The following is a 142,813-nucleotide window of genomic DNA, read 5'->3' as shown; positions in this document are numbered from 1 at the left end:
AGCCCTCACCAACAAAGCAGAACCCCACCGTGTGAAACCTAACAAAGATCGTCATTATCTTGCTCCTTCAAGCTCACTTGCTCTCATGGTATGGAAACCTAGACTGGACCGACAGGGTTAACCCGTAAACAGGCGACCCGATCTCTTTATTGGTCTGGGTTTCCATATACCCAGTCAATGGTTGACTCGATGTGATCCGGTCAACTCGAGGTTAACCCGGTATAACCCAGCTAACCCGATGGGTTGACTGGGTTAGCCGGGTTATTTTTTTTTACAAAACCCCCCACTTTTTTTGAAGTTTCCAAATTTTGAAATTGAATGAAGAAATGAAAAATGAAATAAGAGGTAGAACATAGTGCATCAATGCAAACATTTATCTCTCATCTTAACCTAATTGGCCAATCACTCTCATCTCTGTCTCTTCTCATTTGCTCACTTAAACCTTTGCTTGCCATAAACCTAATCAAATGCTATAATTCTTCTTGCCGTTGACAATGTACAGCCCAGCTTAACAGCTTAGCACGATGTTCTTTGTCTTCTCACCTTCGCTACTGAAGTCTTCTACATCCTAGCTCATGCTCACATTCCCTTTGCATTCAGTTAGTCTCTGTAGCTCGTGTCTCGTCTTCTCTTCCCTCTCCCCTTTGCATTTTTTATTTTACTTTGGCTGATTATTACTTTAAGCTTAGAGATTTGAACGAAGTTAATGATGACTTTAGTGTTAATGAATATTAATTTTAGACTTTTTAATGATTGAAAGGTTGTAATTGTAATAATAGATATTTAAAATATTGTATTTTATTATTATTAGACTTTTTAGTGGTTGGATTTGATTAAATGTTTTTATAATCAATGTCTTTTTATTTAAATTGTATTATTTTTAATCACGACCAATTTAAAGGTTGAATCACTAACTCGTGATCCAGTATCATGATTGATTCAATGACCAATCCGATTTTACATACCTTGCTTGCTCCTATAGAAATGAAAAGCTTGCTTGTTCTTTTACTAGATACTAAGAGAGACAGAGGAAAGATTGAAATTGTAGTGCAAAAAATGATATCATATCCATTTTTTACCAAGAAACAACTTGAATAATGTGAACAACATTGTGACTGGTGGTGATGGTGGCGATAAGAAGGGAAGGAAGAAGAATGAGGAGATGAGGGCTGGAGTAACATTTTTTTTTAGTACTTTGAAGGGAGTACTATGGTCTTTTCATAATTTATGGTTAATTATAAAATAAAATGAAGATAAATATTCCCTGCAATTATTATTTCAAACCAAACATGATTTTAAAATATCTTTCTAACTTCTAAATCCCGATCTAAGTCTCTTCAAATTGAGGCTTGCATGCCAAATAGGGTCTTAGTTCACTCAACCTCTTATACTTGTTTTATTTTTAGCAGCCATTGCCAAGAAATAAAAGAGAGGATATAATGGAACAATCTTTTTGGTTGAAATCTAAAACGACTATCTTGGAAAATGCTAAGTGTAAATATGAAATTTACTTGCCTTTACTGTTCAAATTAACAAAAGCTTGCTCAGTAAGTTTACGAGGGAAATTGGTAAGATTCTAGTTCCTTCTTTTCATGTAGTTAAAATATCTAACAAATTATATATAGCGCATATTAATTATGTTGTTCTATTTGCTAGCTCCATGCTTTGTCATTGTTCTAAAAGATATGCCGGTAATACTGATTATTTTGGAACCCAATATATAATTGTTGCATGCTTGAGGACATGTGATCTTAGTCAGAGGGATGGTTTCTGAATTATTCCTTGTTGAAACCTCAATTTGAAACGAGCCGATTGTTGTTCATGAGTGCGGATTGTTCCCAAAACTACGTTGAGCAAGCCTATATTCAACGTTTTAACTGACCTCGTGAAGTATCACCCTGATGGAGATGAAAATGTAATTGAGGGGAATTAACAGCTGTAATAGGGAATGTTTCAAATCTCCAAAATTGAGCCGTCCATTGAAATTTTTCTTTGTCTAGAGTTGAGTCAGTTTGTCTGATAAATGGTTAGTTTGAGCTGAGATTCTTTTGCTTGGTAATCTGTTCTGTGTTTATTAGTGCCTCTGCACGTAGTAGTGTCTCTTCCCAAGTCAACATTGCTTCTTACAGCATATTTAGACGGATCATAGTGTAATTTGGGTATGAGTAAAAATCGAATCCTAAATCATTACGAGTGTTAGATTGTTGGAAACTTTTTTTCCATGAAAAGGAAAGCATCAAAAGCTAGAACAAAAATTAAACAACATTTGGAGTCTCCGATGCTTATAACATTACCTGAGAATAGCTTAATTAATTCTTGCAAGACAGGTGGATAAGTTGCGTAAAATGTAAATTTATTTTGAGGTTTGTTACCTGTAATTTGTATGCATTCATATAATTGTTTCAATGCCGACTCCGTTGGTGTAAGATATCCAACATCATCGACTCGTGATGAATGGGAAAAGATATCAGTCTTGAAACGGACGTCGTATGGAGTGGATTTAGAACAAACTTGAAGATAGCCAACGGTATAAATCAAGTTTGAACTGTCAACTGTTTTAAATTTTAATACAAAGGAAATCATCCTTATTCTCCCTTTCAAAACAAGCAAGCGTTATAAAATAAATATGGGAGCTATGATAGGCACTTCAAAAAACAACAGTTAAGTGTCAAAAGATCAACATTGGTATATTAAACCAATATGTAAACTAGAGAACACATTGCAAACCAAGCTCAAACCAATGTGATTCCTTCTTTCTTTCCCTTTTTTTTTTTTTTTAAATCAATGAAACTTGCCATTCATTTCTGTGACAGTGTCTGTGTGCATTTGGAACCATCTATCTAGTTAACATAAAATTTCAACATTCTAATGTTCCAGCAGTGAAATTTTACGACTTTGATATACGCGCGCGCGCTCAAAAATCCATTCCTACACGCAAATCACATTAAAAAAGATTTCAAGATATGTGTTGTAATGAGGATGATTTTGAAAAGTTATGATAATTTTTGAAAAATTCAAAAAATCCAACTAATTTTAACAAACTCTCCTGGCCTATATAGAGTGAAAGATATGCTATTACCAAACCGATGTCATGAAGCTGCGATACGTGCCACGCAGTGCCTGTAATCTTCAAAGTAGATGCAACCAAGACTAATATTCTGTAAACTCTTTCTTTCTTAAAAAAAAAAAAAAAAAAACCGGATTACTTAGCACTCAAGTGTTGGATGACATGGAAAACCACGACGACATTTGCGGGTTTTAACAAGAAACATGTCAAAGGGTTAAAAATGTGATTGCCATTATGCAGTACTACTGGTTATGAAAATGATGACAAAAGGGTTAAAAAGTGAAGAATGTGCTGAGGTGTCCTTTGAGGAGAGTGATTAAGGAATGCGACCCAAGTGGCAAAAATATTGAAGGGTGTGAATGTGTAGAGTCAAGTGTGAAATGTGAGTTGGTGGAAAGGCAATCTTGATGAGTGGTCATTATGCTGATGCTTCTTCTTCTTGGAATATCAACATCATATATAGACACACACATACGCACTTCTTCCAATTCTAATTATAAGACATTATATTAATTATTTTTTACAATTTTTTTCCTTTCACCTTTATTTAATGTTGATGTAAAGAGGCAATAAACTTTTTAAGAATGTATTTTAATATAGATAAAGCAGGAAATTCCAAATTTCTTTATGAAGTGTTTGTGGATTGATAGGAATTTGGATTTGTACCAACTACCTCATTTGAATATATAAAAATTTATAAATTTAAATTTGATTTTATTTTAAATTATAATTCCTTTATAATTTCAAATTCATTCTATACCATAGCCATTTGAAATTCTAATCATTTCTAACATTTTATTCTGTTTGCATTTTTACTATTAATATTTTAATAATTTTTATATCTTTTCTCATCTTTTATCAATTAAAAAATAAAAATAAATTTATTATTTCATTTTGAATTTTAATTCTTTTCCTTTCTTCATTTAAAATTTTTTAGGCTGACAAAATAAAATATGTTAAGCACACAAATTTTTAACGTGAGATTTGAAATATAAGATTTTAAATTTTAAATTTAAATATAAATTTATCAATCCAAATGTTATTTTAATTTGTAGATATAACTAATAAATTTTAAGGTTTTTTTAATTTCAATAAAAAATATTAAAAATAATTGATAAATAAGATTAAAAAGAATAAACATGGATATACACACAGGGGGGGAGGTTGATTGCAGGGAAGCTTAAGTAACAAGGGTTGATTAAAGTAGAATGCAAGTTTCAGGAAAAGCCGAATAATGGGTTTTGGTGGATGTTATCATTCTCATCCTTTCTTTGTTCATTCATTCATTCATACCCTTTTTCCATATTCTATTCATGTACGAAAAATAATTAAATTACATGAATTTTTATTTAATTTTGTTGCATGATGATGCGTATGTATCAGTGGCAACTCGTAAAAATACTAGTAGAGCCAGTCCCTCGCATCTTTATCCACAGTATATCATGATTTTACTTACCTCTCTCTTTAAATTTTGGCATGAAGACTAAAAAGTCCCACCATCATCCCTAACTGCCAACATTTTTTAACAACCTCGTAGAATATTATTTCATTTCCTTAACCAAATGGTTTTTCAGTTTTTATTTATTGTTTAGCGTCAAGTTAGTGGTCAGCATAAGATAAATTATCACAGCATACGATTGTCCGGACTCCAGATATCCTCACAAGCAATCAACTGACAAATGCTAAGATAAATTGGGATACGTAAATTTTATCTTAAAAAAAATAAAAAAAGGATGTGTGCGAGGGGAAAAGTGTCCCTTGCATGTATTTAGGATTTAAAAATTGCTTCAGGGGCCATTACACTTTTGAGTATTGATTACGTATGAATAGTGTACTGTATTATAACTTTATGTTTTTTTTTTCCTGTTGTGATAGAGTATTATAACTTATATTGATATCGATTATGGTCCTCTTATACTTAATAATGCAATATGTGTGTGCATTAATACAAATCTTTCTCCCTCCCACTCACACATGTATATATTAATCTGTGATTTATAGTTACCATATTTATTGTTTTTCATTCCAATTTCCAAATATTAAAAACTTGACCACAATATCAAAGGAAGCAGTGGGGAAATCTTACCTGAATGTCATGATGCTATGCATTTATTAATAATTTTTTATGATATTCCATCAGTTTCTAAATATGAGAGAAATTATCAGACAATATTTGTTTTATAAGCAATATTACACATTTCAATAAGTATTTATCAAAATTTTTTAAAATCACCCTCATAAAATCATTAATTTTTATTCACCAGACAAAATATTAATGTAAACTAATTTGATTTAGTATAAGAGTATTTTAGTTAAGATTTTTTTATTTTCGAACATAATTGTTACATTTAAGTAACTTATCCCTTCCCATCTGCAGTCAATCTACCCTTCCAATTTACAGTCCATTAATCTCCATAGCAAAACTAAAATCCCAGGCCAGTTTTGGCCATCCATCCCCAATAGAAGGAACCACCCCCACCACTTGACACTCTTTCAAAACCATATATTACCTTTGAAAATTAACCCAGTAGAGGTACGCAAATGTCCAAATCAATTAATTTCATTCTCTAAAGCATTTTACATTTCACTGTCCAAAACCAAACGGCTCAGACTTTTTAAGTGGCCATACAATTCGTCTATCTCGTACCTGCTTTTCTCCTAATATTAACTAACTCTTCGCAGAAAGAACACATTTCTTGTGTTAAAGCCACTTGGCTATTGGATGAATCCACAGGCTCCGGTGACTGTTCATTAATTTATTCGCTTCACTTTAATCTTATACTATGTAGTAACCCTTCAACAAAGGTTGGCGTGCGTAAAAAGACCTTATTAGCTTAATTACTATACCAAGTTTCTTTCAGCCCTGGGAAAAGCCGAACCTAAGAGAGGGGACTCTGTTCAAGACGATCGACGACAAATTTTCTGGTGCTCGCCTTCCATGCCCGACACGCCATGCCTTGAAAACTGGAATCCCACAGAGAGTTTAAATTATAGTATGCAACGTTCAGAAATCAGAATGATTCTTAATTGTAGTGAAATTAATATGAGAAGAAGACTGGCCAGAGTTTCTTGAGGCAAACGTCAAAATTCATAAATATACATTGGGGAAGGAAGAGGCTCGTGCTTGTCTTCATATTCCTACTGTGCATTTCTTACACCCACGCATTCTTAACAAATATATATATATATATATATAATTACTCTCCCGATCGATCATAAATAGAAGAAACAAAGAAAGCAAACAAGCAAAATACGATTCGCAACCTCAAATTAAAACGTCAATCCTTTTCATCGACGACATCTACGCTAGCAGCACAAGACAAGAAATTGTGGAAAATCCTACAGAGTGCAGAGCACGAGATTTCCTTCACTTTCCTCCAAACCAAACACTTCCTTTTCCTCGCCGAAGCAGGCCTGTTCTTCTTCCCCTGACCCACTTTCTCCTTCACCCTCCCGAAGCACTTCTGGGTTTTCTCGGGCACGCTCTCTTTCCTGGAAAATTTGTAGCTTCTCAGATACATCTGCCTGCAGGAGATACTGTCGACCACCCTGGGGTGTCCGTACACCTGCGATCCTTTTCGGCGGTTATGGCTCACCGACCTCACGAACTCGGCGTCCGATTCCGGCCACTTGTAGAGGTTAACGTACGTGGCTCTGACGGGAACACGGGGGTCTCGAGCGTCGCTGACGCAGTTGGAGATGCAGACGGAGGTCATGGTCTCTGTTTCGGCGCTGATGCTTCCTGTGGAAGAGGGAGGGATGGAGGGGTATAAATTGGGGAAGAGAGAAAAAAAGCCGAAAGGCTTAGATTGGAAGAAAAGTGAATCCCATAGGGTTGTAGTGTAGTGAATAATTTTAATGGCGTTATAATGCGTGATGATTAGCAATGACTGTGTTTTTAGCTTTGCCAGGGCGGGTGTGAGAGTCTGTGCTGAGACGAAAGTGATACAGACGAAAAACGCCACACTTATCTGTAGACACAATTAAAAATGTGGTTTTTGATTAATGTTTTGCTGATATTATTATTATTATTGTTATTGTTATTTGGCTTTTGTCAGCTGATATTATGATTTATTAATTAACCGGTTACTGTTTTAAAAGAAAAAATGGGATTTTGCTGTAACAGAGGATAACTGAGTGGAATCATGTTTCTCCTGTTTTTAAGTTGTGATGTGTTGATGTGACTACTTGTTTTTTCGCAATCAATTTTTTTTTTTTTAAGACAACCTTTTCTGTACGCATGGATGTTGATTTTGGAAGGAGTTCACTCGGTGGGCCTTGAATGCACAAGCCCTGCCCTGAGCAGAAAATGATACTGTAAAATAAACAATTTCTTTCCTCTCAACATGGCATGAGATATAAGGATGCTCGTTATTTAACTAAATAGTTATAGCTTGAATCATAATTCTTATATATATATATATATATATAATAATTTAATTAAAAAATTATTTTCTATTTTTAATATTTTAAAAAAGATCATCTTTATTGTTGGCAAATCCTACTCCTTATATTAAAAAAAAAATCTTCATATAGGATAAAATAATATAATTATTGTTTGCACTCAAATTATGAATTTAGAGGCTCAAACTCAATTTAATTTAATTAATATTAAAATAATTAAAGAAAATTTTTATAAAGCCTTATCCACTAAGTCAAGACCATCATATTCCACCCATGATGAGTGGCCATGATAGAAGAAATGCTTTCTAAATTCAAGAAAACTGATGATTATGGGGCTCGGGTATCACGTTAGGATCATCTCTATAAATAGAGGAGCTCTCTCTCAAGATCGGCATCACCAGCATCAACAAACTATCAGTCTCAAACTTCGCGTCTACTGCTTATTTTATTTTATATTTTATAATATAGTTTTAGTCTTTATTTTTCTATTATACAACTAACATAGCCCGTCACCTCACCTCTTTCTTTACTTAATGTATCTCTGCTTTTCTCCATCTCTATTAGTGTTCTTCATTTCATATTCTTATATTCAGGTGAACTGTGGTAAGAGAGCTCAAGTTTTACATGTTTGATTAGAAGTTAGGTTCTTCCATTCTCTTGAGACCCCACATCTCTGGCACACCTCGCGACATCACACCTCGTTGATTATTTTTTACAAACAATTAATAATTAAACCAATTTAACTAATTCAAGTTTTAAATCTCTTTTAACCTTTTTCTGCTGATCTTTAATGGAAAAGGCATCATTTATAATACCAAGTTGTTTCATACGGAACAAGGGTATCTTGTGGGGAAAAAAATATTAAATGCCTCTCAAATTTTATAATTTATTTTATAAATAAAAACGAAGTACCTTTCAAAAATTTATCTATAAATAGAAACCAGAGGAAGCATAAGATAGGATTAAATTATTTACTTAAAATTGTTTCTACTTGGACGATAGCATGTAATTTAAGGGAGATACAAAACGACCAAGAACTGGGTATAAAATATAAAAGAAATTCATTTCTTACAAGCGAAGACATTAAAAATTAAAATCTTCTTCCATGTGTGAAGGAATTCATGAGGACAGAGCGTGGTTAAGATTAACAGATTCACTTGAGTAAAGATCCGGAAACGATATCATATGGTAAATGATCACACGTACTGTGATTTAATCTCATAACACTTCTTCATTCGAATAAAATAAACAAATGAAATAAAAAATATCATTATTGTCACTTGGCCCTTGCCAAACCGGACATTAAGAAAAATATTGATCTGATCATTAACATCACTAGACTTATTACGTTTTGGCATTTTAAATAATAAATACTTCGATAACAATTGCAGGGGATCAAATTGTTTAAAATAAATATTTTAGTTCATGGCCTCCCGCCCTCGATGACGTGTTCAATCAAGTTTCGTCATGTCAACCAATAGTAGATGTCGTTATGACATGATAAAAATAAAAAATATAAAAAATACAATACAACAAATCTAAATATTGAGTATAAAATTATATAACCTTTTTTTGTTATAAACTGCATCTTAAGATAGTTCAATAAAAGCATGTATTCAGACGATTGCACATGTTCTGGTAAAAAAAAAAATAATAATTATAAGGAGATCAAACCACAACATAATTTTTTATTCCAATAACATGTGTGTACTTGAAACACAATTTCGACAGAATTACCGTGCCACTGCAGTTGAAATGAATTTGGAATTACAATATGGCATGTTCGGGTCAGGGTAAGAAATTCTTTAAAGGATCCGCAGCACATTTTTTTATATCAAGTGTAAATATGCATTACGTTAAAGAATTAATGAACTCCCTCTAGTTTTAAATACAAGCAAAAAATTATACATGATTTCTTTTAAAAAATAACAATAATTTTTAAGAAGCATTCATAACATATTTTCTCAATTGCCCTTCATTAAATGATAATATCATTAAATTAGAAAAAAATGAAGGATTAACTATAAGGATTTTTCAGTTCGGGCATTTTATTTTTAGATATAATTATTGGATTTAACTATTAACTAATTTTTTAAACTGTGTGAGTTAATTAAAATTTACTTATATTTGCAAATTTTAGAACAAAGGTGTTGTATATACGTTTAAGCTGCATTTTTATATTAATAATTAATTATAAGAAATTATTGTCTAACAATTTGAACAATAATAAATAGACAAAAGATAGAATTAAAAAATATTAATTAATTTAAGTTTATCTGTTATTGAAGATAAAAAACTTTCAGTGTGTCTTGTATCAAGGATAAGAGAAAATAATTTAATTAAAATAATCTCCTCTTAAATTTTCAATACAAAATTGTTTTTACTCCTGAATTTTGATGAACACGACATAATCATAAAGAGATGGGCATATTATGAACGTAGAAGTGAGTGAAACAAACCAAATGACCCTGCCAATATATATATAGATATATATATTTTTACCAACAATGTCCCTGCCAATATAAAATTATGACAAGTACATGGATTTGCATCGTTTTTACTCTTCGATGCGTGGGGAACCCATCCCAGTGAAATTCACACTAAGGGTCGCGATTAATAATGACAACTAAATTCTGCCTGCTTAAGAGAAATTACCACTTACTATTTTGCTTTTTTTATAAGCAAAACTACAGAGCTCAATAAGTATCTATTATAATTTTTAAAAATTATTTATTATAAACTCATAGTTTTTATTCACAAAAAATAATTAGTGTGGCATTATTTTGAATAAATATATAGATATTTCAGTGTAATTTTTTTATTTTCATATATAATTATTGTAATTAATTGATTTTCTTAAATTGTGTGGTGCAATTATTTTATATATATATATATATATATAGAAATGGAAGGAGTACTATGACAATGAAATATCACATTACTAGCAAGAGCTAATTCCATAATCTTATGGGTTACTAAATATAGAAAAAATCGCATCCAACTCCCTTCTAAGAGAATTAATCACAGATAAAGATCAATATAAAATAAATTATTATTAAAATAAAAATATAACTTGTTTTTTTAAATGAAAATTGTTAATGACCTTTATCTGTAATAAATATTTTTAGGAGGGAGTTGCATGTGACTCTCCCTGAATTATACTTTTATTAACTGGACAGACGTTTTTTGTTGATAAGAGTTGCAAAGGAAATGAAATACGAATGGCAATATGGCATGTTCGGGTCAGGGTAAGATCCACTGTGTATCTTTCACCACATCCACAATGTCTTTTGGGCCCTTCTTGGGCTTACATATTGGATAGCCGTTTTCCACATAGCCAACGTTCAAATATACATTAAGTTAATATGAAAGCCCAACCCATCAGAACCTGTGGCCAATATTTATATTAAGTGCAAATATACATTACGTTGAAAAAATCAATGGAAGCCCAACCCCTGCCCGGTGTGCAAAATGTAAGTACTAAGTACTCCCTTGCTTTTTAATACAAGCAAAATTTTTATATGGTTTATCTTTGTTGTAAACAAAATAATTTTCAAGAAACATTGACATATTTTTTAATTTCCTTTCATCATTTCATCATTACATTTTTTAAAAAAAATGAAGGATTGACCACAAGAATATTTCAGTCCAGATTTTTAATTTCAGATATCACTACAAGGATTAACTGGCTTTTTTTTTAAATCACGTGAGTTTATTAAATTTTTCTTATATTTAAAAAGAGAATAATATATTAGAATTTGGGTGTTGTGTACACGTCTAAGCCACTTTTTAAATTAATAATTAATAATTATAATTAATTATTAATAAATTATTGTCCTGTAATTCAAATAATAATAAATAAAAATAAAATTTAAAATTTTAATTTATTAAAAATTTTTTTATATGAAGAATAAAAAACTTTCAAAATACTAGTGCCTTGTAACTAAAGATGATAGAAAATAATTCCTTCACACCAAAAAATAGGACATTTGTAACTAATTTACAATTCTAAAAAAATGTTAGTTTAAACCTTGATTTTTAAAAAAATTATATCTTTTTAATTTTATCCTCATTAAATACTTTGTATAGATATTTTGATAATTATAATTAAAATTCAATGCATCGTATAATAAATAAAATAGAGATATAATTAAAAAAATAATTATAAAAATTATTAAATGTTTTATATTTTAAATTAGGCAAAGCTTTTTAAAGATATGTTCCATGATACTATGGGAGCAATTTCAATGAATTTTCATAACAACATTGTTTATTCTCCTAGATGTTGATGAGCCGGACGTAAGCAGAAAGAGATGGGCATATTGTCAACGTTGAAGTAAGTTAAATAAACCAAATGTCCGTATAGAATAAGAATTGCGCCATTTTTTTTCTTTTCGACGTGCGTGAAGCCAATAGCCCGTCTCGATGAAATTCACACGAAGTGTCGTGATTGAAAATTGATAACTAGATGTGAAAATGAGATATCAAAAAAATATTGAAATGATATTCGTGGCGTGGCGTTAGCGGCCTGGGCGGGGCTGCTTGTCTGTTGTTATTTATTTATTTATTTGTCTGGTGAAGTCTTTGCTGTTGCTTTGTTCTATGTATAAATGGTCGCCCATGTTCCCCAGAGCCGCCGGCAAAGGCCATATGAGAAATTGGATCTGCATCTCTGATTTGGCCTGATTGGATCTTAGATGTTCAAATTAATTTCGATCGATCTAAATTTGAATAACGAATCATTTAAATTAAATGTCTAAGCAGTAAGCATGGAGCGTGGTATATTTCCCGACCACAAAAAAAAGGGGGGGTTATATTTTCAAGAGATATTCCACTGTACAATACATGGCCACTCGCGAGGCCTACGCAAGTGGGCTAGTGGTACCACGGAATCACATGGGGAAGGAAAAGGACACCCCCGCATTAAAAAGAAGACAGGAACACTGGCTTCTGACAGTCTGTGCTAAATACTTCTCCTCTCCTCTATATTTATTACCTTTTAAAAAAATAATCTCATTCATTTTATAAATTATTAATTAATAAAATTATTTTATTTAGAATTAAAATTTTTAAATTATCTTTGAAAAATAAAAAGAAAAAATAAAAAAAATAAAATTATATTTTTTATTTACCTTTTATTTTTATTTAAGAATTATATTTATAATTTCACTTATTTTTATTTATTTTATTTTTATTGTATTGCTATTAATGAAATTAATAAGAATGATACTAAACAAGATTGTAGGGAGTGCAACTAAAGCAATGAAAAGTATAAAAATGAATATCAACTTATGACCCGTACTCTACCAAAAAGAAATAATAAACAGGGCATGAAAATATTTAAAAAAAAAAAACCTATTCCCTCTCTTTTGTCTTAAGATATAACACATTTTTTGAAGTGATTTGATATTTCAATATAAAAGGTATTTTGACCAACAAAAAAAATGTTTTGCTAATATACTACAACGACAAGCTTTATCTTATTAGATATGATCAATTATATGAATTATACAAAGTTATTGTGATATATCATATACCAATCTTTTAACAATGTATTAATTAAGAGATATTGGTCGATAACTTTTAAGAGTGTTTTCTTTGCCCTTATTATATTTCTCTTAACATGACTCAAAGTTATTCATTTTATTCTTTTTGTTGGTGCCTCCCATGATTTTCTTTGTACGTATCTAAAATATCTCAAATGATTTTATATCATTTTTCACTCAATGGATGCAACACCCACTTTCTCATGTATGTGTTCATTTCAAATTCTATTTTTATGTGTATATCTGCACATTTATCTTAACATTCTCATTTTTGCTACTTTAACGTTATACTCTTGCTGTCCCATTAGAGTTCAACATTTACTATCATATAACATAACTAGTGTTATAGCGGTCCAATAAAACTTTCCTTTAAGTTTGTTAAGTACCTTACGATCATAAATAACTCCTTTAGCCTTTCTTTAATTAAACTACACAGCTTGTATCTTATGTGCAATCTCCCATTCAATTTTCATATCATGTTGAGTAATAACTCCCAAATATTTAAACTTTTACGCTTGAGGTGTAATATGGCATTTCAATTTAACTTTTAAATTACTACTAACTGACTTCTTATCAAAATTATGATGTAAATATTTTGTCTCACTCTTACTTAGGTGAAAATCTTTGACTTCAATATCCTCCTTTATAACTCAAGTTTATAGTTAATCTCTTATCTTGTCCCACAATAAGAACTATATTATCCATGAAAAGCATGCTTTGAAGATTTCCTCTTGCACATGCTCGGTCAAGACATCTAAGATAAAGTCAAACAAATAAAGACTCAAAAATGATTCCTAATTTAGTTCAATCATTGCAGGAAAGTCCTTTGTTTCACTGTTAGATATTCTTATATTAGTTATTACCCCTTCATGCAAATCTTGTATAGCTCTTGTACGGGCAACCGGACTCCCTTCTTTTCCAAAGCTTTCAAAGTATTTATCTCGGTACATGGTCATAAGTTTTTTCCAAAACAATAAAAAATTATGTGTAAATCTATACCTTTGTATCAATACTTTTTGATTGATCCTCTTAACAAATAAATCACTTCTATACTCGTCTTACATGGCATGAAGCCAAACTAATTTTCAATAATACTAGTCTCTAATCTCAACGCATGTTCAATCACTCTTTATCATAATTTTATTGTATGACTCGTAAGTTTATCCCTTTAGTGGTTGACACAATTTTGAATATTCTTTTATTTTTGTAAATATGAATTAAGGTGCTTCTTCTCCAATCATCTAACATTTTCTTATGCCATAACACCTCATTAAATCACTTAGCTAGTCACTGCAATAGCACCTCATTAAATCACTTAGCTAGTCACTGCATCCCTTCTTCATCTAAACATTACCACACTTCGATAGAGATGCAATTAAGTTCATTAGCTTTACCACTTGCCATTTTTTAAGAGCTTCCTTTACCTTACTATTGTGTATCCTTTGATAGAATGATAAATTTTGTTCTTCTGAATGAATTACTATATCTTCCAAGTTAATAGAGGAACCTCCTCTATCATCGAACAATTTGAAAAAGCAGGTCTTTCATTCATCTTTAATATCATCATCCATGACTACAACTCTTCCCTCTTTGTCCTTTATACACCTTACATGTTCTATATTTCTTGATTTTCTTTCCCTATTTATAGCAATTTTATAAATTATTCTTTCTCTATCATTTGTCCCAATACCAATGCAAAACTCTCCAAATGCTTTAAAATGAGTTTTACCCATAGTTTTTTTTAGTTTCATTCTTTGCCATACAATACCTTTCCAATTTTTATCATTATTGCTCAAATGAACGACTTTAAAACACTCATTTTCATGATTGACTTTTTTTTTGCACACTATCATTCCACCACCAAGACTTACTATCTCTCGAACCAAAACCTTTTAAATTTCGCAAAACTTCTTTAACAATCTTTCTTACCTTCTAAGCCATATCCTACCACAAAATGCTGGCATTTTCTTAGGACTGCCAAATTCCTTCGACTAAGAGATTCTATTTGAAAATTTCTCACTTTTTACCTTATAACTGCCACCATCTAATCCTCAAAGTCACCACTTGTCGATGCTTTTGATTTTTACCCACAATGCACACATCAAGGACGAGGACCCTGTGTCGTGTTGGTTATGACATCCCTAGAAATCAACTTATAATTTTTACAAAATCTTCTATCCATATTTTTTACCAGGAGAAAATCAATCTATGACTCTAAGGCTCTACTTTTATAAATGATAAGATGCTCATCTTTTTCTTGAAACTAATATTGGCAATCCTGAAAGCATATGCCAAAGTCTCATTAATACAATGATGATTATTCTAATATTACCCATAATTATTTTATTCCTTAAATCAATTTCTTTTCCTCCCTCACTCATATCAATAAAGGGTTTTTTCTTTTAAGATCATAAGAAGATTAAGAGTATGAACTATATGAATTTTATCGATATATGTAAACTTGTAAAAAAAAAAGTCTGGTAAATTGAAAGAAATGGAGCATTTTATCATGCGCGCCAAAGGGACGAGCACAACTGTAAAAACTGAAAAGTAAAATAATTTCCCAGGGGGATATTATATGAAGCCGGATGGTTCATGAGGAAAGCATTTAAGGATGCGGGGGCGTTAATCTTGGGATCGAACAGGTTCCTTACTCGTGTAATCCGACCACGTACGGCACAAGCGGGGCGGTGCTCCTAACGTGCACGATTAGTCGCTTGATTTTTACCCCACGATTAGGTTTCACACTTGTATGGGCGTGCAGCCGCCAGGCCTGAATGGGAGCAGGATTTATTTAAAAAAAATAAATAATTAGTTTTAGGAGTATAGTTGGAAGCATTGAATAAAATAAATGTGAGAGACGGGATGATGACTCAATTTAATAACCGGAAGATATCCAGCGGCCTAAAATGATTGACGAGAGAGGTCGTTGAGACTGGTAATGAGGATTTACTTGTGGGGTATGGAAAAGGACGCGTTGATTAATCTGCAAGACTTTGACTATATTCTGCCATCAATGAATTGACTGACGCACAAGGTATTAACTTCCCCCGCTTGTTTTCTTCTCGGGCTTGCTTGGTTGGTTTCATTTCAGTGGAAATTCTGAAGTCAACAGGGGGGGATGGTTTGTCTAAGGTGTGGGGCGCGAATACTACGAAGATTTATCCGCACGCCATCAGAACAATATATTTGCCGGCGGTTCAAGGTAGAATATCGTCGGGATTCATCCTGGTGCATAAGAAATAGTGAGTACTTCAATATTGAAAATTAATACATATTTTTTCAATCTTATTCACAAGATACGTTCTAAAAAATTTATTTCATTTAATTTATAAATCATGATATAATTTTATAAATGATATTTAAAAGATATTTTTAAAATTATCTTTTATGAAAGAAAAAATAACATAATATTATTTTGAAAAAAATATAACTTTAAGTCTCTAACTCTGAACACTGAAAAATAAAAGTATAGAAACTTAAAATATTAAAAAATGTATAAGAATTTATAGCAAAACTCAAATAAAATGTAAGAATTTAAAATTATATTTTTTTATTATTTTTTAAATTTGTTATATAAATACTTATTTAAAATTTTACATAATTTTATTTCTATAATTTTTTTATATTAGCATTGAAGACGTTGATAAAAATGAATTATAAAGAATATCAAATGAGTATCACACAAATATCATCTTTTTGTTTTTTTGGGTAGAATTTCTATCTGTCTGATGACACACGAGCGAAGTGAGAGTCAAAATATTGGAAGCCTGGCGTGTTTGGTGTGTTTTGAAAGGGGAGAGGGTAACGTAAAATATCAAAAAATAAACTCATTATTTTTTAGTTTTGTTATATGAAAATATATTTAAAATTTTATATAGTTTTATTTTTTTATTTTTTTATTTTGATATTGGTGATATTAGAGTAAATGAATCATAAAGAATTTCAAATGAGGATCACACAAATATTATCTGTGTTGTTTTTTCGGGTGGAATTTCTATCTGACTTGATGACGCACGAGCGAAGTGAGAGTCAAAATATTGGAAGGTAGGTGGAAGCCGCTTGTGTTTGGCGTGATCCGGAAGGGAAGATGGTAATGAGGACGAAGTTGAAGTGCGGGGCGTGGAGTTTATAGTTTGCGATGCCATCAAGGTCAAGCCACAATGTACGGCTTTCCATTCATGTGATGTCCTCCCCCACTTGCCCCTCTTTACCTTTCAAAGGCTCCATCGCAGGCTATTCGCAGCCATCATTTTGACTGCCTGTCAAATACACTTTCTCCTTTTGTTTTCCTCTTTTCACCCACCCCCACCTACTCTCTCTCTCCTCTCTCCATTGCGTGCATCTCGAACCCACTTTTATCCCCGCTTTCCCGTGCCCCTCCCTCACTGTGTTTAAGTCACAATTATGTATCAACGCATCAAATCTACCTCCGTGTCCTTCCATTCAAAATTATAAAATACTTTTTAATTAATTTATACTTTCAATAATTTAGTCATGGACATTTTAAATTACTCAAATTTTTATATTTATTTCTATTTTTATTTGATAAATTATCTTGATTAAAAAAGTTAACAATTGTATTTATAAAAAAAATATTAATTTTTTTTGGAAGACTTGAAATGTTTTATTTTTTAAATTTCTTAACATGATTTTAAAAAAATATTTTTTAATATTAAATGGTGAAAAATAATCATTATAACTATCCAGAGAAATATTTAGTTAGACCGAATGCACTAAGTCATTTGTGATATATCCAATGAAAATATGATATTTAGACAACACTAAATATAATTCTTTTTGATATTAGTGATAGTAGGGAGAAAAAAAATAAAAAATCAGATATTAATTCTGTTATAAAAATAAAATAAATTAAAAAATATCATATAAGATTTTATTTAAATTATTTAAAATATTTTAATTAGATAAATTATAAATAAAATAATATACCTGATTTACTTAAATATTTCTTGAAATATCCATACAAATTTAGAACGATGTGTGTCTTTTAATTTTTTGTTCTCTACCTCGATATATACAGAGAGAGAGATGACATGATTCATTTACTATTACTGTTACCCTATACAATCCACACAAATATTCAATTAGATTCGGACCTTTCATGTGTCTTGACTTCATCCATCCTGGGACAAGGGGTAAAAATATTCATAAATTAATCAGTTAGAGATACTCAATATTTTAAAATGAAAAAAATAATATAAGTACTCATAATATTGTATAAATGAGTGTAAAAATGATTAAACCGTAAACTTTGACCATTAAATATTTGCTATGCACGTCATATGTTAGTCTTTACTGAAGTGGACTAATAAAGGGGCAAAATATTCACAAAGTCATCGGCCATGAACAAAAATACTCATAATGTTATTAAAGTTGGTGCAAAAATAATCAATCCATCAAATCCCTTAAATGTTAACTATTTAGTTAATACCTAAATAAAAGTTAACCATTTTTTCACTAACATGGACAAAAAATATTCTCAAATAAAATTCTTTAGAGATTAATCGATTATTGTATGAATATCAGGTGAGAAAATATCATTTTGATCAAATATTAAATTAAATCGCTTGTTTTTGTTATAGTAGCAGCGAAAACCGTTTAAAAAGTTTGAACCTATCAAAAATAAAATTGTTTAAGGTTGTGACAATATTTCTAAAGTAAGGCGATATAGGAGGTGTGCTTAGTCTTGATCTTTGATTGTATATAACCTATTTCACTATGTTAAATATCAGGTTTTGTATACAAGAAAAATGAGTGAGAAGGAAGGGAGGGGGTGGGATATATGACAATGAGAAGAAACCATATGACATAGATTTTAATATCATACGACGATCAATTAACTTATATAAAAATTCATCTAGTAATATTTTTTGTCTACATCAGCAAAAAAAAAAAGTCAACTTTTGCTTAAGTGCTATCTAAACAGTCAATATTTAATGAATTGATCACTTTTGTATCAATTATAGCAATGTTATGGGTGTATTTGTTTCTAACTAATGACTTTTTGAGTATTTTTACCCTTTTATTAGTTCAAATCAGCAAAAATTGACACGCGACATGCACAATTAGCATTTGATAATTAAAATTAAGGATGTTGGATCAAAGTTAATAATTTAATTATTTTTATATCTATTTATATAACATTATAAATATTTATATTTTTTAAATTTTAAAATATTAAATGTTATTGATCGATCACTTTGTGAATATTATTGTTCAATTATCATTCATCCTTTGAGGTTCGTGTTCCCATTGATTTAGCTTCTTTTCTTTCATGTGTTTTGACTGGTCGATGATGTTCCTGTCCCTGTTGACTCCTGCCAATTTCATTCAGCATTTTTGTGGCTTTCATGTCATCGTGTGATTGCTGATCATATCATCACAATCACTGCACTGATATGTACTTCCAGGTCCTTCACATAGGACGCCTTTAAAAATATATATATATATTCTTGGTATAAGGCATGGGGTAGATTATTATTACTCAAGTTTGTCAAATGTTATGCTTATTTAAATTCATAAATTAAAATTATATGAGAGAAGTTAATGTAAATTTTAAAAATTTTAAAAAAATAAGAGTAAAATTAAAAATTTATTTTATTTCAAGATAAAATTAATAATTTAACTATCTTTCATTAATTATAATAATATAGTTAGAGGTACTCATAGGAGAGAGTATGCAGCTTCTAATATTCATTTGGAATTGTTCAATAGTAACTACTTGTTGTGTTTTATGGGGTTGAACATTGATTTGGCATTTTATATCAGGAAAATTATGGACATTGAATCCCTGTTATGGTGTTATTACCTTGAGTGAATTCGTAAACAGTAATGAGATGCTGTCGGCGTGTATTTCGTCCGACTTAAGCTCTTGTATTTTTTTTAATAAATACTGGAAAATTTTGATAACAACTATTATCCGATTAAAATAATAACAATAATACATAGGTGCCTTTTCTTTTCTCCGAAGTTAAGTGTGTTGCTGTTTTGGTCATTATTTTCGGATGCAAAAAAGTCGTGTCTTCGACGTTTTCTATTTTTGATAAAAAGGCCGTGCCAATAATAAAAAGCAACTGAAAATTTGACCACGTAATGGGAATATTTGTGACCGCCCGCTGCGCACACCAAAAGCCGTGGGTTCCACGCATTCTGTTGCGTGGGCCTCTACATTGTCCATGAAATATTTAAGTAATGCTCCACTTTTTACTGTTTATGGATTTGCTCGAGGCAAGGAAGATTCTAGGAACCCATGCTTTCCAGCGAAGTTTTCGTGATCTCGAGACCAATTATCAATAAAAGGAAATTTTATTATTTTAATATACTAACTCTAAGTTACAGTATACTCCATATGGCTAGTAATCGCTCCATGATTTAAATAGAAAAATGATTCCAAAAAAATCCTACCAAATTATATAAATAATAATTAATATCTTAAAATATTATAATTTTATTAAAATTTTTATAAACTTCTATGTCAGTAATTTTAAATTAAAATATTATTTTATTTTTATTAATAAGTTGTAATTTCTTATTTAATTGTTGTGATTCTTTGAATAAAAGTTGTTAGTTTAAACAAAAGTAATAATTAAAACTTGTAATCTGGAGAATTTATTTATTAATAATAAAAATTATACTAAATAAATTATAGTTTTTCGTTCAATTCTTATAATTTACAGGATAAAAGTTGTTATTCCTTAAACAAAAGTCATTTAGTAGGGCTTGTTATTAGGAGCATTCATGAAGCCTAATTACCTAATGTCTCCACCTGAGCCCAATGATTATACCTAACCCAAGCAACCAAAAAAAAAAAAGCTATCCGATATGCTTTGGCATGTGTAAGCAGGGTATGGCTTGGCCCTACCCAAGAATATATTTTTATATGTTATTATTTTTATTTTTTGTAAGTATGACTAAGCGACTGAGGGAGTGAGTGAGTGAGTAAAGGTTAGGTTTTCTTATATTCCCATTCATTTTCCTTTTAACCTTAACAGTAGAGGTGAAAAATTAGGGTAGGCTTGGCTCTTATAGGCCTAGCCTTTATGGGCTCGAAGCCTAATTATCCAAAATTTGACCTAATTTTAAAGCCTGGCCCTTAAGCCCTTTTTCCAAAAGAATCCAACATTTTAATTTAAATAGAATATTCTAAAATTCAACATAAAATAAATTAAAATATCATATAAAATTTAACATAAAATTTGACAAATATTTAAAATTTAAAATTTAAGATGAATATTTTTAATCTTCATCAATCTAAATCTAAATTCTCCTTATCATCATTTTAAAAAAATTAAATTCCTTAGATGTAAGTCCACTTGTTGAAGATAAAAGTGAATATTTAATATCAATTATCTCTACAATTTCTTCTTCATCACCAACAATAAATATCAACTAAATTGTGTCATTGTTAGTTAAATATGTGTGTGTGTGTGTGTGTGTGTGTGTGTGTGTGTGTGTACAAGATAACCCGACTTATCAAGGCTTGAAAGGCTGCCTGGGCTTAAGTCCTTTTTTACAGGGCTCGTCAGGCCTAAGTCCTCAAGCCTGATTACTTTAAGAAAAATTTAATTTTTAAAGCCCAAACCTTTATTTAAATAGAGCCTTCAAGGCTGACCCTTTAGGCCCGACCCTTATTTCTAACTCTACCTAGTAGCCTTAAGTCCTTTCGGTTTCCACTCTCACCTTCCGTGTTTGTATTTCAGGCTAGCAACTTTGATCTTCCCCTTCCTACCCATCTCTTGACCCTTGCCTTGCTGTTACTCTCCACTCTCTCCTCTCCTCTTTGCAGTTCAATTGTACAGCAGAGGATGTGCGACTAAGAGAAACAATCAAAGTTGTGCCATACTGTGCAATTTCGGCCTAGATCTCTCATTCTCAGTTCATGTTCTTGTTTGCATCTCTCCTTCTCAATCTCTCTTTATTTGAGATAGCTAGTAAGTCCATCTCTCTATTTTTTTTTTGCATTTTATTATTCATACTAAGTTCGACTTTGCATAACCACCTTGTGTTTGCTTGCACTCTATTTTTTAATACATGATCAGTCTCTCACAATAATTATTTTAATGTGTTTTCACTCTGCATTCAACATTAAGGAGATAATATTGCAGCTCTAACATTACCTTTTCTTGTAATTTGGTTAAATTCAATAGGTTGCTAACTTTGTTTTGTTTACTTTTCTTCTTGTACATAAGCATAGTTAATTTTGTAGCCTTCATCAATTGACTTGATTATAATTTATCTAGCTTTTTTTATTGGTTGTTGCAAAATGATTGGACTATTTATCTAATTTTTGAACTCTACTTTATGAATGCTAAAGGCATAAAACTTCTCTCTAATATGGATAACTTTATACTAATTGGTAAACAGATTTTAGCCCAATTATTATATTGAGAGCGAGGCTTATTACTTTGACTTAAATTAATAAAGTTTGTATTTCCTTTTCTACTAGATTTCCTTTTTAGATTGAATTTACTTATTATTACTTTTTACTCAAGGATTACTTGTTGACTTTGTTAATTTCTTGTTGATTTTCCTATAAATTTTCTTTCTAGTTTCTGTACCTTTTCGTTCAACTTTGAGATATCTTTTGATTGAAATCTTTGCTTCTGTCCATTACAATGCTTTTGTTAATTTACAATGCATTCTTGTTGCATGGAGTGAAAATTGTCTTTTTTACTTACACTGTGTCCATTCATGTAGGTTAGGAAGTACGCAAGAGCTTTTTGTAAATAGGAGTCTACTATATTATCAACACTTGAAGTTGCAGTTTTACATTATGCTCTAACCTTTTGTGAAATATGATGTTTTTAATGGACTATGGATGTTATTTTTGATTGAATTATTTAATATATTTTCTTCTTAAAATGATGTTTATTAGGTTTACTTTAGTGAAGTTTATTTCACAAATGATAGGTCGGGTGCTGTCATCAGGGCAGGGTAGCCCGAAGGTACCCAACCCATTCTGCCCAGCCCAAAATTTTAGGGCTTCTTGTAAGCAAGGTTGGATATTAAGATGCAATTTACAGCCCGTGCATCTTTCAAGTTAGGCATGTTATTTTGAGAATTTGTCTTCCATTACACTTAACAAAATGTGATTTCTTACTTAACTCTTGTAATTTACAGAATAAAGTTACTATTTTGTAAGCAAAAGTTAAGATTGAGACTTGTTATTTTGAAAATTTATTTTTTAATAATAGAAATTACACTTGACAAGTTGTGATTTATTGTCTAACTCTTGCAGTTTACAAAATAAGAGTTGTCATTCCTTAAGAAAAAAATTATAATTGCGACTTGTTATTTTGAGAGCTTATTTTTCAATAATAGAAATTAGACTTAACAAGTTGTGATTTATTACTCAACTCTTACAATTCATAAAATAAAAGTTGTCATTCCTTAAGCAAAAGTTGTAATTAGGGCTTGTGACTTCAATGAAATTCTAACATTTTGAGGGATTAAATTGTCCTTTATATAATCTGAGAGGATTTTATTGTCATTTTTTTAAAAAAATTTGAAGCAAAATTTATATTTTTTAATTATACTCTCATTAAATATCCCATATAAATGTTTTATTAATCACAATTAAAGTTTTAATGCATTATTTTAAAAAATAAATGAAATAGGAATATAGTTAAAAAATAACTATAAAAATATTCAATAATTTATATTTTAGGCCAAACAAAACTTTTAAAAAATATAGCACCTTGTAATAGGGATGAAGTTTATTAATTAGAACAAATTCTACATAGTTAATATAAGCATAATTGGGTGTGAGCATAGATTATTTAATTAATATTTTTAATGGATTGGTATTGTTCATTATTTGCCCTGCCATTAGATTTATTCTCAATAAACAAAGTCTAGATTATTGTGTAATTAGTATCTAAGTTGATTGATCACCAAACCAACTATATTAATAAAAACTTGGTTGAATGCACAGGTATGCATGTAATTTAGTGAGAAAATAATGGGAAAAATCACATAGAGGTCCTATAAAAGAATTGCAATTTTCAAAAAGTCTTACGAAATGCAAAAATAACTTGTATGTCTTATGGATTTTAATTGCAAGCAAGTTTTATTGTGCATTTACCAAAATACCCTTAACATTAATCGACACTTCTTTATCATATTCTTCACAACCACTCTAAAATTTCAACTAGTAACTAAATTGACACCTAAGTTAGGCGCTTACCTATCAACCACTCATTGTTTCTAATAAATCTAGAATGAAGGGAGGAACTTTAATACTCAGATCCATGTCTCTGATGTGAAGGTAAGGATTAATGGAGATCTAACAAAGTTGTTGAAGGAGTAGAAGAAGATCGCTGTAACTGCAATTGCTTAAACACTTTTCTGAAGTCAAAACATGGAAAGGAGATAGGGGGAATGACTTTTCCAAAGCCAAGTAATGGACATGAGTGGAAAGGCTCATAAAAGATGATCAACTACGTATTGGTGATAATAAAGAGCGATGAAACATGCCACAAAAGCACATGCCTTTTTTGTAAGATCTCCCTTAATAATATCTAAATAACTCTAAATTTAAGGTAATCAAGGGATTAACCCCAGTTAAGATTACTAAGTTTGTGACATTTATTAAAATAGAATCTATAACATTTTAGAGAATTTAATCTTAAACTAGTTGAATAAATAGAGTTAATTAACTAAATTAATGTGATGTATGGTTATAAAGAGCTAATAGGTGTCATGGGTTGTAGTTTTAGCCCTAGGATTGACTTCAGAGCAAAATTAGGCAACTTGGACATTAAGAAGTAAGAAAAACAAAAAAAAAAAGGCTCTGTGTCATATGTTGCGACATGTGCACAACATGCCTCAGTGTATGAGCCACTAGAAGGCAATAGTACCCTTTCTAAACCATATTCCGCAGTACATAGTACAAGCATTGCGGCACACGATGACAAATCTAAAAAAATAAGACATAAAAATAGACAAAAATTAAAGAGGAAACAAAAGGACAATGAAGGAGAAGCAAAAGAGTTCTGCTAGGGCTCAAGGCTTAGAAGCATTATGAGTATTTGGAGCTTCTAAAACACTAGAAGTAAGTCCCCCAAGCATGAATTTTTTTTCTTCTTCCATTTTTCTTGAATTTAAAAGTTAGGGTTGAGTTAAGAAAGATGATATTCGGTCTATAGAGGCTACAAGTCTGAACTCATTGACTTAAATAAATTTAATGAGAGTTGTTTAAGCTATTTAAACCTAGCATTTATGGTGTTGTGAGTTTTAATTTTTATAGGATAATAAATACTTGAAATTTCACCATAAATAAGGTAATTGGAGTAGTATGGCTCAATTAATGGCTAGTTGGGAGAGGAAGTTAATAGGAGTTAGTGAAAGTTAAGAAATCCTATGAGTAGTCTTATATGTGAAGGGGTTGAATCTTAAGAGTGAATAAGTGTTAAACTAGATAATGAAAATTATCCAAACAAGGATATTGATAATTTATATTGTGACTAAATGTAGAGTGATCACATTTGGTATCGTTTAAGCTTTGTGAAAGCTTTAGGAGTGATTAATTGAAAAGTAACGCTTTTGACCTTTCAAAGGTTTGAGCTAATCGAAGGAATTATTTGTTGTACTTTTATGTGTTGATTGATTTATTAACTTCAATATTTTAATTGAGATTTGTGAAATTATTGAAATGCAAGTATGGCATTAAAATATTAAAAAATCAATAACTATGTGTACAAGTAGTTCAATGATTATGTGATATGTGGAGTTTAATGATTATACGTAAATAAGGTTCAATGATTGTGTATTATAAGTAGTTTGATGATTATATGATATGTGGAGTTCAATGATTATGTGTCAATGGGGTTCAATGATTGTGTATTATGAGGAATTCAACAATTATGTGATACGTGGAGTTTAATGATTACGTGTAAATAGAGTTCAATGATCTTGTGTTATAGGAAGTTTAATGATTATGTATAATGTGGAGTTCTATAATTAATTATAAGTTAAGAAAATGTAAAGTACAACGAAGTGATTTGACATGTTAAGGTGTGGATTATTTGTATGCTATGGGATATTGCATTTTGATGTACTACATAATCATGAGAGGTGGGAGTTTACCTAAAAAGAGGGGTAGAGAATTAAAATCCATGTGATAAGGTTATCATTGAAGCATAATGGTTTTCTTAAAGTTGTTTATACATATTGTCCTACTTGTTTGATGAAGAACTTGAACCTAACTAGTTTTTTACTTGTTCGATGAGGAAGCTAGTTTAGGAAAAATGACACCCCACGTGTGAGTATTGGGGAAAGCAATAAACCGTAAGTGAGTTAGGAAACCTTGACTTAATAGCCTTTCATGCATGAATGGCTAGGGTAGTCTCTGTTCATAAATGATTCTAGTATGTTATAGCCTATGATTTTATATCAAAGGTATAAGGAAGATATAAGAGAGGCATGATCATAAATATAGTGATAAAAAGGGCATATGATTGTCTGTATTGTGACCATAGTAAAAAAAATCATGTGACTAGTTTTATATCCATGTGAAATTGTGCTATCAAGTTATTATCTCATGATTATGTGCTACTATAAATGTGAAATGTGAATAGTATTCTTGAACATGCTAAATGATTTGAAAATGATATATCCTTGCTACTTGCATTTAAATTGATTGATATGCATTAGTATAAGTTAGAGATTCCTTGATTACTGAGTGGTTGTACTCACTCATTTCTCTTTAATATTATAAGAGCCTCAACAGGACAAGATAGAGAGAAACAGTTTAAGGCATAAGATTTCTATCATATCTACAGGCCTCATATTCTAGTTGATTATTAATGTGTATAACCTTGTATTATATTGCCAACTAGAGAAAATTCATGTTTTTGGCTTACTTGTACTATGAAATTGTGGTATTATACTGTGTATTTTAAGCCTTAAAATTGTATATGCATTGATTGTGAAATCTATTATAGGATTAAAATAATAGCGCAAGTAGGAAGTTAGTGGGATTGTGATTATCATGGAATAATATAATAATTTCTAAATTTAAGACTTCCCCTTCTGTTTTATGATTAAGTGGTTGGGCATTGAAAATGTATTTTATGTGTGTTGTTAGTGATGTAGTGTATCACACAAATTTGTAATTGTCATTTGAGTAGGGTTTGGGTTGTATTTGAAGTTTTTGGCACTTTGAATAAAATTAGGTCACCTAAGATGTTCTTAAATTGTGTAAAGAAGTGAGTTGTAAAATGAGTGTCCACTTTTTAATTGAAAAATAATTTTAATTGTGAAACCAGTGCCATTATCTAGAGTTAGGAGAAAGCTCTTTGTAGACATTTAGTCATTTAGATCACCTCAATCGGACATCAAATAAAAAAACAGAGTGTATCAAAGGTTTTCCTCCACTGCTGTCAAATGATAGCAGGAATGCTCTTAAGAATATGCAATGTATTGCAACACACGTTTGCTTTTCTAACAATTTTTGTTGTTTCCATATTTTATGCAAATGCTTTAAAATTATGAAAGATCTCATGCTTCAGCATACATTTAATGACTCTGATTTTAAATTGTAAAGGTTTATTATAGTGCTTTAAATTTTGAAAACTTGAGATCCCAGTTTTGTAAAACTTATACACTTAGTAATTTTTTTAGGATAATCCCTTGATTACCTTGATATTGGAGTTAATTGAAGATTAGTCTAAGGAAACCTTACAAGATCCCAAGTTTTCAAAGTTCTCTAATATGACAAAATGTCTTCACAAGTATAAATTAGAGTGAAATTATGTGGAAGCATGGGATTTTTCACAAGTTAAAGCATTTGCATAAAAGTTAAAAATAATAAAACAATGCTGTAGTGCAGAAAAGCAAACATGCATCATGGCTTGTTATGCATATGCTGCAGCATATTGCTTTCTATGCCATACGTGTGGCATATTGCACGTTTGTGACAACTTCACTGCTTTTATTTGATAGCTATAGGGGTGAACTTTTGACACACCCAATTTCTCCTTTTAACATCTTATTGAGGTGATATAAGTATCTACAGAAAGCTTTCTTCTAGCTTTAATTAATGACACCTGTTTTACAATCAAATTATTTTTCAATAAAAAATTGGACACCTATTTCATAATTCTTTGTTTTTCACAACTCAAACACATCTTGGGTGTCCTGATTACGTACCAATTGCCAAAAGTCTCAACCATACCTTAGATCACAATCAATAAGTTGATATAAACTTGTGTAATACACCACATCACAAACTTAACACACTAAACATATTTTCAATACTTAACCTTTTAATCATAAAAACAAAAAGGGGAGCTCCAATAGCATAAATCATTCATAAATTATTGTACCTAATGAACATACTCACATATTTGTTCACCTCTCACTTGTACTAGTATTTTGCCTTTTTCTAAATTTTACAATTATCACATACACAATCTAGGTCCAAAATACACAATTAAACTTAACAATCATAAAGTGTAAGCAAGAACCATGAATTGTCTTAGTTGGCGATATCATTAATAATTATACACACACAATTTTTAAAATAAAAGAGGCCTGTAGATAGGGTAGTAATCCTATACCTCGGAACTATTTTCATTGATGCTAACCCACTAAGCTAGCTTTTATAATATTAAAAGAAATGGGTGAACATAAGTACTCAGTAACTAAGATCTATGAAACTTATACTAATGCATGTCAATTAATTTAAATGTAAGTGATAAAACGTTGTCATACTTAAAGTTAAACTCACATATTCAAGCACATAATTGCTTTTTTTCCATTGTCAATAGCATAAATTCATGAAATACTATCATGATAATCAATGTTCATAATAAAATAAGGTTAATAACATTATTACATCTCAAGGGACAAAATACAAATAACATGTGACATTTTTATCACAATATGCATGATTACACCTCTTTTATATCCTCCTTATGTTTTTAACACAAAACCATGTGCTATAACACACTAGAATTGTCTATAAAATTAGACTATCCTAGCCAGTCATGCATGAGGGGCTACCCGACTAAGGTTGCCTAACTTACTTGTGGGTTATAGTTTCCCCTAAATGTCTCACTGTGGGGTGTCATTTTCTCCAAACTAGCTTCCTCATCAAACATGTGGAAAAACTAATTAGATTTGAGCTCCTCATTAAACAAGTAGGATGGTCCCTCATCGAACATGTAGAAATCACATGTATTTTAAACTTACTACTCCCTTTCTTAGGTGAACTCTTACCTCTTACAATTATGCAATGTATAAAGTATAATATACCTTAGCATGCAAAATATTACAACTTACAGGCATGCTCAATGTTATCACTATACTCACAAAACATTTGATTATCACATAAACATGGAACAACAAATTATCAAGGTCCTTAAATATCACATCATTGAATTCCACTACTGTTTAGACTCCATAATTAACACATCATTGAACTCCACAAGCATTTTATCATTAAACTTCACAAAACACAATATCTAATTTTTAAATAATTCATGCCACACTTGCATTTTAAATACTTTTACACACTTCAATTATAACATTTAAATTAATAAATCAATTAACACATAAAAGTATATAAAATTTTTTCTTGATTGCCTCAAACCTTTAAGAGATTAAAGATTTACCCTTCAATTTACCACTTTTAAGGCTTTCACAAAGCTTGAATTGTGCCAAATGTGATCTACATTTAATCATAATATAAATTGTCAATATCCCTTTTTGGATAATCTCCACTATTTAGTTCAACATTTTCACACTTCAAAAATTCAATCTCTTTATATACCAAGATACCTATAGGGTTATTAGCTTTCTTAAACTCTCATTAATTTTATTGAACTTCTAAATAACCAGTAATGGAGCCACATTGCTTCAACTACCTCATTAATAGTGGAATTTCGTGTATTTATGGCTTTAAACTACCAAAAACATATAGAACCGTAAATGCTATGACATAAACAACTCTAATTAATTTTGTTTAAGTTAAATGGTTCAGAACCATAGTCTCCATGGATAAAAAATCATCTTTATAAACTAAATCCTAACTTTTAAATTCAAGAAAATGCAAAAGAGAGGGAAAGAGCTTAAGAGTCTCACCTTTAGTATTTGGAAGCTTTAAAATATTTTCAATGCATTTACACCCCAAGCCTTAGTAAAGGTTTTCATGAGCTCCATTCTTCCTCTTTTGTTTCTCTCTGTTTTCACGTTCTTATTTTTGCTTAATCAATATCGTACTCCGTAGTGCCTATACCACGCACCACAACATGTGGTATAGAGATAGATTTTCATGTTTTTATTGGCTTGTGTGTTGTGACCTCTTATGCACATGCTGTGACATGTGAAATAAAGCCTTTTCTCTTTGTCTTCCTCACTTTTTGATGTCTAAGTGGCTCAAACTTGCTCTGGACTCATTATAAGACTAAAATCACAATCTATAATACCTATAAGCTCTCTGTCACCATACACCACATTAATTTACATAATTAATTTTATTTGATCACTTAACTAAGGATTAAATTTTCCGACATGCTACACTTTTGACTCTTTCTCTCTCTAATCCTATGTTATTTTTGTTGTGTGATTATGTGTGTTAATCTCATGCTTATTGGTTCTTCATTGATTTGCTGCTTTTTATTGTCACAATAATTATCACTATAATTTCTTGATCCACTTATACTACTCCTTTTTTTGTCATTATTGTATACTTATAGATTCACCTAAAACGATGACAATCACTTGTTTGAGATGATAATTACATTGTCCTCTCTTCCGGCTTGTCTTCCTTTATTGATAACGTCCTTATCTTCAAACCTTTCCCAGAGTTAGTTGCCACTTTCATGATCACTTGCTAGAAACATATATTCACACAACAAAGAATGTTAAACAAAGACTCAACAAGTTAATCAAGTTAAAGTATAATGAAGTGATTAGGTAGTTATGGTTCTTATCAAAAGGAGAAGGCCATAAGTATGTAGGTACAGATTTGGCATGAGGAAGAAGATGAAGATGTAACTAGTTGTTATGATTTGGAGCAACATGATCTTCTTTTATAGTATTGTGATTTTTCTTATTATCTACTTTTTCTTCTTCTTAACCTCATTGTTGGTGGAGATCATTGTAGCTTTTGGTGGCATTGTTGATGAGCTCGGTGGAAGGAATTGCCAGTATTGTAAATATCATATAACCTATTTTTAGAGGCAAGTTCAGTGTAGATCAAAATTCCAAATCAAGCAAATTAAGAACATGATGGAAGCGTGATTAGTAATGCGGGCACTTTGATAAATGCATATCTAAACTTAGTTGTAATAAAAAGCCATGGGACTTCAAAGTTATTTCCAAATTTCATGGGACTTTCTGGTGATTATAATGATTCTACAAGGTCTTTGTATGATTTTCCTGAAATGGTAGTTAAATTTTAAAAGATTGAGTTAATAGCATGTAATGTTTTATAAAAATTAAAAAAATATCAACATTAAATCATATAGTTTTAAACAAGAATTTTAATTACAATTTAAGAGTTGCTTTAAATTTATACCAGGATTCGTTGCTTCCATTTGATATTTTCTATTTTTTCTCTAGTATATCATCTTTTTATCGTATAGAGTGTGATGCCATTGTTTCCTTGTTTACTAATAATGAATAAAGTCCAACTTTTTTATTTTATTTTTCCTCTACATGTTTAAATTTTCATGTCACATATCTTATTTTTTCATATCAACCATGACTTGAGTTGAAAATATTTTATTTTTTCAAAATTTAATGGAGAAACCTCTATATTTATGAATCATTGGATTATTTAATATCTTTAACTTAAAAGATTTGAAAATTATAAATTCATATGTAATATTTTTTGGTTGTGGAAGGAGACAAGGTCATTAGTAAAAAAAAACTACAAATCTTTGATGTTCCTATGTCAATGAGCATATTCTTACAACAAGTGTCAAAAGTTGTTAGGAGGTTATTCCACCACATAAAATCTTGTATTTAGTGTTAAAGCAAATAAAGCTAGAAAATATGCACTTTTATTGCCTTTTTGAAAAATATGAGAGATGTTAACATGCCAATTGCTCCCAAGAAGATGGTTGATATGAGAGATGAGTATGTTATTGGCATTAACCATAGTAGAATTCGGATAGAGAAGTTCCACTGCTAAAAGACAATTGACATCTACTTTGATCTTCCTAAACCATGACCCTAAGCCACATTCAAGCCATCAATGATTGCTTAAAGTTTAACATGTAATACAGTGAAATTACCAATTTTATAACAGCAACCGATTAACCAACCTCCATCAAAGCTACGTATGAGACAACCTGCCCTCACGAGTCTACTATTGCTTTTGGTAAACCCATCACAGTTAAGCTTCACTTAACTAATAGGTGTTTATGTTAAGAGATGTTTTGGGTTATCTTTGTTGTACCATTACTAAGAGTTGTACAGAGAGGCTTTCTTGCTTGCCGTGTAAGTTTAGTGAGTGATCATACTCTTGCCATAATCTAGCAGTTTGTTATTGAGACTTGCTAGAAGATAAAAGTGTTGTAGGTACCTTATAGCTTTTAATAAATAAGATCGAATGTTAAAGCCCATTCATTACTAACACTGCTATCCATAGAGCAACCCTCAAGATTAAAGGTGTCTAGTAAGAATTGAGTCATCTTGTACCCATATCTTGTTTTGATCCATGTTCTTGCATCTCGAACCACACCTCACATGGTTAGGCTTGTAGTCATATGTTGTCTTACACGTTCCCCATTCGTTAGTGGCGCCCCATGTAAGGCTAAGTATGAGAACATCTGAACTCATTTGGCACCATTCTTCTTATAGATACCATTCTACCCGTGTCCCTCTAGATTCCAAGCATCTTTTATTATCAATTCATAAGCTATCTTCACTGAGAAAGTCCCATTTAATATATAGTCTCGTAAACATTTTGCATCCTACCAAGAAGATTAAGGGGCTTTGTACCTTTGATAAGGGAAATAGCTACTGATCTAAAAAGATCTATATTAAAAAGATCCCAAGACCAATTTTATTCAACATCAATGAAATTGCATGCTGGGAGAGTAAGCTCTTCCTCCATTGAATCCAACATAGCATGAAATTTTATAGGGCAACCATTAGCAAGCCAATCAACAAACTAAAACCAGACCCTCCTACCATCACCAATCTCCCATCGAAGGCCCAGCTCCACATCCATCCGTATGCTTTTAATGTTTCGCCATGAGAGAGAGTTATTAGAATTTGCACAACTAGGTCCACTCAGGTTATTCCAGCCATATTTGTTGTGTAAGACTCTTATCTATAAAAAATTTAATTAGTAGCAAGCTTATAACCAAGCTTTAATAAAAAAGCTCTATTTTAAGGCTCCACACATTTAAGCCCACAACCCCCCATTAATAAAAAGTTGGTGCAAATTGTCCTAACTTACCAAATTAGTTTTTCTTATGCCTTTTATGGTGACCCAAATAAAATCTCTGATCAGGTCTTTAATGCAATTGCAAAGCCTAATAGATAATTTAGTTGTCTGCATGGCATAGAAAGGTAGAGCTTGAAGCACAAAATTCACAAGATTAATATATTGTACACGAGAAAGTGTCTTTACGACCCAGATTAAAAGTCTCTATTTAACCTTGTCCTTAATATATTCATAAGTATTAAGCGCAACCCTTTCATGTAAAATAGGAACTCTCGAATATTTTTCCAAATCATCAGTCAAACATAAACCCAAAGCATTACTACAAAAAATAGCCTAACGAGTGAAAACACTTTTAGAGGAAAAAAAGGGGTTTTTCTATTGTTAACCCTGTGTCTCGAGCTCATGCGAAGATCATTCAAAATTTTATGGGAGAATGACAATTAAGGATCCTTTAAAAATATTAATTCTAATTAAGAACCATAACATTTTAAAATCCCAGTTACGGGTCATAGTCCTTAATTGAAATAAAAAAATATAGTTTGTAAGGTGATATTCACTAACTTCACTTGGAAATTCACTAATATGACATGAAAAAAAATGCTCAAATGGCACTTTTTATTAAACAATCAATTCTCAAGTAAGGTTTTATATTTTTACAATATACGTTAAAATTTTTTTCAAGTCGGGTTAGTAAATTCTTAAGTGACACTTTTAGTTAAACAATCATTTCCTAAGTAGAGTTTCATATTTTCACAATATACGTTGAAATTTTTTTAAGTCAGGTTAGTGAATTTTAAGTGACGCTTTTTATTAAACAATCGATTCTTAAATGAAATTTTATGGATTCATAATATATATTAGCAATTTTCTCAAATTAAATTAGTGAATCTCCAAATGATGTTATGAATCGCACCTCCTAAACTATGTTTTTTTTTATATTTCAATTAGGAATTATAGTTTTTAACTGAAATTTTAAAATATTATGATTCTTAATTAAAATCAATATTCTAAAGAGTCTTTAATTGTTATTTTTTTAGATTTTATTGATCAATCGTATTTGAGAATCCTCAATGGCACCAAAGACATATCATTTTTTTTTTTAAAAGGTTCTTTAATGTAAATGGAAAACTTGTTTTTATAGTACCCATATGTTATGTGAATTTTGGAGCCGGGAAGCAGCCAACACAGAGAGCAATTTGACTGGAGCTACGGACGTTCTAGATCAAGCCACGTAGGTACACGTTTGTTTTTTGAAAATGAAAGTGGCAAATTGTGCAAGTGAAAACGACATGCAGCCAATAGAAAAGAAGATGACGACAACCGTGCCGATAAAATATTAAAGGCTAAATTATACTTTATGCCTCTAAATTTTAAGTAACGTACATGTAATTTCCTTAATATTTAAAACTTTATAATAAATTTTATTAATTTTTTATTTATATAGATAATTTTATATATTAATTATTTATATATAACTTAAAATTGAGAGATTATTCATATATCAATCAAAGTTTGAGGTTTAAATATATATAAAAATAAAATTTAAGAGGATACTTCTTTAATTCTATTTATAAGTTACTTTTAATATATTTTATTAGTATAAAAAAAATTTAAAATTCATTAATTTTATTTTAAAATTTAATAAGTTTTTAACTTTATTAAATATATATATTTTAATAATATATTTATCTTTCTAACATTCAATAATGGATAAAAAAAATTTGTGATAAAAATTTAATAATATAATTTATAAATAGGATTAAAAAATTATTCTTCTTTTATCTTATAAATAAGATCAGAGCAAATATATAATTAATGATAAGAGGTTTTTTGCATAAATATAACAATTTAAGAAAATTTATTATTAAATTTTAAAGATTGAGAAAGTTATTTGTCAATAATTTAAAGTTTAGGGAAGGTTTGATCATTTAGCTAATATTAAAATATGGTTGAGTCATACATACTAACTTTCCACGACCCAATAGTCCCGTATACGATTCCATTCTGCATTTGAGTGGCTATTTTTGAATTTTTTAAATCCCTCGCGAACCTTCCACGAAACTGCCGCACCAAATAACTAATCGCCTAACTGATTTCATTCAATCTCATCTTTACCTAAACCCTAGGAATTACAGAGACGTAGAGAGAGAGAGAGAGAGAGAGAGAGAGAGCGAGCGAGTGCACACAGTGCCCCAGAAACAGTTGGCTTTCGTAGTGTGAAATAGTACACCATTATACGATGTGTTGGGCGAATCCCTGAAGCTTTCTCTCTCACATCTTCAATTTCTTGGAATTTAGTTTTCGCGATAAACAGAAGCCCAAGGAGACCTTTTGAAGCCCGGGGAAAGTGGCTTCCAGAAATTGGTCTTTCGATTGCTTCGATCTTCCATCGGATTGAATCGAGACATCCGTTTATCTTGTAAGATCGTGTTGTTGGGACTCATTTTTTAACTAGGGTTTCGGGGCGCTACGATTCGACCTCGATCTTCGGTTCTCTATACTGACTGATAAATTTTTATTTTGTTTGAGTTAACTGCCAGACGCTTTCCCTGAGAGAGATTTGCCATTTTCTCCGAGTTTGTTTTGGTCGAATCCAAATGGGTAAAGGAGGCCAAAACTACGGCAAACGAGAGAATCTCAGTTCCAATTCCTCGGATGAGGACACCTTCAAGGCTTGGGCTAAAGACGTGCAGGAATGCGAGGATTTTTACAAGGTGAAGGTCAAAGCGGGTTTAAGTTCAGATGAGGTTGAGAATCGCCGCCGGATCCATGGTTCGAATGAGTTGGAGAAGCACGAGGGCCAGTCGATCTGGAGTCTGATCCTTGAGCAGTTCAACGACACATTGGTTCGAATTCTGCTCGCCGCTGCCATCATCTCCTTTGTGCTGGCTTGGATAGATGGCGAAGAAGGCGGAGAGAAGGAGATTACAGCGTTTGTGGAGCCTTTGGTGATATTTCTGATATTGATTGTCAATGCAATCGTGGGAGTATGGCAAGAGAGCAATGCGGAGAAGGCACTTGAAGCGTTGAAGGAGATCCAGTCAGAGCACGCGAGCGTGATTCGTGATGCTAAGAAAGTTCCAAACATGCCGGCGAAGGATCTTGTGCCCGGTGATATCGTTGAGCTTAAGGTTGGGGATAAGGTACCCGCTGATATGAGGGTTGTGGAATTGATTAGCTCTACTTTACGAGTGGAGCAGGGTTCATTGACTGGAGAGAGTGAAGCTGTGAATAAGAATAACAAGGCTGTTGCCGAGGATTCTGATATTCAAGGCAAGAAATGTATGGTTTTCGCAGGGACAACAGTCGTTAACGGGAATTGCATTTGCTTGGTTACTCAGACGGGCATGGAAACAGAGATTGGAAAGGTGCACCGCCAGATTCATGCAGCATCGCAGAGTGAGGAGGATACCCCATTGAAGAAGAAGCTGAATGAGTTTGGAGAGATGCTAACCATTATAATTGGAGTTATATGTGCTTTTGTATGGCTCATCAATGTTAAGTACTTCCTTTCATGGGAAATTGTGGATGGGTGGCCTAGGAACTTCAAGTTTTCGTTTGAGAAGTGTACATATTACTTTGAGATTGCTGTTGCATTGGCTGTTGCTGCGATTCCAGAAGGTCTGCCTGCAGTCATTACAACTTGCCTGGCACTAGGTACTCGTAAGATGGCTCAGAAGAATGCTCTTGTTAGAAAACTTCCGAGTGTAGAGACCTTGGGTTGTACAACTGTGATCTGTTCTGATAAAACGGGCACATTGACAACAAACCAGATGGCAGCAGCCAAGCTTGTAGCTATGGGTCCTAATGCAGATGCGCTGCGAGCCTTCAAGGTGGAAGGAACTACTTACAATCCATCAGATGGTAGAATAGAGGCCTGGCCAACAGGTCGAATGGATGCTAATCTTGAGATGATAGCAAAAATAGCTGCTGTCTGTAATGATGCTGAAGTCACACAGTCAGAGCATAAATTTGTGGCTCATGGAATGCCCACAGAAGCAGCCTTGAAGGTAAAAGCTTTATCCTTTTCATGTTCGTTGCCTTTTCTCTTGTGAACCTACTTAAATCAGGGAGGCCGTAAGCATCTTTATTCTTTAACAATCATTTTGTACCTTCTCTTCGGAACCCAGGTTTTGGTGGAGAAGATGGGTCTTCCTGAAGATGCCCAAGTCGTAAAAGCAGCGAGTGCAAGTACCATATTACGTAAGTTGAAATGGGATCATAAAATTTTTACGTGTTTATTGCATTTAAGGACGTTTCTTTAATTGATAGTGAAAAATTTGAAGTGAGAAAACAAAAATACGGTATCTGAACTTTAAGGTTCTTGGAGGTAACTGATTTGGAAGATTATACATTGTAGTACGATTGGCTTGGCAGCATGGGAAACTTATTAGTTAATCCGTTCAATAGTCAATACACATGGTTAACTTGCTCTACCTTCCAATTTTGTGAAGGTTGTTGTGACTGGTGGATTAAACACGACCAGCGGATTGCTACTCTTGAATTTGACCGTGATAGGAAGTCAATGGGTGTTATTGTGAACTCCCCTCGGGGGAAAAAGTCACTGCTGGTGAAGGTAATTTCTGTATGTGTGTGTGGGTGAGTGGTCACTGCATAGGAATGATTTAAATGAATGAGTTGAGCATGTATGAGCTGAGCTGAGATTCAATCAAGGGAGCTAGGCTTGACTTTATTCTTCGGCCCAACACACTCCTGAATATGAGTTGGAGAAACTAGGACTCAGACTCAGCTTGGTTACACCTCTACACATTTAACAGTTACTTTGTGGGGGCATTATTATTACTTAGCGTGGAGGGTTTAACCTCATATTTTGCTAGAAATGTTTGAAGCGGAACCTTGTGACTGGGAAAAAAAAAAAACTAGGGTTAAAGTACAAATGTGCCCCCAATATATTTATGGAGGCATAATTGGTATTCTAAAGTATTTAAAGGCACAATGTCACTAACATATAGTAAAATGGTACAATTTTTCCTTGAGTTAACAAAGAAGTCTAACAGTGTTAACTTTGTAAGAAGGACCCTACATATTAATGGCAGGTAATTTAAAGAATATCTTACCACTGCCACGTGTTCATTCTTTATTCTTCATCCCTGCGACTCTGCTAACTTTTCTTCCTCTTTCTCGCACCGCTCCCTCTCTTTCTCTAATCTAGCCGTCACTTACCTCTTCAACCATCCCCTCTTACTCCTCCTAAGCCACTCTTTCAAGGAAGCAACTTCCACCACCACCCTTTTTGTTTCTAGCCAGCGAGCCCCTCCAATCCACCATTCTCAAAGTATTCACCACCTTCTCCTTCGTTTAAGACCCTAGAGACCACTGCCCCAACCCCTCTATCCAGTCATGCGCTACCACTTAGCTCTGCAACCCTGTCTCCAACAAGATCAATGCATTGCCTGCCATCTCTGTAACGTTGTCTTTGACAAGATCAAGAACTTTAACTCAACCCCACTTTAGCCACCATCATCATTGTAACTCATTAGTCTAGCACGATTCTTTGCTTTCCAAGCATAACACATAGGGAAGAACTTCTCTCAACCCCACATTAAACACTGTTGGCCTCGTTAATCAAGCTCCTTGTTGCTTTTTTCCCTCTCACCTTTTGGTTTCAATTTCCATTTTTTGGGTTGTAGATTATTATTGTAGATCTGGGTTATTGATTATTTCTTTGTATTTATTATCGATGACATGCACTGGTATTGTGTGATATTTTTGTTTTACGTTTTGGGTTCTGTACAATCTTTTAGGCTGGATGTATCTTCATCATCTGTTTTCTTGCTCTTCATTTTTTGATCTTCGCATATATTCTTCCCGTTATGCTTGAATCAATGGCAACATGGGAGGAATCACTAGCAAACCCTACCCAATGGCAACGTGCGAAGAGATAGACGGAGGTCTGGCAAGTGAAGGGAATTGGCTCATGGGTGGCATTGGGGGAAGGAGGGATCTGGGTATACAAATGCAGAATGGGAAAAGAAAGTAGAACGCAAATGCCTTGTGTTATTTTTTTTATTTTTTAATTTCTAAAAGATATGCCATGTGGCTATGAATCTGTTAGTCTGGGGTGAAATTGTACCATTTTGAAAAAAGTTAGGGTCATATTGCGCCTTTAAATACTTTAGGATATCAATTGTGCCTTGGAAAAATTTGGAGGCAGATTTGTACTTTAACCCAAAAAAACTATGTTGGGACGACTTTATTCCTTATTTGGGGTTCAATCCTATTTTTGATTTAGATGGGTAAATATTGGATACTAGAAAATTTTCATAGGAAATTGGAAATTGGAGATTGGAGATTGGGTGTGACTACTAGTGGACATTTTTTCCCTATTCAAGCACGATTTTTTTATTGAAGCAAGGTTACCTAGAGTAGGAGCACTGGGGCCCATATTCTAGGCATTTTGCAATGTAAATTCTTAACAAGTGTTGATGATTGATGGAGATCTTGGCAAGTGCTGGTATTCTTAAAGCTGGTTTATAATTTGGAAGCATGTTGCTTGATTATTTGCTTGTATTACTTATGGCTCCCTCATGTGGGACTCTATCCTACCTTCCTTGTGGAGGTTGGGGTCTAGCTCTGATCTCAATTGATTGAGACCTAACTAAGTGTAGGGAACCCACCCTTTAAATTGTTTTATTAGGGCAAGAATCCCACCTCTTATGCAACAAGTGGATAACTTGTTGCTAATTCATGTAGTGCTCTGTGACACACTCACTCATCTCATCCTTATTCACCCTTGTTCTTTTATTGCTAATGCATAGTCTATAGTTAAGTATACATGTTCTTTTGCTCGTTTTTCTTTCCCTTGTTCTCTTCACTTCACGGAATACATTTTTTGGTGACAATTGGCCCTAAAACTTAACAGGGTGCAGTGGAAAATTTGTTGGAAAGAAGCTCTAAAGTTCAACTGAGTGATGGTTCTGTTGTGAAACTCGATGATAATGCCAAGAACCTTATATTGCAAGCACTTCATGAAATGTCAACCGGTGCATTACGCTGTTTAGGTTTTGCATTCAAGGATGATCTCCCTATGTTTGAGAGCTACTCCGGTAATGATGATCATCCAGCTCACCAGCTCTTGCTTGACCCATCCAACTATCCATCTATTGAGAGTGAACTTATATTTGCTGGCTTGGTTGGATTGAGGGTGAGTTTTTTGGGTTTCCATTTTTTTAACTTTTGCTTTATCCACTTCAGTTATGATATATAATTGAATCTTGAATTGTTCATAGGATCCTCCAAGAGAGGAAGTATACCAAGCAATTGAGGACTGCAGAGCTGCTGGAATTCGTATCGTGGTAATTACTGGGGATAACAAGAACACTGCAGAAGCTATATGCCGTGAAATAGGTGTATTTGGACCCAATGAAGATATTAGTTTGAAAAGTATAACTGGGAAAGATTTTATGGAGCTACCTGATAAAAAGTCCCATCTGAGACGATATGGTTGGCTTTTGTTTTCAAGGGCTGAACCAGGTCACAAACAGGAGATAGTGAAGCTGCTCAAGGAGGAAGGAGAGGTGGTTGCTATGACGGGAGATGGTGTAAATGACGCACCTGCCTTGAAGCTAGCTGATATTGGCATTGCGATGGGCATTGCGGGGACAGAGGTATTTTGTTTTCCTTGTGATAACGTCATCCCTTGCGTGCAAGAATAAATAAGCATGATAGTAATGATGCGTGCAAGCTTGCTAAATGAATTTGGTAATCTTTTAACTTAGTTCCATTCTCTCCTCGTTGTAATGATTTGAGGCTTATTTACTCGTCAGATGCGGGCTCTTTGACTGATGATTATATGGGTTATTTGGAACCCCAATTTTTTAGTTGTCATGGTCTACCTGGCAACTTTTATCTTGAATTTATGCTGAAATGGTAAGTCTGTTTATTTTTATTTGTCTTTTAACACTGTTGCACTCTTCTAATCCAGGTGGCAAAGGAAGCCTCGGATATGGTGTTGGCAGATGATAATTTTAGTACAATTGTTTCTGCTGTTGGTGAAGGCAGATCTATCTACAATAACATGAAGGCTTTTATCAGGTGGGTCCATCTTTTTGTCTAGTGTCAAAGCTGTATATAGTTACATTGCATAATTGTTTTCCTACCATCCCCCAATGGATGACCTATGCAGTGTGCTCGTTTGCTTCTATGTTTAAATTAATAACTTCCGGTCCACACAAAATTCTTACTAAAAGTTTTTGATAATTTGCGTTTTTTTTTAGTTCAAAATAAGAGGACTTTAATATCTCTCTTTCCTTTTTTATATGCAAGTCTTTCTATAATTGGAATAAGATTGAACTAAGTTTATGCTGCCTGCAGTTACGTCTGTTGAAATAATGATCAACTAAACATGTGTATTTAACTTGAATATTGTCCCAAAAAGTATCGCCCCAATGAAATGGAAAGAGAGAGTTTGGGAAACTGGACAGAACGGCTAGTCTATTTGTCTACAATTACATCCGATTTCTAAAATTGTTGGAGTAAGGCATGGATGTAGTTTATGACTAGCAAGTCTCTCCTGTGATCAGAATCTGCTACTTTCCTCTTTCACAATTGATATCTTTTGTGGACAGAACATGCAGTTTCCTTGATTGTGTTGATTTGCTACAGCTAATGCTCAAAACAATTTCTGTGGAAGTCTTGTTGACAGCCCTACATTGCATGAACATTTGAATCTCTGATTTTTCATTTTAGTCCCCTAATCCCAGAGGGCATTTGATGGCTCCTCAGATGCATGTTTACCTATGAAATCGATATTTAGTTTTATTATTTTATGGCCGTGCTTAAGAATTAACAATAAATCATGTTAATATATTTTCCTGGTGATTCAAATCCAATTTCACAGGTACATGATTTCTTCAAATATTGGCGAGGTTGTCTCTATATTTTTGACGGCTGCATTAGGGATTCCTGAAGGACTGATACCTGTTCAGCTGCTGTGGGTCAATCTTGTCACGGATGGACCCCCTGCCACAGCTTTGGGATTCAATCCACCGGATAAGGATATAATGAAGAAGCCTCCTCGTCGTAGTGATGATTCGCTAATCAATGCATGGATTTTGTTCCGTTATCTGGTACTTTTCCCTCCCCCCTCCTTTTTCCTTTTCTCTGATGGACTTTTTATTGCACAATATGTTGATTATGTTTGATGCCATATATTTAGATGTTAAACTACAGGTGTAATTGTTTTCCTGAGTTTATATCCTGATCTTTGGTCACCCTGCTCAGGTTATTGGGATGTATGTTGGGTGTGCTACAGTAGGTATCTTCATTATATGGTATACACATGGTTCTTTCTTAGGCATCGACCTTAGCCAAGATAACCATACGCTTGTCACTTATTCACAACTTGCCAGCTGGGATCAGTGCTCCTCTTGGAAGAACTTCACTGCCTCTCCGTTCACAGCTGGTGATAGGGTCATTTCTTTTGGTGATTCCCACTGTGACTATTTCAAAACTGGAAAAGTGAAAGCCATGACGCTGTCCCTCTCAGTGCTGGTAGCCATCGAGATGTTCAATTCCCTTAATGCCCTTTCCGAGGATGGCAGCCTTTTGACGATGCCGCCTTGGAAGAATCCTTGGCTTCTCTTGGCAATGTCTGTGTCGTTTGGGCTGCACTTCTTGATATTGTACGTGCCATTCTTAGCGCAAATATTTGGCATCGTGCCCCTCGCCTTGAACGAGTGGCTATTGGTCTTGGTTGTTGCTTTCCCTGTCATCCTAATTGACGAGGTTCTGAAATTTGTGGCGAGGTGTACAAGCGGGTCTCAGACTTCCAAATCGAAGACGAAAACAGAGTAGACAATTGAATGCAGTTTATAGAGAATTAACTCAACCCTCCAGTGGTTTGGCTGCTGCTATTCTTCAAACTGAATTGGTGGCCTCTGCTCGATGGCAGTTTTAAGTTAGTATTGCCCTAGGTCTCTCTGTAACATTCATCCCATTTTATTATGAGTGATGGGTGGCCTTTCATTGGTTACGCTTTCTTTTTGGGTCCTTTGTTCTTTCCAATATTTTCAATGTGAAAAGGGATAAACTATTTTTTTTTTCACATATTTGGCAAAAACCGATGATAAATGGGTTCTTTTTGTTTTTCTTGTTTGCATGGGAAGGAATCTTAATGTGAAAATTGAGATAATATTGCTGTGCGAATTCTGATATATTATTTCTTCAAAGAAGCCGATACATATAGGAGGAGCAGATGAAATTCCCTGAAATCCTCCCTCAATAAATGACTGAATAAACCGAAAAATAGAGATATTCTGTAGTTATTTAAATAATTGCAGAATATTACAAAAACACATGTAGAATAAAGATACTAGGGTTAGGGTTATAAGGTAAATGAGCCTAGTAAACATAAGCTCATTTTCAACACTTCCCCTCAAATTGTTGAATAGCGATTCATCATTACTAGCTTGCCTATAAATTCGTCAAACTTGACTCTGACAAGCGGTTTAGTCATAACATTAGCAACTTTCCAGAAGGAATGTAGGATAAATCTATTACCTTGGCTTCAATTTTCCCCTTGATAAAATGTTTGTCAATCTCCACATGCTTGATGCGATCATGCTGGACAGGATTGTTGCCAATTTCCAGTTTGGATTAGTTATAGCCACATCAAAAGTTCCAAGGATTTCCTCTCCATCAACATTTGCCACAAAAGCCTTAAAGTGGGGATTGAGTTTATCATAAGAGACATACCTAATGGGGTGCCCAATATAGGTTCTTTTGCCTTTTTTTGATAGTAATAGGCCATTGTAGATCTTTAGGACTTAGGTAAGATATTATGACTTTACCCTAGAATTGTAATGGGATCTTCCCCTCTTGCTTCCTGATTAGATTGATTTATTTCTGTCTTAATAGTTTTTGGTTCAATTATGGGCTCATGAGAAGTAGATGGGTTTTGTTTAGGTTTAGAGGGCGATTCAAGGTGAATTGCAAACCCTGGAAACTAATTTTTGGGGTTTGGATCTAGTGTTTCAAGGTCAGTTATAGTGTGAATAGGTTCAAAATCTAGATAAAAAGTATTTTATGGTATTGGAGGTCCTGTGGGGTGGGCCATTAACTTGCCGCCTAGGTTGGTTAGCAAGGTTAGAAAAATCATTTGTGGTACAAATTGTAATCACTATTGCTCTTCCCTTGAATGGTTAATTTGGGGTAGAATGGAAGTGTTTCAACAAATTGAACATTCATAGTAATATAAACCTTGTAAGTGATCGGTGAAAAACATTTATACCCTTTTTTAGATGAAGAATATCCCAAGAAAATATGCTTTATGGATCAAGAGTCTAACTTTCCACCAATATCATTAAACATGAATCACATTTGGAAAGAGAGTTAAAAAGATATGAGTGAGGATAATCTTCACAAAATTTTTGCAATGGTATCTGGAAGTTTAAAAGTTCAAAAGGAACCCTATTGATGAGATAGCTTGTAGTAAGGATTGTATCCCCTATAAAACATTAGGAACATTACTTCCATGCAAAAGAGCTCTAGACACTTTAAAAAATGTCTATTTTTTCTCTAAGCCACACCATTCTATTGAGGTGTATGAACACAAGTAGTTTGATGATAGATTTCATTTTTAGCAAGAAAATTTGTACATTGAGAATTAAGATATTCCTTGCCATTATCACTCCATAAGACTTTTATTGGAGTTTGGAACTGATTTTTTATGAATGCAAATTTTAAAAAAAAAAAATAGAAAAAACTTCATATTTATCTTGCAAAAAAAAAAAAGCTATGTTAAGCTAGTATGGCCATCAATAAAAGTGACAAAGCACCTAGCTTTAGAAGTAATAGCAACCCTAGATGGACTCTAGACATCACTGTGAATGAGAGGAAAAAGTTGAGTAAGTTTATATGGAATGGAAGGACAGGAATTATGGGCTTGCTTGGCAAAATGACAAGTATCACAATGGAAATCAAACTTCATTTTATTAATGGAATTTGGAGACAAGACTTTCATATAATCAAAGCTAGGATGACCCAGTCTAGAATGTCATAACATAAGGTCTTTTTGAGACATTATTGAAAAAAAACAGAACCAATTTTGGAGCCTTCACTTTTGGAGTTGCCTTCAAGGTAGTGCAACTCATTACATTTCTTAGCATTGCCAGTCATCCTCCCCAAAGCCATATCCTGAAAGTTACAGTCATATTTGTCAAAAAATACTAGGCAATTTAACTTATAGGCAATACATTTTACAGACATCAAGTTACACTGTATGTCACGCACATATAAGACATTTATAAGGTTGATATTGACAGATATAACAACAATCCATGTTCCCATAACCTTTGCATGGGTATAATTAGCAACCTGAACTCGAGCATGTTTAGAAAATGTGCTAAATTTAGAAAATAAATCTTGAAAACCTAAAATGTGATGTGTAGCTCTCGAATCGACCGCCCAAACTGTTTTGACCATGAGACTATACTTAAAGAAGTGATAAGAGCAGTACCTACTTGGGCTACAGGAGTAGAAGGAGTAGATTTTTCATGAGAATATTTATCTAGATTTTTTCTCAGCATCGATGGTTCCTCATTGTTTGAGAAATCACTTTCACCCTCAGGATTGCGAACCACCAGGCCCTTTCTTCAAATGAGCAAGTTTGCCATGAATTTTCTGACACATCTCACAAGTATGACCCTTTTTGTTATAGCGATCACACTTAAGTGCTTTTTGGATTGTTGATCTCCATTCTGATTGCCACGAGCTACCATAGCCATGGTTTCAATATTCGGTGGGGGAGAAATAGGCAATAGGCTCAGTACTAGCTCCTTGTAACTTTCGTCATATTTAATCATGTTGAACGCTTGTTCCAGTTAGGGAAGAGGCTTCATACCCATGATTCGTCCACGAACTTCTTCAAAAGAATCAGTTAGTCCAAGAAGAAAGTCATAGCAGTGTTCACGATCAATTACCTTTCCGAAAGTAGGCTCCATCAGCATGACATGACCACTGGTGCACCTCGTACAAATCAATTTGCTGCCAAAGTCGCATGAGAGCACTAAAAAACTAGGTGACAGACTTCTCCTCTTGTGTGAGACCATATTTCATCCTCTTAACTTGAAAGATGGCTGTTGTGTTCTCCTTTATAGAGGATGTTTGTTTTGCTGACTCCCAAATCTCCCAAGCAAAATTAGGAAGTAAATAATTTTCACTAATTTCAAGAATCATAAAGTGTACTAACCAAGCCATGACAACATTGTTCTCAACACACTAGGTCTCATGCTTCGAATCCTCTATTGTTGGTGGCATCAGGGTCCCAAGTGAGATTTTTTTTTTTTTTTGTTTCTTCATAGCACGTACCTTGACCATTACAAGTAGTTATTCCTATTTAGATTATGGGAAATTGTAACTTGAGAGAGTGTGTTCTTGGTTTGCTACATCAGGAAGTTCGCACCATTCCCTTTGTTCCCAATCACTCCTGTTGAGCCTTCTCCAGACTTTGATGCTATCTTAGGGTTCTCATCGTCGGCGGCAAAGGCTCTTGGAGGACCGGTCAACACAGCTTTGTAGGACATGAGCGTTTTGATACCATATGAAAATTGAGAGAATATTGTTGTACAAATTCTGATCTATTATTTCTTCAAGAAAGCCGATACATATAGGAAAAGAGGAGCAGATGAAATCTCCTAAAATCCTCCCTCAACAAATGATAGAATAAACCAAAAAATAAAGAGAGATATTCTGTAATTATTTAAATAATTATAGAATATTACAAAGGGCAAAAACACATATAGAATAAAGTACTAGGGTTAGGGTTACAATGTAAATGGGCCTAGTAAACATAAGCCCACTTGCAACACCTTATATATGAGTTGCGCCAGTAGATTTGTCAATAATTAAAGAGCACAGGCGTGATTACCAAAAAAAAACCGGGGGGGGGGGGGGGGGGACAGGTGTGACGGTGCTGTTTCTCTGTCGCCTGTGGAATATAATACAATTCAAACGAACATTTGAGCAAAGAAACAAAAAACTTGTTACTGAAAGTCTGAAACTATCCGGCTTCCAGTATCTTTTTCTTTCTTTCTTTTTTGATGGGCGATCAACTTGAGAACATGAGCTCTGGTTTTCAAAACGACCTCATGTTGTACGACCAAGTTATTTAGAGATTGAAACAGGCAACTAACCATTTGGAGGTCATGAAAGCAGGCAGAAGACGGCACAGGCAGGAGTTGGATCGGCCTTGACCCTTTGTCCACCTGATCGCTGGGTTATGTAATATTTCTACTTCCTAGTTTTGGGATCTCCCTCTTGCGTTTAGTTTTGTCTTAGCTGGTTCAACCTCAACTCATGTATATGGCCGAACTATGATAATCTAATCTTTTAGCCAGTCAGCGAGCTATTATGAATTGAACTTGACAAGTGCGATATAATATTCTAACAAAATAAAAATATGACGCAAGTAAATTATTTGAACTCTCCAATTATACGTACTGAAGTCAAACAATCCATCTCTCTCTTACTCCCCAAGGGAAAAAAAAAAAATGAATCCATCTGTCTTTGGTCCTATAGTAGAAATCTATTAGGCCCCTTTTGGTTGCTACTTATTAAAAAGTCTGGAAATGGAACGAATTAAAAAATTAAAACAAAAATAATTAAATTACCGCCTCTTATGATAAGCAAAAATGAACTCAATTACTCTTAAAGTATATATTAAGTATGATAACATTTAATATCATATACCATAATTATAAGAATCATCATACTTATTATAAATCTCATGAGTTAAATTATTCTTTTTTTTTTAAACGATTGATCTATCTCTCCTTCTCTCCTTCATATGTTAGATTATTTTATGGGTTCGGATTAGCTCGGGCTCCACGTGCTAATGACTGCCGAGATTCGTAGTTGGACGTGAAACCGGAAAGCAACAAATCGCCAAATTGTATTCATAGGCCTTTTGTTGCGCTATCTACAGTGTCACTTGTACGGTCTACGACGGATATAACCTCCACACCCAAACTACAATTTATTAAATATAAAACTTGACGAAATTCTTTTGCGGTAAGGGCTCGCGTGAGGGCTCTTGGTTTCGTGTGAAAAATAGATTAGGACGCGTTGGTGACCTTTTTGGAAGAACTGAAGTTTATATGTCAGGCTAGTCCAATATGGGCATTTAACAAATCATTAAACCAAATTTAAGCAATTGACTAGTGACTCCAGCATCACAGTTTGCTGTAACTAACGAACCAAACGAGCATCAGCAATTTTTTTTTTTTTCCTGGTTTACGACTCTGATCACTCCATTCTGCAAATTCCTCCCAGCATATATAAATTATAAATAATTTTTTTTTTTATTCTGATTCCTTGTTTTGCTCCTCCCGTGGTGCCCCAATTACTCCATGTCAATGCTTCTCCTTCAAGAGAAGCAAACGGGACTTCACATCTGATTAAAATGTGATGTGCCTATTCTTTTATTTCTTCCTTGTTGAAATGTTTATGCGGACTGCTGTTTCATGTCACATTGCCACCTTTCTCAAAGGGTTGGGGATTGCCATCACAAAGTTCGACTTATAAGAGTTATATACTTGACCAAATATCTCTGAGGCATATCTTCCATTGAAATTTACCACTTGATATAATAATTAAAAGTGCATTATATTCTCACATCAAAGAAGGTGCGTATATCATTCAATTACCACATGTATACTTGATGGACCACTCTTTGTCAATCAGAACATCTCAATCGCATGTATATTGAATGAATTAATATGACTGCAAAAGCCGTAAATGATAGGTAAACAGGCCATTGATATCGATACTGGGTGAGATGAGTTTTTTTTTTTTTTGAATATTTAAAGGTATTTTTTAAAGGACCCATTGGTGAGATGAGTTTCATGCTGTGATTAATTTGTCATTGCAAATAGGTATCTCCCAACTTCAGGGGTTACGTACTCTACGTCAAGCCCATGTGTACAGTTGCAGTTGGAAAAACGCAAACATCCAAGCGTCACTTGATGCTCTTCCTTAATTATGCTCATCCCACTTCGTACACTCCATCTCACCCCAAAAGTCTACGTAGTAACGTAGCGCTGCAAATCTTCGTAACTCCTCTCAACCAGATTCACCAAACACTCTTGAGAGAGAAAAAAAAAAGAATTACCTAACATTTAATTTGCATTATCTTCTTCTCTAACCTTTCTACCAGTTTCTCTTCCCTATAAAATCTCCAACCTTTGTAAATTTTCCAACTAAACCCTCTCAAGGAGCCTTCCCTCTCACACTGCCATCCGAAACGCGATGTCGTCCACGGGGCTCCCCTTCTTTAACCCGTCTCAGCTGGAGCTCCTCCACCTGCCACATCCTCATGTCTCCGGTCCCACCCTCGGCGAGCTCCTCAAACGCGTCGACGATGCCCAAAACGACACCCCGCCCCACCGTATACTCCACCTCCCTCCCCCTCCTTCCTCCTACCCATTCATTCTTTCCTTCAACAGTTTAACGTACAGTGTCAAAGTCCGCCGCAAAATGACCCTCCCTCCGAACCACGTCGTTTCGGAACAAAGCAGTGCCACCAAGGGCACCAAGATTCTCCTCAATAACATTTCCGGCGAGGCCAGGGACGGACAGATCATGGGAGTACTCGGTGCCAGTGGCTCTGGCAAATCCACTCTTATTGATGCCCTCGCCGATCGTATCTCCAAGGACAGCTTGAAAGGCTCCGTCACCTTAAACGGCGAGGCTCTGGAATCCAGACTTCTCAAAGTGATTTCCGCTTACGTCATGCAAGATGACCTTCTCTTCCCCATGCTCACCGTGGAAGAGACTCTCATGTTCTCCGCCGAGTTTCGCCTCCCTCGCTCCCTCTCCGCCTCGAAGAAGAAGGCCAGAGTCCAGGCGCTCATCGACCAGCTTGGCCTCCAGAACGCAGCCAAAACAGTCATCGGAGACGAGGGCCACCGCGGCGTATCCGGAGGCGAAAGGCGTCGCGTCTCTATCGGAATCGACATCATCCACGATCCGATCATCCTATTCCTCGACGAACCTACTTCTGGACTGGACTCCACGAGCGCGTTCATGGTTGTTAAAGTTCTGCAGCGAATCGCTCAGAGTGGGAGCATCGTGGTCATGTCCATACACCAACCCAGTTATAGAATCCTCGGCTTATTAGACCGTTTGATTTTTCTCTCTCGCGGCCAAACCGTGTATACCGGCTCTCCCGCGAATCTCCCGCGCTTCTTCTTGGAGTTCGGTCACCCGATACCCGACAAAGAGAACCGGACCGAGTTCGCACTGGACCTCATTCGTGAGCTCGAAGAATCACCGGGTGGGACCCAGAGTTTAGTGGAGTTCAACAAATCGTGGCAGTTAATTGCAGCCAAAAGCAAGCCAGCCACCAACCGATTCTTCACCGGAACACTCATGGACGCCATCGCAGCCAGCATCTCCAGGGGCAAGTTAGTGTGCGGCGCACCGCATAGTTCCAACGTTGCAACGTCGTCGGTTCCGACTTATGCCAATCCATTTTGGATGGAGATGATGGTGATAGCGAAACGATCGGTGACCAATTCCAGAAGAATGCCAGAACTATTCGGAATCCGACTCGGTGCGGTTCTCGTAACTGGAGGGATCCTGGCCACCATTTTTTGGCACCTGGATGATACTCCTAAAGGCGTTCAAGAGCGTCTCGGTTTCTTCGCCTTCGCGATGTCCACCACCTTCTACACCTGCGCCGAGGCCTTCCCCGTCTTCCTCCAAGAGCGATACATCTTCATGAGAGAAACTGCTTACAATGCTTACCGGCGCTGGTCCTACGTCCTGGCCCATTCCATCATCTCAATCCCCTCCTTAGCAATCCTCTCTTTAGCATTCGCCGCCACCACATTCTGGTCGGTGGGCCTCGCGGGCGGCAGTTCCGGCTTCCTGTTCTACTTCCTCGTCATGTTCGCTTCCTTCTGGGCGGGAAGCTCCTTCGTGACGTTCCTATCGGGGATAGTTTCTCATGTGATGTTGGGCTTTACCGTGGTGGTGGCGATTCTGGCATACTTCCTTCTTTTCAGCGGATTCTTCATAAGCAGAGACAGGATGCCACTGTACTGGATATGGTTTCATTATATGTCGCTGGTGAAGTACCCGTACGAGGGAGTGTTGCAGAACGAGTTCGGGATGGAGCCACCGAGGTGTTTTGTAAGGGGGACACAAATGTTTGACAACACGCCATTGGGGGAGGTGACGACGAATTTGAAGGTGGAATTGCTGAAGAGCATGAGCAAGACATTGGGAGTGAGCATAAACAGCGAAACGTGCGTGACCACTGGAACGGATGTACTGAGGCAGCAGGGGATCACGGAGCTGGGGAAGTGGAGCTGCTTCTGGGTGACAGTCGCTTGGGGATTTTTCTTCAGGTTTTTGTTCTACTTGGCGTTAGTGTTTGGAAGCAAGAACAAGAGGAGTTAAATGTTTGACCAATTCGTTAACTTCGTTATATTCTCTCTGTTTTCTCAATTAAAACAATGGAAGTAAAAATAGCTAAGGCGCGTCAATATTCCTGCTTTCTAGTTTTTATTTCAAGAGAAGCCCAAGAGATTTTTAATTATCAGTAATGTCCCGTGTGTCCTCAAATGATTACTCCCTCCGTGGTTTTTAACTGAATTATACAAATCAATAAAAATTAATTATCTATTTAAAATCACAATAATATTTTAGCTTTATTCTTAATTATTTTAAATAAAGAAATGATTTTTTTCAAAGTAAATTAATGAGTATTTATTTTTTTCTTTTTTAATGTAATAAGAGTATAAAAGTCTATTTATTAAAAAATATACTAACAACCTTTTATATTTAAGGATAAAAAAAGATTTTAAAAAATTAAACCTCTTATTTATAAAAATGGTGTAAGTATATGTTAATAAGGAAATGATTTAAATCTAAAAGGCCACCATCCTTGCAAGGTTACAATGAAAAAAGTGTCCAGAACAATGCTTGGAAGCATGGAGACTTCAGTGAAAATTTTAAGGGGATATATAATGCTAGTAAAAAATTCAGCTACCGCCACCATCAATGACATACGATTTCATCATACAGGGGAGGAGAAGGACAAGACTTTTTAAAAACGTATGTACATTGTTTCATCCCCATTCGCCTCTTACATAGGAAGCCCAATTTGAACTTTCGAGCCAACCTCAATCCATTGCTCTTGCCCTTTGATTTCCCTTCATATGGGAGTAGCTTGTGTTTCTTTCAAGTCTATAGAAGAGGAAGTTTGGCACTCTTCGAGGTTCAGCTTTATCCCCTGTGTTGCCAGGCACCTGGTGCTGACTATGCTTTGTAGAGCGATAAGCAACAATGTTCTCTAAGCATTTTGTATTGGATGCAAATGGTGCCGGAATATAACCAGATTTTTTTTTATATAATGAAAATTATGTCATGGCCAAGAAAATCGTGCAGGAGTTACAAATCTCAAGTCTAAGTTGCAAATTAAGGTTGATAGAGTTGCAAATGAGAGATATCATAAAACTCAAGCTACATGGTGTTACAATCAAAGGAGAGTCCTAAAATAGAATTAAACAAATAGTTTCTCATTAGAGAATAAATATTGAAATCACATGTTTATAAATAAAATTAGAATACAAAGTTGCAAATATGAGAGATTATATTTACGATAAAACGTTATCATTTTCTCACTTTCAAGAATTTGCAATTTCATATCCTAAATTTGTAAGTTGGGCTTGATAAATTTGCAACTTGTTTTTCTTTTCTTTTTTAATTTAGAAATGCAAAGCTTTGTTATTAGGCTTGAAATGAAATATGTCGTTATTTTCTTACTCCAAGGGATTTGCAACTTTGACTTCATGACTTTGCAACTCTTTTTTTTTTTTTTTTTGCTAAGGAATGAGAAGCTTGGTAGTTGAATTTGAAATGAAATTTATCGTTACTTTTTGACTTCCAAGGATTTGCAACTTCATATCTCAAATTTGTAACTTTACTTCCTAAATTTACAACTAGTTTTCCCTATTATATCAAAAAAAAAAAAAGTCGAAGCATTGGAGTTTGTGAGTCTTCCTCATCTCCCAGTTTGTTACCCTTAATTTGCTTTGTTTCTTAGTCATAAACTTCGTATTATAAAAATGGCATCATGACTAATGCAATTTAAGAAACAGAGCTTGTTACCAAATTTTATGGGTTGATGAGGATTTGCAACTAATATTCTCCTATTTGCAACTGTTTAGAGTATTAATTTGCAATTAAAACCAATAAGGTGTAGTAATTTTGAAATTTTCAGGGCAAAATTCAAGGTTAAATTCATGTTTTTTAATTAAAACTGGGAAGTTGGGTTACAAATCATGATATGTAAAGTTGCAAATCTACAAGTTGTACTCCCATATCCCTGGCTAGTTGCAAATCTTATTTTCCTAAACATATGATTTGTTTGGGTAAAATCAATGTTAAGTTGTGTGTTTAAAGGAGGAATGCTATTTGCAAATTAAATTATATAAAGTTACAAATTTTGGAGCAAAGGTTGCAAATGAAGGAATGTTTAATTTCTATGTTAAACTCCATATTCTAAATTGAAAACAAGAAGGCTAGTTGTAAATTAAGGAATGTTAAGTTACAAATTAAGGAGTCGTAGTTGCAAAGTCCTAAAACTAAGTCATTGATTTCTCATCCTAAAACCAGGCTAAACTTTTGGTTTTGAATTGAAAAAAATGAAAACGTTACTTGCAAATTAAAGAAATTTGAGTTGCAAATCTCTAAAATTAATCAAATCCTTTCTCTTAAACTTTGATGTCAAAATTATGATTCCAATTAAAAATGGGAATACTTCTTGCAAATATGAAAACATTAAATTGCAAATCAACGAGTAATAGTTGCAAATATCTTACACTAACCAATTTATTTCTTGTATTAAATTTCTATCTTAAAAATGGGAACACTACTTATAAATTAATTTTGAGTTTCTAAATTGGGAGTGGTAATTATAAATTCTTGTAACTAATCAAATCATTTTTTTTAATTCAAACTTCTATGTTAAAATCATGATTCCAAATTAAAGGCGGGAATGTTACTCTCAAAGTTGGAAACTATAAGTTTCAAATTTGAAATAAGTAATTGCAAACCCCTGATCAATTCATTTATTATATTAAATTCCATGTAAACTTTTTATTCCAAATCAAATATGGAAACATCACTTGCAAATTAATGAACTTTGAGTAGCAAATTCAAGAAAAGCATATGCAAATCATTGGTACAAATCATCAGTTTGATTAATTGCAACACATATAAACTTCATTGAGATTTTTTCCCCTACCCATTTCAATTAGTTAATAGCTACAAAAGTAACAAGAAGTTCATCTGGTTTTATTCCTCTTATGGTTAACCAACCACCATATCACATCTACATAATAGCTTCATTTCACATTATTAAAGTTTATTAGCTTCTTCTCCACCTTTTATTTGATTTGTGTCAACAAATGATAGATGGTGACAGAGATGAAATTTCTCTAAGCTATTTTCCTCCCTTAAGTGAGCAAGTTAAATATAGTTGTCTAGAACATTGATTAATTGATGCAAGAAAGATGTCATTTACAACTATTACTAATAACAATTTCATTAAATAGCATCCTGGAGAAAATAAAATTAATCATTTTCAATGAATATACACTATTCACTACAAACTTTAGTTACAAATGTTACACAAAGTTATAAATTGCAAAGTAGTAGCTGTGAATTCTTAAAAAAAGATCAAGTAATTTGCAAAATTCAATTTTCCTTTTTAAACACATAAGGTCTGGTTGTAAATATTACTGCATGAAATTTCAAATTGTAGAATATTAGTTGCAAATTCCTAAAAATGATCAAATAACTTGCAAAATTCAATTTTCCTTCTTAAAAATTAAACAAGTTGTATATAGTTTCCAATGTCACTACACAAAGTTGCAAATTGCAGAGAATGATTCAATAATTTCCAATATTCAATTTTTATTCTTAAGAAAATAGAAACTCCAATCATAAACATTACTAAAATGAAGTTACAAATTACAGAGTAGTGGTTACAAGCCCCTTGGAATTATATGATATTCTTGAAAGCAGTAATTTTAGTTACATCTTTTTGAAATTGATTCAATTATTTTAAAGTCAAAAACACTGGATAGAAAATAGCTCATATGATTGCAACTCATATTACAAAAGTCTATTCATATGCAAGAAAATTGAAAAAAGGAAGAAAATGGAAAAAAAATCTTTGACCAATTTACCAAGGCTAGTAAGACACACAATAATAAGCAAGGTCTCCAAACTCAAAAGAACTCATTGTTGTAGTGCATTTTTTAGTAACTAAAACCATTTGGCCAAATATATTTTTCCATAAATAAACTAGAGATGAAGTTCACTAAGACGAACAAAAACAAAATAGTCCCAAAAGCAAATTAAACTAATTCATACTCATTAATTTTGTCCATTTCCACTATTTTGCAAACTATTGTCAGAATTTAGCAAAATATTTCAAGGTGTGATGGAGTTTAAAGTTGCCATCATTCTTTGCTTTTTTTCAGCGATATCCACATCTTCCTTAATCTCTCGCTATGTGCAATAAAGTGCAGTAGAATTTTCTTTCAATCTCCCTTCCCTTCTCTCTGTGCTCATGTTTATGGAACTGTGAAGGAATTCTATCTAAGGTGTATAGACGAGAAGTCTAAAGCTTTGAACATGGTTAATGAGGGCTTTAAGTAATTTTAACTTTGCTCATATGGCCTCCCAAGGACCCATGAGACTTAAATGGTATTTAGAAATGTCTTGGGACTTATCTTAATAAATTGATCCCTTAAGACCTATTTGTCATTCTTCCTTTAGTTTTTCAATCAATTCCTTGTGTACCTAGTTTTTTTCCCTTTTTTTTTCAATGGGTCTAGTGGAAGAAGAGTTTAGTTGCTCATAAAGTGGTGAACCAAAATTCAAACACTTACTAAGAGATGTATTTGTATTTAGTGCCTTAATCGTACCTTGAATAAGATTCCCTCTAATCCTTCTAATAAGATAATACATGTGGATAGTAAAAAAAATCTTTTATGCAAAATCCCCCATTAACATTTTTTTTTCTAATTTTGAAAAAGCCGCTCCTCTAATTATATATTTTCTCGGGGGGCAAACATCATTTCCAAATAATGTCGTAGTTGATTAGTTTTTGGAAAAATATGAGTCTTTTTTTCTTAAACCATTATTTTTTTGAGTGACCAATATGCCCTTACAGCTACAACAAATTCTCAATTGAAAGTAAGGGTGTTCAACTTATACCAATCTTGATTGATTTAGTTCTCTCCTGGTTATATCAGGATGAGTCTCATCCTGACCTTAAAACAATCGGGACGAGACACGGGATTGCCCTCAAGACATCCCATCCTATCCCAAATATTATATATATATATATATATATATTTTTTTATTTTAAAAACATACATGAATATATTAATTAAATTAATATAATTTATATTTCTATTAATTGTATTAATTATAACTTTAATATATGCAATTCTTATTTAAAACTAAATTTTCTTATATTGATAATTTTAATGATACAGAGTATGCAATTTATGGTGATATATTTCTTTAATAACTTTTATTTATATCATATTTATTACTTTATTTTTGAAAGAGTCACTGGCTTAACCTATCTCAATTGAAGAAAAAGAATAATGACATGATATTGTGTTTGACTTATCTATTATTATTGTTCTTATAGCCTAGAGATTGCTAGTAATTGCCGTCATAATATTATATCTCATGTGTATTTGACTTTAAGTTGTACACTTATAGTTGTAATTGATGTAATTTAATAATTGATTCTAAATTATTATGATTTATGTACTCATAGTATTTTAGTTTTAAACTTGATAAATTATGTAATTTAAAATTTTAATTAATGATTATCATTATTCAAGCTTTTTTCTCTCACATTGTTCGCTTTATCGGGACAACTTGATATTTTTCTAGTCCCATCTCAATTCCTAACAAAATGAGATGACTTTTAAGATGAGATGAAACACGAGACAAAAATTTAGTTTCAATCATTTTTTAGAATGGGATACGGGACAAGGGTATCCTAATTTAGTCCAATCTCATCCTGTCCTATGAACAACCTAGATGAAAGTATAAAACTTGCATCACCCACTTTCAAGTTTCAAATGAAGAAGAGGCATTGTTTGTAAACCTGGATTGACTTGCTTCATGTTGACCTGTGAATACATTACCTAGCTGTCTTGATTGATTGAACAAGATGGTCACCTATGACTTGGTTTTAACCTGGTTAACGCAATGGTTTTATCTTGGAAAATTATTATTTTATTATTTTTATTTTTCCTTTTCCCTTATGAATATTGAACTCCAAATCAAATCTAAATTTTTTAATTAATATTTTTAATGTCCTTATAATTTATTATTGCCATAAACTTATAATTATTATTTATATAAGACGTGTATAAGATTTTATGGATGAATTTTTCATTTACTTAAAGATTAATTATTTTTTATTAGAATATTAATGTCTTTCATAGTCAAATATGAATATTTTTGTATATCTTAGTTATATTATATTATTTTAATCGTGATCAATTTGACCTTGAGTTAATCTCTAGTTGAACCACTAATCTTTAAATCATTGCCTCAAGTGATTAAATGATCGGTGTGGTTTTCAATGTCTTAGGGATTGGGCTTTGACTTTTAATTAAGTAATTAAAGAAACTATTTATGATGTTTTATGCGTAAAATGATATTATATTAGTATTGCATGTTATTTTCAAGAAAAAGTAATTAAGATTATTACGTCACTCATTAATCTTTTCATTTGATCTTAAATCTCTCGATTCAAAGAAAGAGTAACATTAAAATATGGACAGAGATTCAGGTTTTCCAATATCACTTTGTTGAATAAGTGTTCAAAGATTATAATAGAAAAATATTCAAATATTATATTCAAGAGATTGCAAGAAAATTGAATATAAAGTCTTGGATAAAAAATGAAATAACACGGTAAAGCAACAAGTCACTTGTCATCGTATTAAAGAAAATGAAATAATGTCCTTGTTAAAAAGTAAAGAAAAAAAGAATTGACTGGCATGACTATGATAAACTTACGTGTATATATCAGATATCATTTAGATTATGAGATTACAAGGCTGTTTTGTTTTCTTTTTGGATAGCTTTAAATAATGGAAGAATTTCAATTAAGGACTTAGGAAGACACATAATTTTGGATGAGTTTCTAAAGAATCTGAAACTTCAATTCAGTTTTTCAAAGTTAAATTGAAAATAAATTGAATGCAAAAAATGTGAGAATACCCTTAGTTCAAATATTGAAAAAACTACCATCGTCGAAGCTCTGGCCGCAAAATGAACCACCTTAGTGGTGGTTGGAGAATTAAATTCTCCAAAAGTAGCCAAGGTGCATGTAGAACTCATAACCCCTTGACTTACCAAAAGAGTGTGAACCATTAAGTCATTGAATCTATTCAATTATGTAATACAAAAAACTATGTGTATATATATATATAAACTTTATTTATAAATCACTTGATTATTACGTTGTCTGTTAATCATGTAACTTTACTTGTTAATATCTTAATAAGATTTATTAATTACTAAACTTTTCTTGTCAACTCCATAACTCTTGCAACAGAACTACATTACTTGTTAATCACGTAATTGTACTTGTTAATCTTTAATAGGACTTGTTAATTACTTGAATTTAGTTATCAAATACATAACTCATTCAACTGAACTATATTACTTGTTAATCATGTAACTTTACTTATTAATTATGCAACAATACTTTTTAATTGCACAGTTTGACTTGTTAATACCATAACAAAAATTGTTTATATGTTATTTCGAAAAAGCAACTAAATTACTTGTTAATTACATAATTTTATGTAATTTCTCATTCCATTAAACATAATTTACCAACATAATTCATGGTAATCATTGTATTAACTCAAAGAGTGATTATCAAAATTTAATTCAAAAGTAAGGGACCCTAAGTTTTCTAAATAACAATGAGTTTAAATCAATCAAAATTTTTTATATCAGAGTGAAAATAAGTTTCGAAAGCATGAAATGCCTTAGAGGAGTGAAAGAAATTTAAAACAAGTGAAAAACATAACATATGCTGTGATACAGGGCACTGCATCTTGGCTTGTGCATGCTGTGTTGTGGTGTGTTGCTCTCTGTGCCATATGCTGCGGCTAAAGCGCCATATCCTGCAGCGTGTTGCACAAAAATTTTACAGATTATGCCATCATTTGACAACAAAATTGGAAAACTTTTGACGTACTCCAATTCTCTGTCCGACATCTGAATAATGTGATCTAGATATCTACTTAAAGCTCTTTACATGAACTAACTAATGGTTAAGGTTTTACTTTCAAAACAAGTCATACTAGGAAGTTAGATATCCAAACGTATTTTAATCACTTTTTTACAACTTTCACTCAAAATAAGTGTCTAAAAATCTCAACATGTGCCAAAAACTTTTCCTAACACCTAAACCATGTCATTGGCTTAGAACTATCAGTACAATATGTCACCCTATACTTAAACCACAGTGTAACAAAAATTCACTCCTCAACTTTTTTTACCAAAAACAGAGGGGGAGGCAAATTGACATTACATTACATCCAAATCAATCAAAACATGTTCGAATATCCATTTCTACGCTTGCATTAGTATTTTGGCCCTATAAATATATATATCTCAACATACAAAAAAAAACTCAAGGCCCAAAATACAAATCTAACATTTGCAATAACAAATAGTGCAAGTGTGATAACATACATCCTAGAATTGACATTTATATACTATTACACAAAATAAATCTAAGCCAGAGGTATATAATAGGAATATGCTAATTTTTAACCTATTGAGCCTTTTTCCTCTTTCCATCAGAACTAGAGCCTAAAAAGTATTAAATAAAAGGGGTGAGTCTAGCCACTCAGTAATTAAGGTAAAACCTACCTTATACAGTTATATATCAATTATAAAACAAGCACATGCATATAAAACCAAATACACAACACATACTCACACATATCATAATTTATCATTTCTCATTTAATAACTTCTTTATCTCACATATATTAGGTGCATTGTCATCATATTCTCATATATGTGACATAACCCTTATTCACACAACTTGCCATAACTCAACACGTGTGACACGTCATGTATTTATATAGGCAATGATTAACCAACTTTATACCCTCTTTATTTTCTCAGGTCGAAACCATAGGTTATAATACTAAATAGGGCACCGTCCGTATGACTGGATTACCCAAGCTCACCAATCGTGAGGTGTGACCCGACCAAATATCACAAAACTCACTCATAGACTACAGCCTCCTCATACTCGAATCTTTGAAGTGTCTCATACCCCAAGTTATTCTCCTCATTGAACTAGTAGAGATAACTAGGTTCTAATCCCTTGACAAACTGTGGGACAAGGCTATACCTCCGTTCACTGAAGGGCAGCCTAAATACATATGAATTTTCTCCAGTCTTAAATCCCTATGCAAACTCCTACCTACTGATTATGCCATAAATAATACCCACTTGTTTTCACATTTTCATTTTCATTTACTTATTACCACAACAATCACATTGGGCTCCCGACTATTTAGCTACCCAAGTATGTATACTCATCATTTTCTCAATATTGTTCTCACTTATCTCAAAATCTACTTATCATTAATACACAATTACCTCAATACAACATCACATTTAATTTTCCAAACATAAGCATGTTTATAGTTTGAAACCTCTTAACTTCACATTTTGCATTTCAAGCCAAAAATAGAATTATGCACATACAAATTTTCATATACTCACTAAAACTAATATATAGTTTCACATTAAAAATTAATCACATGCCTGTAACATTCACAATCACATTTAGTAATCAATTGACAATTAATTAACATATAATTATCCAAAGCAGGGTTCCTCCGATTATCTCAAACCTTTGAGAGGTCAAAAGTTTACCCTTTAATCTACTAGCTTCCAAGTTTGAATTTCCAATCCAATAGGTGATCAAAAGCTGAAACTACAATCAACCAAGTTGAATTTTATCAACATTATCAATTCAAGCATCAAACTCTCAATCTTCACTTTTAAATTGTCCAAAGTCCACTCTACAAGAGTTTAAGTCTATCCATTAGATTTATTATCTATCTTTAGTCCCAAATAGCATTAATGAGCCATTAAACTCTCATTAATGGCATCACATTCTTTCAACCACCATATTAAATATAAATTTTAGATACCAATGGTGCCCAACAATCAAGACACCAAAATTTATTATACCTAAGTTTAGATACTCTAATATATTTCTATTAACTCCATTTAAGTCAATAAATTTAGATCCATAATATAGGCTGAAAATCATCTTCCATAATCAAACCCTAACTATAAATTCATAAATGCGGAAAAATGGGAAGATTGACGAGTGTAGTGCTTACCTTGGGTGTTTGTAGCCTCTAAAATATTTCCAATATCATCTATTAACAAATTCTAGCAGAGCTTAGCATGCTTGTTCCAATTTCTCTATTCTTTCTCTCTATTTCTATCTCATTTTCACGATTGATATCTATAGAAAATAACCATACGCTATGGTGTACGCACAATGCGCCACGGCACATAGCACAGAGAGGTCTTCCTTCACATCTGAAGTATTTGTGTGCCACAATGGATGATCTTCACGCTGTGGCGTGTGACATAGCAATATCACTCTTCATTTTTCTTCTCCTTTTGATGCTCGGGTGGCCCGACTTGATACCGGACCCATAATCTAGGCTAAAATGCAATCAAATATGCTTATCAGACCTCCTGGCCACACACCACCTTAACTTACTTAATTACCCTAATTAGATTTAATTAATTAGGGGATTAAAACTGAAATGTTACACTTTACTTATTAATTTTTCAACAATACTTGTTAAATGTCTATTGTCAATTGTTAAATGAAAATATAATTTACATAAAACAATTGAGTTTGTCAAATAACAAAAGTAATGATAGTCAGATCTCCTTTGTCATATAATTTATCATATGATAATGTAAATGAACATATATTTTATAAATTATAATTTATTATAATTTAAATGAACATATACTAAATTATGTGTACTTGTTAATTTAAATGAACATCTAATTTATAAATTATAATTTAGTATATGTTCATTTAAATTATACTAAATTACTCCCTTCATTTTAAATTATAAGACACTTTTAAAGAAGTTTTTTTATCTCAAATTATAGGACACTTTGAGTGAATTAAGGTTTCATTAAATTCACCAATTCTAATATTATCCTTTCTCTCTCTATGATTAATTTCCATCACTTTTTTTCTCAATATACTAAATTATGGGTATTTAGGAAGTTTATATTTTTGTTTTGAAAAGATAAAGTTGTTAAGTGTATTTAATGATATTTATTAGTATGTGAAATTTTGTCTAAAAGTATTTTATAATTTAGGACGGAGGAAGTATAATTTATAAAATATATGTTCATTTACATTATATCATATAATAAATTATATGACAAGAGAGACCTGACTATCGTCACCTTCGTTGTTTGACAAACTCAAAATTTTATGTAAATTATACGTTCATTTAATAAGTGACAATAAACAATTAATTGTTGAGAAATTAACAAGTAAAGTTACACAATTAACAAGTCAAGTTACATAATTAACAAGTAATTTAGTTGCTTTTTTGGAATAACGGTTAAGTAAGTTTTGTTATGATATTAACAAGTTAAGCTATGCAATTACCAAGTATTATTGTGTAATTAATAAGTAAAGTTGCATATTAACAAGTAATGCGATCTAGTTAAAGGAGTCATGGATTTGACAAGTAAATTCAAGTAATTAACAAATCCTGTTAAGGTATTGATAAGTACAGTTACGTGATTAACAAATAACGTAGTTCTGTTGTGAGAGTTAAGGACTTAATAAAGAAAGTTAAGTAATTGACAAGTCCTGTTAAGGTATTAATTAATATAATTATGTGATTAACAAGTAATGTAGTTTTGTTGCGGGAGTCATGGAATTAACAAAGTTTAGCTAATAAGTCCTATTAGATATTAACAAGTAAAGTTATGAGATTAGCAAATAATGTAATAATCAAGCAATTTAAAAATAAGGTTTATCATACATATAATTTCATACATTATATAACTGAATGAGTTCAATAGTTTGACAATCTATACCTTTTTGGTGAGCCAAGGGATTATAGATTCTACACCCACCCTTGGCTATCTTTAAAGAATTTAATTGTCCATATTTCTCTTGCCACAACTGGCGATGGTCTAGTTTGCTGCTGGAGCTTCGATGACAGAGGTCCAATGGCTGTCATCACCGGTGACTGTAGTTGGTGATTTTTTTAATATTTCAACTAAAGGTATTTTTACTTTTTTTGCATTCAATTTATTTTCAATTTAGTCTTGAAAGATGAACTAAAGTTTCAAATTCTTTAGAGATCCACTAGAAATTATGTACCTTCCCAAGTCCTTAACTGAAATTATCTCTCAAGTAATTTTAAAGGGCAGTGTGAGTGTGTATGCATGTATAATTGTTTTATTTTCTATGAATTTCAAAGATTTTTTTTTGGTTAGCTTATATGGATTTATAACGCACACCCTTGTCAACTTTCACTAACAAGTGAGAACTCATTTCTTTTAAAAAAACCTTAAGTACTTGTAGCTGAAACTACTTTGATCTAAAGTTATTGAGATAATATTACTTGTAAACAGTTGCAATGAATGCCTTTTTTTTTTTTAACTACCATCAACCTTGTTTCTATGAAGTAGACCATCAGCCTCCACTTTTGCATTCTAAAATCTATTGCAAGTAAAACCGTCAATTAGAGCTGAGTACATTGGGTGATCATTTTAAGCCCAAAGAAAATTAAGATTGGGCTATTACTTTAAAGTGTAAAATGATAAATTGAGCTTAAAAAAATTCAAAAATAAAAACATTGGCTCTTTTAAGCTCTTATATATATATATATATATATATAAAATTCAATATGAAAAAAAATATTACATTTTGGGATGTTGGCATGTTGCTATTATTAGATTTAAATTTGTTGTTGTGTGGATTGATTTGAATTTATTTTTTAAGATTTAATATTATGGGTGATAAATTTTTTGAAATTTTAAATATACTTTTTTTATATTTTTAAATTATATAAAATAATAAGAGTTAGCTTGTTTAGACTTGTTTAGACTCTAATTTTTTAAAGGATGATCTTAATTGATAATTTTAATTACAAGCCAGCCCACTTTGCAAAAGAAGCAACAAAGAGGATATTCCTTGGTTTTTGGGGTGGCGGAGGGGGGAGCTATCATCATCAACGGTTTTTTTGTAAAATTGGGCCCGGGCTGCCACTTATGCGTGATCTATTGCAAGCCCATCTATTGACTCAGTGGCGCGGGAGAAAGATATTTACGCGACGCGTCTTATAGCCAAAAAAAAACAAAACAAAACAAAAAACAAAAAACAAAAAAACAAATGCGTCGCGGAATTCAAGTCGGCGGTTGGATCATAATAATGGTATCCTGGCCGTCCAAAGAAGTCAGTACATCCTATAAATTGCAAAACTCATACTGGTTCTCGAGGTTAAGGGTTTGGGATCGCAACCGCTGTTGCCGGAGCAAATCTACCTGGGGGCGAAATTTCTTAGCGTTTGTTCATCTTCTTGTCTTATCTTGACGTGGCTTTTAATTGGATTATATTTTTTATTCTTGCTGTTCTTGAATCTCTGGATCTCCTGTTTGCATGTCTCCGAGAGTGAATTTTGCTATCGCATGAATGAGTGTTTCTTGCCACTAATTAGCTTTCTCCTGGGGATATTCATATATCAACTTGCAGCTCAATATTTCACTAGTCAGTTCGCTTACGACTTCCGGTGTAAAATTGTTTTGGGATGTTTGGGAATCTGGGCAGAAAGTTTGTCGCTTGTGTTTTGCTTCTCTTGAAATTGAACATGGCATAGGTTCACCGCGTCATTTAGTATCTTATAAAGTATTTCTCGTGTGTGATCTGTTTGTTTGTATAGTTTTTTAAGCAAATTCATTTATTCTCCACTTATTTCACAGAAGCAATGCCTCGATATGATGATAAATATGGCAACACTCGCCTCTATGTGGGCCGTTTGTCTTCAAGGACACGTTCGCGTGATCTGGAGCGACTCTTTAGCCGATATGGAAGGTAAACATTATTATAATCTCGTTCATGAACTAGAAAGCATAGCCATTGTCGCGAGCAGTGAACATGTCCATCGACATAGTATGATGCGAAGGATCACACTTTTTTTTCTGTTTCTTCCTTAAAGAACCAATGGCTCATATGACTATTCTCTGTTTTTGCTGTGAGCCCCTTGGTTAAATTTTTACGAAAGTTATTTGCATTGCCACAGAGAGGCGAGCTAATTGAGTGGTTTGAAAAATCTAATTTTTAATTTCTGCCTGGTTCATAGTTTATCCTTTCTGTGAATTGACAAGCGAGCTAATTGAGTGGTTAATTGGTGTGGGATTAGGTGCCATCTTTTGCCCTGAAAATTAGGGCCTTATATACAGGTTTTGCCAAGCTTTTTTGTGTTCTTGGGTTTATATTAGCGGAACCCTGTTCCCTAGGCGTCGTGTTTTAACTTGAATGATCTTGTTGAAGGTTTCTGGGGTTTTGCCTAAACCTGGAGGTCTGTGGTGAGAGGGTGGCCTTGGTGGAATTGGTGGAAATTCCTGCTGAGTTTTGACTTTGGCGATTCTTTCTGTAATGTTATTGCGTGTTTTTATGGAAATGGCAACAATCACAAACTGGTGTTTTGTTCGTCTTTGAGGGGCGAAGTATCATACTCTAGCAGTAGTTAAGTAATGATGGCCTTACTGTTTCTGGAAACCATTTACGCAGAATTCGAGATGTGGATATGAAGCATGATTTCGCCTTTGTTGTAAGTTGTCACTCCTTGCTCTGCTTTTATGTATTTCTTTTCATTTTATTTCTTCCTCTGTGGGGAAATGAATTGTAGAGGGTGGTGAATGTTTCTGTGCTACTTCCATTGTTTGTCTCTCACATCCTTAAAACAGGAGTTTAGTGACTACCGCGATGCTGATGATGCAAGATATAACCTGGATGGCCGTGATGTTGATGGAAGTCGAATAATTGTGGAGTTTGCAAAAGGGGTAAGCACTAATTGCATAAACTTTTTTCATGTAATATAATATGTTCTAATTTAAATGTTGCCAATTTTAAGGGAGAGATCCCCGTTGACATGGAAGTTTGGGTCAATGTTCTTGATGTGGAGAGTCTGGTACTCTGACGACATTATCTGACTATGCTTTCGTTCTATATCTTTCTGTGGACACTTTTTCTTATGATTGCATGTTAATTAGTTTGCTATTTTTTAGCGTCGCTATTATGAATGGTAAACTTTTGGTCTTATTGGTGCCTGAGTTCTCATTTGCCTCCCCCCCCCACCTAACCCCAAAAGAAAAGGAAAAAACATCACAAATGGAAAGAAACTGTGTTGAGTTGTGGCCTTTTGTTTGAACCATGCCTGTAGTTCCTGTTTAACTGTGTTTGACTGAATGTTTTTGACACGAGTATCAATTATATCAGTTTTTTTTTTAATGTGTACTGAATGTCATTATTGGTGTCTGTTGATGAGCATTTGGTCACCTTGCCTTGAACAAATAGGTGCCACGTGGTTCTCGAGAATATTTAGGTAGAGGTCCTCCTCCTGGTTCTGGACGCTGCTTTAATTGTGGCCTTGATGGACACTGGGCTCGAGATTGCAAAGCTGGAGACTGGAAGAACAAGTGTTACCGCTGTGGAGAGAGAGGCCATATTGAACGAAACTGCAAGAATAGTCCGAAGAAGTTGAGGTAGGGCTGTGTAATGCTGCCTGCATTATTGATTGATCTTAATGTGGTTTAATTTATGTTGTCAGCTTTTTGTGTTTATCCAGCAGACGTGGGCGTAGTTATTCACGGTCACCGGTTAGGTCACCTTCTCCCCGTCGTGGCAGAAGCCGTGATCGAAGTTATAGCCGAGATCGAAGCTACAGGTTGGATGATTTTAGTCCTAACATCTATTAGATAAGGGGGAATGATTGGATTCAAGGGATTTATAAGCCGCTATAGTTTAAGTGTTTTAAAACTGTTTCCGTATTCATTAATTTGTAGGCATGGTAACATCTTGGGTATGTTTCTCTATGATAATTATGTATCTGTTGATGAATTTATTGAATGATAGAGTACCACGTCCTGTATTAATTTATATTAGAAGGAATGGGCAAGAGTGGAGGAAAATTGACACCAGGTCAACAGGGAGCAGTTAACTGCAGTAGATAAGCATCAGGGCCAGGGCAGCAGTTATTTAGCATTTTAGCTGCATGTTTTCAGCACACGAATGCTACTTTCTAGGCTAGTAGTTGGTTATTGGCATTTTCATTATCTATTTTTTTTTTTATAAATATATTTAGGAAGCTCAGGGGAAGGCATAGGATTATGAACTTGATTGTATTTTTTTGGACTCTTCAGGCGTTTTAGTTGTGATTGAGTCAATAAACCTACTCATATCTCTTGTGAAGATCGCTTTTTATGTCTTTTGTGCATATACCTCGATCATTTTGTTGGAGAATTTGGGTGTTAAGATTCTGCACCGATTTTCTCTAGTGAAATTCTCTCTCTTTCCTTTATCATCTGGAATTTATCAAGAATGTGATTGCCAGCATTTCTTTCACCACAGTTTACATTGTGTAAATATTGTTCTTATGGTTTGTTTGATTGCTTTTCTATTTTGCCCAGCCGATCAAGATCACCTGTCAGAAGAGAACGGAGCCCAGTACATGAAGATAGGTCATTGAGTCCTCGATACAGAAGCCCGGAACCCAAAGATAGTCCTCCACCCTCGAGGACAAGGGATCGGAGTCTGACACCAGATGATGGCAGTCCAGAGAAGAGAGGTGAGGCTTCTCCTGGTAATGGCAAGCAAGATGGGTCTGACTACAGTCCTAGAGAAAAGAGCAGAAGCCCGGCTAGTAGCCCCGCAAGGGACAGCTATGTCAGCCCTAAAGCAAATGGTCGGAGCCAGAGTGCCAGCCCCAAGGATGACCGAAGCCCCATTGAAGATGATGATGATACCCGCCATTCGCCCAGAGGCAGTGAGTCACCTTAAGATGTTTTCAGGCGTGAGTTAAAAGTGGTGTTAGAAGACAGGCTTATTTTATTATTATGTAGTTGGTTTCATGAATCTCTGTTTGCCTTTTGGAAGTCTGACGGGATAACTCATGTTTATGGTCCTTATCAAGGCACATTTTTTTCCCTTGTCGCTCCGCTGTTTTTATTGGCTGCGCTCTATGTTCGTCATACCTTGGAAGACAATTTGCGTGAGCCTTTGGTAAGGTAGAAATACAATAACGGAATTTTACCGAGACAGTTAGACCAAGTACGTACGGGAAATCTCTTGTTCCTATCGAGAAGTTTGTTGGGAGAATGACGTCTTAAACAAAACAAATCATTGATAATTTTAATATAGTAAAATGATAGCTGTAAAATGTCAATAAATTTAGTGGTATTTAATTTAATTATATTGTTAAACTTAAACTCTCCTAATGCTGTGTTTGGTTCAAAGGGGAAGGGACGGCAATGGTTTTGTATTAACAACGGTTTTGTTGAAGGGGAAGAGAGGTAATGATTAATTTATTATTATATTTTTATATATTAATTTTTATTTTTTTTACTTTGATCTTAAATAAATTAATTTGCAACTGACAAAAAAAATTCTATAATTGACAATCATTTGAAAAATGGTTGTTTGTTTAATTTGGATGCCTAGATCGGTGATTAAAAAGTCATATTCTAAAACTAGCTGGACAAAAGTAGTAGCCAGCAACAATCTGGATAATTGGATCGGTGAGTAAAACTTCTACACCTTCACCTGAAAACCCGCTGATTCTGTGACTATTGACTAGCTTTATTTTCATGGCACAAACTAACGATTCAAAAAGTAAGGTAAAGGTCGCGAGTTCGTCATCTACACACCGGAGAACAGGGGAGGGATGGGTTTCAGCGACAGATGAAAAGAAGTTGAGCAGCTGAGGAAGTTTATTTTATGTTTTATTAATGGATATTTATGGAATATAAGAAAACAAGTAGAGGCAAATTAGTCAAGATATTTGACTCCCTTCAAAAAAATCCCAATTTAAAGGGAATCAAAATGAGGGAAGAGGAGGGGTAAATTCTGGCTCCCCTCCCTTCCAAATTTTTTGACGAAAATTATCGTAATTTGGCAGTGTTGAATTTGAAACGTCTTCATTGAAGTTTGGTTGACACGGCTCTGTTATCATTCAATATTGGATAACAAATTATTCTTGAAGCTAGAAATTGCATTAGATTAATTATTATTATTATAACCAAGTTCGGTGGGGGTCTGCAGGGATTACAAAAGCCCCTCCATTCCCTTTAATAAATATGGTCTCTTTCCTTTCTTAAACTCGAGACTGCATTAGTCTGTAAAGTTGAATGCCTTTTTCACCCCCCCAACCTTTTATGCATTAACTTTTAGGAAGAATGACAATTAAAAACTTTTTTAAAAATATTAATTTTAATTATGAATTATAAAATTATAAGATTTTAATTAAAGACCATGATTTTTAATTGTGATAAAAAATATAGTTGGTGAGGTGGGATTTACTAACGCGACTTAAAAATTTACTAACCTTAACTTGAAAAAATTACTAGCATATATTGTGAAAATATGAAACCTCACTTGAGAATGAAATGTTTAACAAAAAGCGTCATTTAGAAATTCACTAATTAGACTTGAAAAAATTTTTAACATATATTATGAAAAAATGAAACCCTACTTGAGAATTAATTGTGTAATAAAAAGTGACTTGTCTAAATTGGTGTTTTTTTATTAAACAATTAATTCTCAAATGGAGTTTCATATTTTTACAATATACATTAAACATTTTTTCAAGTTGAGTTAGTGAATTTTCAAGTAGTGTTTTTTGTTAAACAATTAATTTTTAAATGAGGTTTAAATTTCATCTCATAAACTATATTTTTTTATCACAATTAAAGATCATAATTCTTAACTAAAATTTTAAAATTTTATGATCTATAATTAAAATTAATATTCTTAAAAAGGCCTTAATTGCCATTCTCCCTTATTTCTATGTGCATCCCTTTTTTTTTTTTTTTAATTCTCAGTTTATCTGATTCCTCTGCGTGGTTCGACTGGGACGAATCGAAGTCAAAGTGATGGCGCTCATCCTCACTCTCGCCTCTCCCTTCCCCGTTAGCTTGGCTGCGCGTCGTCCCCGGCTGCCCTCTAAGAAGACAACACATGATAAGAAGCAGAGCCACACCTCCATTGGCTTCGGTGGCGACAAAAAGCATGAATTATGGCGTTGCGTCGAGGGTTGTGGGGCCTGCTGCAAGCTTCAGAAAGGCCCCTCTTTTGCCTCTCCTGAAGAAATTTTTACACATCCTTCTGATCTTGAGGTTTGCTTCTTGTTTTACTCGTCCAGCTTTTGCTACTTGCGGGCTTCAGAAAATTCAAAGCTTCGTCTCTTGACCAGATGCTTCCCTTCTATTCTCTAGTTGATACTTGTTTGTGAATTCCTTTATGTCTGATCAACTTCAGCTGTATAGAAGCTTGATTGGTCCAGATGGATGGTGTGTCCATTTTCAAAAGAGCACTCGAACTTGCTCCATTTACGCTGGTAAAAACCACTTATCTCACTCGTACTATTTGCTGATATCGGTTTCAAGAGCGTGGCTGTGTACCTCTTTGTTGTTCAGATCGTCCGTACTTCTGTCGTGTAGAGCCTGATATATTCGAATCTCTATATGGAATACACCCAAAAAAATTCAACAAGGAGGCCTGCAGGTTACATGGACGTGTTCTCGTTTATAATTTATTTACCCCATAAATGAGCATTTCTCATCTTCAATTTTCTCTCTGCAGTAGCTGCAGGGACACCATCAAGGCAATTTATGGCTCCAATTCCGAGGAACTGTGCAATTTCAATAACTCAACAAGGGGGATCTTCTAGTTAGATTCTGGGCTTTTGCATTGTTAGTGCTCAATGTCATTTTGTTGCTTTACATTCTTAAAGCTGCCGAATTTTTCTGATTTGAATGCTCACAGATGAATCTCAAAACTAAGACTATCCTTATTTAAGCAACTTAGGAGTTGAAAACAACTTGGAGGACCAGAGATGGGAAAATCAAAGTTATGGTGGCATTTCTCTTTGAGCTCCTGGAGATGAACAAGTCAGAAATATTATATTGTCACGCATACATGAAATTTTATATTGGTCTCTGTTCGCCCACGCGTGTTCACGGAGAGTTTTTGTAACATTCACATCAATCTGTGAAGGCTAATACCACAATATAGAATTCTCCATTATGTAAATTGATATAAGGGGAAAAAGTTCTAACTTAGCTGGAAGTTTTTCATATCAGTGATCGAGTGCATTGTTGCTGAGAAAGCTATATTTTGGTATTGCTTTTGGTTCTAAACTCCATATGAATGGAGCACTTTACATGTTGAGGTACCGTTAAGCAAAGTCCATAAAGCACTTGCATGGGTGCTTGAAGTTGACCAATCTGCGTTTGTGAAGAATCTACTAGATTATGCTACGTTGTTGGGCAGTAGGCACCACCTATCAACATTTGTACATTGCTTTCCATTTTGATAATCTATGCTCGTGGAATATAAAAGTTTCTGGTCAAAACAAAAACATTTCTTCTCTTATCCTAGTACATGTAACTAGTTTACCAGGTGAATCTACTGTACAAGAGCATGACCATCAGACGATAGAGCCATGGCCCAGCTCAGCCTCTATGTCATCTCCATCCTCAAATAGCTTTACAAACCGAGCCTGCTCCCGCTCCCTCTTCTTCTTTTGCCAGTACTTGTATGCACCCACCAATCCAATTATAAGCAAAGTTGAGACCAAAGAACTTAGCAAAACCAGAATCGCTACTTCCATTCCTTTTCCACTATCATGCACTTCAGGTGCTGGGCTAGACACTACACACGTTAAGAAAATTATCGTAGTCACTAGCGCTGAAATAAGGTAGTGCAATGTTTATAATATCAATTAGTATTAAACTGCGAAAGCACACATACTCCGAAGAGATGAGTCCAGAAAAATTGGTTCAGACATGCAACTACTTAGATGCCTAATTATCCCTCAAGCTGAGGAGACAAGAAATAACATGAGAAAAATAATTTGGGACCTAAGATGACAATGTCATTGAAGATATTAGCATGCAAGCATGAAAGCCAGAAAAAATCAGACACATCGTTTCTTAAATAATTTATAGCTTTATACAAAGGTTACCTTCTCTCTCTGAAATAAATCCTGAAATTTAAGCGCTTAAACTAGGTATTGAAATAAACATGCTTAAAAATCGAAACTTCAAAATGTTTTGATAATCTGTCTAATATCTGCACATTGAAACATCTCTTAAAATATAAAGTCCTTTGCAAATGATGTACTAATGCATCCAGAGTGGGCAATCCACCATGAATGATGTAGAAGGAATTAAAAAAAAAAAAAAGTTACCATAGCACTCACCATTAAAAAAAGACAGGCATTCTGGGCACAAAAAAGTGGCATTAAATTCTTTCCCCTTGAAATGGACATACATGCCATGAACGGTAGGAAAATCAGAAGGACAAAACTCCCACTCATCATACACATCATCTGAAATAATACTGTTTTCTTCATAAATCCCACATCGCTTGCACTTTGTACTTGAGAAGTTAGTCAGAGGCTGGAATCGTGAAGCACAATTTTAGAAGTTGTTTGAAGGAGTAAAACCATACAAATGATCATGCTAATCACGTAAATAATGATTAAGCTTCAGGGGGCACGGGCAAATTATTCAGACCTCACTTCCAAGCAAATTGATTTGACATGATTACTCGTAAAATAGTTGACATATGCGCTAGTTAGTTGGGTTCATTTATTATGATATGAATGTTTGCCAAAACACAATGTCTTTGCGTTTGCATTGCTCGATCTAAATTTCTGATTACAGATGTGACAGTTGCAAATGAACAAAGTAGCGCCTCTGATATGGGAAACCATACAAGCATAACATCAGCTTGTAAAATCAGCAAATTGGCTATGTGGTTTTCTTTAGTTAAGCTCCGGATTAGAACCTTACAAAAATTCTGATCCAATTAGAGTAATACAATGATCAACCAATATTTATTTTTCAAATGAAAAACTAAAAATTTATAAATTTCTTCCCTTCTGATCCAATGAGTGTAATATAAGTTAATAGAAGAATTGCCCAATGCTTTTCTATGCCCATATTCTATCTAGCAGAATCAGGGAGGGAAGAAGTAAAACATGAAACATTGTGATTCTAGGTCGGCCAATTTTGTCATGTCCAACAGTTTTACTTGTCATTTCTTGCCTAGATTCTCAACTTTTATACACTAAGAAATAAGCAATGCACTCAAGACTACATAATTGGAAAAAGTTCTTCAGCAGAAGAGGCACTAATTATAAATCATATTGGACTACAGCATAAGTAAATAAACTGGTTGCTGGAATGCACGTAGAATAATAAACAAAAATAATCTCAAACGCCAGGGGAAAAAAAAGAAAAAAGAAAAGAAGAAGAAGCAAGTAGCATGCGAGAACCTGCCATGATTCTTCACCCTTAAAAGTATACAAGAGATGCGCTTTCTTGACATCAGGCAGCACCGTCTTGTTCTCCTCTTTGCATAGGAAATAAACCGTTGGAGTGACCTTCAGCCAATTATGGGTCTTGACGATTTCAATCGAATTTAGTGTGACAGCTGCAGACAGTATGAATCCTGCGCGGTGAAGACCAGAAGTCATAGCACTTAAATAGTCATTAATTCACTCAATTTACTCACCAAGACTTGGCAGGGGAAAAACAACAAAACAGAGACACTGCTAAATATAAAAATTGACAAAAAATCATAATGAACATGAATATTTACAGCTCTCATCCAAACTGAAATATCCTCTTGATCAAGAGTCGTAGGTTTTGCCATTTTCTTAGTAAGCTTATTGAACAAATAAGAATCTATATGCATAAATAGACGCTGCTTGTTTTCGAGGAAAAATTACCGGGACAATAGCTTAAGAAAATCCAAGAGATGAGAAGGACATCAAAAACCCTAGGATTCCACAGATGCCGAGCCGTAATGGACATGGCGGATAACAGCTTCCCCAGTTATTAGTTAACGCCTTGCGGTTGATGGAAAAGATGTTAAGACGATAATTGGCAGGGGTGCTCACTTCTCTCCTCTCCGGCATCAGTAAACGACAGGCAACGTTTCATAATCAATGCTATAAACAACGAACCAGCCATGGCGCCTTTCCGAGCTTCCCTTGACCGCGTCCTGATTAACGAGGTTTTTAAAACCGAATCGATAATTGAACCGTCAAGCCATTAGGCCAGGTGTTATTGATTTAATCAGAATTGAATCGTGGGTTAGATCAGTGACAAATCAATTAAAATTAAAATAATATATAAATAAAAAATATTAATTATAAAACTTTCAGTTAAATTTAAGATTAATTTTTAATACAAGATATCAATATAATAATAATTATAAAAATACAATCACTTGAAAATTTAACAATAATAAAAATTAATAATAAACAAAAATAATAAAAAATATTAAATAATAATAGACAAATCAACAGTAATAAATAATGTAAAAATTACTTATTCTGAATTAAAAATTTAGGGAGACAAGAGATAGAGCAATCAAAAAACTAATAACCGTGAGGAGATCACTGAAAGAGACAGAGGATAGCCACGTTATGGAGAGTTCTACTTCACTAAAAGTTTTTCTGAGTTTTGCTTCATAGAGAAATCAATACGAATATATCGCCGTGAAATTGAGAGGGGGAAAACTGTCAGCAATACGAGTTTTGCCACGTGTTTAAAGCTCACAAGCAATTCAAAGATTTTGACAGAAAACTAAACTTGCAACAACCTATTGACGGCCATATCACATAACGTCATATAATTGGAAACGATCGATGGGTAATCATCGAAATGGAGTCTCAAAATATCAGCCGCGGTTCTGCTGTTTCAGACACTAAACTGGAAAGAAAATATAAAAAATGCAACGGGAACGGCAAAAACTTCGGAAACTAATTGCAACATGTTGACTAAAGATGGTAATCGTCTAATGCTTTGTTCGCAACATTCGCGAGTACGGATTTTGACTAGAGATGGACCTGTGAACCCCCATAAACCACGCCGCTATATTTTCTACAGTGCATTCATGCAGCAGGGTGCTCCGTTATGCTTAACGACATGACGTCTCGGAATATATAAGCCAAAATCAGGGAGTCACTGAAAATTGGCGATGCAGAACAACACGAAGAGCTCACCCAAGGAAGACAATGGCCAGCTAAACTTTGCATTATTTTTTCACAAAGACCCTCTGTCTTTCTACGTAGCCGGACCCTCGTGCCGTACGCTACTATGCATCAAAATCCGCTCATCGCCGCCATCTTTCTCCTCTTCCTCGCCCAAGGCGTTTCCGGTCTACCCATCTCTATGGCCATGCGTCGCCACCACGGGGGCCACTACCGATTCCGTCATCGTCGTCCCACCGTGCGGTCAACCACGCTAATTTCGATAGGTCAGGGAAAAAGTCCTGTGAGGCAAGGAACACCAGCAGCGCCGCAAATCCCCGTCACAGTTCCTACTCCGACAATACCAAGAATCCCCGTCGCAGTTCCTCCTCCATCAACACCACAAACCCCCGTCACGGTTCCTGCTCAACCAACGCCGCCGCCGCCGCCGCCGCCACTGGCAGTCGGAACAGGTGACATCTCGGATCATGCAAAAAAGTTCGGATGGGACCCATTGAAGGTGATTAAAGGATGTGGGGCTAATTGCGACTTGCTCAAATATCTCCGGAAGGAAGAATTCCTGGTCGCCCACAATTGGGTCAGGGTTTTATTCAAACTTCCACTCTTCACGTGGGATGAGAAGCTAGAGAATGTGGCCAAACAATACGCCATGCAGCACTACGACGACTGCAAGATGGTTCACTCGGACTTGCCTTACGGGGAGAACATTTTCTGGGGCCTCCGTTTGCATTGGACGCCTTCCGATGCGGTGTACTATTGGCTTGAAGAGAGTAAATGGTACAACTTCACGAACCTCCAGTGCACGGCGCCGCCGGGCAAGGATTGTGGACATTTCACGCAGCTCGTGTGGAAGGACTCTTTGCGTTTAGGTTGTGCCCTCCAGCATTGCCGAGATCCCACTAAGGGTATGTTGGTGGTCTGCGAGTACGACCCTCCCGGCAGCTACGACAACGAGAACCCTTTGGACGATAACAATGCCAAACACCAAACCTAATTCATTTTAACTCTTTCCATAACGGCCATATATGTGTGTGTGTGACTGCTGATGTTATCAATATATATATATATATATATATGGCTGGGTCTGTGCTAAAATGCTACTGCATCACCCCGCATGCCTTGTATTTGTTTATCCGAGGGATGCTGGAATAATTTACAAAAATAGAAACAGAACCAGATTTTTTTTTTCTTGGTTTTGAGCTTTCATGGTGCACTGCCGTATTGATGGCGTGCAAAGGCGAATGAAATTGAATTAGAATGAACAGGCAAATGTTAAATGTCCGCTTGGGGGAGGGAGGAGTACTCGAGTATACTATCTTCCTCCACCAAACTACCTTTTTTTATATTAATCTTTCGATTCATCTTCGTTTATTAGATGCCATGGTTCAAAAAGAAAATTGAGCTATATAATAAAATGGTTTGTAATGATATCATGCTCGATGGTTACAGCTCAACTGAACAGAGCATAGCACTGTGCATAAAGCATTGCGTTTAGCAGACTACCTCACCCTCCCTTTTCTTTTACCTCGTTATTTCCTTTGTCAAACGTAACAATACCATTTCAAAAATGAGAAAAAAAATTGCGCCAGCATTCACATGTTAAATTTTGATCGGTAGACAGAGAAGGGGAATAGCTGAATCTAGACAGAACAAAACAATCAAAATCAAAATTCTTATTCATCTACTAACAGAGTTCAGCTGTATCCTTTTCATCGCTAATTATTGACCTGTGCTTTTACGGGGACGAGGCATGCAACATTGTTGGTTTAATTTGCAAGTGAAGCTAGGTGGAGACGTGGAGTCACTGTGAGAAGACCTTGGTGTCTAACTGGTACGCCTTGGTGAAGAATGCAGGCCAACAGAGGTAGGTAGACATTATACTGCTAATAGTAGATGCACCTATAAGCATATTCATGACCACAATCTGAAGTTGAATGGCCTCTAACGGCGAAGCCCCTCCCATAATCATACCAGTCATTGCCCCAGGCAGCGATATTAGACCCACAGTTTTGGCGTTGTCCACCACCGGCGAAAGCGCGATCACCAGAGCCCTTTTCACCTGCTGATGCGTGGCTTGTCGTGGGGTCGCACCAAGAGCCAAGGCCGTCTCAACCTGAAGAAGAAAGGAAGAGGACAAAAACTAGTTTCCATGAGACTTTGAAATCGAATCTTCTGGAATATATGAAGCAGTCTGAAGAGTAAGGGGCTTGTTACTGACCAAGTTCATCTGCACTTGGATGTCGTCTCGAAGTCTTTTCATGGTAACTCCGGTGACAGTCATTGAATTTCCGACCATCATGCCGGCAACGGGGATGATATATCTGGGAGTGAAAGGGAACACGCTCATCAACACTAGCAGCAGCATAGTGATTGACGTTCCCGTGAGAATGGAAGCACCAGCAACATATTGACCGCGAGGGATTTGTCTCGCTCGTTGACCCGCCGTGTAACCAGCGACTGACACCTTCATAGCAAATTAAGCCACAATTTAACAGTCAGCAACGGTCGGTATTCATTACTGAGATTCAGATGCTCTGATTATTTTTTCCTTTTTTCTTCCTTAAAGTGAGTATCTTTGGTCATGACTCTGGCAAGATATGAAACAGATGAAGAACAAGTCCTGCCTAGTTGAGGTTGAAATGAATAAGAGCGAGTCTGTAAAGTTCCTCCTCTTTTTTTTTTTTTTAACCGTGGGAAAAACTTTTTATATTTTTATAATTATTGATTTTTTTAACCTTAATTTTTAAATTACTGAATTGAAAACAAAATAAGAGATATGTTTTTTAACGCTGAGTTGTAGTATTTTAAAATTATAAGGAAAGGGATATTTTGAGGTCAAATCAGCGATGACAACAACGGAATAATTGAACACGCACTTGAAAAAAAGCAAAAGACGAATCTGGAATCTGCTATCATCCTCTCGATAAGAAAGAAGATAAGGGGAAAACAGAATAGAGAGAACCGTCCACATAAAGAGAGATTGAGTTCCTCAAGATGTCTTGGAAGTTTGCCTCGAATGCTTGGGAAACAGTAAAAGCATCTTCTGGTTCGCATGGAGGCAGAGTCTACGGGAAAATAACTTTTTTAACGGAATCAAGAGCAGGGGAGGAATGGATGGGAAGACTAACCATAAAAAGGTAAGCGAGAAGGATCCATCCGACGTTGTGTTGATTGAAGATGAACTGCAAGACAAAGCCAATAACAGAGAGCTGAAGGAAGGCCCTGAACATGGCATAAAACATCTCTCCCTCCAACCCCAGTTTCTGCGAAAACGACAAAATCACGGCTAAAAGCACCACCGCAGCCGCGGCCACCGGCTTCCCCATGCTTCTCAGAAACTCAACCATCCATGTCAAGTCTACGCCCATCAATCTTCCTTCTTCGCCTTGATGATGAATCGGTTGGTTTCCAAATTCCATCATGCTCATCGCACTGTACTCCCAAGCTTTTCCATCAAAGTATCATGGCAATATATAAAGCCGTATCTGAGAAACCACCTTCCCCTCGCTCTGTATCATCTCGTGCAGTCTCAATCACATGTCCCAGTGAGGCGAGCCCCAAATATTTATTAATTTTTTTTGGGTAAAAAAATATTTTTTTCATTTTTATAATGGCATGGATGTTTATATAATATTAAAAAAGGGAGGGGAAATGGAAGTTCTTTAAACGGTTATTACCCGTAACTAATGGGACGTCCGCACAAATACGGAGGTAGAGTTGTCGATCGCCCTGCAGCAGTGAGGTGGCAGTGAGGTGGCAGTGAGAATCTTGTGATATTGTCAACTGCTATGTTGCATGTCGCATTTTAATTTTTAAAATATAAAATATCATATATTTTGATTATTGATTCAATCCAATTAAATTATGAGAACTATAAATAGTTGATCTTCACAATTCAATATTCAATTTAATTTTAAAAATATTGATATCAACTGACAATTGAAAAGTATCATATATATATATATATATATTAAAAATAAAAAATAATAATATTTTAATATTTTATGAATGCATATTAAAAAAAGTATTGGTACTTCAGATAATTTAGAATATTGGCGCTCCACAGGTCAACTGTCTTGCTTGCGCAAACCCGTCGTATGTACATTGGCCTATTGGGTTAGCTTAAATGTCGCTGAGTCTGTTTGATTTTTGTTTTTAAAAATAAAAAAAATATTTGAAGGGGTGTTTTTTGAATCTAATTGTTTTTAAAATTGTTCTCATTTTGTGTTTTCGAAAACAAAAAAAAAATATCTTAAAGTTATTTTCATTTTTTTGTTTTCAAGATATATTATATTTTATTATTAAAAATTGTAGTTATCTTAAATAATAATTATTATAAGTCACCACTATTAACTATTGGTGACCATCATTATCAACCAATTTTTTAATTTAAATTTTTTTAAAAATTAACACAACCAAACAAATTTTCTTTTTGTTTTGAAAAATAATTTTAAAAACCAAATTGTAAAAAATGAGAATAAAAACCATACAAGCCTGTAATCTGCAGCTTTTATTTTTTTTTTTTGTCATAAGTTTTTTTTATTAGAAGTAATCATGTTCCAGCCAGCTATTAAATGTAGGGATATTTTTTAGCAAAAATTTAAACTTTAATAATCTGTAATTCCAAGCATCAGTTTAAGACAAGGCCATCAACGAGAATGTCTGCCCACACTTGCTTCATCACTCCTGCTGGCACTATGATAAAAGCCAGTTGGAACCGCCAATCCAGTTCCAATCTAAGGGCGATAGCGTTATTTAGCCACGGTGAGTTTTCTCATATTTGAACTTCAACACAAGTAGCTAGAGAGTTTTTCCCATATTTCTATACATGTAGCAGTTGCAGCACAAACCAATGGAATTATTTTTAATGATTAAGGATTGACATGGGATTGGGATCGAATATCCCCAGGACAAGGGATTGTCTTCAAAGTTAAAGCTTGGTATATGGTGACTCATCATAAAATTTAACAATGTTAATAACAGCTCAATAAATTTAATACCATTAATGATTGAACGGACTAACATTATGGACGACAGAAATTATAAGGATTGATAATAATAAAATAAAATATAAGAACTAAAAACAAAATATCATAAAATTATAGGGACTGAATATTGTGCTTTTCCATATATTTTATCAGTCAAGTTTAGTCATGAAAACTATCTCAATTATGAAATTTTATCAATCAGGCTGAAAAAATTTTGTATGAGAAGACGTCTGAGCTAGTGAGCCTAGCCGTTTAAACCCTGAAAAACGAGACTCGGGCTTGAATGACAATAGAATATGTGTTTACACTGAAGTTTGGTCTTGGAAATGAAGAGTGAACAAATTAAAATGCGGATTGTAAAATTGATATCTGAGGGCGAAGGACAGAGTCATGTTTCTCATAGCATGCTATGATAAACGCAGACAATGGGAGAAACAGTCTGACTGACATTACCTTTCCTTTTTTTGTTTTCATGTTTTGACCTTTTTGGACCAAAAAAATTACTAGGTGCAGGAAGGCAAGGGGCTAGGGAGTAACACATACTATGAAAAAAAAAAAAGTTATGAATAATTAAATATTACAACTGCAACCAAATATTCTATTCCTTATAATTATTATTACATTTGTGCATTTTCACTGTTTAAAGTCAGGGAAAAAAAAAACAGCGCTTGAAACTAAATTACTCACAATCACCCTCCTCCTCCATGGAAACTATTTTATATTTAATCTCCACCATTTTAATATATGATTCCCCGGAGTAATTTATTAGGTAACAGAACAATCCTACTCATATAATAATAAAATAAAACCAATAGATGCGTCCACACTTTCCTGACGCCTCCTATTTATGTCACATTGTTTTTTTATTTCTCTTCACAAAAATTCAAACCTTAATTTATTGAGCCGTGAAAAATTAGTCCATTCTACTCAATTCAACCCCCATTAGTCTGTTACAGTGCTTTTGCGTGAGGATGTCCCGGGATAACCACCCCTGCCTTTGCTACATCTAACGGCCCTTCGGCCCAGTTTGTAATCCTTTAATTACCAAAAAACCAAAATGGATACAGTAGATACTCTACTCAACTCATTGTTGTTTGGGGTGATTGGGCCGAAGCCCTGGTAGACTTAGATGCTTCAACAAGCCGGGCGGTGGTGGAGTGGGTCTCCCCGTGCTTTAAACTGACCAGCGGCCAATTTCCCCTGCAAGCTCCGATCGAAGATGAGTATTCTTAGAGCCGCACTGAGATCGAACTCTCCCTTTTCCACTTTTCAAACCACGTCCAGGGTGTTGTTTTCAACTGAAGCAGGACAGCCACCTCAGGGTCCAGTTGCCGATTCTTTTCTGCGCAGTCCCCGTCAAGGTACGCCATGTTTATGCAGTTACTCCCATGTCTTCTTGTTTCGAACACAATAGTGCGCAGATGAGCCTTTCTTGGCTATTCGGAGTGGCAACAGATAATAATGATTCGATATCTACTTTTCGCTATTGACAGTTTTAGAGGAACTGAAGCAAGGATTTGGGTTAACATTTCACTAATTATGCCGTTACGCTATTTCATTATATTTCTAATTCTTTCTTCCAGTTACGGCAAGATCTTTTCCATTGACAAGAATGCCTAGTTAAGCATGCATTCTTTTGAATATAATTTAATTAACGGGGATACATGTTTCACTATCGCTTTGGCCTTTGATTAATCTGTTGTTCCGTCATCTAGCCAAAATAACTACTCACTTCTTTCTGTTTCTCTCCTTAGGTTTGGTATATGGGAGGCTGTTGGGAGTTCGTAAACATACCCTGAAAACAGATATAATCCACTTTCTTAAAGATTCTAATTTGACCATGGAGGATGTCAAAGTGGACTACGACCGTTACTTTACGCCCCTTGCAATGTAATGCCTTCAATCTCTTATTTTTCTTGAAGGAAACTTCGAAAATTTTAACATTTTTGGCACTAAAATTATGATTGACTGCATTTCTCTCACGAAAGTAAATGATATCCCTTTTTCTGTTCTAGCAATTGTTTTAACATTATTCAAACGTTCACTTTCTTTCATGAAGGGGTGAGCTGATTATTTTCATAATTCATCTCGTGAGCATTTTGTTGCTCATATTTAACTGAAATCTCTTGATACATTTTATACTCAAACTACTGATTGAAGAAAAGGTTTTGGCTATCATCAGGATGTTGCAATTCCATTCTCACGGTGCCTATGAACAAGCTTTTAGACATATTGCAAGGAATGGTCGCTTGTACAAATTGGAAAGGGTATGATGCTTACATTTGTCTATAGCAAAAGATTGATCAATCTTATATGTATATTTGACGAGTGCTTGATGATATATATGATTGCTTTTTCTTTGGTGTCAGGTTGATCGTGCCCAATGGGATATTGTTACTCCTTATGACGGAAAAACTGTAAGTATAACTTAATTATGTGCATCTTAATTGTTTTCAGGAGTTTGAAATGCTGGTTATTCTTTGATTGTCAAATGCCAAACACTCAATTAAGATAAAAATAGCTTTTTCTACGTTTTAAATGAAAGAATTTACATGTTTGTGTGCTTATATACGAAACAGCATCTTGATTGACAAATGGTACGTCTAAAAGATAACTACCTGTTATAAATATGAAGAACATCAGGGTACATTTTCACTTGCAGAACAATGTGCGCTTTCGCTCACAGAACAATGACACAGAAGTTGCATTTTTGAGGTTTTTGATTTGATGCTTGTTTTTATTTAAAAATATATTTGTAAGTATGCATGTATGTAATCAGCAAGTTACCTTGATTTTAGGTATTGATGGTATTGGACTATCTATTTGAGGGGGATGCCAAGATTTTTTGAACATGGAATTTTGCCTATAACTGTCATAATTTTTGTGTTGAAATTTCCAGAACATGGAAGTTATCTTACAGTTGCCTGTCTTTGCCAGATTTTAATGCGTGGATTTCCTCGAAATGCACTGATAGACGAAATAGAACGTTTTCTGCATGGTTATGAATATGATCGGTCCTCCATCAATATTTTTCTAAGGTTAATGTCAAACAATCTGCTTATTCTAAGTGATGTTCAATATTTAAGATTTTTTCCGTATGAGTTTCTCGTGCTCTCAGACAGGGAGAAACTATCGACAATCCCGTTAAAATGGCAACAGTACGATTCCGTTCAAGGACTGACGCAATGAATGCTTTCATCACAAAGAATAGGACGTTTTGCCTTAACAGCCAAATTTCGATTCTGGTTCTCCAGTAGCCAGCCTATGCCCCTCCCTTGCATTACTGCTACAACTGCAGCATTGCTTTCAGACAGAGAACAGGACTAATCTCACGGCCTTGTTTTATTTGTGTTGCTTTCTGGGATCTCAAGTTTTGCGTTAGAAACAGGGGGTGACCTCGGCAATTTAATACATTGGCCTGGCTATCCTAAATCCCATGTTTCTTTTGACTGCATTGGTTCTCTGTTCCCCCCTCCCCTCCCATTTACTTATATAATTAATACGACTATTATATCTTCTACAATTCTGTCCCGTCATAATAACATATAGACAGCTGGTCAATTGGTTAATCAAGTTATGTTGAGAACAAGTGTTAGTTATTTGTTGAGTGTTAACAGTGTAGCTGTAAGTAGTCTGAGGTTTAACTGTGTTAACTATATGCGGCAGGATCCTCTCCTGGCGAGTTTCCTTCACGACTCTCCAGCTGCCTGTGAAAATGTAATAAGATGATGAACATGTAATATGATTGAGGTAGGATTCTCTCTTGGTGATTTTCCTCCAAGATGACTGTATTGGTGCATTGAAATTGGCTCTCTTCTCTGATTGCTTTCAAGATATCACAAGAAATATGCTAGAGCCTTACACGCAATTTTATTTAAATTAACGAGGAGTTTAAGCCTTGGGGTGATAAAAAAATAAACATGATTTTATAGCATATGCAGATATACTATACCCTGCAACTCGGATGAAAACACTTCTCCTTCACTTCTTTGCACCTCGCTTCTCAACTTCCATGAATCCCATAGGAAAAAAGTGACAGTGCAGCATTAGGATGATCATGGCATCTGTTGCATGAAACCTTGGAACTTCCAGAAGCATACTAACTCGATCAAGATTATCAACATTGCGCGGATAATTATCTAATTCAGCCTGCAGGACATGTTGAAAAACCTTGAATTAAAGTTGAATTTACTTCTCTAACTAGAACTCTGTGTGAATCTGGATCAATGCTTTTGCATAAAGTCTCCTCGAGGCTTGAGCTGATCAATTGCCGGCCTACCTGCATTTTTCTATTTTGCTTTTCTTGGGATTTACTGCTTGGAGTTTTGGAGGGTGGCCTAGTGTCACAATTTAGGCTCATATTATTGCCTTAAATTTCTGAAACGTCAGATTAAGGCGCATTAAAGGTATTACTATTCTTAGAAAATAATAGGTCACGTTTGTTTATTAAAATGAAATGGATTGAAAAAATAAAATAAAAATAAAGTAAATCATCTTTCTACCCATGATTAATAAAACTTATTAATATATATTTAAAAACATGAAAATCATAACACCCTTCAAAAATTTAATGAATCATGATTCTTAATTTTATAAATTAAATTATCCTCTTTTTTATGAAATATGCTTACCTATTCTCTTTAATTATCTTATTTTTATTTTTATTTTTTCAATTCATTTCATTCATTCAATTCTAATATGTAAACATGACCTATCTTTATCAAGATTGCCAGCAACAAGAAGAATACCCTTTATACAGAACAGAGATGGAGATGCAAATCTAGCAAATCATCATTGTGTTCTCCCATCACAAGACATCCAGCAACCTCCTCCTCGAAACAAGTCTAGAATGCACCACGTATTTGTTATAATCGGCAAACTTGAGGAAGCAAGCTATTAAGCGATGGTCATAATAAAGTGCAGACAAAGGCAGCAAAGTCAAAACCTGAATTGTCAAATTTCTCTAATTCTTGTAACATGTGCTTGACAGATTTCAAGATCCATCTTGTTATTTTCCATCGTTTCATAAATCACAAGCCCAAAGGAACCCTTTCAATTCCCAACAGAAGGGACGCTTTCTGTTGAGACTTGAGATTGAAACTTTAGGAGAGTACTGGGAATTTCCTTTGTCAGAGCCAGTTGTTGAAGTATAATATCACTTGGATCAGTAATTATAGTCAAAACTCTTTTTAGCTTGTGCTACGTACATTTCCTTGCTTTGCCTTTTTCACATCTCCACTCCTTGTTTGTCTCGAAAATGGAGAGTTTACTTGCTAGTAAAGCATCCGAGATCACTTAAAATATTGTTGCTTTTGCGCTTCTCTGTAAATCTCCATCTCCGATATAGGGAAATGCCCACAGTGCCTAATTTTATAGTCAGTGACCATGCCGATGCATCATGGCATAATCACAAGACATTGAGAATAAGGCTGCGATTGTAGATGAGAAGGCCAGGAGAGTCTATGATGAGTTGCAATTTACCAATATTTTCTCGGGCGTTAATTACATTATCGTTTTCATTTATTTGGTCGGGGACGAGAGGAAGCAGCCATAGTGGTGGAGCCATGTAGTTTTCATTGATGAACACAGCCAAAAGGATATTAGTTCGGGGAGATACGTGCTTGAACTGGACGTTTTACTTGTGGACAAAACTTCTCCAACTTTTTTTTTTTTCAGCAAGTGTCGTCGGAAATTTTCTATGCTCATCATGCATTGATCTAATACATATGGTGATTGGGTTGGCCTTCCAGTATAATATAGAATCATAGCATGTGGTAGTGAAGCGTGCTAATGGATTTAAGATGGCACATTGGTAGCTAGGAAATATGAGCGTTGCAATGGAGATTGCAGTAAATAAAAATTCCTCCTTAGATTGTCATTATAATGCGTCTAATCATTGAATAGCCAGGTGACAAGAATGACTGGTTATTGGTCTTGATCATAGATTATCTTCCAGAAAGGAAGAGAATGCTGTGTGTGTATCTTTCCAATCATGAAGATTGCATTTTTTTCCCCCTGAACTTCTGGGAAGATGAATTAATTAAAATAAACTTAAAGTAAAGGACTAACTTAGAGGGATCCGAAACTGAAACTCCGATTGGAAAAAAAATAGAAATAGAAACTTTAGTCTGTTCTGTAATTTGTTCTGACCTAGGATGGGGATTTATTTCTACCATTAACAGCAATTAAAGAGTCGCATGTGTATCTTTATATCTTATAACTAGATTGCTAATATGTTGTAATAGTCATGCGTTTTTTTTTTTTTTGTAAATCTTAGATTATATATATAATACAATTTGTGGGTATGCAGCGATAAAATGAAAGACACAATAATGGAAGCACCTTTAATTTCTTCAAAAAAAAAAAAAACGGGGGGTCAAGCAACCACCCCTTCTCGGTTCACTATAAAGAACCTTACACGCAGCGCGGATAAAAAGAAGGACGAAGAAAAACCGGTGACTTGCAGCACCATTGCAAAGTTCCATGTTGGATCCAAGTCCATAAAAAGGCACAGATTGGTCCTCAAAACTTTCACATTCAAGTCCCATTCTCAAATACCGGACTATCTTGAAAGCCAAGCGCGTGATCCCATGATGGAAGACAGCGCAACCATCTTAGCCGCACTCTCCACTCTCTCTCCTTCCCAACTCTCCCGTCTCTCTCTCTCCCTCCTCTCCGCCACCCACCGCCACAACCTCCGCCTCTCCTCCGTCCTCTCCTCCCCCTCTCTCTTCTCCTCCACCCTCCGTCATCTCCGCTCTCTCTCCCTCCCCCACAAGTACCTCCTCATCGGCCGCCACCTCCTCTTCTCCCTCCACCGCATCACCGTCCACTTCCTCTCCGACCCCACCCTGCGGCCGCCCATCTCCACCGCCATTCGACATACTGATCTCGACGCTGTTCTCCTCCTCCTCTTTCTCTGCGAAACCCACCAACACAATCCCACAGTCCTCGAGGAGAATTATTCAGATTGGCGGGTCAGCTTGTGTAATCTTTTCTCTCATGAGTTGTTGACAGCTGCTTATTCTCCCGTGGGAACCTGTACTTGGACAGCTCTGGCTCCTTACGTTGACATGGTGAGTCGGAGCTGGAGACTTGTGAGGGTGAGCTGCCGCGGTGGGAAGAAGGGGGCGTCGGCGGAGACCCTGGTGGAGCTTCCGACGGTGGACTTGAAGGAGGGAGGGAGGGAGTGTGTGATATGTAAAGAGGAGATGAAGGTAGGGAGGGATGTGTGTAAATTACCGTGCGAGCATTTGTTTCACTGGAGGTGTGTATTGCCGTGGCTGAAGAACAACGACATGTGCCCTTGCTGTCGGTATCGGTTGCCGTCCGATGATGTCTTCGGAGAGATCCAACGGCTCTGGGAAATGTTAATCAAACTGGGTGCCAAGCAAAGCCTGGTTTAGTCATGAACGCCATCAACTTTCACAGCATACATGCATACATCCATACGAGGAAGACGGACAATGATGTGGCCACGGACAATGTCAAACTGTCAAAGCCTCTTTTTTTTTTTTTTTATCTCTATAAATGCATTATGTTTAATTAATGGCAGTATCATAAATGGATATAGGCAAAAGCCTTATAACTTTTTTCCCCCCCCATCCGGTATCCTGGCTTCTTTAGTTACCCAGCCCAATCCAGACTTATCCAGATCTCCGTATAAGTGGGGCTCTCTTTGAGGGTTTTGCGGATATCATTGGTGAGACGCACTTTGTATGCTTACTTGCACGACTGCATATTCTGAGACTCAAATATAAAACTTCAAATTAAAGGATCTAAATTCTTAACTATTCAAACAAGTGTCCGTTGGTAAATTCTTATAACTTTTGTCGATGAGTATGCTCCTCTCAGGACCAGACCCAGTTTCAATACGGATTTCTGACTAAGTAGGCCTAATGATAATCAAGCCCTCACAATTGTTTTGGGATCTCGCGGTTTTTGGGCCCATTACTTCATCAATTCTCTCTATCGCTCGTCCATGTATCTGCCAATATATAATTTAAATCTAAAATTTATAAAAATTCATATTATTCACAATTCACGAATGGTATGGAATCTGAATAACATTAGACCCTGTGTAAAAGCATAGGTCACAAGTGAGTCCTGCGAATTTGAGCATATCAAATAAATCTACCGGGCAATGAACAAAACAAATATAAGCCAAAATATCAACAACCTTTTTAAGATACAGAATGATATTTGTTGGTAAAGAAAAGCACAATGATACGAGAAAGCAGATAATTGGGTAGCTTCCATTTGCTTGTTCACTTTGTTGTTGCGTTGATTGTTGAGGTAGAGTTGTATCACTTGATTCAAATCCAAGTCATTCCTCAGCATTGGGTAGAATGAAGAGTGCATGAGAAGGTGGGTATTTAATGGTGATTCGATTTGCGTTGCAAGAGTATGATGATACGTGCCGAAGCGCCATCCAACTGACGTGAGTGTGAATTAATTCGGCTTTTTACCAATATATACTGCAGACACTAACAAAAATTATTCAAATACTACAATGTAAAAAATATTTATCAAAATACTACATTAAAAATTATTTAGATGGGAAACGAGTTTGAGGTTATAAATAAGTGGTTCAAGTTAAAAATAATTTTAAAGTCAGAAATTATTTTTTTAATAAAAAGTGAAATCATTCACTGGGTGAATGATTTTAGTTTTTTTTCCATTGATGTAAATAACATTTTATTCACATTTGAGAATTTCTACAATGGTATTGGATATCTACCCAAAAATGGATCAAATGTATTAGTAATAATATTAGGTTTGCAATAAGCTTTTTTCCTTCTTCAACTATTAGACAAATCATTTGTTTAAGTGTTTTTTAATTATTTGAATGAAATAATTGTTACTAATATGATAAAGAAATTATTATAAGTGCATTAAATTAAAAATTGTTAATAATAAATAAATATTAAGTTTTATGAAAATTAATGATAAATGATTAAGTTATATGAATGAAAAGTAAAAATTAATTTACTTTAAAAATAGTGACTTCTAGTATCACATCTTGTTTTCCTTTTTATTTTGTAACGGTCGTTGTTATTACATGTTTCTCTCTTATTGGGATTCAAGTGTTTTATTTATTTGTGTAATTAGCATATTTAAATCAAATCCAGATAATTCAATTAAAGAAATCAACTGCCAAGAGGTGGCATATGCTTCATATGATGTTCCATCATATTTTAAAATAAAAGTGTTGTATTCAACTGAAAATAGTATAGGATCATCAAATAAAGACATGAACAATTCAAATTGAATAGAAGTGGGTGAATTGAAAATGGATGATGATGAGGGTAACATGTAATGAGACTCAAATTGATTGGCATTAAGAGAGGTGAAAGGGGGTGATGATGATGATGAGGCTGGCATGTAATAAAATTGATTAAAATTTTAAGACTCTCATTTTCCTACATTTTTATTTTCAACTAGTGGCTAGGTAGACAAGTAGCCACCATGTCGCTAGTCTATCTTGAGAAATATGTGAACAAGGCAATTCAACTCTTGATAAAATAGGCTGAGGGTTTTTATTAAATCATTTTTCTCTGATTGCAAGTAAGATGTTGCATTAGTCTTGAGCAATCCTATCTTGATAATCAATGTAATGAGAACATTATGAATGAGAATTAATCACTAACTTGTATAACTCATCTACTATGTCAACATAAGATAAATAATGATATATTAGATTATAATGCTTTTTTTTAAAAAAGAGAAACAGATGGTATAAATGGAACAAGGTGAAAAGCTTATTGTATGCCCAGTATCATTATTAATACATTGGATACATCCTCAGATATATCTCCAATGCCATTATAGAAATCTTCAAAAGTAAATAAAATGTCACATCAATAAAAAAGGCTGAAATCATTTACTTAATCAATAATTTCACTTTTCATTGAATAAAAAAATAATTTTTAACTTCAAAATTATTTTTGGCTTAAATATTGACTCATTCACAATCTCAAATTTATTTTTTATGTAAATAATTTTTAGTGGAATATTTTTATAAATACTTTTGACGTTGCAGCATTTGTGTAATTTCCTTTTAGTGTGTGCAGTATATAGGTAAAAAAGCTGAATTAATTCTCAAAGGGTGGCGATCTCTTTCGTTTATCGGTTAATGATGGGATACAACACGTGGAGCATTTCCTTGATCTTTTGAGTCTCGCTGCATTTTTCTAATGACGAAGTAATTAAAGACTAAGTTGAACAGGTCATCGAACTATTGACGCACTTGAAAAATATTAGAGCAGGTTTTGTATTTTGATTACGTTAAATATATTTTTAATGTCTATAATTTTATTTTATTATTCTTAATCCATTTTCTTTTATCTATTTACAATGTTAATCAATATAATTTTAAAAAATACACATAGGGATTACGAACTAACATTAACAGCCTTAATTTTGCTGATGTATACTTAACTTTATCAGTCATTTTATTGACGTGTTACTAATCTTGTATTTGTCTCTGATGTTCTGCTCAATCCAAGTATACAATGAAGGTTTTTTTTTTTTTTTTTGTCCCCTTGAACTTTTATCTCTAACTGAGAAGCACCGATACAGGTACAAGTGTCGGGTAGGATACGATACGATACACGGACACGACTATTTTTTAAAATTTTAGGATACGAGTACGGCTATATAAATAATTAAATATTAAATATTTGGATGTCTAAAAATACAATTTCAAGATGTCTAATGCCGTTATAAAATATAATACAATAAATAGTTAAGTACTTAAACACTATCAAATGGCAAAAAATAATTATCAACTTAAAGTAATTCTAATAAAAATTTTAACATGAAGAGAGCCAATAAAAATTTAAAATAAATCAATGTTTAATCCAATAAAATAATCCATCTAAATAAAACAAGTTTAAATCAGTAATTCAGTATTAAATTTGAAAAACTGATCAGTTGCTCTACCACTCTCGGTCCAGCAGTGAAGAATTGAGAAATAAATATTCATTATCCAGCAATGCAATAATCCCAATAAATATCCATCAGGTAGCAGCACAACATTGAACAATAAAAAAGTGAAGAGCAGAAGAGATAGAGACGAGGTCGAAGACACTAGGGCAGAGCTCAGATTGAAGCTGAATAAATTACCAAGATTGAAGCTGAAGACTGAAGACTGAAGAACGATGAGGTTGAAGACATGAGAGTGAGGCAGCATGCGAAGTGAGAAGTGAAAACGCATCTGACTCAAAACGATGTTGGGTTGAAGAATGATACAGCGGTCGACACAGGTAGTGAGCGACAGAGTGAAAAACACAAGATAGGGGTCGACTGGAGCTGAAAATCTTAAGGCATTAGGTTTCTGGAGTTGGGACTGAGTAAAAAGAGGTGAAAACACAGAGTTTCGTATCAGCCCACATCCGACCCGTGTCTGCCCGCGTAAACCCATCTTGACTCGCATCTGCCCGCGTCCGTCGAAAACTGGGAAAAGAGATGTGTCGTTCCCCTATCTTGAACGCATGTCTGTGTTGGTTACTTATCCAACACAAACACGCCGGCCGTTTTCACGTTATCGGTGCTTCTGAGATCTCTAATGATACATAGTTAATTTATTTTAATGTCAATATATTTTATTGCATCAAAAAGCAAGGTTACTGTCGGTGCCAATTCACGATTGGTATATGTGCAGTTTTTAAAATTATAAGGAATAATGCTGAAAAGGAATAGAGGGAAACAAAATAAAATTAAAAAAAAAATGAATGACACTAAAGACCTTGAAAATAGCAACCCATTGTCATATTGTTTGGAATTGATTGGTTTCCCTACTCATCGATTTGAACTATCTAAATTTTTAATTTGAATAGTTCAAATTTAAAACATTATTATATTATTATATATTATATTTATTAAAATAAAAATGTATAAAAAGTATAAAATAAATTTAATAAATTTTTTATTTTTAATTTATTCTAAATTTAATTTACTGAGCAGAATAAGTCTGAATGATCAATATACATTAATGATAAAAATTTTAATATTAAATTGAACCTGTTAAATTAAATCTAGTCCAGATTAAAAATAAAAAAATTATTAAAATTATTTTATAATTTTTATAAATTTTTATTTTAATAAATATAATATATAATAATATATTAAATTTAAACTATTCAGAACTTATTCTATAAATGAACTTAGGATATATATTTTTTTGGGATCAGCATAGAAATTGGACCCCATATTGTTCTGGTGAAGAAGTGGTCCCCGCTCTAATGAGGATAGTGAGAAAAAGTGGGGAGAGGCTTAAAGCTGCGGCCATTTAGAGTGACTTGGCAATGCATGGTATCACATGAGATGAGGATCTATTATTAAGTGTTGTCTTCATAAGCAATGCAAACTTACCATTTACCCACATCATTTCTTATTTTTGCTATGCCCTTCCTTCCCACCCACTCCTTCTTTCTTTCCTTTTTTAAACAACCAACTAGTTTCTTAAATCTATATTCTGTCACTTACTTATGAACAGTCAAGTCATGTGAGTGTAAATTGTAAAACACCGTTCATAGTAATTTTTTTCACAACCACCACTTTAAAGCTTTCCACCTACTTCGGTCGCGTTGTATGTTTTGAGTTTTAGTTTTTTTTCTATTTTTTTTAAATGCTTATCCTCGTGTTCTGTTGATTATTATTTATACACTTTTTAACTTCTTGTTTTAGAAAAATGGGTTTAATCTCTGGTTTCATAATCTTTCTAGCTAGCTATTTTCTCTTACGCGCATCGTCTAAGAAAAAGATTGATCACTCAGTTGATAATTTTTTTTTTTTAAAAAAAAGGCTTAGAACGTCGTTCCCGCTATTTGGTATATTGGTTTATGGACAATAGCTTTCTTGCGCCTTGTTCTTGTCACTTCTTCTTCATTTTGTATTAGGTCAATGGTCATTTTCATCTTCTTATGAATCTTTATTAGATGTTTAACATCAGCCAGTAAGATATAGACATAGTTTAGTTTTTCAAACATTGTCTCATTTCCTTTAAAAAGTGACTCGACGTACGATCATTTTAATGAGAATATATTGGATAATTTTTTAATATTTTAATAGGTACAAAATTCAAAATAAAAATAATCTTATGGTTGTCTCTCTAGCAAAAAAATAATTTTTAATATAAAAAGTTACATGTTAAAAGTTTTAAATCTAGATTGTTAGAATCACCTTTTAGATGACTAGAAACACTTCTACTCCTTTAATGAATACTTTTAGCCCTCATGACAAGTTATTTCTAATAATAATGTAAACAAAAATGATTAACTTGGTCAATCTTATCTGAAAATATTTTTTTTTCGACTTTAACCTATTTAAAAGCGTAAAAATAAAATTGCCTTGACAAGATATTTAATCAACAGATCTACTACTAATAATTTAGTTTATCGGCGCCCAAAAAGGCAACAAGCTAAGTATGTAATGCAAATATTTGATGGAGTCATTTTTTCATTAACAAAACCGATTTAATTGTATTTTTTTAGGTTTTGTATGAGTAATGGAAATAAAAATGTAGTATCAGAGATCAACATTGTCCTGCCTTGGAAAGCAAGGCGATGGATCCAAAACTCTCCCTCGATAGTTAACTGATTACTGAATAAAAGCCAAATCCTTCCCATCCATCATGACTACAATGTGATAATCGAAGGAATAATTAATATAATGCTGCTTTGAGCTAATCAGGTCACATAAAGTCCAGCTCGAAACTCGAACTACAAGATTTTTCGCATTTTTTAAACCTTTCACACGGCCATTTTCCAATTAAAGTTTACACGAAGTCCCTTCCAATTTACCACTTTGGTTAATAAGTTAACAGATTTTAAATAAATGCTCTAGTAATTCGTATAGATAGTTAAAACTGGAAAACATAATCCTCAAAGAACAAGACTGATGAGTGAAAAAAAGTATACAGCAACAACAAGAAGCTTAATCCCACTAGATGAGATCAGCTACATGAATTGTATAATACGATCGTGCTCTATCATTTATTAAACTTTTAAAATATTATTAATTAAAGAGTTTCACTCAACAATTTTAAAAGTGTTATCTTTGGTTTTCCTCTAACTTTTTTGATAAGGCTTAAAGTCATCTGTTTTACTCTTCTCATAAGTGCCTCCCGTGATCTTTTTTGTACATGTCCGAACCACCTCAAACAATTTTCTATAATTTTTTTTTCAATAGATGTCACGCCCATTTTTTTTTCTTATTTCTCATTTTAAATTTTATCTTTATGTGTATATCCACACATCTATTTTAATATTCTTACATCTGTTACTCTAACTTTATGTATAATATAATTTTTTTAATTGATGGCCAGACGACGTCATTGTTAATATCTAAGTAATTTGCATACATGGAAATTAAAGAATAAGATAACAACTCGGGGTGTTAACTTTTAGGCCGTCTAAAGAAACAGAAATTGCTTTACGCAAACTCTTGGCTCTTGGGGTTTTGCCGGATTTCATATTTATAGTTAAATTAATCAGCTAAAATCGTTTAAGAGAGTTTCATTTAATATTTTTAAGTTTAATAAATGTTTAAAATGCCAGTAGATCCTCAATGCACAAAAGAGCCGTAGAGAGAAAGTAATAATCATGACCAACAAATTTAGATGCCGACAATGCTGTTTTTTTTGTTTTGTTTTTGTTTTTTTAGGCTGGCCTTCAATGAATACAAAACGTTCGCAAATTCAGTATACCTAAAATTATCGTTAGCTTGATTTAATTTGGTACGCAAAAGAGCGAATAAAATAATAATTTTTATGATAAAAAGTTAGCCCATGTTTCGAGTTTTTAAAATAATCAAAAGATATTGTTTTAGTTACCATGAAAGTACAATAATGAAAAAACACTAATATTATATGAGCCAGTATAAATTAACATGAATATGAAAAAAAAAATATAAGAAGTTGCACGATTATACTAGTGTGTGTGTGTTCTTGATATTAGAGGTTTCCGTTACTTTAAGTACAAGACACTCCGAAAAAATAAAAAACATCAGATTTATTTTTCAACAAACGTTGTTATTAATTGTGTTGCAGAGAAAGATGTATTAAAAAAATAAAAGCAGTTAGGATGTAATTAGGAGCTAATAAGATTGAATTCACAACCTATCCACATTGAGGGTGAAACTCGTGCCAGAGGGCAATGAGACCACTGTTTTATATTAATTTTAATTGAAGGTTAATATTAAAAAGTAGTGATAATTTTTGACAATTTTAATGATACAAATTATTTTAACTTTAAATCCGCGTGAACTAGTTGAGATTTGAAAGTGTTTTATATCAAATATTAAAGAGAGTATATTTGAATTATTTACCTCTAATCACACTTTATTTCAATTTAATCACTTGAATTAATCTCAAATTATTTTTGAAAGCTGCACCATTAAGTATTAACGAGTACTGATGTATGACCTGTAACTCAGCTACTACGAGTTTCATAAGAGCAACTCACCCCCGCCCTAAATAATTAGTAAAAATAAAAATATTTCCTCCTACTTTTCCTTGATTTCAACATATAAAAGCACAATGGCAGTACAGGTGAATCAAACAAAAATGACTAATCATTTATATATTGTAACAAATTAAGATTCAAACGCTTATTGAAAAAAGGTGTTTATATTTAGTATATAATTTTACCTTGAACTGAATTATTAATAATAGGAAGACACATGTGACCGACAAAAAGTACCCCTTTTGTTTAAATTATAAACTATTTTTTTCAATGTAGTCTTATTGAAAGTATAAATAATTTAATATTTGTGAAAAAAATTTCTCATTTTATTTTATCTATTGTATTTATTAATTTATATTTTTATGTTTAATGTGAATTTATGATCTTATTTTCACTCATCATAAATTAAGACTAGAAGTAAAAATAAGAAATATATATTTTTTTAAAAATAAAATTTTTATTAATAAGTGAATTACGGCGAAAGTGGAGAGTATATACAAACACACTAACGTGCAATAAAAGTTTGAAAAAAAAAAATACACGTAAGCACAAAATGATGAATTAGCCTGCAGATATAAAAACTGCGTCTGGTGACGGTAACAAGGACGAGAAGTTATCGAGATGTGGATATTTATAACTCTCACCCTCACTCTGACGCTCCCGCTTCAAAATCACCTGCTATTTCCTGTGAGTAATGTTCCAACTTCCAGGCCCAAATTCAATTTCAAATTCCCAAATATAGCGTCTTTTTTTTCTTAATTTAATTTCAACGCGGATTCTCCAAATTTGAGAAGCTGAAATTCTTATTTCAGGCTCTGAAGTCTGAATTGATCCGACTAAGCCCAGTCCCAACATTTGCGTGCCAAGCACAAAGATGAGCCCTTGCTGCGACCAGAGCACGGGGGATCAGCACGCTATAGCTAATCCCGGAATGGAGGATCCTAAACTGAGGTAGGTATTTTATACTCTGTTTTGCATCGAGTAGTCTGAAATGGGTTGTACATGAAAATGGAGTCACATTGTTGTGTGGATTATTTTAGGGGCAAGAGAATGGAGGCAGATGAGGGTTTGAATACCGTCGAGTGCCTCAGAGGAAGATTGCTCTCCGAGAGACAGGCTTCTAGGGCTGCAAATGAGGAAGCAGAGTCTATGGGCAACAAGGTATTCTATCACTTTCGTGAGTCACATTGTGAAGCTTTTTGACTGACAAAACTTTATTCCACGTATCTATTATTATCTGCTAAAAAATAATAATTTCTTGGGGTTTTGGGTGTTGCGCAGCTGGTTGAGTTAGAAAGAAACTTCGAGATGAGATCGATTTAAGAGAGAGAGCGGAGAGAAGGCTCAGAAAGCTGAATAAAAAGCTTCAGTCCCTGAAGTTATTCTCTACATCAGAAGAATCGGAGCAATTATCTTCCCTGGAGAAATCTGCAAGCTTTTGCGGATCTCCCGCAGGTAGCTTTGCTTCCAGAGATTCAGAGGCGAGTGAAACTAAGATTCTTACAACCAACCCATCTTTGTCAGAAATTGCAATGCAGAGTGTTTCAGAACCCTCGGCTCCCATGGATAAAGGCCATGATTCTCATGGTTCTGCTTCTGATAATTACACCCGTGATTCAAATTCAGATTGTTCTTTCCTCGAAAATTCAAATTCTCTGGATTTGAACAATGATGATAGCAGGTATCCAGTTTCAACATGCAGAGTCATAGCTTTTACTGAAACATTCTTATCTTGTAACCTCTTTTCTTTAAGCTGGCTAATTCTTTTTCCCTGTCCTGTGTTCAAGTTCGACCTCTAGATCATCTTCAAAAGATTTCAGTTCTCAAGATTCGAAGAATGATGAATGCAGGTAATATTATAAATTAAGTAGTTTGTGTCTGTGAAGCTTGGTTTCAAATTTTGAAACTGGCATTTTGTTTCAGGCAGTCTAGTTCAAGCTCAAAATCCTCAGTGACAGAGTGCGAGGATGATGACAGAGATTACATCGACAACTCTCTGGCATTAGTGCCAGTGAATTTTCCAGTAACAACTAAAGAGGCAAGAGAAGTAAAGCCAGTTCATGAAAGTGTAATTGAAGCTCTAGATGCATTGAGGCACGCGAGGGAGAAACTTCTATGCTCAATGGGAACAAGGCATATGATTCAAGTTGGCCCTACCTAAGCCATCACGCTGATATAGTAATTATGCTAAGCCATTTTTCTAGTCGTGTTGATGTATGATTGGAAATGAGATTAGTTGGCTCTGAAACTGGAGGAAGAAAGAGTAGAGATAATAAGATGACTAGCCTTAGCTGGATGGTAAAGTTGTTTTTTTTTTTTATTGGCGTGTCGCTTGTCATATAAACCATGTGATGTAGGGATTTGCTGTCAGGCTGAGGTTTGAGCCATGGGGTCCGAGCTCTCTTTTGGCCATATTCTTTTCTTGTGCTTTTCCCCATTCACTTTTTCTTTTTTCTTTTTTTTTCCCTGACAGAAAGAGTTTGAGTTGTGGAATAAGGTCCCTTGATTCTTGTGACTTTTGCCACCATTAGTCCATTACACTTGGTGCTTATAAGTACTCGGCCACATGATTTTTTTTAGTTTCATGGCGAGTTTAATTTGTACAATGTAATCTTACAAGTGTCAGGCAGGCCTGATCTGGGGAAATGCATTTTTCTGCGCCTTTGGTTATATTGTGCATCACCTGATGTCTTGTCAAAGGACAACGAAGTTACTAATTTGAACCCGAAATCATCGGTGGACATGTAGGAGCAACAATGAACATTAGTGATATGTCAAAATAATGTAAAATACTTGATTACTCGCTAATTTTTTGACCAATAGGTTTGGATCTTTTCCTTTATGGCAGTCAGAAAGAGTGTGCTCTGTTTTTTTTTTCATCGTTGAAAGTAAAAGAAGATTAGAGAGTCCAATTTTTTTGTTTTAGATTGGAAAGCCGAGACTTGAAAGAATCGGAGGGTCCAACTAGAAGGTTCTGTGTTAACGCATTTCAGGGCTACACAATAATGGTTCCTTCTCTAACGGTGAAGCCTAGTCCGCCACCCCGCCCAAAAAAAACAAAAAGAAAAAGAAAAACAGAACAAACAACTACAACATTAGGTTTTGTTTTATAAATGGTTAAAGAATATTTCTTTAATATTTTATTTTAATCCTTTAATTTTATAAAGTATTTTTTTAGTCCTTTAATTTAATACTATTAGTTTTATTCTAACAAATTTTTACATTAAACTTTTAAATATTAATAAAATATTTTCATATAATATTGAGTTTAATTTTTTTAAAATAATAATAATTGATGTAAAAAATAATCATTTAAAATTAATAATGTTAGGGTTAAAAAACTAAAAAAATACTTTACAAAATTTAAAAATTAAATTGAAATCTTATATAAAACTAGATGACCAAAAATATACTTTCATATTTTTAAAATGAGTGGTCATATTAGAAGATCAATAGTAATATAAAATATAAAACTGCATCAAATTAGGCTTTAATTTTTAAATGATTAATCAAAAGCTTCAGTCTTTCAAGCAAGTGTATAAATTCTCTATTAAACACTTAAACTGCTCTATTTTAAGTATCTGAAACAAGGTTCACTACTGTTCTCCTCATGATCTCCTCTGATTCAAGTGCATGCAAAGCATTTTTGAATGTAAGCGCATCTGTGTAGTTGTCACTCTTGACTTGAGTTTCCAGCTTAATTATATGTGCGTGCGTGCGTGCGTGCGTGTTAGTTAAAAAAAACACACAAAATGACGAAACTGAATGTGCAACACAACTCATAACAGCCTTAACTTGATCGAATTGTAGTTCAATTTTGGTACGTGTTGTTGAAGTGAGGTGGAATTGGAGGGGACAAGTGAGCCGAACAATTCCCCAAATAAATGCTAGAAAAACGGCAACATAATTCAGAAATGGATGAGAGAAAACTAAGTTTGCGACGTTGGAAAAGGAATCAGAAAACCATGTTGGTGTCTTAATATTAGAGAATTCATGAATTATTGCAATTTCCAAGAAGGTGTGTGGATACGTGTACCACATGTTTTTGTGTCTGCGTAGCCTCAAATCTTTCTCACCCTCGTGACCCTTCGCCATCAGAAAGCTCCAGTTTATTACACCCGCTACAACACACATCTATTCACAAAGGCGATGGCTTCATTTTCATCTCCTAAGCAAATCTTAATCTCAATTCACAATTGACTGATATGGCAAGATTGGTGAGCCAGTGCTGCATAATCCTGCCAGATCCCTCTTCACATAACTACAGTTCTACAGTTCAGGGGTGGAGTTTCCATGGCGTTTCTAACATGCTTCCTTGCCATTGCTTTGTTTCCTTTTCGGCTTTCATCTTGTTAATTTTTTTTAGGTACAAAAGTGAAAACAAAAACGTGACTAATGCTTTTTTGACTTTACGATCTGTTAGGCCCCTACATTTGTTTCCGCAAAACAGTAAGATGATTAAGAATCGATAAAGTGAAACTAAGAGGGAAAAAAAAGGCCCGGTCACAATTCATTGAAATTGTATAATTTATTTTAATATAGATATTTGCATATAATATATTTATTATTTCCTCTGGAATCAAACCTACATAGAAGTTGCTTCTCAATAATTAAAGTCGACATGGAGAGAAATGTTAATAGAATTTGTATGGCTATAAGATGAATATATGTAGCAACGATAATAGTGTGTGAAAACCTGCCTGTCACAAACTGTGAATGATCGCGAAAGGTAAGCCAAGAAAAATATGACGTAAACCCAGAAAAGAGTTCCCTAAAACAAAGGACGGCCGCTTTAAAAGGTGATGGAACTGAAAATCTCGGCAAAGGAATGGAAGACTCGCAGAAACCCACTTGGCCACACGAGCATCGAAATCATTCATAAGGGACAACGGACAAGGATAACAGTGTCAGACTCTGTAGTTGAAATCTCTCTCCATTTCCTCAACTTGGATCTCTCTTTCTGACACTCCTCTGAAGAGGAACATCATCTGTCAAGAACATCCACACACTTCTCCTATCCCATTGCTCCCTTTGATCCCTCAGATCTTCGACCATCTCTGCCATATTGAATCTTCGTGTTCTCTTACAGCTATCTCTGTTCCTCACATATCCCACACCCTCTTACCCAGTTAACCCATCCAGCTCAGATCCAAGGTACACGCGATGGAGTATCACCACTCCATATCGATATTCTTTGTACTTGCATGCTAACTATGTAAATCTCACCAAGTTCAGTCCATACCCATTTGTTCATTTCTGATGGGTATATAGCTCCCTGGTCTGAGATCGTGTCTTTGGGTGATATAAATGCAAAGGAAAAAAAGATAAACATTTTCTTAGATTGACGAATTGCCAGGAGAAATGGTTAAATCATGCTGGAAACCATCTGTGGAAGGTGAAGATGGAGAAGGGAGCGGGAAGGTTGACGGGTTGTTATGGCATAAGGATTTGGGCAACCATGTGTATGGGGATTTCTCAATGGCTGTAGTTCAGGCCAACGGTTCATTGGAGGATCGAAGTCAGCTTGAATCTGGACCCTTCACTTCAAATATTGATAACAATATGGGTTCTCAAGGAACCTTCATAGGTGTTTACGACGGTCATGGTGGATACGAGGCCTCCCAGTTCGTCACCGACAATCTCTTCTCCAATCTCAAGAGTAAGCTCTTACCTTCATCATTACACTAATCTGGTTTTTGACATTTCTAGTTAGTACTTATTTTGCCGTGTGATCCAGGACTCGCAGGTGAAGAAGGAGGTGTGTCCGAGAATGTCATAAAGAGGGCATATTGTGCAACAGAAGAAGGATTTCTGTCCATGGTGAAGAGAAAGTGGATGAGCAAGCCAGAGATTGCATCCACAGGGACGTGTTGTTTAGTGGGGATAATCTGCAATGGGATGCTATATATTGCAAACTCCGGAGACTCTCGAGTGGTGCTAGGAAGAATGGAGAGGGCTACAAGAGAAGTAGCAGCTATTCAGTTATCTGCAGAACACAATGTTAACATAGAAATGGTGAGAGATGAAGTTCGATCAAAGCACCCCTTTGATCCACAAATCGTGGTGCTCAAACACCAAGTTTGGCGCGTCAAAGGCCTCATCCAGGTACAGCAAGAAAACAATATCAGCTTTTGGACGGCCTAGAACCAACGGTGTTCAAATACCCTGTTTAACTACAAAAGCTTGTGTTTTTGCAGGTTTCGAGATCCATAGGCGATGCATATCTGAAAAAGGCAGAATTTAACAGAGAGCCTCTGCCGTTGAGGTTTAGATTGGCCGAACCATTCTTCAAGCCTATTCTTAGCTGTGAGCCGTCAATATCAACGCAGAAACTCCATCCTGACCATCAGTTTCTCATATTTGCTTCAGACGGTTTGTGGGAACACCTTAGCAATCAAGAAGCTGTTAACATAGTCAGCAATTACCCACGTAATGTAAGCTTCCAAATGTAGTGGATCATGTTTTTTTGTGTGTGTGTGTGTTTCAGAGCTTGTGCTTGGAATGAACAGTGAGAGGTGTGTTGATGGAACAGGGAATAGCGAGGAGGCTGGTGAAAGCAGCGATGAGAGAAGCAGCAAAGAAGAGAGAGATGAGACTGGCGGACCTGGAAAAGATAGAAGCAGGGGTGAGGAGGCACTTCCATGATGACATAACAGTAGTAGTTGTATTTCTAAACCCCAAACTCATTGAAAATAATTCTCCCTGGGGTTCTCCTCTTTCAATCAGAGCAGGTTGGCCCGCCAATCCATAGCCCAAATGATCCCCTTCAATCGCTGTTTGAGAATTGTTGTACAAAGCAGATATATAGATTGTTTCCTTTCGCATCGCACTCCCACAAGTGCAGCATCTATTTCAAGCTAAACTACCCAGGGGGGGGGGGGTTTATCGATGACCCAAGTTATGTAATAGCAATGAAATGTTAAAAACTTGGTCACGCATACACACGTTAATCACCACCCATGAAGTGTATAATCAGAGCAGATTTTGCGCTCCCCACTCTCTCTCGCAATATAAAATCGATAAAATTAGTCATATGCCAAGAACTAATGCAACTCATTTCATGCAATACACAGTATGTGTGTCTAATCTTAACAGTTTCCCTCTTATCGTTTTAAAGCATTCATTTCATTCACTTCAGAGAGATCATGCCAAATAATGGCGTTCACAGGTTCGGTTGAACCGAATCAATCAGTTCATTATAGTCTTATTTAGCTTTTTCTCTAATTTATTTGGTTTGATTTAGGTTTTGATCAAATTTAAACATTTTTAATAAAATATTTTTTATAATCATCAATATATATTTATATTTATTGATAATTTTTAACTATTAATTATTATTTTCATAAAAAAATATCTTGAACATAAAAGAATTTTTTAATAATTAATTAACATATTCAACTATTAAAAATTAATATATTATTTTTAAAACACTTGATTATAAAATTATCTCAAACAATTATAAATAACATTTAGTTAATTATAACTTATTTTTATTAATAATTTACAAATAATTAAGCTTGGTAAAGGAAAAAAACTCTGATAAATTTATAAAAAAATATATAATAAATATAATAAGATTTAATTTGGTTTAGTTTAAATTTTTAGAAGCAAAATTCTGAACAAAACCAAATCAATTAAAAAAATCAAACTAAACTTCATTTACAATCAATTTTAATCAATTCAAATTCATTTGATTTAGTGTGATCAATTTGAATTGATTTTGAACACTCTTAAATTACTAAATATCTATGTCCTATTTGGGATAGGAAAATGATTTAATGAAAATGAAAGCAGGGATAAAAGTAAAATTTAAAAATATATTTGACATACACTTGAGATAAAAATTTTATTTAAAAAATATATTTATATTTTCGAATGACTATTATACCCATCAAATTAAAAAAAAGGGGTCTCCACCTTCACAACCATCACTGCACCAAGCCCTAAACTACGGAAATCATGGAACACCCAACAAACATGAACTTCCTCATGAACCAGATTTCAGAAAAATACATGAACTTTCCACATTCATTGAAGAGCATGAACCAGCAGAAAAATACAACGAAAAAACATAAACTCAATTGTTCCTCAGCAATCACACCAAAAAACAAAAAAAAAAAAATTCCAGAGATACAGATCTGTAAAAAACACCAGTGGCAACCTATATATGTATCAATCCAAACCTCTCCTGCTCATTGTTCCTCATCGTCAATGCTTCACTCTGAAGTTTTCCTTGTCTGCCGTCGCCCTCAAGCCCGCCTTCTTCACTACCCCCATTACTCCGATCTCCGTCGTTGTTGCTCCCTACTTCCCCACTCTATTTTCTTCACTCTCGTTGAACAAAATCGACGCTCGCATCCTCGGAGACGGAAAGTTTTGAGAGTGGTGAGAGGGGATTTCTGCACAACCATTGTTTCCGGCTTCTGCACTGCCACTCTCACCGATGGCGCCGGCCACGGAAAGAGAACGACAAGAGAACACTGATGATGGAAGGAGGCCTGAGATGATGTCGGTCAGGCAAAAGGAAGGGAAGGAAGGGATATCGATGGTTGAAGGCAAAGGGTTAGGTTGAAAGAATGAAGGGACAGAAGTGTCTCAAATTTCATAAACAAAGGCATGGTCAGTTCCATGAGAATTAATCCAGTTCCACCTAGTTCCATAAACAAGTCACTTCCATGCTTACCAGACACAAATTTCAGTTTTCACTTTCACTTCCTAGTTCCTTCCCTCCAATTCAATCGTACCAAACAAGCCACTAGTCTTTATGGGTGGAGAAAGAAATAAAGACTAACTATCTTATCTATAAATTACCTCCAACATATTTCACTTGATAAAAAATTTTAAATTTTATTAACTCTATTTAAAAAATTTAATAAATTTTTAATTTTACTCATATTAAACATATATATTTTAATAATACATTTTATTTCTAACATTCAATGGAAAAGAGAGAGAGAACTTACCCCAAAAAAAAAAATTAATAGGTGACTCAATTAAAAAAATAAAACACAGAAAGCATTTATTTATTTTGTCTAGGATCATTCATATGGAAATGAACTGAAGTAAATAAAAAATTTATAACTAGTTTAACGCTTGGAATGCCAAATTAATGTGCGTGTAACTTCAAAATATTATCCACCAAAAAAATTAATAAAATATAATTACTATATGTAACGTTATACTTAGAAGTTTATGTCAAGTGCGTAATTTATAAAACCATAACATATAATATGAATAATGACTTAATTTAAACTAATTGTGATACATAGTAAATATCACATCTAATTTCAATTTACAAGATTAAAATACGTTTTGCGTAGCATTCATTAAAACAAATAAATATCAATATATAGTAAAATTCATAATAAGCCAAACTATTTAAAATACACTAAGATCATGTTTGCTTACAAGAAAGGAATAAAATGAGTTGATAAAAAAAATAAAAATAAGATAATAAAAAAAAACAAGTGAACACATTCATAAAGAAGGAGAAATAATTTAATTCAAACAATTAAAAATTATGATTTATAAAATTTTTAAAGAATACAATAATTCCCACATTTATAATAAATATTAATAAATTTTTTCACACTTCTCATAAAAAAAGTAAATTAATTTATTTTTATCTTAATTTCTTCAATTAATTTCATTCTATTTTTCCTAATAACTAAATGTGACCTAAACTTTTATAATATAATTTGACAGCGTAGAAGAGTTTTGATATTGGAGCTGGGTGCTGAAAAATCTAAAAACCTAGGGAAGAGGTTATCTAGGCTGACACAACCTTTTTAATTTGTTGATCAGTGATCGCTACTCGCTACTCGCTACTCGCTACTCGCTATATCCTCTTGTTTCAGCGGCTCTATCGCATAACAGTATAACAAATAGCACGCGGTTCATGAAAATACCTCTTCCCGAATAGCAACTTAGCAAGGCAAACCAAGCCAGTTGCATAAATATTGACTGCACCCAACAACGATAAGCAATAAGCAATAACCCTTCTCAAAACTCACATCAGTCGCAACCATACTCCATCTCAAAAGGATCGATCGCATTCTCGAATCTGTCTGGTTCCACCATCACAGGAAACATTCACGTCTCGTCTCAAATGACAACGAATTACAACTGCAACGTTAAAAACAAACAAGTGCTAGCCAAAGCTTTTGTTTCACGGCTAAAAGCTGGCATAGATGCACAAATTTTGCAATTACGATTAGAACAAAAAATTTATGATTCCCCAACAAGAATTCTCGGTCCTTTTATTCATCATTGCTAACTAGCAACACAAATAACCCCCAGACACAAGATACTTCCAGAATTTCTACCAAACGAAAAACTAGAAAAATATGTTACAAAAGATGACGACAGAAGAAGGAATAAGACACCCCCAATCTTCCGTCCTATCTAGCTGAATGTACAAATCTAAAGTTGGCAACTGCGAATACTAAGTGGCACCTTCAAAGAGTTTACTTGTAACAAAATGCTGCAAAGATCAAAAAATTGGAATCTACAGCCTCAAAATAACCTCAATTTCAGATTCTAGAAGAAAACATCCGCAGAATTTAACCATACCAAGTTTTCATTTGTCAAATTCAGCTTAATCATTTTCAACCTTGTTTTTCTCCAATGAAGGCCAGAAAACAGTGTCAGGACCATGAACTACTATCTGTGCTAAACCAGTGATGTAAACCACTAACTCTAGGCCAAAAGCTATTGAACTTTTTTCAAAGCACCATAACATAGTCCATCACACCACTTTACTAGCGCTATACAACCAAGTAAATGTGCTTTAGTCACTACTCTCAAACAAGATTTAAAAAAAAAAGAAAAAAGCCATAGGAGATTGCACCATAGCATAGGACATCACAATTCCTAGTGAACATCAAGTCAGAAATGGACAAGGGAAGAGGAGAGAGAAAGAAATCTGTCAAAAATGCCAAAATATAGCCATTTTTAATATCATGTCAGGTTTTTATCTTTCATTAACGTAACATCAAACTTTTCATTCATTTTTGAAAGAGAACCAGCATTACCAGTATTGACAATGAAATGATGTCAACTCTAAGAATTAAGCAGAAAAGAGTTCATCATATCCGCTGCTATTTATGGGCTTACCATCTTCACTATCACCCCCCCCAAAAAAAAAAGGGACAAATGATGCAACTTAAACTTATTTTGATATCAGTGGACTTCTAGACTAGCATCACAATGCATCCTGCAATAGCATAATCAACCTGGTATTGCCATTTAGCACAATGATTATGGCCATTTGACAAGCAGCATATAAGGGATACTGACTTCCTAGCAATGATGGGGAGGGGTGAAGGGACCAAAGAAGCTTCTTTCATGCAAAAGGCAAGAGCTTAATCTATGTGCTCAAATAAAGATGAAAACTTTTCTAGGCTGTAGATTCCAAAATTCTGAGCTGGGCAGGTTTTAAGATAAGCAAACAATTTGAAGATATCCGTTGATTACCCCATGGTGTCACCCAGTAAACTGACACCACAAGAAATCTTTTTCAGTTACTTAAACTCGGCAATGTCTTAGAGGAAGTAGAAGTAGCTGCATCCAGGGATTAGTATGTCAACAAGTACACACGGTATGAAGGCCACTAGGGGAATCTTTAGCTTCAAAAACTAGACCTGCAAAAACGTTCAAGTGAAAAGTCAAGCATAATGTCGGATTCACCAATGGGGTAAGTAACAAGAGTAGAAGTCCATTAATTTGTTTAGAACAATAGCTAGCTAAACAGTAACTTACAATATAATTCAACTAGTAATGAAATAAGCTACCAGTCATGCCCCGCCTCCTGCTTTGCCAGCAACAGCTGCCTTCTAGTTTAAAGCCAAAAAAATAAAATAAGGCAAATGGAAAAACCCTGCATCATTTTTTCCTTCTATCACTTTAGAAAATAGACAAAAGGGCCTTACTGTCTCAATGTTTCCCGTGCCATTAACTTGGGGTAAAGAACTTGACGGAGGATTTGAAAACCTAATAGCAAAGGTCATGAAGGAGTAAAAAGTTGGCCCGCACACTCAATTCTTTATATGTTGCAACAGACACTTCCCCTATGTTATGGGTAAAATTAAATATGATATGCACCTGAGTGCTCTTGCCTTCCTTTTATCTTCCTCCAAGGGATCAGTCTTGCAAACTGGTGCAAACCTAGCAAGCCTAGCTTTCTTCTTTGCCTCCTCGTCAGCAGCCGTAGGTGGAGAAGGCATCCCAAACCTGTTAAGAGATAAATAACACTATTGTTATATCATGATTAAAAAGACTCCCCAATGTGAAGCCGTGAGAATAGAACAAAGATATGGAATACTAAATAAAAAACATTCAGCCGATTCACTTAAGCCACGTGAGAATGGGAAAAACCTCTCTGCTCTGGCTTTTCTCTTCAACTCATCGGATTTTGATGTCTCTGGTGCTTGTAATGTGGGCCCAGTGCCAAACCTACAAGAAGTGTTGTTTTCTCTTGATAAGAAACACATATAGCCGATAAATGCTACAGGGTATCCATCCATTGAGTTTGGTATAGAAAAGTAATATTCCTTGAAAAGAAAGGTTAAGATAATTCCAAGCAGCAAAGCACTCAACTTCATCAGCATCCAACACACTAGAAACTTTTACCCTAAAAGCTCTCCAATTACTCTACCTACGAATAGCAAATTTCGACGCACACTACTCCATCATTAGTCAGCTAACGAAGTACCTCCGGCTTAGCATTTTTTATCATGATATACCCAGCGCCCCAACACGAATTGATGTAGGAAAAGCTTATACACAATGAGCTGATGAGGAAGAATTAAAAATTATATATATAATATATTCATACTCGCCAATGAGATTGCAAGATAATCTAGGACCTGAAAAAGATCTTTACATCGGAGATTTCCATGATTTATTTTAAAGGGGGGTTAGTGAAGCAATTCCGCTATTAATCTTCCATTGGTGCTCAATTCCTATAATAAAGTAACGTATCTTGACACATACAACAAATAACCACAAAATAATTAAAAAGCATTGCATTATATGATTGCCGTAGAGATGAAATTCAGATAACTGCATCAGAAAAAAGTAATATGTAAAACCTTTCAAACAAATGTAGTGGCCAACCACTTAAGGAATGTATTCTATGAAAAAGAAATGAACGCACATACACCAAAAAGAAATGTTTATTGGATCTTCGGGTCCAAAACCCTCGAAATAAATTCGACGGAGTGAAACAAGTACCACTGTAAGAACAAAATATTGTATCTTTCCCAGAGATCCAGTGAAAAACATGGAGTTCAAGCACGCAACTACTTCGCGCCCTGCATGCACCTCGAAAAGAAAAGGGCTACACGAGAATATATATACACAACACTACCTTTCCGCTCGGGAATTGCGCTTCTCTTGCTCAGACAACTGCACAGAAATCCCGAACCGCTCAGCTCGGCGAATCTTCTTCTGGATATCGGAAACCGGCGCATCCTTTTCAGCAACAGGAGGGTTCAATTCAGCAGCCCCCTTCAGAGAGGCGTCGGTGGTGGAAGGCTGAGGTTGAAGAGACGAAGGAGGGGTTATAGAAGACGCATTGGTCGAATCTTGAGAAGGATCGGGGTCAGGTGTGGTGGAAGGGGGTTGAGCGAGATCTAGGGTTTTCTTAGGGTTATCTTCGGGAAGATTGTCGAGAGTCGGCTTCTCCGTGTTGGTCGCCATTGGGTTGGGAGATCGGAGCGGGGAAGCGCGCAGAGAATCGCAGACCGCGTGAGAAGGGAGCACTCCAGAAGCAAAGGCAATTGGGCCGAGTGAGGATTCCCGCAACAATTAGACCTGCAAATCAAATCGGCTCTACCTGATTCAGTATTTGCCTATTTGCCATGCTGATTTGGGTAGGACATGTATTTATTCTTGGACAAAACTTACACTTATTTTATTTAAAAATATAAATATTTTTAATTAAATTTTATCTTATAAAATAATTATTTATTTTTAAATTAATCTTATTTTTTATATTTATTCTTATTAAATATCCTATAATAAATATAGTCATTATCAATATAATCACTTAAAAAAAATAATTATTACATCTCAAAAGACTAAAAATACCTTACATTTTTAAACATATAATTCCTCAAAAAATGTCTTATATTTTTAAATGTGAGAGTACTATACATGAAAATATATCTTTAATATATTTTCCTCCAATGAATTGCTGCTACCTTGAATGATCTTTCCAGCTCACTAATTAATTCTTCTTAACAAGTCGTCCATATTTAGCTTTTAAAAATTGAAAGAAAATAAATAAATCTAATTTTTGTCCCAATTAATCCCTGTATTCGCTGATATTTTTGACACTCTCCTATTGTTGCCATGAGGTGCTCTTACAGCAAAACAAGAAAGAAGAGAAGGAACAAGTGAGGGCTTTGGTTTGTGTGTGTGTGTGTGTGTGTGTGTGCATCCCTGGAACAAAGCAAAGCAAATCAACGCTTTTCTCCCTGTCTTTCCACTCATATAATGATAAAAACATTCACGTTGGCTTCCGTCATCCATTTCATGAATCGTTAGAGTGTGCCTTGAGTGAAGAGAAGTTAGGGGCAGCTATAGTTGATTGATCCCTCGCTTCTGGCCATCTTGCTCCTATCGCAGACAAAAATTAGGTTTTTTTTTTTTTTCATTTTTGAAAGCTCAATAGAAAATTCTGTTATCCGGATATTCATTGAGCTAGAAAAATTATCTAGGTGGCAACAATTTATTGAAAGAAAGTATATTAAGGATATAATCTTAAATACATAAGATTTGCCCTTATTTTTAATCTAATGTTTATAAAATTTATTAAAATATATAACAAATAATTTAAAAATACAATGGAATTGCACAAAATTTAATAAAATATATAGAAATATTGATAAACAAATATATAAAGTTTAAAAATTCATATTATTTGTAATTCATGGATTATGGATAATATAATTGCTTATATTTTATGATGAAATTGACCATAATTTAACTTTATCGACCTTGTGGCACACAAAAAAATTACTGACTTAAGCTTCAAAAAAAATTAGATAGAAGTTCAAATTTAATCATAAATTATTTTTTAAAAAATATTTAATATTCTATAATATAAGATGATATAAAATAAATCATTAGCTATTGAAACGAATCGCCTTGCACTAAGAGTTAATTTTGACCAAACTAGCATTTATTCTCTTTATGGGGCCTACTTGAATTTCATATGTGATAGTACCTTCTCCCTCTCTCCAAATCCCATCTTGTCTAGGTTTCATTATTTCGGTTCTTCATCATGCTTCATGTTTTCTCTCATCTTGTCCCATATCTCAACGCCTTCACACATTGGAAATGAAAACAAGCCAATTGATAACACTGGAAAAATAAGCAAGCTGACACCAAGCAATCAAAGCTATCCCAAGAACAAAAAACCCCATTACAAGCACCAACAGTTCACTAACATCCAATCACGAGATTACCATTATCGGCCATCACGCTTGGATTTTATCTACGAACAATTGGTAAAGCATAGAAAGGTTAAAGGATTTCATATAATTACCGGGTAGTGTAAAGAGCATTTCAAGTAATTTCCCACGCCATTAAAGCTAATAAGGAGGAAGAGTCACTGTGTACTGTGACACACGCACGTGAGCCTACGATCTCTCAGAACGCAACAACAGTGATGACAACACCAATGAAGCTCTCAGATACAAGCAATTCAATAGCTTCCATTCTGATTGTTGGTGGCCTTGCGTTGAGCTTTTCATTGCTGGGCAAGAGGTTCTTATATCTGAGACTTGGAAATGACATTCTTCACGATGAATGATCATGTTGAACAAATTTCTCTAAGGCAGACGGAAGACTGACAATGAAAAGTTGGGATACAGAAGTAAATTATGGAAGATCGAGATGGGTAAGGGAGAGATGGAGGGTTTGATGAGGTATGGATGAATGCACTCGGGTTCAACATTATTTAGAATGAAGTTATGGAAAAAGAAGTTCGTAGGAAGTGGGGTTGAAAGAAGGCTTGGAATGAGGAACTTGGTGGGGTTAGGGACAACTGTGGATTAATCTCGAAGGAGACAAAGAATGGAGAGTTTGCAAAAGTAACATTCTCCTCTCTCTTCAAATAACCTTGAGGAGCAAATTAATGGAAGCTACTGGACACTCTGTTTTTTATAATTGATGAGTTATTTTGCATCATTATATAGTATTTTTGATACCTAGAATTTCTCATAAAATAGTTCACAACTAAATTTATATGTTTATTCAAGAAACTTTACCACTTCATAATTGACAAGGAGCAACATGGGCCTGCTCCTTGCAAGGTGCACCTCTTCTTGTTTCTCGAGTAGTAAAACAGAAACTCTCTTTCAATTATCAATCAAGGGTTTTTGACTCAGTTAAAACTCTTTCTTGCTCTTTGCTTTTGATTTTTTGATCATAATAGTTGTTTCTGTGGCTGATGCTCATGCTTTTCTTCATGGGTCATTCTTTAAAATCAAAGGTGAATGGCTATTGTTTAATATTTGTATTTTTTATTTGTTTGTAGGTGCTGCTTTAGACAACATTTCTCTATTATTGTTAACTTGGGTTCTAATTAGGTTAGGGCCTCTAATTTGTCATTCCTTTATGCTCCTTATAATGATCTAACTTTTCAATTTCATTTCTCATTTTTTTGAATCATTAGCTTTTATATAAAATAAGAAATATTTTAATATTTTGATGTTCTAAAATGATAATATTTATATTTTTTTATAATTTTTTAAAGAAAAATATTACAATTACACCCGTTTATTTTAGAAAAATCATAAAAAATATAAATATTTATCATTTTAGGACTTCAAATATTAAAATTAAAACATCTTTTATTTAATAAAGAAATTAATAATTAAAAAAATAAAGTTAAAAATTGAGACATTATAAGTAGTATTAGAGAAAAGTACACTACAAGCTCCTAATCCATAGGAACAGTGACGAATTTAAGGGGGGCCAGTAAAGGTTGTGGTCCCCCACACCCTAAATTTTTTAAAAAATAAATATTATTTTATTTTATAAAAAATGTAAAAATTATTATTCGCTTTTTACGTTTAAACAAAATTTTAGTTATGACCCCTCACATTTAGAAAAGATTTCAATTTTGGCCCCCATGTGATGAATTCTAGATTCATCCTTGCATTAGAATCATCAATATATCACCTAAATTTGTTCCATTAAAACCCTCCTTATGAACAGTGTTGGCTTGTATTAGGCTCTGTGAAAAGCCTACTCAGTGAAAATCTTTAAAGCAGCAGAGAAAGAATGAAAGCAGTCATTGAGCTTTGTGTACTAGCCATCTAAGGCTCTTACAGATCACGTGATCTGAGCACCTCTCGAAAATTTGACCTTGTCAAAGATAGTTATGGGTAAAATTGTCATTTTATAATAGAGAGGTGAAAGAGTCCTTGAGATCTATTCAATGTATGTCATCTTTATCTGGTCAGTCATTTTTCAATAAGGTGAGGGCTTTTTATTTTACTGTTGGTCAAAACATGAAACCCCTAGATAAAAACATTGTCTACTTCTTTTCTATAAGTTTTTGTAAAGGATGGTGGATGTAACATCTTAAGTTTTTTCATTAGTAATTATCTTTGTTTTTAAAGGTAATTTAGTCAATTTTTGATAAATTATTGATTTAGCAAGGTTTATAAGAGACTAATATGATTTTTAGATCTTTGGCAGCCTTAGAAGAGGGCTAAATCGATGTTCAAGTAGGCCATGGCACAGAAGAGAGTTTAAAATTTTATGAAATTTTTTGTGCCATGCACCGCGACGGACTTGTTAATGTGCCGCGGTACATGTGCAAAATCTGCACTTATCAGACACGAAAAACAGATCGAAAATAGAAAAAGGAAGAGGGATAACAAGAGAGTGATGAAGGAAAGCTTGTGGTATATTAGGGCAAGATCCCTGGGCTATTACCGTTGGGTAAGTTGCACATTCCCTTTTTTCCCTCATTATACAGAAAATCTAAACATTTAGTGCAATGGGGGCTTTAATTTTGGTTCCTTTAGGTTTAGACCGAACCCATTAGTTTATTTAAGGTCTTGGAGAGTTAAATCAAGTCTCTAACCTTAATTTTATGAGTTTTGTGGTTATTAGGAATTTTTTGTAAGGGTTTGGACGAACCCTAAGTATAATTTAAGGATTTTGAGACAATGTGAAATATTAGTTAGAGAATTTGGTGTACTGAAATATTTAATAGGATGGTTAGAGTATTTGAGAATGGCTAATGTTGTGAGAAAGGGAAATTTAGGTGTTATAGACACTTAAAACTTAGTGAATTCAGAGTTAACTAGAGTGATAATTGATGATTGTCACTTGAATTATGTAGATTGAGCATTGCTCGAGCTTTATCATGCGTATAGAATGTGTGGAGTTAATGTTGAGCTATGGTAACCTTTTTGTGTGACAAAGGGTTGAGATAATCATATAGTTTATTGTGTTTATTAACTATTAAAAATGTGTAGAAGTAAATACAAATGATAGAGTTGTGATTTTAAAAAGTTTTGTACATAATTTGATATTGTAAATGATTTTAGCATGAAATTGATTTGTAAAATGTTATTGATTATAATTAATATGTATATACTATATATATAAGTTTGTGATATGAAAATGTGATGTAAAGTAGTGAAAATTGTAAAAGAGCATGATCATAGGGAATGAGAGTTCACCCAAGATATGTGGGGGATGTGTGTTTGTGGAGATATGTAAGTGAAAAAATCTATATAGTCAGGATAGTACCATGGGACATCTGATGCAACATTATATGGACTATTACTATAGGACATTTGGGCAATCTGGCAACTCCCTAGTACCTACTATGGTGCAATTAGGAGTCAATGACGCCTCTATCACAAGTATGTGAAGAGGAAAAAATTATAATCCGTATGTGGGTTAGAATACCTTTGGCCAGGCATTTCTAACACCGAAAGTGTGCTCGGGTTAACACGTTGTTAATCCAAGAGAGCTTATGGTTTCATGTTGAGGAGTATTGGAGGTTCAGTGATTAGATGATCATACTAATGTGAAATTCTATAAAATTATTGTGAAAAGATGAACTTATCTCATAAATACAGTATACTTGATATTACTATAGTTTTGATACTTTATCACAATTATTTGTGATAAAAAGCATTTGATAAATTATATTGGTTCTTAAGACATTTATCTCACCCCATAGTTATATGTTACAAGTGAGGGCTTCGGTAGGGGCAAGGGGAAAGAAGGAATGTTTGGAGAGTGAAGAGCATATTTGTATAGCTCTTCCCTTTCTTTTTTTTGGGTATTGTAATGAATATTATCAATATATATATATATATATAATGCCCACATAAGAACATAACATTATTGTAACTATCCTTTAATATGAATTTGTGATAAGGGTGTGTGTATCCTAGTCTAAGGTTGATGTTGAGTGTGTGTGCTTAGCCAAGTTACACTTATATGTGACATGTTTCAAGTGATTTGTGCGTCAAAATGATCAATTGATTTGTACGTTGGATTTTATCCGCCCCATTTGTTATTATCAAATAGGGGTTTGGTAGTTATTTTGAGCGTAATTGCTTAATTGTGTGATATGAATGAATTGTTATATTGTGTGTGGTTCATTTGAGACAGTCAAAGTGTCTCTAGGATTAATAGCATTTGGTATTGTGAGTTGGACACCCTTGTGTGTGCTTTGAGGTGAAACAAATCATTTTAAGTTCTAGTGTCTATCTTTTAAATGGATGGTTATTTAGAAGTGAGATCAGTGCCATTAACTACAAAGTTCAAAGAGCTTCATGTGAACACTTGAATCTCTCAAATCAGACATCGAATAGTGAAACGGCGCACTTCAAAAATTTTAAGGGCTGTCATGACAGCAATCTGCTATCATGACAATAGGTGCACACTGCGACGCATGGTTGTTGCACCATGGTGTATTGGGCCTTCAAGGAACTTATCCCTCTGTGCCATCCACCGCAGCGGACGGATCCAAAATTTGCAAAAGAATGGCGTTTTAGCCTAATTTGAAGTGATTTGTTTCCCATGCTTCTGTATTTGTTCTTAATTAATTTTTAACCATAGTTTGTGCTCAAACAATATTTTAAAAAGGGTTTTATTGGATCCCAATATTTTAAACTAATTATCTTTAAATCTTGAGTTGTGATAACTTTAAGGAATTTTATTTAATCTTAATTATCACAATGATATGTAAATGTTGTCTTGATAATGTTAAGGTGACATTACAGTGGATGGAAGTCCATTATAAAAATATCACCTTTTTTCACCAGCCTAAATCTTCCATAGTCCAACATGCAAAACTTCTCTTCTTTAACCCACTCCCTCATGCATTTCCTAATAAAAACACACTCCCTTGAGAAAACCCTTCTTCCTCAATCTGAACCATGCATCACCGGAGGTACTCCTAGCCCTTCTTCCTCTCTCTAACATTCTATCCTTCGCTTATTCGATTTCTTCCCTTCCAAGCAACGAGGACTTTTTTTGAGGGCAATTTACTGCCTAGGACCAACGGCCGTGAGACATGCTTCATTGTGAGGCACTCTGTTCCTCCCGTAAAAGCCTTCAACTACTATTGTGATTCTCCCTACCCATGGTTTTCTCCACTCTAAACTCATCTATGGGGTAGCTTTTTGACAACCTCAGTTCCATTGATTATGTCGAAAAAAGGTGTGCCTGTTTAAACTAATAAATCCATAGTTTCTCGATATAACCCCATTTTGCCCAAGTTGTTGCGCAACTGAAAAAAAGAAGCAATTTTTCTCACAGTAGTTACCTTACATTTAAACATCTTTAATCCTTCAATAACCCCTTCTTTGTTATAGGTGAGGACGAAAAGGAGGTTTCGGTTGCATCGGAAGGTGTGAACATTGCCTCTACCCTTTCTTCAACCATTCTGAAATCCTTTTATACATCTTCTCGTTCTTGCTGTCTGTCCATGAACTTTGATCTCTTCAACTCCATTGATCCAAGTAAAAATACTTGGTGTATAATATGAGTATATTAGTATTTTCCATATTTTTCTTCATAAAATTTTATTTCAGGACCCTGATTTTTCTTTAACTTTTGGTGCTCATTAAAACTTTGTTTTTCAAGGACTTGATCGAATTTGTTGATAAAAGAGAAATTGAAATCAAAAAGAAAATGAGAAAGAGTAACTCACCCCTCTTATTTAGGTTGCTTGCTATCGTTCCCATAAATTATTTTTGATCCTGTGCTCAATTTTCCTCTTAAATAAGTTTGATTTGAGACCATAATTCAAAATTTCAAATATATCAAATAGTTGGTAATGAATTCTTGTTTATTAGAGTTTCTAGCCATTGCTTACAGGTTTTATATAATGATAAATCATCCATGATATTTGTGTTTGGAGCATTAGGTGTTCATAGTTTTTGCTTCCAATTTTAATAGGCACTGAGATACGCCAACATATAATGAACTAACATATAGTGAACACAAATCTTCTTCAGAGGGTTTGATGAGAAGCAGAATGACAAGTGACTCTGCGTGGGAAATGATTCTAGAAAATCTAGTAGAGGTAGTTTGTTTGTTTTATTTCTGAACGTGTATTGCTCTACAGAGGAGAATTTTTTCCCAACTTGTCATTAGTGTGATGTTTCATGCTTGAATATTTTATTCACGTATTGATCTAGAAATGAGACTTTTGTTCTCTTTTATATTGTATCTAAAGCATATTGAATCTCCTTAAACTCTTTCAACTTTAGTGTTTCTGATGTTTCTTCATGAATCTGCCTTTTGCCCTCTTTTATATCTGAGTTTCAAAAAAAATCCCCGAATGAAGCATCTTATATTTTAATAAACAATATATATATATATATATATATATAACAACTTTAAGAAACATTGTTGGAAAAATGGAGGAGCATAGAACCGATCAATGCCTTTAAAGTCCTTATAGAGAGATGTCATATTCAAATTTTCCCCTATTTTGGCTGGAATATATCTTTTATAAATTTTTGCCTTTTGGTTGAGTATTTTTGTTATGTTTACAAGAAAAGCTGCTCTGATGCAGTTCCAAGTAGGGATGTCATGAATAATGTTTGGCAAAACAAGATTTATTATAATCTTTGATTTGCTCATGTTTTACCATCAAAAATTAGATTTTTTTTTTTCAAGATATAGGTGGATTGCTCCCCTCTTTTTGGCTTTTATATGATTGGCTAGATTTAATCTATTTGAATGAGTCTAATATTGCTTCCTTTAATTTATTTCTTCTAAATTTTGTGGAGTTCTAAATGGTTAAATCTTCTCATGCAAGTTTCCATGACATTATTTTCAAGCTTTCTATTGTCGATATCAAATGGCTACACTTGACACTTCAGTTTAGCTTTTTTGGCCAGCGAAACTTCAGTTTAGCTGAATTGTGTGTCCTTTGACATTCAAAGCCTGTTTCCTTCATATACAACTTAAAATATTATATATCAATTCTACCAAAATTATACGATTTATATAATTCCACTGAAACTATAAGGTATCCTCTAGCACTGAAGGAGATATAAATCAAGTCATAACATATAGCACTTTAAGTGAGGGCGCAAAATGAGGAAAACATAATTTTCATTTCAGAATTGAAGATGGGACTACTTTCATATCGGGACCGGATCTTTTATATAATTCCACTTAGTTTATTTAGTTGTGTCGTGATTATAATTCTTCTTAGAAACACGTAACCTTATGAAAAAGGATTCAGTTGCTTCCATAAAATTGTGTAATCGGGAGGTGAACAAAATTGCTGATAAATTGGCTAAGATGTCTCAGTTGAGAGGCATCGGAATTTCATTTTTCACAATACCTCCCCAATTTATCCAGTTGGAGTTGCAAGCTAATTTAATTTCTCAATTTTCATGCATTAACTATTAACACCGAGCAACTAACTTGGTGCTTTTCTTCTATAAAAAAAAAATTAATTATAATCTCATCATGTATTGCACAAGAAAATAAAAGCTGGCCACATTCAAAATAAAAATAATTGTATGAATATAATAAAAATGAAAAGTTCTTAAATTATAAAGTGAAGGCATTATATTTAAATTTAAAATATATATACAATATAGATGAAGATGTTGTATCTTAAATAAAATTCTGTACACTATAATATCATACAAAGATGCTCAATAATTATAATTTCTTCGCATAAAAGATGACAAAACAAGCAAATCTTGCAATCAATGGATTATTATAAAAATAATCACTATATTTGATCAGTATTGATGTATAATCTTCCCATGCATTTCATAGGGAAGTAAAAGCATGTTATATGACATTGTCAAGGTAAGTAGCATAGATGAATTATAGATTTTGTTTTATGATTATGAAAAATATTGGTAGAAGAACAACCATGAATCTTATTTAGAGAAAGGTTTTTAGAAACTTGGATTCATGAGATGTTATGTATGTGTTCTGATTGTCATCCCTTTTATGCTTTACTTCATAAAGTTGTAGTAATAGATTAACATTTTTTTATTTTGATTTCATGAAGCTATAGTAATGGTTTAATATTTTTTTTTAATGATAATGGAAGTTGCAAATAAATGAGATGGAATATTTTTGTATTATGAAAACATTTTGTTACGTGATGAAGCAATGGATATCTCAACTAACACAGTATCAATAAAAAATAAATATAAAATGTGGTGTTCAATTTGATATAGTTTTTGCTTTCCCCACATCGCACGGTAATAAAAGCCAGTTACATTTGGGGGAAAAAAAACCCTTAAAAAAATATAATTTTTTCTTTCATTTTTTAGGTCTGGTGCGGGTTACCTCGCGGACATTGATCGTCGAAGGCCCGACACGAATGGTTCGTAATTGACTGAGGAAGTTCGTGGAGTGTGAACCACTCCCATGCTACTGGCCAATTCAAACGCAAACTAGAAAACAACAACTTATCTTTCTGGTTCTAGCCCAAACTCTGCAGGCTCTTCCTTATACTGCCAACTGAGTTTCTGCGGATAACATCAACCTTCTTTCGCATCTATTTCCTTGAAGATTTCGGTTTTCCAAAAGCTATGGGATTTGCTTCTGTGTTTCACCATGGTGTGCGAATTCCAATGAATTTTAATCTTGGCTTGCTCAGTGTTTCACAACGAGTTCCAGCCGCAAAATGGTCTGGGGCTCACTCTCATGCCTCTCACTTTTACTCAGGTCGCTCTCCCCCTTGCTCGACCACCATTTTTTTAATATATAATTGATATTATGTAATTTCTTGCTTCTGACGGATTTTGGATGGCAGTTTATCATTGTCGTCGGGCTTATTGTGAGCCGATTTCGTGCTCAAAAGGGACTGACCACGGGGATGATTTATCTGCATTAGGTAACTGCCCAGCACCCCATGAGAACAGGAAGGATGGCCTTTCTTAATTGAGATATCGTGATCTAATGACTTTAGTACTATGATTTATACCAAATTCACCATTTTTCCGCGCTTCACATGGTGTGGCGGCTTAATTTAGCTGTGTTTCTTGCCTCAGATGTCTGCTCAACCCGTTAAATTCTACTATCTGATCTCTTCACTAGCTCCACAACCATGTTTACCTATATTCATGAGCATTTGGTGAAACGGCACCAAAGCTCGAGCTCTTGATGTGTTTGTTTACTACCCTTTGTTAATCCATTAAACAGACCTTTCGTTTTCATATTTGTAATCAGAGATATAAAAATGGCTGCAGTCATAGGGCAGATGTCATTTGACTTGCATTATTCTAAAAATTTAACAGCCCAATCTTCCATGCATGAAAAACCACGTCTGTTATCATACCATCTAGGAGACCTGTCTTTTCAATTTTAATTATGTTATCTTAAATATATTGGCTTTCTTTCTTCTTCTTCTTCTTTTTTTAACTTTCATTAATTACGTTATATTTTGATGATATTTTATAAGGCAAGAGGATCAGTGCTCAGCCACATGATGACATTGGCAACATTGAGACACCTCGTGCTCACCCTGCAGTTAATAACACACAGGCATCTCATGGAAATAAAGATTACATGTCCTCTGTTAGAATTGTTTCACTATGGGTAGGCAGATCTTATGATTCTAGTGCTTTCTTTATATTTTCTCCGTTTGTCTGGAATCTCTACCTTTACATCAGATCAGCGGTGTTTCTTATAGGTTTTTACTGCTGTGGCATTTGGTGTTGGTGTGGGCCTTAAAGAAGGTGTTGACAAGGCATCTGAGTTCTTTGCTGGGTATGTAGGATGATTATTTTGTAAACTATAAATTCATCTATTCACATTTTTGTGGGTCTAGTTAATTGGTTCCAATATTTAGGATCTGTCAAAATCAAATAACATGCAAAGTCTCCACCAGCATATTCAATTGATGTCTTTCAGAGGTGATCAAATTGTTGACTTTTGAAGCTTATAAGCTTACTGCATCTTGTCTTACTAGGGAGCAAGGAAGCTATGTTGCTTATGTTATTACATTTAGGCCCTTCTTGGTATGCAAAATAGAATGGAATAGAAGGAAACATCAAGTTTTTAGATGGAAAATGTCTGTGATAGTACTGAATAAAAAAAAATAAAAAAGTGGTTATTATTCAATAATGATAATAGAGATATAATATATATTGTATACCTTGAACTATGTGCAATGGAATTCTTTTTCATTTATTCAAGGTTACCAACTGGAGCCTTCGACCATTATTTTTGGACATATAAGTTTCCACTGAATTTATGGTTTTCCTAAAAAAAGTTTTGAAAATATCACTACATTCTGCTTTGTTTTCACTTTCTTGCACTTTTGCTGGGAGGATGATCTTGCCCACTTTTTTCAGGTACATATTGGAGCAGAGTCTGTCAGTAGATAATCTCTTTGTCTTTGTTCTAATATTCAAGTATTTTAAAGTTCCCATAATGTATCAGGTGATGATGACATGGTTTCCCATATTCAACTCTATATTTTCTTATATTGATATCAAACTTTTTTTACATGGTTTCAACAATAAACAAAAGCCTTTGTGTATTGCAAAGTGGATCTTGGTTTTCATTTTCCTTTTCTTGATGACACACAGAGTCGTGTTCTTTCTTATGGTATTGCTGGTGCAGTTGTCTTTCGTCTAGCATTAATATTTCTTGGAACTGCTACCCTTCAGGTGAGTTTCTTAATGGGTAGATTTCTTCAGCTATTTGATTCTTGTTTGTATGTTTGCAAAAGGCTTAAAACCTTTGGTGATCATCTTAAGTCCTTTTAATGGTGTTGTTTAGAGGTTTGAGGCAGTCAACCTTCTACTGGCTGGAATATTACTGTACTCTTCATTCAAGGTGAAGATTCATAATAATGTTTACATTCTCCACCTGCTTGAATCTTGATGGTTGATACAACACTCCCGTGTTTACTTCCTGATAATATTATGCTTGTTGCAATGTATCACAATTTTATAGCTCTAATTACATTTTTTTGGGCATGCAATTAGCTTTTTGCCAGTGAAGAAGACGAGTCTGACTTATCTGATAACCTTATTGTGAAGACATGCCAGAGATTTATCCCTGTAACAAGTAATGTACTCTCACACGATTAAGTATTTCTCGTTCATTACTTGGAGTGGAATTTGCTTGCTTGGTGCTTTGTCAGTCAGTGTTAAATGGCTTCCTACTTATTAATCTAGACAATGGTAGGAAGGCTTTGTTCTGTACACGCAAAGAATATAGAATTTATTGTGAATATTCTCGCATAGATCTTAGACTATTCTTTTTACGGTCTGGTGCAAGCTAGATGCTTTATGCTTAATTTTGGATGTAGTATGTTGTATTGAAGCCTCCTTTCCGTAATATTGGAATTTTCTTATTTGATTGACCGTTGACTGATTGTTTTGTTTTGGTTTGTTAAATTATAATATGTAAATGTAAACATGCTCATGGATAGGGGCGAAACATTTGTTAGCTGTTGCCCGCATTGGTCTATTCAAATTTGAATCAGTGATGTTATCAGCTGAAACCTAACTCTCACAAGTTATTGCAGCGTATTATGATGGAAACCGGTTTATAACAAATCAAGATGGGTCTTGGAAAGTAAGTTATTGATAAGCAACAACTGCAGTATTAGATTACTTTCTCAAATCCATTGTATATGTTCTTGGATTAGCACATCAATTGCTTCTCAATAACTATAAAAATCTTTAGTTTGTTAAATTAATTTGGACTTTATTTCTAACAGGGGTCAAACCTTTTGGGCAGGCCACACCTTTGCTCCTTACTGTAGCAGTTATTGAACTCAGTGACATTGCATTTGCAGTAACTATGTTTCATCCCTCCACTATATTTGGCTTTTTCTGGATAATTTAGAATTTAGAATGAGAATGTTAATGTGATATTTTTTTTTCCTTTTTGGCTTTTGTAATAGGTTGATTCAATCCCTGCAGTTTTTGGCGTAACACGGGATCCATTCATAGTTTTTACTTCTAATCTTTTTGCCATATTGGGTAAGTATGCTTGCTTCAAAATTTCCTCTCGAGTTATAATGCACTAGTGACCTAAAAAGATTGGTTATACTCCCTTTGGTCCCATTTACAAGTCACTTTCAACATTTTTCACAGGAATCAAGAAAAATCTTAGAATTCATTAACTTTGTATAAAAATTAAACAAATTTCCTACTTTACCCATATTAAATACATCCTTAAAAAAGTTTCTTACTTTCTTAAATCAACATTGAATAAGGATAAAAGGGGAAAATTGTAATAAATAATCAATGTGGTGTGTTGTAAATAGGACTAAGGGTGTTCAAAACGAATCCAAACTAATTACATCAAATCAAACTAAACCAAACCAATGTGAACTGATCAAAACCAATTATAATTAAGTTCTGGTTTTTTTTTTTTTTAACAAAATCAATTGGTTTGGTTTAGTTTAAGTTTCTATCTCTTGAAACTTGAACCAAACCTTATTATATCTATTTTATATATTTTTATAAATTTATAAAAAATTTCTTTCCCAATTTATTTATCTATAACTCACTAGTTAAAAATGTTACAATTTGTTAAATGTTGTTGATAATTTTTTAATTTTATAATAAGTGGTTTAAGGATAATATGTTAGTTTTTAATAGTTAAATGTTCTAAATAATTGTTAAAAAAAATGTTCTTTTGTTCTTAAGAGATTTTTTTCATTGAAAATACTAATTAATAGTTAAAATTAATAGTGAATATTCATATATATATATATATATTGATTATGAAAAATATCTCAAAAATAAACTCAAACTTGATTCAAACCTAAACCAAACCAGACCAAACTATTCAAAAACCGAACTAAACCAATTAGAAGAAAAAAAAACTGAATAGGTCCTAAGTTTTGAATTAATTGGTTTGGTTTTTTCTCAAAACCAAACCTATGAACACCCTTAAATAGGATTACATGATTACAATTCTAATTTCAAAGGTGGTTTAACTGTTTGCTTAACGGTACAATTTTGTGATTTCACAGCACACCTTAGATTTGTCTGCAACGAAGTGAAATGGCTGCTTTGTAAATTGTTCTATTCTGCATTACCTCTGTTAAAATCTCTTGTCTTTGTCCAATGTTGGTTTACACTCTTCCTTGCAAATAACTATGTATACCAATAATTAAACTTGTCTTACTTGCCAAACATAGGTTTGAGATCACTTTACACAATTATTTCCGAGAGTATGTCTGAGTTGGAGTACTTACAGGTAAATGTTTGCTTGGACCGTTCTGTTCTGGAGTCTACTTATTATATTTTGGTTCTACTATAGCAGAAGTTTAATGCTTCTTCCAAGTTCCTAGAATGCGAAAAATGCACCAAATCTGTTCTATCACAAATTTGTTAAAAAGAAAAAGAGAAAAGAACGCTGCTTCCAAAGAAAAATGGAATCCTATATGCAGACTGACTTGGAAATGCAAAGCAAGCTATTAGTTCGGGATGATATGCACACTGAATATTCATTATATTCATTTGTAATGCGATGTCTAAAATTGCATTTAATTATCTTTTCTATTCTTTTCACTGATGTGCACTTTTGGTCTTATCAGCCGACCATTGCTGTTGTTCTGGGTTTTATTGGGTTCAAGATGATTCTGGACTATTTAGGTGGGCACACTGCAACTATATTACCAACTTTTGCATCATACACATACTCTGCTTGTCTGTTAACGCCTTCTCTTTCCTACAGGGATCCACGTGTCAACGGAGGCATCCCTGGGTTTTGTAGCCTCAAGTTTAACTATTGGAGTGGCATTGAGTCTGGCAAAGAAGTCTGAATAGATTAAAATATTTTAACCATTGAAATTGGTATGATTGCTTATATTTACCAGGCAATCACATCATCCCCCACCTTGTAGAAACACCGGTTAGTTGTTACTGGGGTACCTTCAGCTGTAAAATTGTAGAATGGTTTGCAGTTTATCTTGATATTTACCGCTTCCACGCAATGGTGATTACTGACATGTGCGGTTGATTATTCCATTGAAATGGTAAATAATTTTGTTAATTTGCCTTTTTCTGCGCTAATCTTACTTGCATTTCACGTACTCTGTTGTTTGTTATATCAGTGTGTCAATGGCTTGTATACCCTGTTGTACTTCAAATCACAAGACTGCGTTTTCCCTGAAGCTACGCCATAATATAATATACAGCTCATCCGAAATTACTCTCATACGTCAACACAATTTACCCTTGGGGGGGGGGGGGAGTCCTCTAACCATATTATGGACCTTTTTAAAAAATGTTTAATTTCTGTTTATTGGTTTGTTAGAGAGTACGATTGTTGATCATAAATCAGCGGTGATTGAATACTTTTAACCTGTTATATTATATACTGTAAAAGAAATATATCTTTATATTATAATGATAATGCTCATATTTTGAATATGTATATAATTATATACTACGTAGAAAATGACATGTATTAACGGGGTTATAATTAGTATAAAAGAATAATTCCTCACAACGCAATGAATCAAATATTCAAACCTTGCTCAGAGATGTGCTCAAATGGTGTTTGACTAATATATATGAACAAAAAATAAAAATAAAAATAACGTGTATCTACGTGCTTCTCTTGCACCTTAGCACTTATCACGTGTGTACGTAGTATCATCTTGCTAGAAAAAAGGAAGTGGAATATTTCAAACTCAGGACGGATGAGGGATGGCCATTAAATTAAATTTGAAGTCAAGTACTCCAAACTTGGCAGCTGAGCCAAAAATACCATTGAATCACTAAACCACTGAGCACTTCCATTAGTATATGCAAAACTGTATGAGCACTCAAATAGAGTGCTCCTGTACATCAATCAAAAAATACTGAAAAAAAAAAAAGAATTTAGAAGCACACTCTAATAAAGCCCTCCAAATGATAAAGAATTAAAAAAATAAAAAAATAAAAAACATTAACCTTTAGGAGTGCTTGCCTAATAAGCACTCCTATATCTTACAACAAAAAAAACCTTTATAATTAAAATAAATAAATAAATAAAAACTTTAGGAGCACTTAGTTGATAGATAATTAATTATATGTTAATTTTTTTGTAGTATTTTGTTAAAACAAGATCTTCGTATTTAATCATAGAGCAAATAAAAGATGTAATTGAGAAATCGGCAAAATATATAATTAGTTATTTGTAATAAGTAACATCTAATGTTAAAAAATACCAAAAGTTTTATTTACAAGATAAACTAATAAGAGATCAAACAAGTTAAAAATTTGATCTAAGTTTGTTTTAATTTCAAATTTTTTATTTGTATATACCTTCTAATGTTTAATTATGTTGTTGCTGGATTAATTTTTTTATAAAAAAATTTAATCTTTTAGTTCTCCAACTTTTAAGTTATTTGTAACTTAGTCCCTCAACTATGACTTGTTGTGACTCAGTCCCTCAACTATAACTCGCCTATGACTCAATTCCTCAACTTTTGAATCACCTACAAATTAGTCCATTAACCTTTGTTAATTTTTTTTCATGTTAGCTTATATCTCATATTAATGAAGATGGTATTTTAAAATAATATATTAGTATTTTTTATCTCTTTTATTTGATAAATTTTTTTTAAAAAAATTAAAAAATAAGGATCGAGTTATAGGTAAATTAAAAGTTGAAGGATTAAGTTGCAGCGAGCTATAGTTGAGAGACTGAGTCGCAGCGAGTTATGGTTGAGAGACTGAATTATAAGTAAGTTAAAAGTTGAAGGACTTAAAAATTAATTTTTCTTTTTTTATATTAATATGGAATAGTTGTCCTTTGTAATGAGTTGCAAAAGACTTGTAAATAAATAACTAAATTTTTAAAAAAATTAAAAAAACATATGAGAGTGCTCCCAAAGGACCAGGATATTAGAATGCTTTTTTCAAGAGCACTCCCATATCTATCACATGGAAAAAATTACATAAATAGTATGTAAAAATTATAATTTTGTACCCCTAGTTTTATAATTTTAAACCCTCTAGACTTAATAAAAAAATTCTTAAATAATAATATGTTAACTCATATTTCATAAATTTAAACAAAAAAAATGCTCATTAGACATATTATTAAAAAAAGGGGTCAAGAGTTATTTATTTTATGATAAAATTTAAGCACAAAAAATTAAAGTCATCCTTTTAGATAATAATTTTATTTTTTATTTTCTTAAATTAAACTTTATATTAACTTTCTCAACATAATTTTTTGCCCTAATGAATCTTCAATATATTTTTTTCCAAATAAAAATATGTATAACGTTACTTATGTTATTATATTTTTTGTCTGATGTAATTATTTTTAAAATTATTGTAATATATTTTTTGAAATATTAATTTTTAAATTGAATTGTCTTGCACTCCCTGACTTTGGATCTTGGCTCCAGCTTTACATATACATTATCTATAGGAGCGCTTTTAAAGTGCTAGCTATGGGAGTGCTTTTAAAGCTCTCTTGCTGGATAAAAATAAGTGCTTTCATAAATTATTTTTGTAATAGTAAATGTTGACTTCATATATATATATATATATAATCATAGCATTTAAATTTTTAATATTTGGATCTGTAGCAATATTTGACCAAGAACCAAGGTATACGTAGATCTCAATTATAACTAATTAATTAATCGCAATTTATAGAATTTTGAAGTAAAACTGAAGGAAGTATAGAACTCAAAATCTCGGATTAGTAATATCCTGAGATTAAGATCTCTCCAGAAGCATATTCATATGTAAGTAAAAAATCAAAGACATTGATGTTTTTTCAAGAATTGAAGTTTGAAAGTCAATGTCGTAAGATCAACGCAAGAAGCTAAGGTAAGACTTTGGCAATTTCCTTGCATGTCGTAAGGTTGAAAGCAGACACTGGCAGCTGGCAAATTAAAACCGGCAATACAACATTTTCAGATAAGGTTTATAAAAGCAACATTATTGGATCCAAGAAGTCTGAATAACTTAGATGCAGCCTCATTCTTGTGGTCGTTTGTGTGTGTGTGTGTGTGTTTATTAATATATTATATATATGGCTGGCTCTTGGGTTTCTATTCGTCACTGCTGGCGCCAGCAATCATTTCAAACTTTTATAAAAGAAGTGGGAGCATCGACACCACTTGGAGTCGGAACCACATTCTTCCCCATCACTAAGCTTCGTCGGACAACCACGTCAATGGCAACCTCGTAAGCCACTTACATGCTCCAGTTTAGTTTTCTTTGTCTGAATCAAATGCTCTCTCTTTTCTGACGTATCTGTGTGTGTGTGTGTGTGTGTGTGTGTGTGTGTGGGGCTAATATTCAGAACCGTGCATGAAGTTCGCCCTCCCACGTTGTCTTCGTCCTCCGACCCTCCTCCTGTATTTGATGGGACTACCAGGTTCATTTACATTATGCCTCCATCATTTTTGCTTCCAATTAAATTCTCAACTCCGATAAAATTCCCTTTATCCCTTGCTTATAATAGTGTATATCGGGTCTTCCTTTGATATATTAGGTTGTACATGAGTTATGGCTGTCCATTTGCACAACGCGTATGGATTACAAGGAACTACAAGGTTGTACTGTGCATTTTTTATCATGTAATTAAGTCCTATATATGATATATCTGTTTCATGCGTGATGACCTATATTTAACGTTTTTTTCCTGGACATGAATCAGGGACTACAAGACAAGATCCAGTTGGTTCCTCTCGACCTTCAGAACAGGCCTGTTTGGTATAAAGAGAAAGTCCACCCCGAAAATAAGGTAGACTAAACTGTAGGAAAATATAAAACATCATCCAATATAACTAAACCTATTTAAACTTCACATTTGAAGCTATCTATATTGGTGCGCTTATGTTTGCTTTTATTGCAATAAAGGTGCCATCGCTGGAGCATGATGGGAAGGTTTTAGCAGAAAGTCTTGACCTGATCAGATACGTGAATGCTAATTTTGAAGGGCCAGCGCTGCTTCCTGAAGTGAGAATATATACTGATAAATTCCGTAATATGACCGAGAGGTTAATTCATCTAATATTTAATTATTTGGAGTAATGCTAAGAATAGAGGTTCAATCAAATTTCAGGACCCTGAAAAGAAAGAAGTCGGGGAGCACCTGTTATCATATGTTGATACTTTTACCAGAGATGTCTTTTCTTCATTAAAAGGAGATCCTGTAAATGCGACCAGTAAGATCTAAGTTTTTTAAATTGAAGCAAGATATAAATGATTCTAAACATGCATAGAATGGTCCTGTTAAGATTCGTGGTGTTTCGTCTGAATCAGGTGCTTCTTTTGACTACGTGGAGAATGCTCTCGGTAATTTTGAGGATGGCCCATTCTTCCTTGGCCAATTTAGTTTGGTACGTGAGATGAAAATTCTCAGTGCGTAATTATTGTTATATGATGTTCTCTGTTTTTCTGTTGATTTTAAAAATCAAGTTGATTTTCATCAGGTGGATGTTGCGTTCATTCCGTTTTTTGAAAGATTCCAAATAATCTTTTCTGAGATATTTAAGCGTGATATCACAGCTGGAAGACCTCGACTAGCGGCATGGATTGAGGTACAAAAGAACATATAGAAGCAAACTTTAGTTAATATTTAAGACCTACAACGTTTATTATCTGCATCTGTTCATTTCTACAGAAAATTAATTAATTACAGTGTCTTTATTTTCCATCTAGTCATTATTACACATTAATTATATATCGTCTTAAAACATTGATTCTATACAGTTTATCACGTTTTGGCTAACAAGAGAAACCTTTTTTTTTTTTTAGGAGCTGAACAAGTATGATGCTTATAAACAAACAAAACTTGATCCTCATGAGTTTGTTGAAGTTTTCAAGAATCGCTTCATGGTATGAATAAAACTTTCATTGACAGAGTAATTTCCTTTGTTAAATTAACTGTAGGTCTTCCTGTACCTAGCTACTTAATTGATAAACTTCAATTTCTGTCACACAGGCTAAGTAGAGGGCATGAGATGAGCTAAGGGTTTGTTTGGGACGCTGGCTGATATCCAAATATTTAACATAGTTGCTTGTGTGGAATGCTTGAAGTGAATTTACAGTTTGCAATAATGTTTCTGCAAAAGTATGTGCACACACCAATGTATAATTTTGAAGTCCACTAAAATAAAGAAATGACTGTTGTTAAAAAAATGTTTTCCATGGATATAGTATGAAATAGTCCGATAACAATGGCAGGTCATATGATTTGCCTTGTGCAAGGAAAAAACGACGACCACCAGTAGCTGCATGTGCATTATTCATACGAGAATGGATGCATATGCAACATAAAGACGAGATTCGGCTATTACAAGAATGTAAGAAGATAATATAATCTATCATTGAAACGAAAGGATTAATTAAACATTTAAAGAGTATATGATAAGTTTTAAGATTTTTTCTTGCCTGTGATAAAACATGTTGAAAACTACTTACCCTCAATCCCTGCATATAAAATGTTTTTACTCAAATCACGTAAAATAATAAAAGTTAATTATTTAATTAAAAATATATTAACATTCTAATTTTATCCTTAATTATCGTAAATAAAATTGAGTCTACTTTTTCAAAGTAAATTAATAAAAGTAATTATTTTTTTCTCTTTTAAATTTAATAATAATATAATGATCAATTTATTAAAAAAATATCAGCAACCTCTTGTATTTAAGAAAAAAAATATTTTAAAAAATCTTTTATATATAAGGATGAATGAACTATAATATATGATTGAGAGAAATGTTACAGATCCCTCATCAACAGGCAATAGCATCCTCCATCTTCGAAGATTTTTTTGGGTTCGATATTCTGAGATCGAACTTAGCCCATTCACTGTTTTTTGATGAGTAATCGATCCTAGTTAAATTAATATTTTAAAAATATCTGTTAACCATTTTAAATAGGATAAATAATAATAAAATCTTTATAAAATATATAAATAATAATTTGATCCTTCAAAATATTATAATTCTTCTGAAATCCTCAATAACTTTTTTTATCATTAACGAATTTAGATAAATTATCAAATTATCCTTATAGAAAATAAATGATACATTTTTTTATTATTAACGAAATTTATATTTAAATATTTTTTTTAAAAGTCAGTTTAGTAAACTAAAAATTATTTAAATTATGATAACAAAATTTTCTTTTGAATATATAATTATCAAAAAATATACAAATGTAATATATTTAAAATATTTAAAAAATATGATAGAAATTTTGAATGCCGTAAAATTTGATATGTTAAATAATAATAATAATGAATATAAAGTTTGATATGTTGAAAAAAAATCTATAATAATTAGTTCACATACATTAATATTGAAAATTAATAGGACTAGTTTTTCGATTTATAATGTATAATTTGATCTCTAATTGAATTGCCACACTTGAAATATTAATAGTAAAATGAAAATAATTGCATAAAAATAGTCCCATTAATAAAAAAATATAAAAAAAATTGTGTGACAAAAATATAAAGAAAAATTAAAAATAGAAGAGTCATTAAAAATTTTGGGATAACATGGTCAAATCAAAAATTAAAAGGATCATATTTCAAAAACACGTTGCAATAACTTCAAATAGTTATGTTTTTCAAATTTACTTTCAGCCACTATTTAGACGTTTTTTTAAGATGTGTTTTTTTATAAAATATTTTATTCAAATAACTTTTCACATCCTAAAAGTGAAATCTTATTTTCTGAATGTGAAAAGTAAAACTCTGAAACAAACCTTTAGTGTTTTAAGTTTTTTTTAATTGTCAATTTGATTCTTATTATTTTAAAAGGAGATAACACAATTAAAATTATTAACATAAATAAAGGAATATTGATAGTAGCCATATAAATTAATGAAAAAGTGCAATTATTTAGATAGAAAAAAAAACATGCATACTCAAAAAATTTAAAAAACAAGAGAACAAAATGGAGCAAAAGCTTCATATTGATAAAAATTAAACTTATTTGATGTCTAACTTGTTTTCATTTAGCTATATATACATGTTAAGTTATTAATATATTTTACATAATAGATTAATTTGAGAGTTAATTTGTGTTTTAAAACTTAGAGGACTAACATAATAATTTACAAAATTGTAAGGGACTGCATTGATAAAAATTAAACTTAAAGGGCTAATCGATAATTCAGATAGATTTGAAGGATTACAAGTTTTATTGCTCTCAAATTGTCATTAGTTGGATATTATCGAATAAAACAAACCAATTACCTTTTACAAAAAAAAAAAAACTAACCAGTTACCACATCTGCCCCAACAAAAATAACCAAGTAAGAAAAAAAATTGATGCATGGATTACTAGATTTTTAATTGGTGTTCTGCTTCTGCATGACATTTAGAATGAATTATACTATAAATTTAAAATTACATTCTACATGAATATAAACAAATAGATGTAATATATTTGATAAGTAGTTTTTATTCTTTTAATCGACTGCTACCTTATAGTAGAAACGTGGTAGATGATGAAATGTCAATAATTCGAGATCTCAAAATGTGTATTGACTGTTAAAATTTTTTATTGATGTTACACTTTTTCATTCAAATAAAGAAAAAGTTGAGCTGCCCCATAAGTTGATAGCTAAACAACTAAACAGAAAGCCATTGTGCCCAACGTAAGAGACAAGGGCCCCTCTTTACTTTTTTTGGAAAATTTCAGTATAGATCATTTGACTAAACATAATAAAAATGAAACCCCTTAAACTTTGTTTATTAGACACTAAAGGTAGTGAAATGAAATTAAAATACAAGCTAAAATTATCTCATTATCCACCGTGAAAGAAAAAACATAATAACATAATCGAACATCCCCCTTTGATGGTCTTCATCAACGAACAAACTCTCCAATCTACACACTTGGTCGAGCTCGCAATTAGAAGCCGTTAGCCATTGTCAAGCCTGCGTGGTTGTTCTTGGGCAAGCATTGAAGGAGGTTTGAAACCTAGGCATTGTTCAATCTAGCTTTGAAGCCTATAATAAATTGTTCTCAACAATTTGTTCATGTGATTACTTCTTCACAAATTGGACGCAGTATTAGGATGAAATTGTTTGATACTAATGTAAATGATAGTTTATTAATATAATTTGTTAATTTGCAAAGTTGTACATGAGTTGTTCATTTTCTAAACTTGAGCTATTCATTTTTCCTACTCTAATTGTTAATTTTACATACTACAGTTATTCATTTAACTAGCATGACTTGTTTCTTATGGAAGTGACTTAAACTTGTTAAAAGACACTTGCAAATTTTCCCTACAAGAACAATTCATTTCTCATACTAAAGTGATAAATTTTCCTGCAGGAGTTATTTGTATGCATAATTTCACTTAATTTTATTCTCAATGTTGTTATCATAGTAAAAAAAAGTTATTAATTTCTTGCATTGAAGTTGTTCATTTTTCATATTGAACTGTTTAATTTTCCAATAGGAGTTGTATATGTTCATAACTTTACTTAATTTTATTCCTAGTGGTATTATCATGGTAAAAATAATTGCAAATTTCTCATATTAAAATTGTTCGTTTCTTATACTGAAGTGGTTAAGTTGCCTGCAAGAGTTATTTATGTGCATAACTACATTTGATTTTATTTCTAGATGTGTTATTATATTAAAAAGAGTTTATTGAAGTGGTTATTTTCTTATAAAAGTTGTCTGTATACACTTTACTTGATTTGATTTTTAGTGATGTTTACTCCTCATACTGAAGTAGTTAATTAAAATGAATAATTTCAGTATAAAAATTTATAACTCTTTTTACCTTGATAACAAGATTCAAAATATAAACAAATTCTCATTGTAAAGTGAGATTTTGAAGTGTCGGTGCACATTTTTCCTCTTCAAATGAAATTCACCATTGCTTGAGAATATACAGAACCAAAGTTCTGTGGAGAAAACAAATGACTAGGAGAAAAGAACTATGGTGAAGAAGATGAAAGAGATGGAGCTACCCCAAATAATATTGATCAAAGCTAAACTACAAAAATCTGTTAGAACTCAAAGAATTGGAATCGTATGAGGGATCAAGGGGAGCGATTCAAGGTTTTGTGGGGTGTCAGTTGTGTTAAGGATGGTTTCATGAGAGAAAGAAGAAGAAAGGGAAAAGTTTTTTCAAAAAAATTTAAAAGAAAGTTAATTTTGTTATTTCCCTCAACTTTTTAATTTTATTTTATTACCCTTGGTGTGTAGTGAAGTTTCAAGATTTAAGGGCTTTCCTTTTCATTATGTTTGGTTAGGAGTTTAGACTGAAATTTAAATCATTGTTTGGGTATGAAAAAAACTCCAACTTGTTTTATTTTTTGCTAATTTCTCTGATTCACGTATGTAAAATAAATATTATGTCAATATTATGTTTAACGTCTCTATGACGTGACACATAAAAAAATACTGCATTGTTACCGCGCCGTATATTATAATAAAATTTAATATATTTTCAAATATATTAATATTACTAAACAATCAATCAATCTCAAACTTTATTAAATATATTAATATTAATATTCAACAATCTATCGACGTTATGGTGGAAGCGGACTTGTTCTCGGTCAATGGCGTTGAAAGTTACTATTTCCTTCATATCAAAGTATAAAATATTTTTAAATAAAATTACATGTATCAATCAAATTTATAAATGCGTTTTATAACTTTCTTTTTTCAGAACTAAAGTATAAATTAAATCTGTTAGAACTCGGAGAATTGAAAACGTATGAGGAATCAAGGGGAGCGATTCAGCTTTCAAGGTTTTGTGGGGCGTCAGTTGCGTTAAGAATGATTTCATGAGAGAAAGAAAAGGAAATGGAGAAGTTTTTTCAAAAAAAAAAATAAAAGAGAGTTAATTTTGTTATTTCCCTCAACATTTTAATTTTATTTTATTACCTTTGGTGTGTACTGAAGTTTCAAGATTTAAGGATTTTTATTTTCATTATGTTTGGTCAGGAGTTTAGACTGAAATTTTAATCACTGTTTGGTTAAAAAAATCAAATTCTTGTTTTATTTTTGGCTAATTTCTCTGATTCACGCATATAAAATACGAATATTATGTTTAACGTGTCTATGACGGGACATTTAAAAAAATGCTGCATTATTACCACGCCGTGTATTAAAATAAAATTTAATATATTTTCAAACATATTAATTTTAATAAACAAACAATCAATTTAAAAATTTATTGAATATATTAACAATAATATTCAACAATCTATCAATGTTACGGTGAAAGCGGACCTCTTCTCGGTCAATGGCGTTGAAAGTTACTATTTCATTCATATCAAAGTATAAAATACTTTTTAATAAATTTTATTAAATGCATTTTATAACTCTTTTTTTTCAAAACAAAAGTATGAATTTTTAAAAATATTCTTCAATAAATATTTTATGTGTAAAAAAATGTTAAAGAGAGATAATATAATGAAAATGATAATATTAGAAAAGCATTATTAAATAAACTTTATTTTTATTAAATTATTTTATCTTTTGGAACGTCAAATCTAACATGATACTGTCTTATAATTTAGGATAGATAAAGTAATTCTTTTAATTCTATATATATAAAAGTTATTATCATAAAAAAATTATGGTTATTTTTATAAGGCATTTTACATAAAAGGATGAATTATTGATTATGTATTTTTTTTTTCAATTTCACCATCCTAATATTAAGATTAAAAGTTCGTGTGAGAGAGAAAATATTTTTAAAGATTATGTACTTAATAAAGGCAAATGGGTAAATTCTCTCTTTTTTTTTAAGACAAAATCAATTACTTACCTACTTCCTCAATTTTAGAAAGTTAATTATAAGTGACTTGTAAATAATACAAGGAGCAAGAGTTAAGAGTACTTTCCAATCTTATTTATAAATCACGTTATATAGAAAATTTATGATCCTTTTTACATGTCAATCTATATAAAAAGGTGAATCATTGATTACTCTTTTTTAATTTTACTCTTTCACAACTTTTAACTAGTAGAAAATAAAAAATATGAGAAATTTTTTTTTAAGATGATATACTTTCTCCAGTCCCTTCTCATCTAAGGTTCCTCTAGCTATAGTGTCAGGGTTGGGATCTTATGTAACATCATAAAAAATTAACCTCTTATTAGTTAAGTTAAATGAGGTTAATTAAGTAAATTAATGTGGTGTGTGATTCTAAAGAGCTAGTGAATGTTTTGGGTTGTGGTTTCCGCCTTAGGATTTGATTCCAGAGTGGAGGGATACTTGGACCTCAAAAAGGAAGAAAAATAAGAAAAAGTGGCTTTGTGCCACATGTCGTAGTGCATGGGTCACAAAAACGCAAAACTCATTTCTCTATACCATATGCCACAGCGAATGGTTGAATTCTCACAATAATAAAAGTGCTTCAACGTGTGAAGAAAGAATGAAAAGGGAGGAGGAGTTCTACCGGGGCACAACAAATTTAAAGATTTATAAGTGATTTGGAGCTATCTAACACCTTAGATAAGTCCTCTAAGCTTTGAACTTCCTTCCTCATCCACTTCTCTCCAGTTTTTTAGTTAGGGTTTGATTTGTGGGTATGGTTTGGGACGTATAGGGTTGTGTGTTTAAACGCATTGATTTAAATAGAGTTAATGTGAGTGGTTTAAGTTATTTAAACCTAGCATTTATAGTTTTATGGGTTTTAATTGTTGGAGGACAATTAATGGCTGACAATGTGTCATGAATGGGTAGTTGAAGGAGTTAAATCGCCATTAATGATGATTTAATGATCTATTAATGATAATGGGAGTGAAGGCAACCAATGAACCCAATAGGCATGTTTAAAAGTAAGATATTGTGATTTTGTCAGTTGGAAATGTTGGGATTTATCTTAACGAGGATGTCAATAATTGTTAATATGGTTAAATTGTAGATTAATCATCTATTGGCACCATTCAAGCTTTGTGAAGCTTGGGATGTAATTATTATTAAGGGACAACACTTTTAACATCTCAAATCTTTGAGGTAGTGAAAGAAAATTTGGTTTGTACATTTTCTTGTTGGTTGATTATTTGAAAATAGATAGATTATGTGATATTTGTAAATTTACTTTTTATGCATATTTATAGAAATTTGACAAGTTTATGTGTTGTGAGTAAGAATGCATTTGAATCTATGAAAGGGGTTTGCATGTATCTGTATGTATATTTGTGTGTGTGTTTGATTTTTATTTGAGTGAGAATATGATAGGATGTGAATGAATCATGAAGCATGTAAATGTAGAAATGAATAATACAAAATGCAATTGTAATTTGAGACATTGGATGAGTATGTTTTTTATTGTAAAATGTGGTGAGAATGATATGATGAAAATGATATTAATGATTTACATGCTAATCATGATGATTAAGAATATGCATGCTACATGTTGAGTATATATGCAATGCATGATTATATAAGGCGAGAGTTTGCCTATAGAGAGATAAGCATGTATTTAAAATCTATGTGGTATGACTGTCATTTGAAGCTTGATGGCTTGCCTTGATATTTTACATCATCTCACTTGTTTTTTGAGGGATTGTCTCATATCTTCAAAAGAGATTCGAATCTAACTAGTCTCTACCGGTTTATAAGGATGCTAGCTTAAAAGTAAGACATTCTATCATTGTTAGTATTAGAGAAAATCGTGATTCACAAGTAAGTATAGTAGCCTTAGACAGGTAGCTCCTCACAAGTAAAATACTTGGGTAATCTGATTAAATGGACAAATCCTGCTAAATAAGCAACAATTTCATATTAGAGGTGTCAGGAGGGTATAAAAATGACATTGATCATGCATATTATAATATGATCACATGATTATTATTATTATTGTGGTATTGCATATTATTATATGGGGTATATGATTGTTATTATTGTGTTCTTTTGTTTGAATTGATGATTAATATCAATGTGTAACGTGACATAAATTGTGCTTGACCATGATTACTAGTATTGTGGTCATGGCTAATAATTCTAAAAGAAAAGTATAAACCTGTAAAAGTTGTGTAAATGTTATTTGCATCATTATAATTGACTGACATACATTTATAAAGGCTATATTAACTTTGGCTATTGAGTGGTGTATTCACCCCTCTCTTTTTAATATTTACAATAACTAACTCGAGCTAGGACAGAGAACAAGCATAAGAGGCCTAGGATATTTGATTATTAATAGTAGGCCTTTATTTTGAATTATTATGTGTATTTATAATTAATAATGCCAATTAGCAAACTGCATTCTTTTGTGATTCAATTGTATTATTATTGTCATTATTGGAAGTTGTATTTTGGGTCTTAAGTTGTAAGTATGATTGATTGTGATGTGGAGATAATGTTAAAATACTAGTGTAAGTAAAAAAATTATATGAGTAGCATGATTAAAGTGGATAGTATAGTGATTTATAAGAATTTATCATTTTATCTCCCTCTTATATTTTTGTGATTAAGGGGTTAAAAATTAAAAGTGTGATATATGTGTTATTGTATTGCTGTGATGTATTGCACATGTGTTCTTTAGTCTATTAAGTATGATCGAATGATAATTGTGAGTTTTTGGCATTTGGGGATGAAATTGGACACTTTAGATGTATTTTAAAAGTTGAAAGGAGTAGGTTTGCAAATGAATGTCTAACTTTTTAATAGAAATGATTTGTGAGTGAAATCACAGTGTCAATAGATAAAGCTCTGCAAAAGCTTTATGTAAACATTTAGATTATCTCAATCAAATATTAGACAGAAATTTAAAACACGTCAGAAGTTTGTCTCTATTGCTGTCAAATGACAACAACAATATGTTAAACTTATGTAATGTGTCACGACACATTGCACAGGGAGGTTTGTGCTGCAACATGTGAGAGGAAAGCCATGGCACACCTCTGCTTTGTTGATGAACTATGGTTTTTCAACTTATATGTAAGTGCTTTGATATAATTTGGTATTTGATATTTTCGTATATATATTTCACTATAATCTTTGGTTTATGAAAGTATATTAAAGTGTTTTCAAAATTTAAAAACTTGGGATCTCATTTATATGATTTTACAAATTTGGTAATCCTCTTATATTAATCTCATAATTACTTTAGTTTTTTGAGTTAAGTGTAGATTAATAAGGGCATCCTTACACCTCAAGTAAAGGGGTGTAGGACAATATAATTTTAAAATTAATAATTACCAATATTATAATTTTTTAAATAATAATTTCATTAAGCAAAATAAATATGATAGCATAGCAAAATTATATATATTTCTATCTTGAAAAAAATATATTGAGGCATTTTTTGTTGCTAGAAATATATTAAGAAGGTTGATATATATTTTAAATTTGGACCCAAATATATTTTTTAATTGAATCTAAAGGCTTCAAAGTACAAAAAATAAGAGGTGCGACATTGTGATTTTTTCATAGTACATATGCAATTTTTCCATGTGAAGGGGTGCATTTGTCCCACTCACATGAACGTGACTTTGCCATTGTTTGACTATTCATTTGGAATTAATAATATTTTTCATAATTATTGAATCTAAATAGAAGTAATATAGAAAAAAGTCATTAATAACCCATCAAAGTAGCTTATATTAAGGACTACAGAATTTTCCTTGAAAACACTTTATAATAGGGATTGGAAGGTGTACTTAATAAGAGTAAATTACTTTTTTTTTTAGACAATATTAATAATAATTTGTTTACTTCTTTTGATTTTGATAAAACAGTTAAAAGTAACCTATAAATAATTTTAAATAAAAAGTAGAAGTTATTTTTGAATTCGATGCTCTCCCAGACGACACGGACATGTTTCTGGAAAAAGTGTCAAGGCAGAACGAGCACTTACATTTGACACACATTCAACTTGGGTGTGCATCACTTCGATAAATTTCATGGTGCCTATCAGGATGATAAAATCAAGACCGTTCATATTTTTATCCGAATAATCAAGGATTAAAGTTTTTATGTTTTATTTAAATTTTATATTTATTAAAATAAAAAATATGAAAATTATGAAAAAGTATGCAAATCTATCCTTCATCATTTTGGACATATTTAATTTGGAGGATTTAATTTAATATAAAATTTTTTAATAATTTTTATAAATTAATAATCCATTTTCAGATTTAAAATTTTTAAATTGTAATTTTTTTGAAAAATAGTTTTCAAACAGTACCCATTAGAAGATTATTTTTATTTTTAATATTTTATTTATCAAGGTAAAAATTATAATTTGGCAAAAAAGTAAAAATTATAAAGAAAAGTAATATTAAATTGAACAATTCAAGTTAAATCAGTATTGTTTAGATTTAATAATAAACATATTTATTAAAAAAATTTATAAATTTTTGTTTTAATAAATATCAAAAATAAATATAAATTAAAAAAAATCTGGCCATATTAAATCTAAATCACCCCGCACCAAGGTGCTCATCCATGGCTGGGCGGCGGACCCATTCGTCACTGCATGCGATTTCACTGGGCACCGAATAGTCGTATAAAGTGCAGGCCTCCATGAAGGATTGGCTGAATGCAGACCGCATCCTGCGTCAGATTGCTATATTTACCATACCTTACTGAAATAAAAATGGAAGAATTTTAACATAAATATGACTTAACTACTAATGGATATAAAAAAAAATTTAAACTTCAATTCAGGTTAAGAAGGTTAAAATGAAAATAATTTCAACAATAAAAAAACTAAAATACCATGCACTTGTTAATTTTGTTCGAAATGCATAATTATTATTTATTAATTTTCTTACTTCGATTGTTAATTTACTGATATGAGTTTCAAATTATATGAATTAACTTGTTAATAATAATGCAAGATTTAACATTAGTTGTTCAATTACAAGCAATAATATCAGTTGCGAAATTACTAACTTTACTTATTAATTTAGTAATATTAATTGTAAATTACTAATAATGTTAGTAAATTAATAAGTGAAGCTAGCAATTTAACAATTAATATTATTGCTTATCTAACAAATTGATATAATTTACAACTCATATTAGTAAATTAAGAAGTAAAGTAAGAAAGTTAACAGTTAATGATTCTGTATCTTAGACAAAATTAACAAGCGAAGGGTATTTTTATCTTTTTACTATTGAAATTATTTTCACTTCAATCCTTCTAGACTGAACTAAAATTTTAATTTTTTTTAAAATTCACTAGTAATTAAGTCACATCCCTAGTCCTCGGTTAAAATTTTTCTAATAAAAATTTGGTGGTTGAATAATTTTTAATAAATAAAGAGTAAAAATTTATTAAAACATTGTAAATATTTTTTTAAAGATTAGTATTATGTAGTTATAAAGATAAATTACAAAAAAATTTTAAAAAAATAATAATAAATCTCACTAAAATATATAAATGAAAAGTAAATCCTTTAAAATATCATAATTTTTTTGGAGTCTTTAAGTATCTGACATTAATAATTTTAGGTTAAATTACTAACTTATTCTTTATTTTTTTGTTTAAAATAACAGGTTTACATGAAAAGTTATAATTTTTTATTCAATTCTTACGATTTAAATAATAAAAGTTATGATTGTTTAAACACAAATAGCTAATTATTTTCACATGAGAAGTTTTAATTTTTATTCAATTCTTGTGATTTACATAATAAAAATTGTGATTAATAATTTTTAAAATTTAAAGTTCAATAATAAAATAAATTTCACTTCAAAATTTATGATTTTTATTCAATTTTTGTAATTTACAAAAACAATGTTATGATTGTTCAAACAAAAATTGTGATTGAAATTTTTTATTTTCAAAACTTATTTTATTTATCAATAATAAAAGAAATTTCATGAAAAAAGTTATGATTTTTTATCTAATTTTTTTATTCACAAAATAAAAAATATGATTAGAAAAATAAAGCTAGGCTTGTTATTTTGTCATTTTTAATAAGGAACAATTAATTCGTTTAACCTAAAATTATTAATACTAAAAAATAATCAAAGATTTTAAAGGAATTAAGACATTTTGAAAGATGTCATTTATATATTTTGATAAAAATTTATTATCATTTTTTTAAATTTTTAAATTTTTGTTTAACAGGAAAAAAAA

General features: G+C 33.3%; 15 protein-coding genes across 22 annotated transcripts; 11 read left to right on the top strand and 4 right to left on the bottom strand.

Moving 5' to 3' along the window:
- Positions 1-6,302: 6,302 nt before the first annotated feature.
- LOC129307405 (uncharacterized) lies at positions 6,303-7,112 on the bottom strand. Its single transcript, XM_054948348.1, has one exon. It carries the CDS (start codon positions 6,781-6,783, stop codon positions 6,346-6,348), a length of 438 nt encoding a protein of 145 aa, XP_054804323.1. The 5' UTR covers positions 6,784-7,112; the 3' UTR covers positions 6,303-6,345.
- A 28,462-nt stretch (positions 7,113-35,574) lies between these two features.
- LOC129305315 (calcium-transporting ATPase 4, endoplasmic reticulum-type-like) lies at positions 35,575-43,551 on the top strand. Its single transcript, XM_054945357.1, has 9 exons — positions 35,575-35,861; positions 35,983-37,452; positions 37,573-37,645; positions 37,897-38,018; positions 40,326-40,607; positions 40,693-41,070; positions 41,388-41,497; positions 42,303-42,531; positions 42,686-43,551. Exons 2-9 carry the CDS (start codon positions 36,040-36,042, stop codon positions 43,256-43,258), a joined length of 3,180 nt encoding a protein of 1,059 aa, XP_054801332.1. The 5' UTR covers positions 35,575-35,861; positions 35,983-36,039; the 3' UTR covers positions 43,259-43,551.
- A 6,125-nt stretch (positions 43,552-49,676) lies between these two features.
- Positions 49,677-51,951, top strand: LOC129305129 (ABC transporter G family member 20-like). Its single transcript, XM_054945077.1, has one exon. The coding sequence runs from the start codon at positions 49,709-49,711 to the stop codon at positions 51,863-51,865; it is 2,157 nt and encodes a 718-aa protein (XP_054801052.1). The 5' UTR covers positions 49,677-49,708; the 3' UTR covers positions 51,866-51,951.
- A 13,041-nt stretch (positions 51,952-64,992) lies between these two features.
- Positions 64,993-68,780, top strand: LOC129306300 (serine/arginine-rich splicing factor RS2Z33-like). Of its 5 annotated transcripts, none has more exons than XM_054946809.1 (7): positions 64,993-65,134; positions 65,549-65,660; positions 66,360-66,399; positions 66,536-66,631; positions 67,146-67,333; positions 67,420-67,515; positions 68,258-68,780. In XM_054946809.1, exons 2-7 carry the CDS (start codon positions 65,554-65,556, stop codon positions 68,625-68,627), a joined length of 897 nt encoding a protein of 298 aa, XP_054802784.1. In that variant the 5' UTR covers positions 64,993-65,134; positions 65,549-65,553; the 3' UTR covers positions 68,628-68,780. The 5 variants fall into 5 exon arrangements, with proteins under 5 accessions (XP_054802784.1, XP_054802783.1, XP_054802781.1 ...); XM_054946808.1 differs by having other exon boundaries at positions 67,417-67,515; XM_054946806.1 differs by having other exon boundaries at positions 67,399-67,515.
- Positions 68,781-70,676: 1,896 nt separating this feature from the next.
- LOC129307353 (uncharacterized) lies at positions 70,677-72,498 on the top strand. 3 transcript variants are annotated; one of them, XM_054948288.1, is made up of 5 exons: positions 70,677-70,960; positions 71,103-71,181; positions 71,261-71,348; positions 71,427-71,513; positions 71,610-72,498. In XM_054948288.1, coding segments are annotated over exons 1-5 (498 nt in total). In that variant the 5' UTR covers positions 70,677-70,717; the 3' UTR covers positions 71,611-72,498. The 3 variants fall into 3 exon arrangements, with proteins under 3 accessions (XP_054804263.1, XP_054804264.1, XP_054804262.1); XM_054948289.1 differs by having other exon boundaries at positions 71,427-71,536; positions 71,644-72,498; XM_054948287.1 differs by having other exon boundaries at positions 71,427-71,536.
- LOC129307352 (uncharacterized) lies at positions 72,076-74,892 on the bottom strand. The gene is made up of 4 exons (XM_054948286.1): positions 74,584-74,892; positions 74,128-74,303; positions 73,048-73,246; positions 72,076-72,497 (listed from the first exon to the last, which is right to left on the bottom strand). The coding sequence occupies exons 1-4, from the start codon at positions 74,666-74,668 to the stop codon at positions 72,274-72,276; spliced, it is 684 nt and encodes a 227-aa protein (XP_054804261.1). The 5' UTR covers positions 74,669-74,892; the 3' UTR covers positions 72,076-72,273.
- Positions 74,893-75,958: 1,066 nt separating this feature from the next.
- On the top strand, positions 75,959-76,846 carry LOC129305625 (probable pathogenesis-related protein CaO19.6200). The gene has a single exon (XM_054945609.1). The coding sequence runs from the start codon at positions 75,959-75,961 to the stop codon at positions 76,844-76,846; it is 888 nt and encodes a 295-aa protein (XP_054801584.1).
- A 658-nt stretch (positions 76,847-77,504) lies between these two features.
- Positions 77,505-79,375, bottom strand: LOC129305121 (protein ALUMINUM SENSITIVE 3). The gene is made up of 3 exons (XM_054945054.1): positions 78,981-79,375; positions 78,071-78,316; positions 77,505-77,965 (listed from the first exon to the last, which is right to left on the bottom strand). The coding sequence occupies exons 1-3, from the start codon at positions 79,278-79,280 to the stop codon at positions 77,654-77,656; spliced, it is 858 nt and encodes a 285-aa protein (XP_054801029.1). The 5' UTR covers positions 79,281-79,375; the 3' UTR covers positions 77,505-77,653.
- Positions 79,376-81,984: 2,609 nt separating this feature from the next.
- LOC129306596 (uncharacterized) lies at positions 81,985-84,645 on the top strand. Its single transcript, XM_054947272.1, has 6 exons — positions 81,985-82,201; positions 82,595-82,730; positions 83,023-83,107; positions 83,210-83,257; positions 83,778-83,878; positions 83,959-84,645. Exons 1-6 carry the CDS (start codon positions 82,060-82,062, stop codon positions 84,095-84,097), a joined length of 651 nt encoding a protein of 216 aa, XP_054803247.1. The 5' UTR covers positions 81,985-82,059; the 3' UTR covers positions 84,098-84,645.
- Positions 84,646-87,166: 2,521 nt separating this feature from the next.
- Positions 87,167-88,430, top strand: LOC129304395 (E3 ubiquitin-protein ligase SGR9, amyloplastic-like). Its single transcript, XM_054944030.1, has one exon. The coding sequence runs from the start codon at positions 87,173-87,175 to the stop codon at positions 88,244-88,246; it is 1,074 nt and encodes a 357-aa protein (XP_054800005.1). The 5' UTR covers positions 87,167-87,172; the 3' UTR covers positions 88,247-88,430.
- An 8,487-nt stretch (positions 88,431-96,917) lies between these two features.
- Positions 96,918-98,977, top strand: LOC129307236 (uncharacterized). Its single transcript, XM_054948132.1, has 6 exons — positions 96,918-96,994; positions 97,120-97,258; positions 97,348-97,468; positions 97,589-97,988; positions 98,095-98,157; positions 98,231-98,977. The coding sequence occupies exons 4-6, from the start codon at positions 97,840-97,842 to the stop codon at positions 98,466-98,468; spliced, it is 450 nt and encodes a 149-aa protein (XP_054804107.1). The 5' UTR covers positions 96,918-96,994; positions 97,120-97,258; positions 97,348-97,468; positions 97,589-97,839; the 3' UTR covers positions 98,469-98,977.
- Positions 98,978-100,949: 1,972 nt separating this feature from the next.
- On the top strand, positions 100,950-103,157 carry LOC129305143 (probable protein phosphatase 2C 38). The gene is made up of 4 exons (XM_054945095.1): positions 100,950-101,966; positions 102,045-102,412; positions 102,505-102,741; positions 102,840-103,157. Exons 1-4 carry the CDS (start codon positions 101,669-101,671, stop codon positions 103,056-103,058), a joined length of 1,122 nt encoding a protein of 373 aa, XP_054801070.1. The 5' UTR covers positions 100,950-101,668; the 3' UTR covers positions 103,059-103,157.
- A 3,363-nt stretch (positions 103,158-106,520) lies between these two features.
- LOC129306967 (protein MODIFIER OF SNC1 11) lies at positions 106,521-110,153 on the bottom strand. Its single transcript, XM_054947799.1, has 6 exons — positions 109,677-110,153; positions 108,683-108,760; positions 108,410-108,538; positions 108,238-108,298; positions 108,068-108,141; positions 106,521-107,949 (listed from the first exon to the last, which is right to left on the bottom strand). Exons 1-5 carry the CDS (start codon positions 110,006-110,008, stop codon positions 108,103-108,105), a joined length of 639 nt encoding a protein of 212 aa, XP_054803774.1. The 5' UTR covers positions 110,009-110,153; the 3' UTR covers positions 106,521-107,949; positions 108,068-108,102.
- A 9,996-nt stretch (positions 110,154-120,149) lies between these two features.
- LOC129307060 (thylakoid membrane protein TERC, chloroplastic) lies at positions 120,150-125,812 on the top strand. 2 transcript variants are annotated; one of them, XM_054947921.1, is made up of 14 exons: positions 120,154-120,511; positions 120,600-120,680; positions 121,248-121,384; positions 121,479-121,555; positions 122,143-122,230; positions 122,380-122,460; positions 122,573-122,629; positions 122,782-122,863; positions 123,327-123,376; positions 123,542-123,598; positions 123,708-123,786; positions 124,956-125,014; positions 125,355-125,412; positions 125,495-125,812. In XM_054947921.1, exons 1-14 carry the CDS (start codon positions 120,376-120,378, stop codon positions 125,584-125,586), a joined length of 1,134 nt encoding a protein of 377 aa, XP_054803896.1. In that variant the 5' UTR covers positions 120,154-120,375; the 3' UTR covers positions 125,587-125,812. The 2 variants fall into 2 exon arrangements, with proteins under 2 accessions (XP_054803897.1, XP_054803896.1); XM_054947922.1 differs by lacking the exon at positions 124,956-125,014 and having other exon boundaries at positions 120,150-120,511.
- A 2,965-nt stretch (positions 125,813-128,777) lies between these two features.
- Positions 128,778-130,917, top strand: LOC129306857 (glutathione S-transferase L3-like). The gene is made up of 10 exons (XM_054947626.1): positions 128,778-128,955; positions 129,074-129,148; positions 129,266-129,326; positions 129,431-129,517; positions 129,634-129,732; positions 129,839-129,941; positions 130,039-130,115; positions 130,209-130,316; positions 130,534-130,614; positions 130,721-130,917. The coding sequence occupies exons 1-10, from the start codon at positions 128,801-128,803 to the stop codon at positions 130,727-130,729; spliced, it is 855 nt and encodes a 284-aa protein (XP_054803601.1). The 5' UTR covers positions 128,778-128,800; the 3' UTR covers positions 130,730-130,917.
- Positions 130,918-142,813: the final 11,896 nt, after the last annotated feature.

Source organism: Prosopis cineraria, unplaced genomic scaffold (assembly GCF_029017545.1).
Source record: "Prosopis cineraria cultivar Desert tree isolate PC_DT_omini unplaced genomic scaffold, ASM2901754v1 PC3, whole genome shotgun sequence".
NCBI classification, from domain to species: domain Eukaryota; kingdom Viridiplantae; phylum Streptophyta; class Magnoliopsida; order Fabales; family Fabaceae; genus Prosopis; species Prosopis cineraria.
This window is presented reverse-complemented; position numbering and strand designations above follow the sequence as displayed.

Excerpts from the sequence above, each read along its gene's own strand:
- LOC129307352 (XM_054948286.1), bottom strand. The coding sequence starts at position 74,668 with ATGTCCATTACGGCTCGGCATCTGTGGAATCCTAGGGTTTTTGATGTC. Across the intron at positions 74,304-74,583 it reads TTTCTTAAGCTATTGTCCCG|GATTCATACTGTCTGCAGCT; the intron begins GTAATTTTTCCT and ends TTCACCGCGCAG. Across the intron at positions 72,498-73,047 it reads ATGCCTGTCTTTTTTTAATG|TGTCTAGCCCAGCACCTGAA; the intron begins GTGAGTGCTATG and ends TAACGTGTGTAG.
- LOC129306300 (XM_054946806.1), top strand. The coding sequence starts at position 65,554 with ATGCCTCGATATGATGATAAATATGGCAACACTCGCCTCTATGTGGGC. Across the intron at positions 67,334-67,398 it reads AATAGTCCGAAGAAGTTGAG|CTTTTTGTGTTTATCCAGCA; the intron begins GTAGGGCTGTGT and ends TTATGTTGTCAG. Across the intron at positions 67,516-68,257 it reads AGCCGAGATCGAAGCTACAG|CCGATCAAGATCACCTGTCA; the intron begins GTTGGATGATTT and ends TATTTTGCCCAG.
- LOC129307060 (XM_054947921.1), top strand. The coding sequence starts at position 120,376 with ATGGGATTTGCTTCTGTGTTTCACCATGGTGTGCGAATTCCAATGAAT. Across the intron at positions 125,015-125,354 it reads CTGAGTTGGAGTACTTACAG|CCGACCATTGCTGTTGTTCT; the intron begins GTAAATGTTTGC and ends TGGTCTTATCAG. Across the intron at positions 125,413-125,494 it reads GATGATTCTGGACTATTTAG|GGATCCACGTGTCAACGGAG; the intron begins GTGGGCACACTG and ends TCTTTCCTACAG.
- LOC129305315 (XM_054945357.1), top strand. The coding sequence starts at position 36,040 with ATGGGTAAAGGAGGCCAAAACTACGGCAAACGAGAGAATCTCAGTTCC. Across the intron at positions 37,646-37,896 it reads GAGTGCAAGTACCATATTAC|GTTGTTGTGACTGGTGGATT; the intron begins GTAAGTTGAAAT and ends AATTTTGTGAAG. Across the intron at positions 41,071-41,387 it reads TGGGCATTGCGGGGACAGAG|GTGGCAAAGGAAGCCTCGGA; the intron begins GTATTTTGTTTT and ends CTTCTAATCCAG.
- LOC129307236 (XM_054948132.1), top strand. The coding sequence starts at position 97,840 with ATGCAGAGTGTTTCAGAACCCTCGGCTCCCATGGATAAAGGCCATGAT. Across the intron at positions 97,989-98,094 it reads TTGAACAATGATGATAGCAG|TTCGACCTCTAGATCATCTT; the intron begins GTATCCAGTTTC and ends CCTGTGTTCAAG. Across the intron at positions 98,158-98,230 it reads TCGAAGAATGATGAATGCAG|GCAGTCTAGTTCAAGCTCAA; the intron begins GTAATATTATAA and ends ATTTTGTTTCAG.
- LOC129304395 (XM_054944030.1), top strand. The coding sequence starts at position 87,173 with ATGGAAGCACCTTTAATTTCTTCAAAAAAAAAAAAAACGGGGGGTCAA.
- LOC129305121 (XM_054945054.1), bottom strand. The coding sequence starts at position 79,280 with ATGAGCATGATGGAATTTGGAAACCAACCGATTCATCATCAAGGCGAA. Across the intron at positions 78,317-78,980 it reads TTCTCGCTTACCTTTTTATG|GTGTCAGTCGCTGGTTACAC; the intron begins GTTAGTCTTCCC and ends TTTGCTATGAAG. Across the intron at positions 77,966-78,070 it reads TCCAAGTGCAGATGAACTTG|GTTGAGACGGCCTTGGCTCT; the intron begins GTCAGTAACAAG and ends TTTCTTCTTCAG.
- LOC129306967 (XM_054947799.1), bottom strand. The coding sequence starts at position 110,008 with ATGGCGACCAACACGGAGAAGCCGACTCTCGACAATCTTCCCGAAGAT. Across the intron at positions 108,539-108,682 it reads AGAAAAGCCAGAGCAGAGAG|GTTTGGGATGCCTTCTCCAC; the intron begins GTTTTTCCCATT and ends ATCTCTTAACAG. Across the intron at positions 108,299-108,409 it reads AGGAAGGCAAGAGCACTCAG|GTTTTCAAATCCTCCGTCAA; the intron begins GTGCATATCATA and ends CTTTGCTATTAG.
- LOC129306596 (XM_054947272.1), top strand. The coding sequence starts at position 82,060 with ATGAGTATTCTTAGAGCCGCACTGAGATCGAACTCTCCCTTTTCCACT. Across the intron at positions 82,731-83,022 it reads TACTTTACGCCCCTTGCAAT|GATGTTGCAATTCCATTCTC; the intron begins GTAATGCCTTCA and ends GGCTATCATCAG. Across the intron at positions 83,879-83,958 it reads TCCATCAATATTTTTCTAAG|ACAGGGAGAAACTATCGACA; the intron begins GTTAATGTCAAA and ends TCGTGCTCTCAG.
- LOC129305143 (XM_054945095.1), top strand. The coding sequence starts at position 101,669 with ATGGTTAAATCATGCTGGAAACCATCTGTGGAAGGTGAAGATGGAGAA. Across the intron at positions 101,967-102,044 it reads TCTCTTCTCCAATCTCAAGA|GACTCGCAGGTGAAGAAGGA; the intron begins GTAAGCTCTTAC and ends CGTGTGATCCAG. Across the intron at positions 102,413-102,504 it reads GCGTCAAAGGCCTCATCCAG|GTTTCGAGATCCATAGGCGA; the intron begins GTACAGCAAGAA and ends GTGTTTTTGCAG.
- LOC129305625 (XM_054945609.1), top strand. The coding sequence starts at position 75,959 with ATGCATCAAAATCCGCTCATCGCCGCCATCTTTCTCCTCTTCCTCGCC.
- LOC129305129 (XM_054945077.1), top strand. The coding sequence starts at position 49,709 with ATGTCGTCCACGGGGCTCCCCTTCTTTAACCCGTCTCAGCTGGAGCTC.
- LOC129307353 (XM_054948288.1), top strand. The coding sequence starts at position 70,718 with ATGGCGCTCATCCTCACTCTCGCCTCTCCCTTCCCCGTTAGCTTGGCT. Across the intron at positions 70,961-71,102 it reads CACATCCTTCTGATCTTGAG|CTGTATAGAAGCTTGATTGG; the intron begins GTTTGCTTCTTG and ends GATCAACTTCAG. Across the intron at positions 71,349-71,426 it reads TTCAACAAGGAGGCCTGCAG|TAGCTGCAGGGACACCATCA; the intron begins GTTACATGGACG and ends TTCTCTCTGCAG.
- LOC129306857 (XM_054947626.1), top strand. The coding sequence starts at position 128,801 with ATGGCTGGCTCTTGGGTTTCTATTCGTCACTGCTGGCGCCAGCAATCA. Across the intron at positions 129,149-129,265 it reads GTATTTGATGGGACTACCAG|GTTGTACATGAGTTATGGCT; the intron begins GTTCATTTACAT and ends TTGATATATTAG. Across the intron at positions 129,733-129,838 it reads GGCCAGCGCTGCTTCCTGAA|GACCCTGAAAAGAAAGAAGT; the intron begins GTGAGAATATAT and ends ATCAAATTTCAG.
- LOC129307405 (XM_054948348.1), bottom strand. The coding sequence starts at position 6,783 with ATGACCTCCGTCTGCATCTCCAACTGCGTCAGCGACGCTCGAGACCCC.